Here is a 142221-nt window from a genome sequence, read left to right as displayed (position 1 = left end):
GGGATGTCACTTAGGTTGGGTACCTAGAAGCAAAGCCTGAAGCCGAGTCTCTTGTGAAGGGATTTCGTGAGGTTGTGCTTCTCGGGAGGAGCCTGTGAGGGAAACAGGCTAGAGCAGAGGAGGAAGCTGAGCAAAGATAGAGTGTCAGGCTGAAGTCGAGCCTCAGCCAGGTTCCATAGGTGCTCCGGAATGTGATGTCACATTTCCCCACCTTGAGGCAAGTGGCTAGGCCTTTGTATTCAGTGTGCAATGTACATTCGTTGGTTCTGCCCCTCCCACCGCCCCCTGGGATGACATACCCTAGGGGATGACATACCCTAGGCGTTGCCAGGGGACGAGGTTACCCGGAGGACAGTGCAACCATGAACTCTTGGCCGCCAACACAGAGCCAGTAGTCAGAGATGGGTGTACCGACAGACCAGACTGGGCCCCAACACTGCGGCCCTACACCAAAGCGTGTAGAGAGTGGGACTGGGAGACCTGACTTAGATTGGATAATCACGGTGAGACCTTGTAACAGTAGCCTTTATAGCACATAACTTCAAATATTAATTTGTTTATGAATTTTTCCTACTCCGAGTGGTTGGGTCCTTCGAACTTCTTGTTCCCAACAGAGGGAACAGATGAGTTCAAAAACAGCTTTACCCCTTGCTTGGGAAGCCAGGGAGGGAATGAGAGGAGGAGCCTCTCAAGAGTAGTGGAAAGCTGTGCCCCAGTTGCTGGTGGTACCCAGTGAGACGAGCTTCACAGCCTCGTGATTTGGGGGTGTTTTCAAGCCTAGGCAAAGACCCCCAAACATTGGAGCCACCTCCTTCCAGAGCCCCTCAGAACTGGCCACGAGGATAGCAGCCGTGACCCAGATAAGCTGAAGAACAGAGGTCCTCGCCCACTTTTGAGGTCACTCATGAACATCCCAAATGCTTGTGAGACCCTAAAAGGAGGAAACACCCTGGTGACCACAGATTTAATTTCTGCTGCAGCACAGCAGAGGCCAAAAAAATTTAATCTGCTTTGAAGAAAATAAGAAAGTGTGCTATTTCTCACACCTTCCTTGAGTGTGTGAGCCAACACCCAAAGGATTGGAAGGAAGAATTTAGGGGATGAGGATCGATGGCAGGGAGAGCGAATTGCAAAAAAGCCCAGAGGCGAGACTTGCCTTACAAGCAAGATAGGCAGGTAAGCTGGGGGGGCTAGGGGAGCAGCCCCAATCGGAGTTTGTTTTATCAAATAGAAGTTACCCTGGGTTTGAGCAGCTAAGAACAGAGGTGGAACGGCAGAAGAGCTTTTGCACTGGCTCAAGAGAGAGATGAAGGTGGCTCCAGCTAGCAAGACAGAGGTGGAATTAGAGGGACCAGGGGTATCTCCTAGAGGGGGAATTGTCCAGATGGGCCCATGAGAAGGATATTTCATGAAGCCAGCACCCTGATCATGGTGGTGGGGTTCAAAGGAACTGGAGTGCCCAGTGTGAGCACTGCCCTTGTGACCCAGGGGCAAATGCTCTGAGCCAGATGCAGGCCTCCAGATGCAGTCGCTGCCCCCTGGGAAGGTAAGATCTGCATCCAGGCGCTGCCCATCCTTTGAAGCCCATTAGACCCACTTCTTAATAATAGAGTAACAGTAACAATGCCACCCACAGTTAACTGAGCGCCTCTGAGTGCTTCAGGCACAGGAGCCAGTCCTCACATCCACTTTTGAAGGTGGATATTATTGTCCTCGTGATCACGAGATGGTAACTCAAAACCAAACAACTTGTTCCGACCTGAAACCACTCCAGTAGTAAATGGATTGCAACCTAGGCTGGCTGATCTCCAAACCCATGTGCTCTGCCTGGACCGTGCAGCCTCCCCTGTGAGATCTTCTGTGACCACTCCTCTCTGAAATGGTAGGAAATCCTACTGGAACATTTAGTACTTGAAAATGTTTACCTCGTTTCCATAATTGAGATAAAGATCTAAAAAAAAAAAATTGTTCGGAACTCGGGAGTCATGAAACATTTAAAAAATCCACTTATTACCAAGTCCATATATAACTCCTAGAACTCACAATTTTATCACTATGACTCATACTGTTGTTTCTGGGTATTACACGAGGTTAATTCATTAACGGTGTATTTTCAGATGTTGGTGCTTGGGAGTGGACAGCTTAACGGCGATGCTATTTACCCAGCAGGGGGTGCTCTATTCCTTTGAGAAAGTCTGACTCGCAGGCAGCTCTTTTGGGAAACTAAACTGAGGATGCCCAATAAATACGGTGTTTTGCTTGGAAGTAATTCTGCAGATCTTGGCTGCCCCAAGTGCTGGGTAGGGGTTTGTGTAAATCCCTCGGATTCTGGCCGGCCACCCTTCGTGGGCTCACTTAGTGAGCTCCTCACTTGTGCTTTGTGAGGGGGCCAAGTGAGGGCACATGGAAGGTGAGGGCAGTTCAGAACTTTGATTACAGAGAAAGGTAGCCAGAATCAAGAATTGTGCCAGACTCTGACCCCAACCCATATTCGTAGTCAGGCCTGGGGACTCTCAAGCTATTTCCCAGCTCTCTGTGTTAAATTATTTGGAGAATTTAGGCACCATCCTGAAACAATCCATTAGGCTCCAGAAAGACTATTTTTCCTGTCCTTATCTGGCCCTGTTTTACCCACAGTTATCTTTGTTCCCCACTTCCTTGCCATGCTGCACCCTGTTGGTGAGCTCCTATAGAAAGCAGACGAGGGGAAGGGGCTGCCATGGAAAGGCCTCCAGATGGTCTCTTGAGTAGACTTCACATCTTGTGGCCTTCCTGGCCCCAATGGTGGCCTTGGCCTCTGCCCTTGGGCCAACCGAGTCCCACTTCATGGAAATGCAACCTGGGTGGCCACCCAGGGCTCCCACTCAGAAAAGCCTGCTGAGGCTGTCTTGAAATTCTTAACAATCATTGAATAAGGGGCCCCATAAATTACAGAGCTGGTCCTTCAAACTATGGCAGCCATCTGTAGGAGTTCCATGTTGGACGCTGACCACATGGACCCAGCAAATGCCCTCAACTGGGAATGAGAATTCAAGCCACCAAGTGTCTGCCTTTGAGGTATCAGAAAAGTAGGCACATCCAAGAGAAGGGACGGGAAAAAAGCCAGGGCAGACCCGTAGGCATCCTGAAAGCTCTTCCCATTCCTCATGAAATCCTACAGACCCATTGCTGAAATCGTTTCCTGAGCTTGACTGAGTCCTCTGTCATTGTTACCACCTGAAAACTAGCCCATCCTACCCACAGGGCAAGAGGGTAGGTAGAGAAACACCAGAAGTGTAACAAGACCGGCTTTGTGGACAGTTGAGAGAACTTGAAGCAAGGTTATCACCCAGTCCCAGGGCATGTCTGTGCCTAAATTTCATCCGTCTTTCAGCCAACTGCTGTATGACCTTACACTCTCTGGTACTAGCTACAGCAATGTGGTTGTCTCGGAAGAGAGCCTCTGATTGAAATAAGATACGAGAGCACAATTACAGAGTTGAGAACCATGGTCAACACATGAGCTCATGAAGAGTTTCTACCTGGGTTTTTATTCCCATTTACCCTATGTGTTGAATCATATGAAAAAGCTGCTTTTATAGGTCAAAAGTAGGCACAATTTCCTGTTTTCAGTTAATTTTCTTCTTACCTAGAGCCAGCTGCACATGTACAAGCATACACACACACAGGACACACTGGATGTGATGAGGGGAGGCAGGGGCTGGCAAAGGGTGGAGAATTTGAAAACAACCAAGTGACTCCAAAGGAAGTGAGGGAGGTTGATGTATAAACCCATCCCAGTTACTCCATGTCTTCCCTGGTGACTCAGATCCCATTTATCGTGGGGCCACCACCCAAGGGCAGAGGGGGTTTTCCTCCACCCACGCCATGATCTTGCCTCCGCTCTCTTGGCATCTCTGACCGTGCTCCCTCCCCACGTGTCGTCTGCATCGCAAGCAGTGCCCCTGCGTCCACCGCCATGTGCACAGACCGGTGCTCACTCTGGCACACAGTCTAACTGCGGGACTTCTTGAGAAAGAGAAAACGCTTCTGCCAAGGGCAATAATCTAAGAAGAAAGTGCTCAGTGTGCCTGATACGCTATAAGTGCTCACTAAATACTTACTGGATAGATGGACGGGTGGATGGATGGACGGGTGGATGGATGGATAAATAGACAGAGAAATAATGCCATGGAAGAGGGGAATCAGAAGAGAAATCATCGGGGCACCTGGCTGGCTCAGTTGGTAGAGCATGTGACCCTTGATCTCAGGACCATGAGTTTGAGCCCCACATTGGGAGTAGCAATTACATTGTAAAAAAGTAAATAAAAAAATAAAAGCAGAAGAGGGGATTTAGGAAAGTTGTATGGAAAAGACAGCCTTTGAAAGGCTAGATTTATACATCTAGAGAAGCAGCGTTGGCAAAGGGACTTTTGGTGATGATATCCTGTCATTTCCCATTCAGTCCTAGTGTTTCCCTCCCTCTCTCCCTTCCTTCCAACTAAGAGTAGAGCTGGTATGTTTGGAAACAGGTGGGAAGTTTTTTGGTGGTCACAATGACTAGGATGATGGAGAAGGGGGTGTCAAAGTACATTGCTGCATTTAGTGGTATTTTAGCCAGATTGTTAACTATATTGCAAAAGAGAATTGTTCTATCCAAAGTACTAATGGTGACCACATTGAGAAATACCAGTAGGTGAGAGAAATATCCTGAACAGATTGTTACAATGTCACAAAGAAAGTGCTGGCAAAGATACCTACACATGTTTTCTGCTTTTGTCACCCAAATCAAATCATGTGATCTCCCTTCTAGGGAAGAAGCAGGGAAGTCAGGTGTTGCTGAACAGATAGAGAGCTACTCAACCGAGACCGAGGTTAGACCTTGGTCTCAACAAAAAGGGGACACAGTCAAGGTTTTTAACTAGAGGAATGATCTTGTCATATCTGTGCTTTAGGAAATGCCAAACCTCTATTTTTTTATTAACATAATGTATTATTTGTTTCAGGGGTACAGGTCTGTGATTCATCAGTCTTACACAATTCACAGCACTCACCATAGCACATACCCCCGCAATGCCCCTCACCCAGCCACCTCATCCCTCCCATCCCCCTCCACTCCAGCAACCCTCAGTTTGTTTCCTGAGATTAAGAGTCTCTTATGGTTTGTCTCCCCCTCCGGCCAAACCCCTATTTTATTTTATTTTATTTTGTTTTTAATTTTATTATGTTATGTTAGTCACCATACAATACATCATTGGTTTTTGATGTGGTGATCCACGATCCATTGTTTTCGTATAACACCCAGTGCTCCATGCAGTACGTGCCCTCCTTAATACCCATCACCAGGCTAACCAATCCCCCCTCCCCCCCCAAAACCCTGTTTGTTTCTCAGGTCCATAGTCTCTCATCCAAACCCCTATTTTAAAGAGAACCAAAATGTGAAGTGGTAACAAGTTAATTTTGTTTAAAGCTTTACCCTGGTTCTGCACCACAGAAAGCTAAGAGGTCATTCTATATTTTAAAAACTTCTCCAAATATAAAGTATTCAAAAAATAAATTCATTCAACAAATTATGCTGAGACAATTGGCTTTCCTTTTGGGTAAACAAAAAAAATTAAGTTAGATCCCTACCTCAAAGCACATATTCAAGATGGTTTAGAGAATTAAACCTAAAAAAATTTTGAAGATGTTAGGAGAAAAATGTAGTTGAATACTTTAGGAAACTTGAGGTAGGGGAGGCCTTCCAAAGTAAGCTACAAAACCGAAGAACCATAAAGTACAAAAATGATAAGATTTTTACATAACAAAAAAAGTTAAAAGAATAGAAGCCAGGGGCACTTGGGTGGCTCAGTTGGTTAAGCGTCTGCCTTGAGCTCAGGTCGTGATCCCAGGGTCCTGGGATCGAGCGCCATGTCCAGCTCTGCTCAGCGGGAAGCCTGCTTCTCCCTCTCCCTCTGCCTGCCTATCCCCCTGCTGGGCATACTCTCTCTCTCTGTCAAATAAGTAAATAAAATTTGAAAAAAAAGAATAGAAGCTGGTTGTAACATATATAAGAGACAAGAGATTATTTTCCAGATAACCTACAAAGCTTCTATAAATTAATAAGAAAAAAGAGCCCCAGATGAAAAATGGGCAATAGGTATAATCAGGCAATTCATAGAAAAAAAAGATGTAAAACATGAAAATATGATTATGGCAGATATTTCAGATTGGTTCACTCAACACCATGCCTACTACCCTGTAGCTTGTCTTGCGGCACATTGGAGCCTAGAAATCTAATGCCTAACAATTCCCAGGCTTCCTTAGAGCTAAGCTTCTGCATGTGACCTGGCTTCCCCTGGGCAGATATACCCTCAAGAGATCTATTGACTCTGTAGCACACAGGGTTGGGGCGGGGGGGGGGGGGGTTCTTATTTTTTGTTTGTTGTTTTCCTAAATCAACATAGGAGCAATCTCACTGCCTAGATGTAGTCCCCTCCAGGTTCACGGGTGCTGTGGACATGATGTAAGGTGTCTATCATGCAGCTGAGGCTGTGTGGTCCTGGATGCCAGGTGTGTCTGAGGCTTCCTGGTTTCCCGATTCCCAGGTCAGCAGTTGGGGCACAGCCTCCCAAATCCCCAGTTTCCTGGTAACGGAAGAAAGAGATGTTCCTTTGGCCGGTTGGTTCTGAGCTGGAGTTCTGGGAGTCGATCCTACTTTTTCACCAGATTTAACAAAATTTTAAGCACCAAATTCCCTATTTTAAACCAAGAAGTTCCCCTACTCTCTTTCTGCCTATCTTTCTACATAAACTAAGCAGAGTGGCTTCTGTCATCTGTAGCTATACTCTGACACAATGGTCAGCCTTATTAAAAATCAAAGAAGTGTAAATTAAACCAACAAGGAAATGATTTCTTTCATCAGCATGTGAACACAAAAAGCGTTCACTAAAATTCAGTGTTGCTGAGGGTAGGGGAAAATGGGCCCTCTTTTGGAGGTTGTGTATGTCATCGAGACCTTTTTGAAGAGCAGTTTGGCAGAATCTACCCAAATATAAAATGTGCATCGTATCAAACCCAACATTCTGCCTCCAGGCATCGGTCAAAGAGAAATACTGCTCCGGGTCCTCAAAAAACATTTTCCACAGATATTAACTGCATCATTGTGAGTAATGGAAAAATAACAATACATAGCTGAATTGTCCATCAAGAGGGAATAGTTAAGAAAATTATGGTACAACCGTTCTTTGGAATACTCTTCAGTTGTTACAGAATGAGGCAGAGCTCCCAGCACTAATATGGAAAGATCTTAAACATATTTCCAAGTGAAAAATAAATGGCAAAACAGCATGTATAGTGTGATCTCATTTATGTTTAAAAACACACATAACAAAACATGTTTCTATTGACACATGCATATATCTGGGTAAACACAGAAAAGGTCAGGAGAGACACAAGCCAAGCTACCCTGTGGGGTGCGGACAGTGGGCGGAGGAGGGCCTTGGGCAAGGCTGTTACTTCTACCCTCTCATCTGTACTATCTGAAGGTTTGAACATTTTACAATAAGAATGTATTATATTAGAATGTCATACATTATGTAATTATATTAATACAGAAATTAGAAAGTTATAAAACACTGTAGGGGCAAGATTCCAATTTTCAAATGCCTAAGCTAAAGATATATAGAGACTGACTGATCTGTCATCTATCTATCTATATAAATAGATAGTTCGGGGCACCTGGGTGGCTCAATTGGTTAAGCGACTGCCTTCAGCTCAGGTCATGATCCCGGAGTCCCGGGATCGAGTCCCACATCGGGCTCCCTGCTCGGCAGGGAGTCTGCTTCTCCCTCTGACCCTCCCCCCTCTCATGTGCTTTCTCTCTCTCTCTCTCAAATAAATAAATAAAATCTTAAAAAATAAATAAATAAAAAATAAATAGATAGTTCTAGATAACTAGAAAGGGAGAAAGCAAATATGACAAAATTAACACATTTAATCTAGGTGGAGGGATATGGGTATTCATTGCACTGTGCTTTCCACTTTTCCATATTTTAAAACTCTTCATAATAAAAAGTTGGAAATAAAAACATATCAAATCCACACCCTCGGACACACACACTTTCCCTGTGCAAGCAGATTATTTTCACAGGTGGGGGAAATCCTGTGGCTTGTAAAGCTGCTAAAAAAGCAAAAAAGCATCAGCAGTCCTTCCCGCTGACTTCTTAGGGCAAGTGCGCTTCACTCTGGAAGCCAGGGTCCTGAGGAACCTTCGGAGGCCTTTGTGAGCACTAACTGGGATTGATAGCATGCCCCTGCCCCATCCCTCTGCAGGCACAGTCAGGGCCAGCACCTACTAGGGAGCAGGGACCCAGCTGGCCCTCTTCCCCTCTTCCTACAGAGGTAGAAAGTTCATGGCCAAGGGCACCTTGAATATCAAATATGGCCACCCACAAGTGCATATCTCTGAAGCCCCATGGTGAGGTGGCCATTGGTAAGAAGGAGATCTGGGGGCTCCCTCACGGCACACCAGGTGGCTCTGAAAAGGTTCCATTCATTTGAGCTGCTATCCCCAAGACCCCTCATTCAGTCCTCATCCTGGTGTTTATTTTTGACATAACAGTGTGAGAAGAATGGAGAAAAGAGGAATGGCAAAAAAAGGAACTGGAATTTTAATGAGAACCATCTGGAGTGTTTGCCAAGAGTGCAATGTTTGGTACAAGAAAGTAATTCCTCAGCTTAAATGAGGAAAAGAGAAAGGAGGAAATCATTATGTTGTGCTTGCCCCCCAAACTGATGCTGAACAGAACCACCTAGAACATGCACATCACACAGGAATGGGGCTGGGACCGAGCCTTGGGGGAGATGGAGCGCGCCTTTCTCCGCTCCGGAGTTCACAGTGCGGAGGAATGTTTCTCCTCTGCCAAGGAGACTTTGAGGGATGGGTTGTGGTGGGCCCTGGGCCAGCGCCTGGAATCTGGGTAACCATGGAAACAGGCCCGCGGGTGACAACAAACACGGGATGGAATTTCAGCGTTCGCAGCCAGGCCACGGAGGAATGGGAAAGTTCGGGAAAGTTTTTTTGTTTTTAACCCAAGGATGGGGAAGGCACAGGAGGGAGCCACAGAGTTCCACATAAATCCTCCCTGCGCAGGACCCCAGTGGAGTCACAGGGAGCCAACCTCTCTCAGAGGCTCTATTTCCACTTTAGTCTTTTCATTTGTTTATAACCCACCTCCTTCCACCGAAGATTCCGTGGGGTAACAGCCGCTCCTGAGGGGTCTCTCAGTGCCCTGCCGGATCCCTGTCCTCGCACCAGCGTAATCCCGTATCCCTGTCCTCGCACCAGCGTAATCCCGTATCTTGAGGGCGCCACCCTCCGCGGGCATTTCAGTGCATTCTCCCAACGCAGCCTCAGAACAGTCCTGCAGCCAGGGTGGCCAGATCCCCACCTTCCAGATGGGGAAATGAAATTCAGAGAGCCAGGATCACCCAGAAACAGAGGAGCTTTCTGCCGCAGCCCAAGCCCATCTTCCTTGCACCATGCCGTTGTACCTGTAATCTTTCTTCTGGAAACAAATGAGTAATTGTGGTACTCAGCGTTTATGAAGAAGAGAAGGAACGCATCCTAGACCTCTTGATGTGCAAATAAGGGCCACTCATTCATGTAGCTGCAGGAGTGGGCCTTGACTGAATGGAAAAGATTTATATTATGGAAGGGAGAAATTTTTACAGAGTTACTGGGCTGAAAGATTAAAGAACCATGGCTTCTAGAATTTTCATCTCTGAGGTCTTTACAAATAGGGTAGCTGGCATCATCACCTGGACAGATCAGGGCTGAGAGTAAGGGAGCCAAAAAACATCCACTGCAGGCTCTTTGCTTTGTAGATGGGGAAACCAAGGCAGAATCGGGGACTGGGCCCCATGCCCAGTACAAGGTTCTCTTCTTGACAGCACGTCCCAGGAGCCCCCAAACAAGCCCACAGTAGACCCTCAGAGTCCACAGTGGGGTTTAGGTGAAACAGTATCAATCAGCATGATTAAAACAGGAGGTAATAACAACTGGTACAGAATAGAGGATTGTTACGTCTGGGATCAGACGAGGGGGTGCGGAGCGGGTGGGGAGGAGGTCCATGCATAATGGATTGGCATTCTGCAAAATAGATCCACAAGGTGTAAAATCCATTTTAGTTTTGCTGCTAGGACCATCATTAGTTAAGAAGGAGCCTCTACTCCGAAAGGAGAGAGACTCAACAGTTAAGAATTCAGCAAAGAAGATAGTTTTAAATCAGCAAAGTTACATAACTTTATAACGGTTTCAAGAAATCATCTTGAAACTTCATGAGCAAAAAATGCCTCCGAATAAGCCAACAGGAAATAAGCAGTGCAAGGAATTTCTGGAAATAGGAGAGTGTTTTTTGTTTGTTTTTAAAGTGGAAAAAAAAGTTTTAAGGAAAAAGGAAGCCCTGACCCACATAAAGATAGGGTTTCAGTAGAACGAATTTGAGAGCAAGAGGGAAAGTGTAAGCCTCCGCAGTGGAGTACCTAGGCCCTTGAGGGCTCTATGTGGGCTGCTGAGAACAACGGCAGTCCCCGAAAAATGGGCTCAAGAAACAGAGCTAGTTTCACACTAAAAAAGAAGTGTCATTCACTGGAAAATAACAAATCTGCAGGAAGCTGTCCGTCCACAGCCCTACTGAAGTTTACAGAGTAACTTACAAATGGTTTCAGCACTTAATCCAGAAATATCTGCGGTGTATCCTGAAGTCACTGACTCTTCCTATAGCTCTGCTTTGTAACTTTTTATCCTGAAAACCTCTAATTCCCTTATTCAGTCATTAAAAATGGGGGGAGAACGTGTCATTTTTTTCTCAGCAAATGTTTTTGACAACTCGCTCTATGCTAGGCCCTGAGCGCAGAGCTATTATATCCGATTCTTACTGCCTCTTGCTTGGACTTCATGCCATTTCTGAGTTTTTAGTATTCAAATGTAGGGTCCATTGTGAATCTATGAGCCTCCTATAAAGTGTTGAGAGTTGTCCACCTTCAAATACTATAAGCACTATGCAAGTTTAAAGAGGCCACTGCTCATTCCTAATGTGAATCTTCTGTTTATGATTCATGGATTAAACCCTTATAAATGGCTTTATGTACATGCCCAAAATATGTGGATCCACAGGACGTCTGAGAGTATTCATGTTAAGTATGTATCCGCTCGTGAGAAAGTGTGTGTGGGAGGGAAGGAAGAAGTAGAAATTGTTTCCCCGTTTAAAAAAGCTAGAGGGGCAAGCAACAACTATTCATATACACCATAAAGAAATGAGTGTAGCTCTCTCCTCCAGCCATCCACCCTGCCAAAAGGAAAGAAGGCGAAGGGGAAGAAGGTGGCCCCGAGCCCTGCTGTCATGAAGAAGCAAGAAGCAGAATGCGATCAATCCCTGTTTGAGAAAAGGTCAAAAATTTTGGCATCGGAGAGGACATCCAGCCCAAAAGGGACCTCACACTCTTTGTCAAATGGCCCCGTTACATCAGGCTGCTGCGGCAAAGGGCTATCCTCTATAAACGTTTAAAAGTGCCTCCTGCGATTAACCAGGTCACCCAGGCCTTGGGCCACCAAACAGCTACTCAGCTGCTTAAGCTGACCCACAAACACAGACCAGAGTCAAAGCAAGAGAAGAAGCAGAGATTGTTGTTCCGGGCTGAGAAGAAAGCTGGCAGCAAAGGGGATGTCCCCACTAAAAGGCCACCTGTCCTTCGAGCTGGGATTAATACTGTCACCACCTTGGTGGAAAACAAGAAGGCTCAGATGGTACTGATTGCCCATTACGTGGATCCCACTGAGCTGGGTGTCTTCCTGCCTGCCCTGTGTTGTAAGAGGGGGGTTCCCTACCGCATTATCGGGGGGAAGTCCAGGCTGGGGCATCTGTCCACAGGAAGACCTGCACACTGTCGCCTTCACACAGGGTAACTTGGAAGACAAAGGAGCTCTGGCTAAGCAGGCGGAAGCTGTCAGGACCAATGACAATGACAAATACAATGAGATCCGTCATCACTGGGGAAGCAACATCCTGAGTCCAAAGTCGGTGGCTCACATTGCCAAGTTGGAAAAGGCAAAGGCTAAAGAACTGGCCACCAAACTGGGCTAAGTGTACACTGTTTAGTTTTCTGTACATAAAAGTAATTAAAAGCTCTCTTTCAAAAAAAAAAAAAGAAGTGAGTGTGTATAGAGCTAATGATGGGAGAAGCCAATGTATCTCCAAATTGTCATTCCTTTAGCTCTTAAAAACATTACTCCTTAATGGGAAACCAAAGGTTGCTGTTTGTTCTCTCAGTAATTACACTATTTTTTTTTAATTTCAATGATTTCTAAAAACCATTTTAAACCTTTTAAAAAATCACTTTAATGCTTTTATTTAAAAAACCCCTTTTATCTTTTTATAAAATCTTTATTTAAAAACCTTTATTAAAAATAAAATCTTGGGGCACCTGGGTGGCTCAGCTGTTAAGCGACTGCCTTCGGCTCAGGTCATGATCCCAGGGTCCTGGGATCGAGCCCCGCATCGGGCTCCCTGCTCAGCGGGAAGCCTGCTTCTCCCTCCCCCACTCCCCCTGCTTGTGTTCCCCCTCTCGCTGTGTCTCTCTCTGTCAAATAAATAAAATCTTAAAAAAAAAAAAAATGAGGGGCGCCTGGGTGGCTCAGTCGGTAAGCAACTGCCTTCAGCTCAGGTCATGATCTCAGGGTCCTGGGATCGAGCCCCACATCGGGCTCCCTGCTCTGCGGGAAGCCCGTTTCTCCCTCTCCCACTCCCCCTGCTTGTGTTCCCTCTCTCGCTGTCTCTCTCTCTGTCAAATAAATAAATAAAATCTTAAAAAAAAAAAAAGAAATCTTGTCATTTGCAATGACGTGGACGGAACTAGAGGGTATTATGCTAAGCGAAATAAGTCAATCAGAGAAAGACAATTATCATATGATCTCACTGATATGTGGCATTCGAGAAACAAGACAGAGGATCATAGGGGAAGGGAGGAAAAAATGAAACAAGATGAAACCAGAGAGGGAGACAAACCATAAGAGACTCTTAATCTTAGGAAACAAACTGAGGGTTGCTGGAGTTGAGGGGGGTGGGAGGGATGGGGTGGCTGAGTGATGGACATTGGGGAGGGTATGTGCTATGGTGAGCACTGTGAATTGTGTAAGACTGATGAATCACAGACCTGTACCCCTGACACAAATAATACATTATATGTTAATTTAAAAATAATAATAATAAATAATAAAAAATAAATAAAAACCTTTATTATTCAGGTGTTCATTACTTCAGGGATTATTACACTGAGAGAAAGGACCCCTTGCTGTTGGCATGGGGGTCTCTGCACCATTACATCATGCAGTGCTAGCCTGAATTGAAAAGCCCTTCGAGGAGATCATCTCAGCCCAGGTGCCCAAAGGTTTGTCATGAGAAAGTGTTCTCCAGGCAAGGCGTCCCTTTCTGACCAACTGCAGATCGTGCCCACTGGATGAGCAGAAACCTACATACTGGATGTGCTCTGAGTGAGGAGCACCCTGAAGACCCCTTCTTGCCCCATCCCTGGCCTGTCCCCTTGGCTTGCTTCTTGCCTTCATGGGAAGAAGAAACCCAGAAACATTGGAGCTATTACTCAAATACTCTATATTGTGTGGAATTGATGAGGATCACTGCTGTTTCTGCCAAAATGCCTAGGTGAAGCTGGATTCTTCAACAATAATTCCAATGAAAACTATGAGCCAGAAAATGTTGAAGTCTAGTTTGTATTGTGCTGTCAGATAGTGAAGCCCAACAAGCAAACCTGTATCCAGGTAATATCCCGTCTCCAACAAAGAAATCTGCAATTTCATTGTATCATTTAGGATGCTCTGGGTTGCAAGTAAAATGGAACGGAACTAGCAGAAGCCTAAGCAACAAGGGAAGTTATTATTTCATGTAACCAACCCAGATCCAGGGCTGATTAATTCCACAACTAAATGATATCATCCAGAACCCAGGTTCTTGTCCATCTTTAAGGCTCTTGTGTCCTCCTCAGCTGTCAGCTTGCTCCCTTCATAGTCACAAGATGGTGGCCACAACTCTGGGCAACACATCCTCGCATCAGAAGCAGAAAGTGATTATCTTTTCCCACTGGTTCCAGGATGGGCAGATGGTAGAATCTAACCTCTGAGAGCTTAGTTGTGAGCGTGGAGTAGAGGTGAGTATCACAGACACACACACACACACTCTGGATAGCTCTAGCTGTGTGGGCTGCTGGAAGCCATCTTGTAACTAACCGTGCGGTGAGTGCGTATCTGAGAACAACCTGAATATTCAGAGGAGAGAAGAACCAAGCCAAGAGACAGGTGAAACCGGATATAAATGTCATTTTGAAGCCACATATGCCCTTGGCCTTCTTAGTTCGTGAGCCGATTCCCTGTTTGACAGGACAATTCAGGGTGAGTTTCCTGTCACTCACAACACACAGACCTCATCCATACACCTTACCTGTGTAATTTTTCCAATCCTAATCTTCCTATTTTGTTTTGCTTTTTTAAAAATACTACTACTGGAGACATTCTACAATATATGTGGCCAGTATTGTTTAAAAGTGACAAGGTCATGATCAACAAAGACTGAGGAAATGGTCACAGGTTGGAGGAGTCTAAGGAGACATGAAAACTAAATGCAGTGTCGTATCTTGGATTGGATACCTGGAACAGAAAAAGGGTATTAGTGGAAAAATGAGGGAAATCCAAAGAAACTCTGTAGCTTAGTGCATAGTATTACACCAATCTCCATTTCCTAGTTTGGACACATGTGCTGTGGTTATGTAAGGGGTTAACATCAGAGCTGGGTAAAAGGTATATGGCAACTCTCTGTATTATCTTTGCAACTTCTCAGTGGATCTAAAATTATTCCAAAATAAAAACTTTAAATAAATATATAAGTGGTCACTAGTATTCCAAGGTCTAGTAAACACTGAGCTAGTTTGACTTCTTCAAGTCACAGATGAGAAGGTTAAGTTACAAAGAGATTGGGACTTGCCTGTAGCACCTGGAGATTCATGTCAGAGCTGAGCCTAGGACTCAGGTTGCATCATCCAGGCGCACAACCACCCTGCAGCCTGGGGACCCGGGACTTCACTCAAAGGAATTAGTTTCCATGGAAACAGCTCTTCCCTAAGCACACTAAATTCCCTTGCAGCTCTCCATATTAGCTCTGGACTATTACATTTCAAAGTCCATTTTTCATATTAATAAATTACACAGTTATAGCAGTCCAGGAATGAGCTATAACACCATGCAAAAGGAATTTGTACCAGAAATTTAAACTACCATATGGTCAATGGATTAACATTAACCATAAATAGAAACCATCACATCCTGTGGTGCCTGCCAATCGCATTTGTTTGAATTGAGTATTTTCTGAAAGGCAATACATGAAAAATGTTAACCCAAGCCACAACATTTCCAAAGACAGATTTTGAAGGGGCTGTCTCTCAAATAACTTAGGTGAGAGTGAACATGGCGTTCTGGAAGAATCCATATTACATGACTCAAAAAGTGATTTTTGTGACGGCAGACACTGATGTCAAAGACACATTCATAAAAATTGGATAGAATGTGTCTCATAAAATGTAAAGGAAAAAGCAGAATAAGCCCCAGCCCTCCAAGAATGATCTCCTCTACCGTGAATTCCTCCATGCAGAGTTTAGTGACACAACCTCAGGATGAGAAACTTTGAGAAAAAGGGAAATACCCCTAATCCACCTGCTTTCCTCCAAAACCATAGCAATCTCATCCTCCAGGCTCACCCTCCCATAATGTTTCTGTCATCCACACCCCAGTACTCAGAGCTAGGTCCAGAGTTGGTCACCAATGTTAGTTCCCTTCTCTCCTTGTTTTCCGCACCCAATAATTATCCCTCTTCCATCCTGTAAGCACTGGCCCTTGGGCAGAGCCCAGGCATCTGCTGGAATGCTGATCCCAGGATGTCAGAACCCAAGGGATCCCTGAGAAACATGGACCAAAGTATGCTAATTAATACCCTTCCCTATAATTGCTGGTGACTATTGGAATTATCTGATAAAAGTTATGACAGTATTTCCCCCTTCATGGGCACAGAGATGACTTAGGAAGCACATCATGATAGAGGAAAGCCACAATTTCTGATGTTGGCTACAGTGTCCCCCATTAGCTAATGGTTATATGACAGAAGATAAAAAATTATCTCGACAGGCAGGAATAATGGGCCCCAAATTACAAAATGTAATTTAGAAAGAATGTAGGCAGTGCCCTACAGTTAGGTTCCAAAAAGTGCCTTGCAGAGGCCCAGGAGGCAGCGTGTGACGCCAGCAAGAGCGGAGGCCAGGGTCTGGGAGGGCCCGGTCCCAGCCGAGCCTCTGACCAGCTGGCCACGCTTGGACAAATTGCTAGCTTCAGGAAATGCAGCTTTCTCATCTGGAAAATAAGAAACTCAAATGAAATGATCTTTCGCATACTTCCCAGACTTGAAGCAATTCTTTGCCAACCGTAGGAAAATGAATTGTGAATTGTGGTGCGTCCCCATGATAGAGTATCATGCAGCTGTTATAGGCCCCATGTTTCCCGAGAATATTTGATAACATGAGAAAGTGCTTGTGACATGAGGAAAAATAAATAAATATGGGTTGTGGTTCTTATTTTGCAAAAAGAAATAGAGATGCCTCAGAGGGAAAAAAAAAGACTAGAAGAGAGTAGAAAAAGTATTAAAAGTGCTTACCATGGGTGGTTTAGTTTTTATTATTCAGAGCTCTTAAAACTGTATTTATCATCACAAAGGTAGTAAATGCTTGATAAAAAAAATACTCCAACAATACACAAGTATATACAGGAAAAATTAAAGTTTCCCCTATTTTTTCCTCCCACTGCCACTCCCTAGGTGTAACCTATATTAACATTGTGAAATAAATCAGACTTCATGTGTTTAAAGCTAAATTTGTTAGAAGCATCCTTTGTCTCAAGCAGTCTACAAAGAGAAAGCTAGGAACATTGGTGATTTTTATTTTCTTCACTAGAAACCTTAGGAAGAGAGCTTCCAAGAAATATTAGAATAAAAGTAAAAATGAGGATAAGAATAGAAATAATAAATAAATCCAGGTACTAGCACTTTTATAAATGGTTTTAATAAAGTCTAATAATCAGTTTTATAATGACTGCAATATTTGGAGTGCTTTTACTTCTTAAAGTATTTGAAGCATTTAAGAAAGTCTGATATAATGGATTTGTTTTAGAATACAATTTAGAATATGATAAATGTTCAGAAAATTAAGTCATCAGTGGGAAAATGACTGGAGAAATTTAATTTGTGAGTCAATGAGTTTTGACTTATAATTGTGTAAGTGCTGTGTGGATATGTAGAGAAATATAGAACATTTAAAGTTGATGGAATGTTAGTCATTTGAGAAATTTGGAACATTGATAAATGAACCATTAAACAAAGTATAGGAGTACTAATTCTTCTCCATCTTCAAAAGCCCTCAAACATTAAAAACTCTGTATGTACATGCTTGGAACCCAGGCCATACTTTGTTGAGGACCCTGTTGGCTGAGCCTATGGCCCAGGGCATGGGAAGGGAGTGGCGTAGGAAGTCAGCCTCCTTCCCAACCTGAGGATCCCCTGCCTCTGCCCAAGCAGCACCTGAATAGGAGACTCAGTCCCAGTGGCCCCAGATTTCCACCTGTGACCAGTAGGGTGACACCCTCTGTAGTAGGGGCCATAGCGGCAGCAGAACAGAAGTCTCTAGGGACCTCAGAGGCATCAGCTGTGATGCTTGATTTCCAGTGCCTGGGATAGGTCTGAGTTCCACTCCCACCATGAGGCAGGATGACACACAAGTAAACACAAATTAAAAACTGGGACACTTCTCTGTTTGTCCTGGAAGGGTAGACCCCAGGAGGAGAGAAAAGATGAGTTAAGATTGGAGGCTTGAGGTCTTTAACTAGAATACTGCAAAAAGAGATATGATCTTAATTGTACCCGAAGCAGATGAAGTGGGACATATTGGTTACTTTTAAATCTGTGGTTCAGTTGGAGTGCTATTGTTCTGCCCCCAGGCATCTATTCATTTTTTTCTCTAGGTAGCTGTACTGCACTTCCCTTCTGGGGGAACACCTCTTCTCATTCTCAAGTACATTTGTTCTAGTACCGCAGACCCATATCCCCTGTGTTTCCAATGGGAATGTGATCAGGACCAGCCAACCAGGGCATCACTTGTAAACTGCTGTGAACCTGGAGTTCCAAGGGCTACCCCTTGGAGCACTAGGATGACCCCAACACAAAGGAAAGCTGAGCCTGTGGTCTAGACAGGGAGAAAACAGATGCTAGACCAAGACAGTCCTAGAGCTTTTCTTGGATTTTTCAGTTACATGAGCCAACAAATTATCTTCTCAGCTTAAATCAATTTGATGTGAATTTGCAGTCATTTGTTACCAAAGAGTCCTAACTGATACAAGTAGATCTGAGAACTTAGAACAATCTAGAAACTTCATTAAGGAGAGAGGTGAGGAATTGGTTATGTAATTCTGAGATGAGAAGATTCTAAGATTACAGGATAACTCTCTTCCTACATAAATGTTACCAGAAGGTAAATTTCCACTCGATAGGTAGATGAACTTTCGAGTAACTAAAGTTGCCCAACAAAGGGACCAACTGCTTCAGATGGAGGTGAACCCTCCATTAGAGGAACAATCCAGTCAAGGGTGGATGAATGCCCGAAAAGGATGGTGCTGAGATTCCTTCACTGGGTGGGAAGTGTGAATCTCAAATGACTCTTCTGACTCTAATAGCCAACAGAAATTAGGAGTCGGAACAATCACTAGGGAAAGTGAGTGGAGGGGCTGTTAAACTCTGCAGAGCCCTGGCTTGATCAGTGAGAAGCTCTGGTGCTAATACTTTGGGTTTGTTGGTTTGTTTTTTTTTTTAAGATTTTATTTATTTATTCATAAGAGACAGAGAGAGAGAGAGAGGCAGAGGGAGAAGCAGGCTCCCCACTGAGCAGGGAGCCTGATGAGGGACTCGATCCCAGGACTCTGAGATCCTTAACCATCTGAGCCACCCAGGCGCCCTGGTGCTGATACTTTGAATTGGATTTGATCTGTAGCCCAATGCTGCATAGCAACAGAATTAATGCGGAAGTCAGAGAAAGCACCAGAAAGCACTGAGAACTGAACACTTCCCTCTCATAAAACGCGAATTGTTTAAATAAGAATTCTGTAGTTGGTTTGGAATGCTGAGTGTGCAAAGCCACCTCTGTTGATTTGGCCAAGATAAGAGTTAAACAAGGAAGAGGCCATCCAGAAGTTTGGTGGGAATGAGGGATTGTGGATACGCCTGGGTATATGTGTGACTGTGGAAGTGACTGAAGTCAGCTCAGGTCCCACATCCTATGACCAATCCGTGATCCCTGCACCAACACACACTTAGTGTCAGGTGCCCAGAGATAGAAATGAGCACAGACTGCTCAAGTTTTCGTTAGTGTGGCAGACTGGTTATTTTCACCACATAGCCTACTTCTCTGACCTCTACCTCTTCCTTCAGTATATTACATTTCAGCCACTTGAACTTTCTTTTGATTCCTCAAACACACCTAGCTCATCCCATCTTAGGACCTTGGCTCTTGTCCTTCTATCTACCCAGAAAGCTCTACCTCTAGGCTCATTTCTTGGGGTTATTCACGTATTAGCTCAAATGGCAAATCCTTGGTGAGTTCTTTCCTGACCACTAATCCAAATTAGCAACCCTATCCCCAACACACATCCCTACCCAAAGAGAACCCACCCTCTGCATCACATCATCTCTTTCATTGTCTTCCTGGAACTTATTACTATTGGAAATTGTCTTTCTTATTGATTTGCAGCTTGTTTATAGTCTTTCCTCTCCATTAAAGCAAAAGCTCTGTGAGAGCAGGGATCTTGTCTGTTTTGTTCATCGACACATCCTCAACTCTTAGAATTATTCCAAGCACATGGTTCATATGTCATGAAAGTTTGCTGAAGGAATAAATGGTTGAGTAAACCTACTCTTTGCCACCTTGATCTTGGAAATATTTCCTTCTATGTAATATGTTTTCTAGGAGACAGAACAAGTGAGTGACTGGGGTAGAAAGAGACTCTTGCTGAAAGGACTTGTCCCTGGTATGGCAACTTGCCTTTTAATTGGCTTAGTGTCCTGAGGTGACCAAGGAGGAAAGGAACACAGGACTTTATCCTGAGCCCAGCCTCCTCTGTGAGCACATCTAATATACTCTGTAAGAGTGAGCTGACTTATTTTTTAAAGAAGCCACTGCTCATCAACAACCAGCCATTGGGACTTACTGCCTTTCCAACCCATTGTCTCTCCTTTGGTCCTTGGTAAGAGTCCTCCCTCCTCTACTCTGTGAAAGCCAGTGAATCTTCAGTCAAACTCAGCTCTTGAGTGTGGCTATTGTTCTTCCCTTTGGTATAGACAAATAATTACTTGCTAGTGTGTCCAGTGCCTGAGATAATTGATAGAGGATGGCTCTTAAAGTCTGAGTGCACATCAGCGAAGCCAGGCTTGGATCACCTTCCGAAGGACTTTGCCCTACAGGGAACTTCTTTCAGGAGGAAGAGATTTGTAATTATTTAAATGAAAGAAGATGGGAGGAGTACTCTTTGGAATGTCATCTCACAGGCTTTCCTGAGTTGGGAGCAATTGCAGGGCACCCTAAACATACTGGCCAACACAGAGGCTTTAACATACTGGGAAACTCTGGATACAGGAGGTGGGGAAATAGGCCTCCTAAAAGGAATTTTTTTAAAAGCACCTGGAATACAGAAATGGCATCTCCAGCACTGGGGCCACTATTTGGGAGAGAGGGATTGCTCAGTGATGGAGTGAAGGAGTGAGTAGATACACCACAGGGACCATATCCATTAGAAAGGTAGCCATTGGAGGTCTAATTTTTGGCTAGAATACTAAATGTTGAGACACCTTTTATTTCTTGCTTTGTTTTTTTAGCTGCTGGAAGCACAAGAATATGATCCACCCTCTATTCATTCACTCATGTATTCATTAACCAATATTACTGAGTAGCTGTTATGTTTCAGACACTGTTTTTGGTTTTAGGAAATCAATACTGAAAATGGGATAGACAGGGTCCCTTTGCTCACAGGACTTACATTCTAGAGAGGAAGACAGGCATTTAAGAGATATTTGCACAAGTAATTAACAACAGATATAAATTTATATGTAGGAAAGTTGGCCAAATGAAAAAAGGGCCTCGATGCCAGTTTCTTCCCTGTTGCATCCTACCTGTTGAAAGCTCTTGCAGGTGGTGGGGAGGATGGCAAAGGAAGGAGGTGAGCACTAGACCTGGATCCCAAACTTCCTATACTCTGTGCAGAAAAGAGGCTAGATCCAGGAAAGCACAGAAACCAAGGGGTCCATACATTTCCTCCATTTCACTTTTTGTTCAAGCCATGCTCTTTTAGGCAAGTGGCTCTGGGAAGGCCACTGTTGGCTCACCCTACCCCCAAACAATTTTTCACCCTCCCTGACAACAGCTGAAAAGCCACATAGAGTTTTTCTTAACACAGACTTTCTCACAAGTTATGTCAGTTTAGGTCCTTCAGGAAGCAGATGGCAAGATGGAGTTAGCAGTGCAAGAGATTACTTGGGGAGATGATTATGAAGGAGGACGGGGGGAATGAGCAGGAGTTGGCAGGGAGAGCCTTCAGACCACAGTGCACTTCTGAAAGGAGATGGGTAGAAGGAGAATTAAATAGGAAGAGCCTCAGAGCTGTTCAGCCCCAAGAAAATCTTGGCCAGCCCAACTGAGAGCTTTAGAACAAAGATTGGCTATTAAAGGAGTCCTGCATTGGGCAGAAATTGTCAGGCCCTAATGCCCCTGTTGGACACAGTCATTGGTTGTTGCTGCCTGGGAGAGTGTGGCCATGGCTCTAACACAGACACAGATCCTGAGGGCACTGCAGCTGGAAGTTCCTATCAACTGGCTCCCTTCTGAAGGGAAGGTGGGTTCACACCCGCATAGCTGCCACCCAAGTCCAGCTTGTGGTAGTGCTCTCACTCACAGGGACCTTCTCCACTACTGCGATTGACAGCCAAGGGAGAGTTTCCACAAGCAGAGCCTTGGCCTCTAGGAAAGACAGTAGAGATGAGATTGGGAAGGAGAGCATGCAAAGCACAGGCAGGTCCCTAGGGCGGTTTGAGGAGACACCAGAAACCTTGTCAAGGCTCGAATAGTGCCAGCCACAATGGCTGAATGGACAGCTGGGGGCAGGAAATACAGGGATTGGAAGGCCTGAGAGTGCTGGCCAGAGAGACAAGAACTGGCTGACTGCCAGGATAGCCACAATGGATAAGCCAGTGATGGGGATGCAGGATGAGCTGCACCACAGGCTCCTCACACATAGGCAGCCCAACCCACAAGTCTGGCATCTTTTCCTTAGTTCCCTATATTCTCCCCATGGGGACCTAGATACCTACCTCTATAAACACTTATCTACATCCAAAGGTATTGATTCTTCTGATCCTCAATGACTTATGATTTGATATTAAAGAAAAAACCTGAAACTTGTTTTGATAAAAAAAAAATCTAAGAGTTAAACTGAATCTATCTTAAACTAATTTTAAGTTGGATTTCTCTAAATAGATGCAAACCATCATATAGCCTAATTTGATAGTTCTCTGAAAAACTAACCCTGAATTTCACATGCAGTGTTAAGAGGCCCTTGGATACACCAAAAGTTATGTTGTATCATGAAATAAGGAGTTTGATGAACTAAAATCTCTGTACCTAAGGTCCAAAATAAAATAATGCTGACCCAACAAAGGGACTTCATGCTTTCAAGTGCCCCACACACCACCTTGATGAGCACCATTGAGAGCCCAATAAAACCAGTTACAAACCTTTTGCTCTGTAGCCTCAAAACAAAGGTGATTGCTGATGGCTATGAAGGTGAGGCACAGGAGGTAGGCAGTGTGCTTAGATCAAGAAAGACTATGGACTTACCCAATCCTTCCTCTCAGAGAGCATAAATACAATAGATTCTTGCATAACAGAATATAATTTTCCAGTAGTGCTGAGCATCCACCTTCTTGCTTCTCTTTGTGTTCCAGTGTGTGCTTCCAGGTGCTGTCATTAATTACTGCTGCATTCACAGTAGTTGAATATGTATGGTGGCTAAGGAGCATTTTGCAATATTAAATAGTTCACATGGCTATGACATTTGGTTGTTAGCTGAATTTATAATGTTTAAGTAGGTAGGCCTCCTTTTGCACTCTTGGCCTGGGCCCCACAAACATAAAGGACGGGCCTGGACAATGGTACCCAGTTACCAAGCAGAAGTCAATAGAAGGATCCATGTAAATTGGGCCACAGTTCTTGAAAATGTTCCCATGATGGATCACTAGCAATGATTGTAATCACAGCAGCAGTTCTGTGAATATCTCAGAGGCACTAGTCCTGTACATTTTGCTCTCATAATCAGCTCTTTGCCCTATTCTTTGAAGTATCTCTGTGTGCTACAGAGCAAGCGCTATGAGGAGCAGGCCTCATGTCTCCAGTCTTGCAGCCCTCTAGTTGTAAAGGAAGGATCACTTCCTGTTCTACCCCAGCCCTTGTCCTCTCAATGCAGGGAATCTGTTCTCTCTGAAGGGCTGCTCCCTATAAACATCAGAGTGCTATCTTTTGTGGGCTCTGGAGCCAGGCCTGAGACAAGCTTCTAGGAAGCCTCCTCACTCATCCTCGGTCACAGCAGTGCTGCCCCTTCTGCCCAATGTCCTTGTGAGGGCATCTTTCTGCTGGTAGCTGGGCTGAGCCCTGACAGAGCCCTGGTGCAGGGCCCCTCACCTGAAGACCACTGGCCCTTTATTCCATGAACAGGATCTCTCCTCCACTCCTGTTCCATGCATCTCCTTGGAGAGCTCCCAGGCTCCACCCTTCTGTAGAGTCCCTAGTAATGCTGGCTTCTCCTGATTCCCAGATATTCTCCAAGGATAGTGTCCTCTTGTGGCATCCTCCATCTGGCTGTCCTCAATCACTTGACCCAACCCTCAGGATTCTCCATGGCACACAACACCCTCAGTCCAGAGAGAGCAGGTCTTTCTCTTCCTACACCACCAATGGGAGTGCTGAGTGGTCTCTTTCAAAACAGACATTTAGTCTGCCCCTAACATAACTCTTTCAAAATAGCCATTTTCCCCAGTTTTAAAGGAAAAGAAAGAAAAGGCCATGCTAATGTCTATTTCCACTGCATACTTTGTTACACATCTAACAAGTCACCTGACATCTTTTCAGCACCAAAGTTCTCCATGTCCAACCTGTCCCTCACAGCTGGGTATACTCACAATAGGGGAGGTCAGAGGCAATACCCACCAGACATCACACATCTCTTAGGGGAAGTCTTAGAGCCTAGTTCTGAAGTCTTCTCAAAGGAATGCAAGGCTGCCTTCACTTGTCCAGATTGTCAGAAATAGAGGTCCGTGCAGCTTGGTCCCCTAACTTTACAGGTGGGGAAATTGGGTGAATACAAGAGAAGCAACTGACCCAGGTCACTCTGAGAGTTGGTGGCAGGCAAGAGCTCTGACCCATGGCATTTTTCATCACAGAAAGGCTGTGGATTTTATTCCCAGGAGACAAGCCCATGCTTCCTCCGTAAATAGGAAGGGACTCCCAGGGTCTTTTCATCACCCAGGAGGAGGATGGTGGCCAGGAAGTGTCAGCAGAAGACCTTGAACAGTTGCCAGCTGAGATTCTGAGTATAACAAGGATAAGGTGAGAAGATGCTCAGGAAAATAAAAGAAGGTGTTGATAAGTAGGTGAGATACACATCTGATACAGTGGCACAGTGAGAGCACTTTGATACAGCTCCCCAAGAAGAAAGATCTACAGCCCCAGTCTGGCTGTGCAGCACATTGGAGCAGTGGTTTTCAACAGTGGCAACACACTGGAATTACCTAAGGAGCTTTAAAAAATACAGATGCCTGGGCCCACTCCGGAGACTGACTTTTTCAGTACAGCCCAAGCATCAGGATTTGTAAAAACTCTCTTGATATTCTAACATGTAACCAAGATTGAGATCCAGTTCTTAGAAGAAAAGCCCTGGTCCACCTCATATTGGGTTCCCTGCTTCAAAAAGAAGCAAATAATGTTTAAATAGAAAATACTCAGATTCTTTCCCCATCCCATTCTCAGACTATACAGCAGAAATCATAATTATTCTAGCCTGAACTGTCAGATTTTCTGCTAAGATCTCTTTCCTGGGATCTGGCTTTCACTTCTATAACCACTGTCAAATCGCCACACTTCAGACTCTACAAAGTCCTTTCCAATTCCCAAAGTCCCTTGGTATGTGGATCTCTGAAAAATATTTAGAGTCACTACTGCTGAGAATGTAATTTTTAAAAAAAGAAAAATCTTTCTCTTCTAGTCATGATAGAGTAACCAGTACCAGACTTGTCTTCCCACTATTAAAAAAAATGAGAAAATTGGACAAAATATATGAAACAGCTGTTTCCAAATACTGGACAACAAGCAAGGCAGGACTATGATCAAGCCTTACAGTTGCCCTGGCTTTTTGCCAGGAGCCACTTTTCCAGACAGTGGCGTGGAAGAAAAAACACAAGCATAGCATTAAAATTTTGCCAAGTTAAGCCAAGATCAGAGTTCAGGGAGGCAGAAGCAGCTGGAATCTATGGGACAGAGTACTGGATAGGAAAGAACTATGCAGAGAAAGAATTCCAGAAATCCACATAGGGGTCTCCTTGAGTCTATTGCTGTCAACTTCTGTGGATGCTCAGGGTAAAACTCCAAGAGGCTATGCAAAGAAGCACTGGGAATCTGTGCAGAACAACCTCCAAAGCCTACACATGGCTGTGAGATAGCAGAGATCCAGCCAGAGAGGATGGGTTTCATTGGACAGCTGGGGCACTTAGTAAACTAGAAGGGTTATATCTTAGTAGTAGGGCTAAAATATATAGCAGGGCTGCCTTAACAAGGTCTGCCTTAACAAAATTTAAAAGCAAACTCTTCAAAAAATTGAGCTGATCCCAAGTTCCTTAGTGATCCTAAGTTCCAGAACAAAGTACAATATTCTTTAAAGAGAAAAACAAAATCATTCACTCAAATAGGTAACTGTGACCATGCCTAGAACCCAATAAAAAATTACTAGACATACAAAGATGCAGGAAAACATGATCCATAACTAGGAAAAAAAATCAGTCAAATAGAAACATACCCAGAAATGACAGAGATTTTGAAATAAGCAAATAGGTGTCTTAAAGCAGTATTATAAATATGTTAATATACATAGAAATACAGAGAAAAGAAATAGAAGATATAAAAGAAAACGGAAGCTCTAGGGATAAAAAATACAATATCTGAAATGAAAAGTTTAGTGGATGGGATTACCAGCAGAATAAACACAGCGGAAGAAAAGGCAAATGAATCTGAAGATACAACAAGAGAAATTCTCTAAATTGACACATGGAGGAGAAAAATTGAAAAAAATTAATAGAACCTGGAATCATGAAACCACGAGTGAATCATGGAAACATGTTAAGTAGCTGAGCGTATGCATAAGGGCATGGGGAGCAGAAAAATACTTGGAGAAATAACGTCTGAAATGTTTCCAAATTTGATAAAGTTTTCAAGCCATATATCTAATAAACTCAATCTAATCCCAAGAAGGGTATACAGAAATAAAACTACATGAAGGCACATTGCTGAAAACCAAGGACAAGGAGAAAAGCTTGAAGGCAAACAGAAAAAAAGAGACACACAACATAAAGGAAACAAAATGAGAATTACCATAGATTTATCATCAGGAAAAATGCAAGTAAGAACACAATGCAGTGGCATCTTTAAAATGCTGAAAGGAGGGGCACCTGGGTGGCTCAGTCGGTTAAGCCTCTGACTCTTGATTTTGGCTCAGGTCATGATCTCAGGGTCATGAGACTGAGCCACAAGTAGGGCTCCACACTCAGCAGGGAGTCTGCTTCTCTCTCTCTCCCCTGTCCCCTCCCCCCACTCTCTCTCTCTCTCTCAAATAAATAAATAAATCTTTAAAAATAATATAAAATTCTGAAAGAAAAAATGAATTAATCTAGACTTCCATAAGAAATGAAAATATGCTTCAAAACTGAAAATGAAGTAAAGATGTTTTCAGACAACAAAAGCTGAAAGCATTCGTTATAAGCAGACCTGTTCTACAAAATGATGTTTCTTACAAATACAAATGGAAAAATTTTATAAATATAAATAGAACTTTTTCAGGCTGAAAAAAAAAATACTCTGATGGAATCTTATACTTATATAAGGGAATAAAATGTGCTAGAAATAGTAAATAAGTGAAAAAATATGTAAGATTTTTTCCTTTAAAATTTATTTAAAAGATAACTGTTGAAAGAAGAAATAACATATTAGGGGATTTATAACAGAAGTAAAATGTATGATAACAATAGAACAAAGGATTATTTGTTGTTGTAAAGTTCTATATTATACCTGAAGTGATATAATATTATTTAAATGTATACATACATTTTAAACCTATTGTTACTTCATTAAAAAATTAAACAAAGACATACAGCTAAAAACTAAAAGTGGATATAAATCAAAGTATAGCTCAATGAAAACAACAAACAGACCCAACTATATGCTGTTTTTAAGGATCCCACTTTAATCATAAAGACACAGAAAAGATAAACATAAAAAGATCTTTTATAGAAAATTATATACCATGTGAACACTAATTATAAGGTTAACATAGTTATACTAATATTAGATGAAGTAGACTTTCATTAAAAGAATATTACCAAAGATAAAGATGAATATTTCATAATGATAAAAGAGTCAATTCACCAAGAGGACATAACAATCCTAGACATTTATATACCTAACAATAAAACTTCAAAATGCATGAAACATTAAACAACTGAAATGGAAAGAGAAATAGATTTTATCCACAATTATAGTTGGATATTTCAACACTCCTCTCATTAATTTATAGTAGACAGAAAACCAGCTAGTATATAGATTTGAACAATAATCAACTAACATGATCTTACGAACATTTATAGAACACTCCACAAAGAACAGCAGAACACATATTCTTTTCAAATGCAGATGGAACATTGACCAAGATAGACCATATTCTGAGCCATAAAACAAGTATCAATATATAAAAATATTGAATTATATGTTCTCTGCCCACTTAAAATTAAATTAGAAGTCAAAAACAAAAAGTTATCTAGAGAGGGGCGGAGCAAGATGGCGGAAGAGTAGGAGACCTGGATTTCGTCTGGTCCCAGGAATTCAGCTGGATAGAGATCAAACCATCCTGAACACCTACGAACTCAACAGGAGATCGAAGAAAAGAATAGCAACAACTCTCTGAACAGAAAAGCAACCACTTTCTGGAAGGTAGGACGTGCGGAGAAGTGAATCCGAGGCGATATTCGGTAGGATAGACGGTGGGGGAGGGGGCCTCTGTCGGCCACTTCTGGCAAGTGATAGAGCTGCAGAGCACAAAATCAGAACTTTTAGAAGTCTGCTCCGCTGAGGGACGTTGCTCCAGTGGCTAAGCGGGGGTGGAACCTTCGCTGGGACAGTGTGGTCTCAGGACTCTCGGGGTCACAGAAAGGCCAGGGGTGCCTGAGTGTGGCAGAGCTCCCAGGTATCAGAGCGGGGAAGCCCGCTGCAGAGATGGAGCCGAGGAGTGGGCTCTCAGCTCGGGGTTGCCATAAACCATGATCCGCGGCACAGTCCGGCCACTGCTCCTCCAGCAGGGACCCAACAAGTGGCAGATCTGGGGAGACGCCCCCTTCCTCCCCGGGAGGAGTGGTGCTGGGAGCACACCACAGGGATCTGCTGGGTTTGGAGACTCCACACAGGGTCGTGTGCGAGAGATAGAAATGCTCAGTCACAGGCCAGGTGAGCACGGAGTGCAGCCGGAGACCGGGGAGACGGGAGTGACTGACTGCTTTTCTCTGGGGGCACACCGAGGAGCAGGGCCCCAAGTTCTCAGGTCCTCTGGGGCAGAGATTGGGAGGCCACCATTTTCACTCTCATCCTCCCAAAGCTGTACGGAAAGCTTGCAGGGAACAAAAGCTCCGAGAGCAAACCCAAGCTTAGCCCGGACCGGCAAGGGCGGGGCAATTCCGCCTCTGGCAAAGACATTTGGGAACCACGGCAACAGAAGATCAGCGAGAACAACCAGCCAAGACCAAGTTTACCGATCAATGGCAGAACTCCAGCGCTACGGGAATACTGCACATAGAATCCATGGCTTTTTTACCATGATTCTTTAGTCTTTCAAAGTTAATTTTTTTTAACTGTCTTTTTTTTCCCCCCCTTTTTCAACCAACATCTTATCAACCCCTTTTTTAAAAAACATTTTTATTTTTCATTTTTAGAGTCATATTCTATCCCTTCATAGTAGTTACCCTTATTTTTGGCATATAAGTTGTTCTCTCTTTAAAATTTTGAGATACAGTTTCTTCTAACAGATCAAAATATACCCTAAATCTCTAGTGTATGGCTTTGTTCTTGTCTACTGCCTGATCACGTTCTCTCCCTCTTTTTTTTTTAAATCCTCTTCTTTCTTTTTTCAAACAACTTCTTATCAATTCCTTTTATAAAATTTTTTATAATTTTCATCTTTACAGTCATATTCCATCCTTTCATTGTATCAACCCTTATTTTTGTACGTATATAAGTTTTTCTTTCTTTAAAATTTTGGGAGGCACTTCCTTCTAACAGACCAAAATACACCCAAAATCTAGTGTGTGGCACTAATCTATGCACCAGCCTGATCATATTTGCTCATATTCTGTTTTTTTGTTTTGTTTTGTTCTGTTTTTGTTTTTATCTTTTTCTCTCTTTTTTTCTTTTTCTTTTTTCTTTCTTTCCCTTTCTTTTCCCCTGGTTTCAGGTCTTTTCTGATTTGTTTGGAGTATATTTTCTGGGGACATTGTTACCCTGTTAGCATTTTGCTCTCTCATTCATCTATTCTCCTCTGGACAAAATGACAAGATGGAAAAAATCACCTCAACAAAAAGAACAAGAGGTAGTACTGATTGCCAGGGACCCACTCAATACGGACATTAGTACGATGTCGGAATTAGTGTTCAGAATCATCACTTTAAAGATACTAGCTGGGCTTGAAAAAGGCATGGAAGTTATTAGAGAAACCCTTTCTGGAGAAATAAAAGAACTAAAATCTAACCAAGTCGAAATCAGAAAGGCTATTAATGAGGTGCAATCAAAAATGGGGGCGCTAACTGCTAGGATAAATGAGGCAGAAGAGAGAATCAGCAATATAGAAGACCAAATGATGGAAAATAAAGAAGCAGAGAAAAAGAGAGATAAACAACTACTGGATCAGGAGGGCAGAATTCGAGAGATAAGTGATACCATAAGACGAAACAACATTAGAATAATTGGGATCCCAGAAGAAGAAGAAAGAGAGAGGGGCAGAAGGTATATTGGAGCAAATTATAGCAGAGAACTTCCCTAATTTGGGGAAGGAAACAGGCATCAAAATCCAGGAGGCACAGGGAACCCCTCTCAAAATCAATAAAAATAGGTCAACAACCGACATCTAATAGTAAAACTTATGAGTCTCAGACACAAAGAGAAAATCCTGAAAGCGGCTCGGGAGAAGAGATATGTAACCTACAATGGTAGAAACATTAGATTGGCAACAGACCTATCCACAGAGACCTGGCAGGCCAGAAAGGACTGGCAGGATATATTCAGAGCACTAAATGAGAAAAATATGCAGCCAAGAATACTATATCCAGCTAGGCTGTCACTGAAAATAGAAGGAGAGATAAAAAGCTTCCAGGACAAACAAAAACTAAAGGAATTTGCAAACACGAAACCAGCCCTACAGGAAATCTTGAAAGGGGTCCTCTAAGCAAAGAGAGAGCCTAAAAGCAACATAGACCAGAAAGAAACACAGACAATATACAGTAACAGTCACCTTACAGGCAATACAATGGAACTAAATTCCTATCTTTCAAAAGTTACCCTGAATGTAAATGGGCTAAATGCCCCAATCAAAAGACACAGGCTATCAGATTGGATTAAAAAATAAGACCCATCGATATGCTGTCTGCAAGAGACTCAGTTTAGACCCAAAGACACCCCCAGATTGAAAGTGAGGGGGTGGAAAACCATTTACCATGCTAATGGACACCAAAAGAAAGCTGGGGTGGCAATCCTTATATCAGACAAATTAGATTTTAAACCAAAGACTGTAATAAGAGATAAAGAAGGACACTATATCCTACTTAAAGGATCTATCCAACAAGAAGATCTAACAAGTGTAAATATCTATGCCCCTAACATGGGAGCAGCCAATTATATAAGACAATTAACTACAAAAGCAAAGAAACACATTGACAACAATACAATAACAGTGGGGGACTTTAACACCCCCCTCACTGAAATGGACAGATCATCTAAGCAAGAGATCAACAAGGAAATAAAGACTTTAAATGACACACTGGACCCAATGGACTTCACAGACATATTCAGAACATTCCATCCCAAAGCAATGGAATATACATTCTTCTCTAGTGCCCATGGAACATTCTCCAGAATAGATCACATCCTAGGTCTCAACTGGTACCAAAAGATTGGGATCATTCCCTGCCTATTTTCAGACCACAATGCTTTGAAACTAGAACTCAGTCACAAGAGGAAAGTCAGAAAGAACTCAAATACATGGAGGCTAAAGAGCATACTACTAAAGAATGAATGGGTCAACCAGGAAATTAAAGAAGAATTTTAAAAATTCATGGAAACCAATGAAAATGAAAACACAACTGTTCAGAATCTTTGGGATGCAGCAAAGGCAGTCCTAAGAGGAAAGTATATAGCAATACAAGCCTTTGTCAAGAAACAAGAAAGGTCTCAAATACACAACCTAACCCTACACCTAAAGGAGCTAGAGAAAAAACAGCAAATAAAACCTAAACCCAGCAGGAGAAGAGAAATAATAAAGATCAGAGCAGAAATCAATGAAATAGAACCAAAAGAACAGTAAAACAGATCAACGAAACTAGGAGCTGGTTCTTTGAAAGAATTAGCAAGATTAATAAACCCCTGGCCAGACTTATCAAAAAGAAAAATGACCCAAATCAACAAAATCATGAATGAAAGAGGAGAGATCACAACCAACACCAAAGAAATACAAATAATTATAAGAACATATTATGAGCAACTATATGCCAGCAAATTAGATAACCCGGAAGAAATGGCTGCATTCCTAGAGATGTATCAACTACCAAAACTGAACCAGGAAGAAATAGAAAACCTGAACAGACCTATAACCACTTAGGAAATTGAAGCAGTCATCAAAAATCTCCCAACGAACAAAAGCCCAGGGCCAGATGACTTCCCAGAGGAATTCTACTAAACATTTAAAGAAGAATTAATACCTATTCTTCTGAAACTGTTCCAAAAAATAGAAATGGAAGGAAAACTTCCAAACTCGTTTTATGAGGCCACCATTACCTTGATCCCAAAACCAGACAAAGACCCCATCAAAAAGGAGAATTACAGACCAATATCCTTGATGAACATGGATGCAAAAATTCTCACCAAAATACTAGCCAGTAGGATCCAACAGTACAATAAAAGGATTATTCACCATGACCAAGTGGGATTTATCCCTGGGCTGTAAGGTTGGTTCAACATCCACAAATCAATCAACGTGATACAATACATTAACAAAAGAAAGAACAAGAATCATATGATCCTCTCAAAAGAGGCAGAAAAAGCATTTGACAAAGTACAGCATCCTTTCTTGATCAAAACTCTTCAGAGTAGGGCGCCTGGGTGGCTCAGTTGGTTGAGCAACTGCCTCCGGCTCAGGTCATGATCCTGGAGTCCTGGGATCGAGTCCCGCATCGGGCTCCCTGCTCGGCGGGGGGTCTGCTTCTCCCTCTGCCCTCTTCCCTCTCGTGCTCTCTGTCTCTCATTCTCTCTCAAATAAATAAATAAAATCTTAAAAAAAAAAAACTCTTCAGAGTATAGGGATAGAGGGTACATACCTCAATATCATAAAAGCCATCTATGAAAAACCTACAGTGAATATCATTCTCAATGGGGAAAAACTGAGAGCTTTCCCCCTGAGGTCAGGAACACGGCAGGGATGTCCACTATCACCACTGCCATTCAACATAGTATTAGAAGTCCTAGCCACAGCAATCAGACAACAAAAAGAAATAAAAGGCATCCAAATTGGCAAAGAAGAAGTCAAACTCTCACTCTTTGCAGATGATATGATACTTTATGTGGAAAACCCAAAAGACTCCACCCCAAAACTGCTAGAACTCATACAGGAATTCAGTAAAGTGGCAAGATATAAAATCAATGCACAGAAATCAGTGGCATTCCTATACACCAACAAGAAGACAGAAGAAAGAGAAATTGAGGAGTCAATCCCATTTACAACTTCACCCAAAACCATAAGATACCTAGGAATAAATCTAACCAAAGAGGCAAAGGATCTGTACTCAGAAAACTATAAAATACTCATGAAACAAATTGAGGAAGACACAAAGAAATGGAAAAACGTTCCATGCTCATGGATTGGAAGAACAAATATTGTGAAGATGTCAATGCTACCTAGAGCAATCTACACATTCAATGCAATCCCCATCAAAATACCATCCACTTTTTTCAAAGAAATGGAACAAATAATCCTAAAATTTGTATGGAACCAGAAAAGACCCCAAATAGCCAGAGGAATGTTGAAAAAGAAAAGCAAAGCTGGTGGCATCACAAGTCCAGACTTCAAGCTCTATTACAAAGCTGTCATCATCAAGACAGTATGGTACTGGCACAAAAACAGACACATAGATCAATGGAACAGAATAGAGAGCCCAGAAATGGACCCTCAACTCTATGGTCAACTCATCTTCGACAAAGCAGGAAAGAATGTCCAATGGAAAAAAGACAGTCTCTTCAACAAATGGTGTTGGGAAAATTGGAGAGCCACATGGAGAAGAATGAGACTGGACCATTTCCTTACACCACACACAAAAATAGACTCAAAATGGTTGAAAGACCTAAATGTGAGACAGGAGTCCATCAAAATCCTAAAGGAGAACACAGGCAGCAACCTCTTCGACCTCAGCCACAGCAACTTCTTCCTAGAAACATCGCCAAAGGTAAGGGAACAAAGGCAAAAATGAACTATTGGGACTTCATCGAGATAAAACGCTTTTGCACAGCAAAAGAAACAGTCAACAGAACCAAAAGACAACCGACAGAATGGGAGAAGATATTTGCAAATGACATATCAGATAAAGGGCTAGTATCCAAAATCTATAAAGAACTTATCAAACTCAACACCCAAAGAACAAATAATCCAATCAAGAAATGGGCAGAAGACATGAACAGACATTTTTCCAAAGAAGACATCCAAATGACCAACAGACACATGAAAAAGTGCTCAACATTGCTCGGCATCAGGGAAATCCAAATCAAAACCTCAGTGAGATATCACCTCACACCAGTCAGAATGGCTAAAATTAACAAGTCAGGAAAGGACAGATGTTGGCAGGGATGTGGAGAAAGGGGAACCCTCCTACACTGTTGGTGGGAATGCAAGCTGGTGCAGCCACTCTGGAAAACAGTATGGAGGTTCCTCAAAAAGTTGAAAATAGAGCTACCCTACGACCCAGCAATTGCACTACTGGGTATTTACCCCAAAGATACAAATGTAGGGATCCGAAGGGGTATGTGCACCCCGATGTTTATAGCAGCAATGTCCACAATAGCCAAACTGTGGTAAGAGCTGAGATGTCCAGTGACAGATGAATGGATAAAGAAGATTTGGTACATATATACAATGGAATATTATGCAGCCATCAAAATGAATGAGATCTTGCCATTTGCAGTGACGTGGATGGAACTGGAGGGTGTTATGCTGAGCAAAATAAGTCAACCAGAGAAAGACATGTATCATATGACCTCACTGATATGAGGAATTCTTAATCTCAGGAAACAAACTGAGGGTTGCTCGAGTGTGGGTGGTGGGAGGGATGGAGTGGCTGGGTCATAGACATTGGGGAGGGTATGTGCTATGGTGAGTGCTGTGAATTGTGCAAGACTGTTGAATCACAGATCTGTACCTCTGAAACAAATAATGCAATATATGTTAAGAAAAAAAAGAAGAAGAAGAAGGTAGTGGGAGGGGAAGAATGAAGCAGGGGAAATTGGAGGGGTAGACGAACCATGAGAGACGATGGACTCTGAAAAACAAACTGAGGGTTCTAGAGGGGAGGGGGTGGGAGGATGGGTTAGCCTGGTAATGGGTATTAAAGAGGGCACGTTCTGCATGGAGCACTGGGTGTTATGCACAAACAATGAATCATGGAACCCTACATCAAAAACTAATGATGTAATGTATGGTGATTAACATAACAATAAAAAATTTTTTAAAAAGAAAAACTATGTTTTCTAAATGACCAAAAAAAAAGGTATCTAGAAAAAAAATCCCCAAATATTTGAAAATTAAAGAAAAAACTTCTTAATAATCTATGGGACAAAGAAGAAATCATGACAATATTTTGAAGTTGGTGAAAATGAATACACAACATATCAAAATTTGTGCAATGCAGCTAGAGCAGTACTCAGAGAAAAATTAGTAGCTTTATAAGCTTATATTAGAAAAATAAGAAAGGTCTAGGGGCACCTGGGTGGCTCAGTCAGTTAAGCATCTGACTCTCTTGATCTCAGGGTTGTGAGTTCAAGCCCCACATTGGGTTCCATGGCATGGAGCCTACTTTAAAAAAAAAGAAGAAGAAGAAAAGAAGAAACACCTAAAATCAATTATCCAAGCTTCTCCTTTAAAAAACTAAAAAAATGAAGATCAAATTAAACCCAAAGTAGAAAGAGTGAAAATCAGTCAAAATGGACAATAACATCAAATTTTTTTAAACCTCTACGTTTCTAAAAGATCAATAAAATTGATGTACTGTTAGCTAGACTGATCAGCTAAACTGATCAAGAAGAAAAGAGAGAAGACACAAATTGCCAATATCAGGAGTACAAGAGAGCACATCATTACAAACACTATAGATAGTAAAATGGTAAAAGGAAATATCATGAAAAACTCTATGCCAATAAATTTGAGAACTTAAATGAAATGGACAAATTATTTGAAAATACAACTGACCAAAACTGAAACAGAAGAATTAAAATATCTGAATAGCCATATGCTTACTAAAGAGATTGAATTTATAAATAAACTTCTTCCATAAAGAAAATTCCAGTCCTCAATGGCATCACTGATGAATTCTTTTGAACATCTTAGGAAGAGATAATACTAGTACTACATAAATTCCTTCATAAAAGAGACAAAAGAACATTTCCCAACTTGTTTTATGAGAGCAGTGTTACCTTGTTACCAAAACCTGGCAAAGATACAAGATTATTAGAAAAGAAAACTACAGACCAATATCTGTCATAAATAGAGACACAAAAATCTCTAACAAAATGGTAGAAAGAGTTCAGCAATATTTAAAAGGGATAATGAACTATGAATAAGTAGGGTTTCTCCCAGGAATGGAAAGTTGATGTTTGAAAATCAACCAGGGATGCCTGGGTGGTTCCATCAGTTGGGCGTCTGCTTTCAGCTCAGGTCATGATCCCAGGGTCCTGGGATGGAGCCCTGCATTGGGGAGGAGCCCGCTTCTCCCTCTCCCCTTGCTTGTGCTCTCTCTCTCTGTCAAGTAAATAAAATCTTTTAAAAAAATTTTTTAATAAAAATAAAAAAGAAAAGAAAATCAACCAATACAGGGGTGCCTGGGTGGCACAGTTGGTTGACCATCCGACTCTTGGTTTCAGCTCAGGTCATGGTCTTAGGGTCCTGAGATTGAGCCCCTTGTTGGGTTCCACACTCAGTGGGGAGTCTGCTTGAGATTCTTTCCCTCTATCCCCACTCCCTCTTCCTCTGCCCCTCCCCCCCAAAATCAACCAATACAATTCACCATTTTAACAGCATAAAAGAGAAAAACTATATGATCATCTCAGGAAATGAAAAAATGGACCAAAAAAGCAAACAAAAACATTTGACAAAACTCCACATGTATTTGTGGTAGAAGCACTCAACGAACTAGGAACAGAGAGGAGTTTCTCAACTTGTAAATGGCAATGATGAAGAACCTACAGCTAACTCCATATGTAGTGGTAAAAGAGGGACTGCTTCCTACCTAAGATCAGGGACAAGGCAAAAATGTCAGCTCTCACCATTTGTGCCCAGCATTGTACAGGAGGTCCTAGCCAGTGACAAAACAAATAAAAGGCAGACAGATTGGAAAGTAAGAAGGAAAACTATATTGTTTAATGCGCATAGAGTTTCAGTTGAGCAAGACAGAAAAGTTCTGGAGATGGTTGCACAACAATGTGAATGTACTTAATGCCATAGAAATGCACACTTAATAATGAATAAAATGGTAAATTTTATGTTATATTTTACCACAATACAAAATTCATAAAAATTTTTTAAAAGTAAAACTGAATTTATTCTCCGATGACATAATTGTGAGTCTACAAAATGCTCCTAGAAGTAATAAGTTCTACATCATACAATTCAAAGTCAATATACAAAAATCAAATGTATTTCTATATAGTTGTAATAAACAATTAGAAAAAAATTTTATAATACCATTTACAGTACCATCAAAAAAGCATTATCTATTTAGGGATAAATTTAGCCCCAAAAATATACAAGACTTGTGCACTGGGAACTACAAAACATTACTGACAAAAATTAAAGAAGGTAAATAAATGGAGAGGGAGCACATGAATTGGAAGACCTGAGTCTTATTAAGAAATCAATTCTCCCCAGACTGATCTATAGAGTCAGTGTGATTCTATAATTTATATGGGACTGCAAAGGACCTGAAATAATTAAGACAATTTTTATAAACAACAAATGTGGAGTACTTATGTTACCTGACTTCCAAGACTCACTAAATACTATAATTTATCAAGACAAGGTGGTATTAGCATAAGGATAGAACATATAAATCAGTGGGACAAAAGAGAGAATCAAGAAATGGATGCACACATATGTGGCCATTGTTTTTTGACAGAAGTGAAAAGCTAATTCAATGGTGGAAGAGAAGTTTTTTGGAAAAATAGTGATGGAAAAACTGGATATGATAGGGAAAGAGAGAGGAAGGAAGGAAGGAAAGAAGGAAGGAAGGAAGGAAGAAGGGAGGGAGAGGAGAAAGGAGGGAGGGAGGAAGGAAGGAGGGGAGGAAGAGAGGGAGGGTGGGCAAAAGAACCTTTACTCTTACCTCATGTGATACACAAAAACTGACTCAAAATGTATCATGGACCTAAAGATAAAGAATAACTACAAAACTTCTAAAAGAAAACTTAAGAGTAAATTTTTGTAGAAGTAGGGATCCGAAAAGGTACGTGCACCCCGATGTTTATAGCAGCAATGTCCACAATAGCCAAACTGTGGAAAGAGCCAAGATGTCCATCAACAGATGAATGGATAAAGAAGATGTGGTATATATATATATACACAATGGAATATTACACAGCCATCAAAAGGAATGAGATCTTGCCATTTGCAATGACGTGGATGGAACTGGAGGGTATTATGCTGAGCGAAATAAGTCAACCAGAGAAAGACATGTATCATATGACCCCACTGATATGAGGAATTCTTAATCTCAGGAAACAAACTGAGGGTTGCTCGAGTGGGGGGTGGGGTGGGAGGGATGGGGTGACTGGGTGATAGACACTGGGGAAGGTATGTGCTCTGGTAAGCACTGTGAATTGTGCAAGACTGTTGAATCTCAGATCTGTACCTCTGAAACAAATAATGCAATATATGTTAAGAAAAAAAAAAAAGAAGAAGAAGATAGCAGGAGGGGAAGAATGAAGGGGGGGAAACCGGAGGGGGAGACGAACCATGAGAGATGACGGACTCTGAAAAACAAACTGAGGGTTCTAGAGGGGAGGGGGGTGGGAGGATGGGTTAGCCTGGTGATGGGTATTAAAGAGGGCATGTTCTGCATGGAGCACTGGGTGTTATGCACAAACAATGAATCATGGAATCCTACATCTAAAACTAATGATATAATGTATGGGGATTAACATAACAATAAAAAATTTTTTTAAAAAAAGAGTAAATTTTTGTAAACTTGGGGTAGGCGAAATTTCTTAGACGGGATACCAAAAGCACAAACCATAAAAAATAAAGATATTAAATTAGACTTCATCAAAGTTAAAAAATACTTCTCTTTTTTAGAGACACTATTAAGGAAAGGACAAGGCAATCCACAGAATGTGAGAAAATATATCTGATTAATACACACACACATCTGACAAAGGACTTACATCCAGAATATATTTTAACACTCAATAATAAGGAAACAAACAAATATGGGCAAACGTTTGGACAGAAACCACAAAAGAAGATATACAAATGGTTAAAAGCCATGAAATGAGGCTCAACCTCATTATACCCAGGAAATGCAGAGTAAAACCTACAGCCTACCCTTTCGAATGGTTCACATTAAGAAGACGGACAATACAAGGCACTAACAAAAATGTGGAGCATCTGGGACTCATACATTGCTGGTAGGAACGTTCAATGGTACGAGCGCTCTAGGAAACAATTTGAGAGTTTCTGAAAGTTAGCCATACACTGATCCGATAACCCAGCCATCCCATCCCCAGGTATCTGCCCAAGAGAAATGAAAATCTGTGTCCGCACAAAGATTTGTACACACAAGTTTATAGCACCTTTGTTCACAATAGACAAATACTGTAAACAACCTAACTCCATCAACTGATGAATGGATAAACTTATGTGGTATGTCCACACAATAAAATACTACTCAGTAATAAAAAAGGGACAAACTACTGCTAACCACACACACACACACACACACACACACACACACATACTGAATCTCAAGAGCATTATTCTAAAAGAAATCACACTCAAAGGAGTACATACTTTACAAATCCATTTTATATGAAACTCTAAAATAAAGACAAATTCAACCTACAGCAACAAAGCAGATCAGTGGTTGCCTAGTGTTGGGATGGTCAAAAGGAGTACCAGCAGAACAGTCTACATAATTTGCAGGGCCCAGTGCAAAATGCAAACAGGGAGCCCCTTGTTCCAACAGTAAGAATTTTAAGGCAGTGGCAACAAAAGGGTCAAGCAAGTGTGGGGCCCCCCTGAGCACGAGCCCCCATGTGAGCGCGCTGCTTGCACACCCATGAAACCAACCCCGGGTACAAGGGGACTTTTTGTGGTGATGAAAATGTTCTGTATCGTGATTTTGGTGGTGGTTACACATTTGTGTACATTTGTCAAAACGCATCGAACTGGGGTTAAAATGGCAGGAATTCCCAAGGCCACTGAGGAGAACAAAACTGCAGACGAACCAGCCAATAATTTCCCTGTGATTTTCTGTCTCCATTAAGCTACTAAAAAGAGCCCTTTAGTGTTCAGATTTCAGCCGTGCCCTCTCTAGAAACCTCCCAGAACTTCCTCACCTTCGGCCATTGCTTATTCATCGAATCTCTGCTTATGGGCATTACACAAGGAGCTGGAGATACAAAGATTTTTTAAAAATACAGTTATAGCTCTCAAAGAATAGTCTAGTGCTGTGCTGGGCAGTATAGTGGGCTTTAGCTATACGTGGCTAAATTACATCAGTAAAGATTAAATATAATAAAGAATTCAGTTCCTTATTCACACCAGCCACATGGCAAGTGCTTAATAGCCACCTGTGACTCATGGCTATCATACTGGACAGCAGAGAACATTTCCATCATTGCAGAAAATTCTGTTGGATTGTGCTGGGCATGGCGACAGGCAGGGAGAGATTAAGACATAAATGAGATAGTTCCACATTTCTCCTGGTTTTAAATACTGGCTGACACCACAGTCTTTTGTATTCTATCACCTACAAATCAGAAGTAGCCCCGTAATCAGGTGAGGTGGTTTCGTGAGGTTTGGGGGTCCTGCTTGCAAGGAGAAGAACAGCTACCTTGGAAGGTCCCCTTTTTGCAAACGTGAGCTCAGCTTGCGTTTCTGGGCTGTAACCCTCCTAGAAAGCTCTGGGTCAGTATTTCTCTAGGCCATTACAGTTACCCAGGGATTTGTTGTTGCTCCCAGTACTCCAGGTGGGAGCATCAGTCCAGAGGTCCTTAACCTGTCCTCCCCAAGAGCGGGAGGCACATGCTTACCCACTGGCTTCAACTACACTGGGTCTCAGATTTGGGAGAGGGACAGAGCAGTGGCTCCAGAAGACAAGAGTAATTTTCTGCCCCCTCTGCCCTCAGATTTGGAATCCCCCCTCCTCCTTTCCTGATGAGAATAACTTGTTTGTTTTGATCCCCCATGTGTGGCATAAGCCCCCTCTGCAGCATGCCTGTCAAGGAGTACCACCCTCTGTTGAAGCCCCTCCAGGGATGAGGAGCGCATTATTCCTCCCCAACCACCATAGCCCATTCTATCATTAGGTGGCATTCTTTCTTCAATGGAGTCAGACAGAAGGTGACTATGGGAACTCCACCCATTGCTCCCAGTTCCCTGATTCCTTCTCCTTTTGGAAGTTCTTCACATCTGTGGAGAGGACTCCAGGTCCCCCACCCAGGCTTAGCCTTTCCTCCCTCACAGGTGCTGCCCTATGTGGGAGACTGGGCATGGCCGGCTTCTGCATTCTTTGTCCCAGGAAGTGCTTGTAAATGAATGCTCAAGGTGGCCCCCACAGAATCCCCTGATCAGGAGCCTCACTGAAGGTCTTCTATTGTTGGTGACATCAACAAAAAATCACTAAAATCCACCTCTGTTTTCGGGGCAAAACCATTATTAAAGATGCAAGTCACTTAGGGTTCTCTGCATAAACTCCACATGAGCCATTTCCTTTTTTTTTTTTAAGATTTTATTTATTTATTCGACAGAAAGAGTGCGAGAGTACAAGTAGGGGGAGCAGTAGAGGGAGAAGGAGAAGCAGACTCCCCGCCGAGCAGGGGAGCCTGACTCCGGGCTTGATCCCAGGACCCTGGGATCATGACCTGAGCCGAAGGCAGATGCTTAACCATCTGAGCCACCCAGGCACCCCAAGCCATCTCTTTTTAAATGAAAACAGCTTGTTTTTAAAAATTGCCCCAGAGGGTGCCTGGGTGGCTCAGTCATTAAGCGTCTGCCTTCGGCTCAGGTCATGATCCCAGGGTCCTGGGATCAAGTCCCACATCGGGCTCCCTGCTCGGCAGGAAGCCTGCTTCTCGCTCTCCCACTCCCCCTGCTTGTGTTCCTGCTCTCGCTATCTCTCTCTCTGTCAAATAAATAAATAAAATCTTTAAAAAAAAAAAAATTGCCCCAGAAATGTTTGCTCCTTTATTATGAGAACTCTGTGGGCACGTGTCTGTGTATTGGCTTACTTAGCCTAGCCCATTAGGCTGCTCGGAGGCTCTGAGCCAACAGGGCCCTTGACTTTGCCCTTCCTCTGCAGAGGCCCCTTCTCTTACCTGATGCCCCGTCCTGGGCGACACCAACACTTCCGTGCGTGGCTGCTTGTCTAGGGAAGCTCCCAGTGCCTCAGGGACAATGGGGACTGAGGAACCTCCTTATGTCCATCCTACCGGCTCGGTTTCCTCCCACCTCAGCCCTCCTCTTCCTTGCTCTCCCACAAGGGAGCCTGCAGGGGCTATGGGACCGGGACCTGCCTGATGGAGACAAGAAAAGTGAGTCAAGTGACAGCAAAGTCACACCCCAGGTTTCTGAAATGTGTTTTGAAAAGAGGGGAGTGGCTTTGCAGGTGGGCCTAATTGAATGGGTCCTTTACAAAGATAGCCATCAAAAATGTTTTCCTTATTGGCTCTATTACAAAGTATTATTTCATCCAGGAGAATGGCTTTTCTAAGGGCTTCTCTCCCTCTTAGTTCATTTCACATCCTAAGTCCAGTGGAACCAGCCTAGACATGTACTCCCCCCTCCCTCCCCAGGCTTATCCCAGCTACCCCTCCCCCTGCCCAGGCATACCCCAGCTGCCCCCTCCCCAGGCATACCCCAGCACCCCCCTGCCCAGGCGTACCCCAGCTCCCCCCTCCCCAGGCCTACCCCAGCCCCCCTCCCCAGGCATATCCCAGCCTCCCCCTGCCCAGGCATACCCCAGCTCCCCCCTCCCGAGGCATACCCCAGCCCCCTCCCCAGGCATACCCCAGCCTCCCCCTGCCCAGGCATACCCCAGCGCCCCCCACCCCAGGTGTACCCATACAAAAAGCTGCAGCTTTCCCTTGGAACCTCTCTGGCTCTCTTACTTGCACTTAGGCAGCACAAGCAGACTCACCACCTGGCAGCCTTCCGAACATTCATTCTCAATTGTCCCTGAAGGTGGGCAGGACCCATCCATAAACCCTGGGGGCCCAATGTGTTTCAGAATCCAAAACTCTTTGGATTTTAGGTAGGTAATCAAGTGCACATTACCCACGTTGTATAAAGCCCAGTGGAGTCTGGAGGCAGTACTTAATAGTCAAACGCATCAATATTTCTGCACCAAAACATTTCCATTACATGGGATAAAGATGACAAAGAGCTTCAGGTCAACTAGGTCAGGTTTTGCTGCCACATGAGTTTTTTAAAAATTTAAAGCTTTCAGGGGCACCTGGGTGGCTCAGTTGTTGGGCGTCTGCCTTCAGCTCAGGTCATGATCCCAGGGTCCTGGGATCGAGCCCCGCATCGGGCTCCCTGCTCCATGGGAAGCCTGCTTCTCCCTCTCCCACTCCCCCTGCTTGTGTTCCCTCTCTCGCTGTGTCTCTCTCTGTCAAATAAATAAATAAAATCTTTAAAAAAAAAAAATTTAAAGCTTTCAGGGGTGGCTGGTTGGATCAATTGGTAAAGCGTACAACTATTGATTTCAGGGTTTTAAGTTCAAGCCCCACACTGGGTATAGAGATTACTTAAAAATAAGTTCACAAAATAAACTTAAAAGTTTTCAGTGCTTTCTTACCTTTTGGAATTTCAGGTAAGGGATGATAGATCTGCAGAGCCTCTCCTTTCTCTTCTTTCTATTGCTTGAGATATTTTCCAAACTAATCTGCCGTAAAGAGATTCCAACTGTGTTTGTGGGCAAAGTTTGAAAGGCAGTTAATAAATAGTGATGAAATCCTTCTGCTCAGCTCAAATTTAAAGAGAAAAAAAAAAATCTGTTTCACCTGGACAAACCCCTTTCACAACGACCCAACATCTGCCCATCTGTCATCATGCGGGTTCCCTAATTTGTCTTCAGAGGACCAAACCATCTGCCACCTTGCAGCCCAGCTACCTTGCACCTGCACCATCCAGATGGCCACCTTTTCTTCAAAAGCAATCCATCTCCTCCTTAAATTCCCCTGCCGTCCAGAGTCCTTGTGTGTCAATCACAGTGTTAACGGGTAGCTTCCTCCTTGAAAGAAAGATGATAAGGACTAATCATCTGAGAGCCACTCACAGACTCCTCTTAAATATAATCAGTGTGTGGTCACAGGAAATCTCTTGATGAACTGCAGAGAAAGTTCCTAGAGGACTTCCCTCAAGATATACCCCACACTGCCTTCAAGTTGACCACAACACAGCTTTTGCTCTGCCCCACACCCACTTTTCACTGAGCCTTCCCTTACCAAACCCACACAATTCCCACATCCCTCCCTCCAGCCTCCCTCAGCAGGTGGGGATATTGTTTTAAAGAGAGCTAGACATAAGTGCTCATATTTCCGCTGCTTATTATCCAGAAGTTGGCCACCTGGAGGGTCCTGTACCCCCAGCCATTGTAATGGCTCCGACACCCATTTTATGATGGTATCTTCCAGTGGCCTCGGATCGCTTCCCTCTCTCCTGGTCCGCTGGCTCTAATTCCTGCTCTCACTGAATTCCACCTCTCTTTTCTCTTGCCTCTGAGTGTGGCCAGTGGCACCTTAACTCAGATGTGGGACACAGCCCCCTTTCTTTGATCATCTCCAAATACCTGTCATGTCTGGTGTTGCTAGCAAAACACCTTCCACTCGAGTGTCAGAGGTGGGTGGGGTCTACACTGCAGGCCCAGCCATAAGACAGCTTAGAAGATGCTATCTGCCCTTTTTAGAAGAGGCTTTGACCTCTCAGGTCCAGTTTCCTGCCTCTCCGCACACCCTCCCTCTATGCTCCATCTCAAAACCTTGCTCATTTGAATGTACAGAGCAATTTCATTCCCTTGGCTGCAGTGAGGCTGAAAGTGATCAGGCCTAACTCAGCCAAGGCCAAACCACGTGAGCCCTACCACACTGGCCACCAGTGGGCGTCCCTTCAATGGGCACCTGCACGTTCTGTCTGTGGGCAGAAGTGAGGTATGTGTGCACCTGGGATCTGATCCTGCTGGGTCTGGGTATATTTGTGTTCCCATATCTGTCTGTGTCCTGTGAGGATTTCCAGGTGTAATAAATCATAGCTAGCAAAAACTGAGTGCTTACTCTGGGTCAGGCAGCGTTCCACATACCTTATGTATAATTGTGACAATCTGACAACATTACCCTTTTATTACCATCCTTGTTCAGATAGGAGACCGAATGGAAAAATTAAACAACATTATATGTGCTCAAGTATCTGGGTATCTCTGGGCTTGGGGTCACCTTATGCATCTGTGTATGTGTGTTACATAATTATGTGTTACATCCGTGTGTGTGTACGTGCGCACGCATGTGTGTGTGTGTGTGTGTGTAGCCCAAGAAACCGGGTTGGTCTCTCCTGCCCTGGTCCTCGGAAGGGTTCGTGCCTGATGTGATAGGCCTTGGTGTGTGGCCCAAGAACAGGGATGGGGAAAGGGACAACTGTGCCTGTGTGTGACAGTTTGGCCCAGGCCGCTGACCTGCTGTTTCAGCAAGACCAGTGTTGCATGTCCCCTGTGATCTCTTTCATGGGAACTAGGGGTGAGGTCAAATAAGTGGCCAGGGGTCTGGGTACTTCTCTCTCTGCCCTGATACTGCCAGGCTCAGCTTCAGTCAGACCAAGGGAGATGGGGTCCAGTTGCCATGTAGAGAGACAAAAGGTAGGATGTCTTAGCAGTGACAGCTTGACTCACAAAGGACTGTTATTGAGCAGTGATGGCAAATGAGGCTTCTCCTTTTTCACAAGTGAAAAGCCACCTCTCTAGGAAGGTTTAAACATTTCCTACCTCAGCCAAATACCGAGAGGCGACTTCCGCTGTGCTGAACATCTTACAACCACCATCAGTAATCCTTATAGAGCAGGATGAGGGTATCTTGTTGCAATAGTCCCCTAGTTACAGATGAGCACATGAGGCTCAGAGACGCTAAGTGATTTGTCCAAGGCCACATGGCTAGTGGCAGATCCAAAATGCACATCCAAGTCTTTCTGCTTCCAAAGCTTGGACTCCTTCCACTATATCAAAGTATCTGTGAACTTCCTGATTCTTCCTTGGGATTTTTCCCATTCCTAGCATAAGGTGCCACCTCACAACAAACAGGCTGCTATGTTACTGTGACCCCAGGGTTTTCTGGCTTGGAAGGGGGGGATTAGCAGCCTCCCTCTGGGCCTGGACTGTCCATTTAAAAAAGCAAAAGTCTCCCCAGCAGCCACTACTATTGTTCCTCCTTAGAAACAGTGAGGGGAACAGAAAGCACTTGCCCACAGTCACCCACGGGGGGTCTGGGCAGGATGACGCCTAGAAGCCAGCCTCCTACAGCAGGATGTGTGGTCCTGAGCCGCTCCCTGACCTTATGCGGTGTGACTGATAGTGGGGGGATCAGAACACTCCATGAGAAGAATCTCACAACCCCTGCAGGGCCCATGGGGACCAATCCTCCACCCATCTCTGCCTAAGAAGGGCTCTGAGGATAGAGCTCCGGATCCTCAACACAGCCTCCCAGGTCCTGGCTGACCTGAATCCTGCCTCAGCCCTTCACTCCCTACCCCATCCCCCGCTCAGGCCACACTTATACCTGTTTCTCAAAGTCGTCGAGCTCTCCACTTCCTCCATCCCCTCTGCTTGGAATGTTCTTCCCTGGTGAACTTCCCATCCTACTGTCTCATCCTAACTGCACTGTCCTCAAGGAAGCCCTCCCTGGCCCTCTGGGTCCTGCCAAGACCTCTGTTAGGTGCATTCAGAGGCCCTGGACTAGGTTCAAATTGCAGGGAATCACTCGTGATTGTTTGGTATCCTTCTTCCACCCTAGACCACAGGATGTATGACAGCGGAGACCATCTGTGTCTCATTCACCACTGTGTCCCCAGTCCACGCTGCTTGGCACATAGCAGTTGTCCAGTAAATATTTGTGAAATGAATATAGACATGCTGGGAGGAAGGCAGGAAGGCAGGAGGGAAGGAAAGAAGGGACGAAAGAAGGATGGACAGAAAGAAGAAAGGAGGGAGGGAGGAAGGAAGGAAGGAACGGAGGGAGGAAGGAGAAAAGGAGAGACAGAAAGGGAAGGAGGGAAAAAGAGAAGGGCTGTCAGCCTCTGAAACCCCACAATTTCCGCCCTTTGGAGCTCTGAGACACACCAGCTCATTTTGCCAGAGAGGTCAATTGCAAAGCTATCATTCCTTTGAGGTCACTGGGGGGAGAAAACCTATCAGAACCAGGCAGTAAGAGGAAGCCTTCCCCGGGAATGCAGAGACCTCTGTTCTGTGGCTTCCTGATTCACCTTCCAGACACGTCAGTGACGTTGTCTTTCCTCAAGGTGCTCATCACTCACAGGCGTGACTACCCTGGACTCAGCCGTGCTGAGATGACTCAGTCTACACTCCAGCCAGACTTCCCGCCGTCTCCTGCTTGCCGTGCCAGCTGGGCTCCCAGGCCCTGACAGCGCACATGCTCAGGCTGAGGTCACTGTCCCTCCCTGACTGACCTTCACCACCACTGTCTCAGTCATGGGGAGCTTGGTGCGCGGTCCTTTCTCTCCTTCACCAAGGAGGGTTCATTTGTCATCTCTTTCTGGAAGGAGGAAACCGTAGACCAGAGGGGAACCGGAAGGAGAAGGAAGGGAACCAGAGACTCGCGCTACCTGCTGCCACAATCCTGCCCCTCTTCCGGTTCCGGAAGCCAGAAGAGGTCCTTGCCAGCGACCCTGACAGGGCCCCGCCCCGGGCGAGGCGGCCCCGCCCCTCCGTCGTGTAGCCTGAGCCTGGCGGTGAGTCTCACTTGCCCCCGGGGATTCTGGGGGATCTGGGGGGGGGTGCGAGAGAGGCCCGTCCGGCCGCGTGTGAGAGGCCCCGGGCAGTGGGACGCCCGCTTGCTCACGGCTGCGGCCGGACCAGCAGAGGCTGTGCACGCAGACGCGTCTCCCCACTTAACCACCGGCCCGCAGAGAAGTCGGCCAGAGCCGCGCCGTGGGGGCGGGAGGCGACCACAGGCCACAGGTCCGCGGGGGTGCTCAGACCCTCACTTCCCCAGGATGGTGTTCTCATAGCCCAGGCCTCTCTGATGGGAAAGGCCTTTAGAAGCCCACAGCCGGCTCTTCCCAGAAAGCTTCCCGACGGAACCCAGCAGTGAGGGGCACTGGGTCCCAGCTAGGGCAGAATGCCCCGGCCGGGGGCAACACAGCGCCGCTCACCTTCTCCCCGACCCCCCACCCCCACCCCCCTGCAGGCCTTCTCCCATTGCTCCTAGAGGCACCAGCAGTTGGCAAACTTACTGGGCTTACCATTGTCCCCAGAGCATCTCATGGGACTGCTGTACGCGCATAACGTTTGGGGGAATGCTGATCTGCTCCAGACCCCTCAGTTTACAAAGGGAGAAACCGAGGTCTGGGTCATACTGGTGGGAAAAGGCTGAGCTGGACCTGACAGTAGAGCTTCTGGTTGCAAGGTCTCCCTGCGAACTCCCTCTTTCTCATCCCTACATGACCTCCAGGGCCAGCTCCCAGCCTTGCTCAGAGATAGATCGTAGGTGCCTGCCCCAGAGAGGGGCTTGAGATTTGAGTTCTAGGAGGAGAAAAAAAAAAGACAAAAAGGAGGCTTTGCCAAAGAAGGGAGGTTGGTTTAGACTCTCCTCCTCCAGAAAAAGTAAGCTGTCCCTCTGAAACCTCAAGCAGAACTCATCAAGGACATTCCGACCTTGAACTCTAAACAGACTAGACAGGCAACTCACACCTGGAGCTATTCATAATTAAGTGACAGAGTACAATGAAACAGAGTACATATCTACAAGTGAAAAAAATATAATTTTCTTTCCTTGTTATTTTTTTAAAGATTTTATTTATTTATTTGACACAGAGAGAGAACACAAGCAAGGGGAGCGGCAGTTTTTTGGTGCTGTAAAATTTACCAAGTGCTTTCCTTCAATCAATCTCTCTCCCCCCTTTCATTTTTTATAGCCCTATCACTTCTGAATATTAGCTTATATGTGTACCTATTGATTTGCTTATTAACTGTCTCCCCCAGTAGAACATAAGTCCCATGATGACAGATTCTAGATTTCTTATTTATTCATTGCTGTTTTCCTAGCATCTAGAACAGAGCTTGGCATATAATAGTTCATAATTTAATAAATGTTTGTTCAATGAATCAGTGAATAAAATTATCAGGGTTACAACCGTTTCTGACAGGGATTATTATCCCCATTTTTACGGATCGGTATGCTGGGGTCATGGAGGCTAAAATAGCTTTGCCCAAGGTCGGACAACCACCGGTGGTGTGAGTGCCCCAGACAGGGCCCCGTGCTAGCGGCCTGCCCAGCCCAGATGGGGCTAGGAGAAGCTCTGCAATGTTAGGCGAGCACACGCTGCTGGAACGTGAAGATCTGGGGGAGACCCTGAGCCTCAACCTTCTTGTCTGTAAAATGAAGCCTTCAAGGGCTGCCTGGATGACTCAGTTGGTTAAGCATCCAACTCTTGGTTTCAGCTCAGGTCATGATCTCAGGGTCATGAGATCAAGCCCCGTGTTGGGTCCGTGTTCAGCGAGGAGTCTGCTTGAGATCCTCTCTCTCCCTCTGCCCCTCCCCCCCCGCTCAAAATAAATAAATAAATAAATAAATAAATAAATAAAATCTTTTTAAAAAAAGGAAGGCTTCAAGTAGATGATGGCTCAAATCTCTTTTAGCTTTGAAGTGCTAAAACAGTATCTCCTTCACAACAGTTGGACCTTATCCAGAGGACGTGGGCACCAAATTCTATCTTCCCCCATTTTCCACATGTAGTGGCAGGAATATTCTAGTCCAAAGTCCAGCTCATCAGGCCCTTTGTCACATGGGGCCCTGTGGGCTTGGATAGGCTAAATCAGGGGCTGAGAGTCATAATAGCTAAGCAATGGAAACAACCTAAATATCCACTGACTGATGAGTGGATAAAGAAAATGTGGCGTGTACATACAATGGAATATTATTTGGCCTTAAAAGAAAAAAAAGAAGGAAATCCTGCCATTTGCAACAACATGTATGGATGTGATGGTTACTTTTATGCGTCCACTTGACTGGGTTAAGGGATGCCCAGATGGCCGGGCAAAAATTATTTCTGGATATGCCTGTGAGAGTGTTTCCAGAAGGGATTAGCATTTGATTCAGTAGACTCGGTAAAGAGGTCAACCCTCACCCACGTGGGGCAGGCATCATTCAATCCATCGAATCGAGGGCCCAGTTGGAACAAAAAGGTGAGGGAAGGGCCAATAGGCTCTCTCTTCTTCAGCTGAGACACCCATCTTCTCCTGCCCTCAGACCTGGGAGCCCCTTGGTTCTCTGGACTTACACCAGTGGTCCCCTGGTTCTCAGCCCTTTAGACTTGAACTGAATTATGCCACCAGCTTTCCCAGTTTCTGCTTTGCAGATGGCAGATTGTGGGACTTCTCAGCCTCCCTAACAGTGGGAGTCAGTTCCTATAATAAATGTCCTCTTATTTCTCTCTCTCCATATATATATCATGTTGGTATATAGAGATAGATAGTTATGTATCATGTTGGTTCTGTTTCTCCGAAGAACCCTGACTAATACAATGAACTTTGAGGTTATTATAACTGAAATAAGTCAAACACAGGAAGACAAATACTGCATGATCTCACTTCTACGTAGAATCTAAAATAGTCAAACTCATAGAAGCAGAATATAAAATGGTGGTTGCCAGGGATTGAGAGGGCAGAGGTAATGAGGAGGAGATGGTCAAAGTGTACAAAGTGTCAGGCGTGCAAGATAAGTAAGTTTTGGAGATGTACTGTACAGCATAGTGCCTATAGCTAACAATACTGTATTGCTGGGACACCTGGGTGGCTCAGTCGTTTAGCGTCTGCCTTCGGCTCAGGTCATGATCCTGGGGTCCTGGGATCAAGTCTCTCATCAGGCTCCCTGCTCAGCCTGGAGTCTGCTTCTCCCTCTCCCACTGCCCCTGCTTGTGTTCCCTCTCTCGCTGTGTCTCTCTCTGTCAAATAAATAAATAAAATCTTAAAAAAAAAAATACTGTATTGCTTAAAATTAAGAGGCAGAACTAATGTTAAGTGTTCTGACCGCACACATAATAGTAACAACAACAACAACAATAATAGTAATAATAAAGGGGCAAGAGGAAACTTTGGAAGGTGATTGACATGTCTATGGCCTTGGTGGTGATGGTTTCACAGGTGGAAACTTAGCCCCAGACTCATTGAGTTGTAAATGTTAAATATGTATAGACTTTACATGTCGATTACACCTCACTGAAGTGTTCCAAAGAAAATCAGGGACTGAGGGGTGGGACCACAGTGGGGGCAAGGCTGAGTGCCGAGATAAGAGCACCTAGGGGATATGGCAGGAAGGAAGGGGCTGCAGACAGGAGAGCAGAGCCATGGCCAGAGGGGTTTTGGGTGGCCCAAGAGTGGCCTGCTGTCCTCTCTCAGGCTCTCTCCATGTCCCTGCAGGGAGCTCTCCCCCAAGGTGCAATGCCTTCTTACTTAGGCACCTTCCAGGAGGTGAATGAGGGATGAGCAGTGATATACAAGGCTGGCCCCCTGCTGAGTACTGTCAGGAATGGTGCAGCAAGGGTCAAGAGTGGCTTTTTCATACTGTGGGTCACCATTCCCTAGGTGTTCATCAAATCAACTGAAAGCAGAATTTTCAAGCATTTTTAAAAAGGAAATAGAAAACAAAATAGCCTAGAATAGAAAACAGCCAAGTGCTTTGCACATAGTGAATGTAAGTTTTATGTCATTAAATTTTTGTATCCGGGGACGCCTGGGTGGCTCAGTCAGTTAAGCGGCTGCCTTCGGCTCGGGTCATGATCCCGGGGTCCTGGGATCGAGTCCCACGTCGGGCTCTCTGCTCTTCGGGAAGCCTGCTTCTCCCTGTACCCCTCCCCCTGCTTGTGTTCCCTCTCTCGCTGTGTCTCTCTCTGTCAAATAAATAAATAAAATATTAAAAAAAATTTTTTGTATCAAGTGTGCGAGGGTGTGTGTCTAATTATACTACACTGGGTTGCGATACAAAATGCTTTTTTTTTATTATAGATTGCGGTCAACGAGTTTGAAGAAACCAAACCGCCGGTCTAGAAATCTTTTCTTCGCTCATTATCTTTGCTTTTCAGAAATGTGGGAAAGTCCCCTCTGAACTTAGCACATTTTCTTCTATTAGTCAAGTGAGCACACACCGAGCAGCTATTCCTGCTGGGGACTCAGAAGAATGGGTGCCTGCCCCTCAGGAGGTTGTGCTGGGGCTGGGCCAAAAACCAACGTAGAAGGCACTGTGACAAAAGGGGCAAGAGTGGGGCTAGATGAGAGGCTGGATGTTTTAATGTGGCCACTCTGACGCCACCTTCTTGACACTTTCTAAAATCATCAGTTTGCGAAACAGAATCTTATCACGCCTGATAAGATCCTCACCCCAGCCAAGGAGGCTCAGGACTAGGATAGGAATGTCTGTGTACTTGGCCTTTTTTTTTTTTTTTTTCAGCCTAAAGTTTAATAGCTGGGTTTCAGACTGAGTCAAAATGTCCCCGCATCAAGACAACCGTGTGAAACAGCTGCTGTTGTTACAGTCAAGATGCTGCAGGAAAGTTCCACGGACCTTCCCTGTGGGCCCCCCTCACACAAACTCTCGTTTCTCCACTTTGCCAATTTGAGGTCAGTGTGCCTTAAAAAGGGTGGCATTTATGTCAGCCAGTCCTGGCCTCCTGGGTGAGGGCTAAGTAAACAGGAGTCCTGGGGAAAGACCATTTCTTCGTGAGGGCCCACGGTGGATTTTTCCAGGGGAATGAAAGGTTGCCTTTGTACAGAGGAGAAGGGAAACAGAATCTGCTGTTTCACGGCTACCCATTCTCCGTGACCTCATCAGTGTTGACTTTCTCGCCATTTCACCTCTCTTAGAGCCACAGAGAAGGCAGGGGGGAGCCTGGCGAACAGTGCCACCTTCACTATAGAGAGCGGTCGGGGAGGGGGAGAAGGCACTGACAGCCGCCCCTCACGCCGGGTGACACGGGCTGAAGGAAAGAGCGGGGCAGCCGGGAGTCCCTGACACAAAGCTGCCTTGCCTTGGACAAGGTGTGTGCAGGTTTCAAAGGCCTACCAGCCAGACGTCAATTTTTTGGCTTGCATTATTTTTCGCAGGAGGAAGCAACATGGAAATGACACCTGCCCTGTAATTTAGGCACTTCCTGGAAAACCATAATTACCCATCACATTATAATTACCCACCGCTGCTCCCTTCCATTTGGAACTCTTGTTTCCGTGAGTTCTATTCTTAAATTCCTTCCCCGCCCTGAGAAACAAGACAAAGCATTTGAAATGGTTTCGTGGTGAATATTTTTCTCCTCCTAGGACCTTTATATATTCCCTGCTACCCCCTGAACATCTATTTTAATTTTCATATAAATGAGATTATTTTTCTAAGTGACTGAAAGGAAAGGAACAAGGGGTTATTTTCCACGACCAGCAAAGAATAGAACTGAACGTCATCTCCTGATTTTGTTTCTTCTTTAAAACGTCTAGAGAGAATCCTGCTTCTTCAGGCAGAGCCAGCCTGGTGCCTCAGTAAGGACCTACTACCACACAGCTGTTTGACTTTGCACGAGGCACCCCTTTTTCCAGGGGCTGGCTTTCCAATGAGAGAAACAAGGTTTAGATTAAATCTGCATTTTTCAAGGGCTGGAGTTCCAACACCAGGGATTTTAGGTGACACAAGAGCAGAGCATCAAAGGACATGGAAGCTGGCTCTGAAAGAGCACTTTCCTTTGCAGTGACCTTTTGGTTTTTTAATCCTGTAGAAGAGAAGGTCTCCGTTTGGTGCCCACGGGCCTTTAACGCTTCTCTAATGACTTTGATCTTCCTTTACAACAGATTGAGCAGGTCTTAGGTCCTAGCCACCTGCTGGCAATAGCAGCTGGAATTTAATAACTTCATTTTGATTTTATGATTTTTATTTTTTTCTGCCACCTTCTACTTATTTTAACTATATCTAATTTTCTATTTATGGTGAAAATACAGCATCTTTTTAGTTTTTATTTTCTGGTTGAAAAAGGGCTTCCCATTTTAACATGGGCGGGGAAAGCAGGGCTTGAGGTAGGGAGGCGCTTTAAGTAAACCTGTCAGGATTAACCTCTCCAAATATTAGACAAGACCAAGGAAAAATATACAAAGATTTTTTTTAAAGATTTTATTTATTTATTTGAGAGAGAGAGAGACAGAGTTTGAGTGTGGGGAAGGGTAGAGGAGAGAATCTCAAGCAGACTCTCCAGTGAGCGCGGAGCCCATGCAGGGCTCGATTCCACGACCCATGAGATCAGAACCTGAGCTGAAACCAAGAGTCAGACGCTCAAGAGACTGAGCCACGCAGGTGCCCCACAAAGAGTTTTTATATACGCCTTGTCTCCCTACACACACAGCCTCCCCTACTATCAACATCCGGCACGAGAGTGCCATGTCGATTACAAGTGATGTACTTATACTGACACATCATTGTCACCCAAAGTCCATAGTTTACATTGGGGTTCACTCTGGGTGTTGTACATTCTATGGGTTTGGAAAAAGGTGTAATAACATGTATCCACCATTACAGTTTCATACAGAGTAGTTTCATTGCCCTAAAAATGCTCTGTGCTCCACCTACTCATTCCTCCCTCTCAACTCTCAACCCCTAGAAACTACTGATCTTTTACTATTTCCCATAGTTTAACTTTTCCAGAATGTCATCTAATTGGAATCATACCAGTGTGTAGCCTTTTCCGATTGGCTTCTTTCACTTAGTAATATGCTTTAAGTTTCCTCCGTATCTTTTCATCGCTTGACGATTCATTTCTTTTTTAGCACTGAATACTTATTGTCTTCATGTACTTCAGTTTATTTTATCCATTCATCCACTAAAGGACATTGTGGTTGCTTCCAAGTTTTGGTAATTACAAGTAAACATCCATGTGCAGCTTTTATGTGGACATAAATTTTCAACTTGTTCAGGTAAATACTAAGGAGTTCAATTAAGTTCATACGGTAAGAGTATGTTTAGTTTGTAAGAAACTCCCTGTCTTCCAAAGTGGCTGTACATCTGGTATGCCCTATACATACTGCATTTTGAGATATTGATTGATTTGGTTACAAAGAAAATTTAACAAGTAAGTGCATTTGCAAATATGGAATCCTAGAATAATGAAAATAGACTATTTTCTTCCCTCTTTTGCCTTTTCTTATTTTTGCTGGTTTCCATTTTTCCCTTTGTTAATTTGAAAGTTCTATCTACTTTTCCATTCCATTCTCTCCTGGGTCACTTATATGTGGAGAGCATCTTTTCTAGAATATTTTCAGCAGATGGGGTTAGCCTTAGAAAAATTTCTTTTTCCTTAACGGGTGAAGCACTTCAAAAGGCACAGTCCTACGGAGCCTATTTCATTAGCTTGTAGCTTCTAGTACTAGATGGGAAGTGTAATGCCAACCTGATTCTTTTCTCTTTTCAGATAAGTTGAGGTAATTGCCTGGACCCTATAACATTTTCCTCTTTTATCCTTTATGGTTCAGAAATAGCCAGGTACTTTCTTGTCCGTTCAGCCTGAAATTCAGAAAATCCTTTCAGTCTTGCAGATTCAAGTCTTCCTTCTGTTCAGGGCAATATTTTTCTATGACATTTATTATTTCTTTCATCTATTCCCTTTTCTCCTTCTGGAAGTCCTGTTATTCATATGTTAGGTCATTAGATCTGCCCTCCAAGACCAATTTTTCCCCTGATTTCCATCTCTATAATTTTGTTCTGTACTTGAAGCTATTTGCTGACCTTGATTTTCCAGGCTGCTTATCTGAATCTCAGTGGTGGTCATTTTCTCCTTCAGCTCTTCAATTGAACTGTTTAGTTGGGAAATCACATTTTTAGCTCCACAGTCTCTTTTTACTGTATTTAAATATCTGCAGGGCTTATTATTTTTTTTAATTCGTGTTACCATCTGCCTCTTTCAGCAGTTCTAGTTCATTGGATGTACCTTCTGTTTGTCCTTCCTCTCCCTGCCAGCTCACTGAGGCTCAGGTCCAAGTGCTGGAGCACCCTAAGGGATGGGCATTCTGTCAGTGGAAAGAGGCGAAAGGACGCTATCCTCATCAAGGCAGCTTAGATGTGGGCACACTGCCCGTTTCCTGTGGAAGCATCTAGAAAATGCTTCCCTGGTCTGGGTTCCATGGAGTCTCCAACCTCAGGAACAAGGAAACTTAACCCTTACTGGTTTAACAACTTCTTAGCTGCTGAGATGAGGCACAGGGGACAAGGTGTCTCTACCTGGCCCAGTGTCAGCCTTCCCCTGAGGGGCCACAGATCAGGGTCTAAGTTCCTCAGGCTCCACCTCTTCTCAAACCTTGTTTCATGTACAAACTGATGGGGTAGAACAACTATCTTTCATTCTTTCCACTGGTCCCTACAACTGTTTAGTAAAGGAGAGAGAGAGAAATTAATTATGAAGTGGATGGAAAGGGGACCACAGTCAGGTTACCATATCCCCAGAATCACCTCTAAAATATCCCTTAAAAATAAAAAGTTTTAAAAGATTTATTTATTTTAGAGGTGGGGAGGGGGGAGAGGAAGAGGGAGAGAGAGAATCCTCCAGCAGACTCCTTGCTGAGCGCAGAGGCCTACACTGGCTCCATCTCAAGACCCTGAGATCATGACCTGAGCTGAAACCAAGAGTCTGCGGCCCAACCGACTGCACCACCCAGACGCCCCTCCGTTAAAAATAAATTTAAGGTAAAAAAGCAAGAGGATTTACAGAAACATATCAAATAAATAATATTATAGGTAGTACATGATATGACAACAGTCACAAAGGTGGTGTGTGAATGACAAAGCCTGAGAAATACTGCACCAGAAAAATGTTGACTTTCCCTTCCAACTCTGGTGTTATTACTCTGTATAGCAGAATCACCCAATATTCTTCCAACAGTGTTGTGTACCCCTTTAAAGGAAAAAAAAGGGGGAGATCACAATCAAGATAACTAGTGAAATGACTTCTCCGTGGTCAGGCGACCCATATATACATATACACACACACACCACACACACACATACATACACATACATATGCATATATATTTTCATAAGTATACCATGTACGCATGATACATATGCATCATATGCATATACATAGCTCTCAGATTGGAGGCAGATAATTAAAGAAAGCAAGGAAGCAGGGATTATAATGTTTTATGTATAATCCAGTTGAGCGACAGCAGCAAGGACACAGACCGCTGGCCCTATTAGAGAAGGGCGGGACCGCAGTTGTGGCCATCCTAAGGGACTTCCTCTCACAGGGCACCCTCTCCATTTACCGCAGCGAAAAATCTCGTTCAAACTCAGAGCCTCCGTGTCTCCTTTGTTGTATGGTGTTCATTGTTACTCCTCCAGGCAGTGTGGGGAAGTGGGGGAGGGAAGGTCACTGCGGCACCTCTTAGAAGCCCTGAGGGCACACATACCCCCCTCAAAGCCACAGACACACACGCAAGCCTTAAACATGCCAACATCCCCAGCCCCAGGTCACCGGGCTGCCTCTAGCTCCTCAACAACAAAAGGGGCCTGGCCCAGCGTGCGAGGGGTCCTGCCTCCATTTGCAACGGACTCGCCCAACTTGTTCGACTTCCCTGAGGACTGAACACTAAGCTCACCACTAAGCTCACCAAAGTGCCTCCCCGCCTTCAGGAAAACTTCAGGCCCGAGGGGATGGACAGAAAGGGCTGCGGTCGGGTCGCCTGCCTTGCCCGCTTCCGGTTGACTTTGTTTAAGGAGCACGAAGCACGGGGAGGGCACCCAGCCTGTAAGAGCGGCGCGCAGGCCTGCGGGCCAGCGGGGCGAAACGAGCGCTCTTGAAGGGGTCCTCGCGGCGCGCGCACCCACTTGCCACCAACAAGTGGCAGAGCCAGGGCCAGGCTGCAGCCCTCCCAACTCCGATCCAGGGCTCGCTGTGTCACTGCCCTGGCTGAGACCCCCCCCCCAGCCCCCTTGGCTTATGATAGGGAGTTTGTCGCTCCAAAGCAAACCCCCTTCGTTCCGAAGTCGGCCTCGGTGCCAGCAAAGAAAGCCACTGCGCCCTCGGCGCGGGGCTCGCCACACCTGCGACCTTTCCAAGGCCTCCCGGGCCCCGAGCCCCGCGTGAGCGGAAGCACGTAAGTGTGCGTGTGCGCGTGCGTGCCCGAGCGCACACGCGGCTCTGGCTCGGCGCCCTGGCCCAGCCGCGGGGCACCGGCGCACCGGGACCGGCGAGCCCGGCCTGCGCCGCGCAGAGGTCGGCTGGCCCGGTTGGCGCGTGGCCCAGCCCCGCGGGGGGCGCGGGGGTTCGGAGAATTCGGTCATTGTTCGCGGGGCCGGGCGGTCGCCGCTGCAGCCGGCGGGCCGCAAGCCATTCAGCCGACAGACGGCGTCTCGCGCTGCGGCGGCGCGTCTCCCGCGCGCACCTGCCCGCGCCCCTCCCCTCCCCGCCCGCCATCTGTCGTCTGCGCGCCATTGTCAGCAGCCGTGGCCGGCGTCCTGGACGACGCCCAAGGGGACCCGGGGCTTAGGCCGGGCGAGAGGCAAACAAGGAGAGTTTATTCCCAGCCGCATTTGGAGGTGACCTTAAGCAAAAAAGCCGAGCCCGGGTGTGTGTAGGGGGGGCATCCGCCCACTCTCCCACCCTCCAGCTTTCAGCGCAGGGTTTCTTTTGGGGCCCCTCCTGGACCCGGACGCGCATGGGCCGTGATCAGAGCGGGAGCCTCCTGCTTGAGCTTTCTGGGATGTTCTCTGGGACTGGAGAAACCTGTCAGCTGGCAGATCCCGCCGCTAGCTTCCTAGAAGAGCCCCTGGGAGCCCGTTTCAAATGCAGATGCTGGTTTTGTCTGCACGTCTGATCCTCCAAGTCTACCCCAATTGTCCAGGCCTCTTGGGATACTGGATTGAAAGAAGAGTTTCTCTTTTCAAGTCCCACCAGCCAGCCTGCTGTCCTGGCAGTCTTTTCTTCACCCACATTTGTTTAATATCTCACATCTATCTTTCTTTAATGTCACTGGAAGTTTCAAATGCTTTGATGTATCCCGACCAAAAAGAAAACAAACATACCAAAACAAAACAGCTATGCTCATTGTGGTCATTGTGAGCTTGCCTTTTCAGAGTAGGACTTTTGTCCCCCAAAGATTCTAATCCTCCCTCCCTCCTAGGTACTTCCCCAGCCCCAGCCTGAGGAGCTCACCCTCTGCTCACCCAACCCCACCCCACCATCCTCGCCCCCCCTCCCCTCCCATCACCTCTTTCCACAGATGGGAAACCAAAGGCAAAGAGACAGGAGATGCTGTGGATAGATACGGACTTTCACTCTCTGGATTTACAACAAAAAGTACCCACACTCAATCGGGATTACTCTTTCTAACAGGCGTTTCCATGCAAAGAGGGATGTCAGAGCTCAAGGGGGTTAGATGTAGGGCTTCTCCATGGCAGTAGCTGTCTGTCTCTTGACCCTGCTGCCAGGAAAAGGGAGCACCCAGAGGTTTCTGACCCCCTGGAAGCATGCTCACCACACCAGGCAGAGCAGGATCCCATACGGAGGCTCTCCTCCTCTAGAACTTTGAGTGCCTCCAACTCGTAATTCCCCGTCCAAACGAGGGCCTGGTAAGGAGAAATCAGAATTAAGAATGGAGAAGCCTTGCTGGGATAATGCACCTTAGGCCTCCTCCCTTGGACAGAACTAGAAACAGAAAAAATGTACTTCTGTGAATCCCCTCTCCCATACCCTTCAACTCACAGATGGATTCTTTAAGTGTGTTAATATTACTCATGATTCCTGGGCTCTGTGTGTGTGTAGGTAATACATGCACGTGGTACAGAAAATTCAAAAGGAACAAATGGTTATTCGGTGAAAAACAATTTTCCCTTCCACCCTGTACCCAGAATGCCAGTGTTTGGTTTTCTGTTTCTGTTTGGCCCCAAGAAGACTAGACTTCCCTCTGGGCCTCTGGGCTCCCGACTTTCCTCCAGCTGTGGGATCTGGTACAAGACTCTCCTTCTCCCTGACCCTCCGCTGCCTCCCCAGTACTACAAGGGTAAGAACACTCACCACATGAGGTCCTTAGGACCAATGAGAACGTGTGAAATGTGTTCCAAGCCTGCTGAAGCCTTGTCAGTTATCACTGTTAGAAACAAAGCACAGTTCTCACACCCCTCCCCTGGTCTAGCAAGATCCGAGAGAATAGGATTTGAAGGTCTTGGATAAGAAGAGGAAAGCTTTGGGGAAGGCTGGGTGACTCAGTCAGTTAAGCATCTGCCTTCAGCTCAGGTCACGGTCCCAGGATCCTGGGATCGAGTCCCGTGTCAGGTCCTTGCTCCGCGGGGAGCCTGCTTCTCCCTCTCCCTCTGCCTCTCCCCCTGCTTGTGCTCTCTCTCTCTCTCTGACAAATAAATAAATGAAATCTTTAAAAAAAAAGAAGAGGAAAGCTCTGGCAGCTGGGACACTCTAGGCTGTTACAATGTGAAGGACAGCTGGAGTTAAGAAAAAATGGGAACAAGAGGCTGAAGAGAGGTGTGTCAGGTTATGCCGCATAACAAACAACCACAAACTATATATGATAATAGGAATTTTATTCTTGCTTAGCATCTGTGGGCCACCTGTAACTCTGCTTGAGGTCGTGGATTTGTGGGGTAGCTGGAGTGGTTCCATTTCATGTGTCTTATTCAGGGGCTAGATTGAGGGGTCCAGCTCCCTAGGGGATATTCTTCCAGCAATGACAGAAGCGTGAGGCACGAAGCCAGACTACACAAGCATAATATCTGCTAACATCTAATTGGCCAAACTAAGTCACATGGCTAATCCAAAGTCAAGGGAGTAAGGTTCACTCTACCCAGTGTGAAACGGTGGCAAAGGTATATATTGCCATGGAGCCAAGAATTGGGAGCAATCTTTCAATTCCTTCTCTCTACATTCCCTGCCTAGATAACACCTATCCCCAATAGCCTTAATACCACGCATTTGCTAAGGATTCCCTAACTTACATTCCAGTCCCACAGCTGTCCCCTAAGTTGTAAACAACCCCCCATCTCCACTTGCAGATATCATGCACTTCTCCAAGTGAATCTCTTGGTTCTCTGTCCCTACCCCAAACTGACTCCAGCAGTGGTCCCTCCTTCTACCCTCCTGCTCAAAGAAGATGCAAAGGATCACTTTTCACCCACTCTCTCCCTTACCCCCACCACCAAACTCAACTCATCAGCATGATGCTGCCTTCCCAGCATGCCTCGCCCTGGTCTAAAGCCCCAGCAGCTCTCGCCTGGATGACTGTTGTAGCTTCATAACTGCTCTCCCTGTTCTTCCTTTGCTGCTCCTTACCCCGGTGGTTCCCATCTCAGAGAAGAGCAAAGTCCTTATAATGCTATACAAAGCCCTATATAACCTGCCCTCACTCCTCCACCTCTCTAGTACTCTGGCCCTCACACTTTCTGCTCCGGCAATACCACCCTCCTTACTGCTCTGCAGACACCATCAGGCATACACTAGCCTCAGAGCTTTTGCATTTGCTGTTCCCTCTACCTGGAAAACTCTTCCTCTGAACTTCAACACTGCTAGTCCCTTGCTTCACCTCCCCAGGAAAACTTCCCCTGGCCACCTTATACAAAACTTCACCCTTTACCCAAACTTTCAGGTCCCTTTCCTTACCACTATTGAACCAATTATACAATTTACTTGTTTGTTTTCTTTATTTTCTATCTCTAGTGGGGGATAATATATGCTCCATGGATGATGACCATCCCAGTTTGGCCAGGTCTGTCCCTATTCTAGCATTGAAATTACTGTGTCCCAGGAAATCCTTGGAAAACTGGGGTGTAAGTCACCCACAGGGCAGTGGTTTTTCTCTATTTTGTTCACTACTCCTTTATCTGGTGCCTAGCACATTGCCTGGCACTCAATAAATAGTGGTTGAATGAATGAATAAACAACCACATTGATCATCTGAAAACTTTAATCAGATCACATCTCTGCAAGGCTGAAAATTTGTCAATGGCTCCACATTGCACTTAAAATCTAAACTGCTTAGCATGGCTACAAAACCTGCCTAGGCTAGTGCTCGCCCGTAACATCTTGTACCTTCTCTTCCAACACTCTCCTTGAGCTCGGGGCAGTCTAACCCCTTTCCCACCTCCTCAGGTACACCAACCCTTCCATACCTCTAGATCTTCGCCTGTTTTCTTGGACTGGAATACACTTCCCTTGGAGGCTCCTGCTCATTCTTCAGTTTAGATGGGGTCCTCAGAGAAGCTTTCCTAGGCTGCCCTATCTAAGAGCATCCTCCCAGGCCTCCAGCTCTCCACCCTGTTTATTTCCTGCACACCACTCATCACTAACTGTAATCACTCCTGTTTGTTTATTTGTCTGTTTATGACCTGCTGCCCATGAGGGCAAGAGCTGTATCTGTCTCATTCTCTGCCATAGCACCACTGTCTAGAACACACCAAATGCTCTTAAATGGCTGCTGCAGCCATGCTCTGTGGTCAGAAAAGGAGTTGGCAAGACTTCATGCCCAGAGAAAGGAGTTAATTTCACTGGAGACCATGGGCTTTTTGAGCAATGAAGGAATTCTTTGGACCTTGTCAAGGAAGATACTAACTGTAATAAAAACAATATATACCATTGATTCAACACTTAACATGGGCCAGGCACAGTGGTAAGCACCTTATATGCATCACCTCATTTAACCCCACAATGACCTCATTATTATCTCCACTCTCAGGTAAGAGAAGTAAGTGTAAAAGACACTGTCCATTATCTGCCTAATACCAATTCTCCACATCTTCTTTGCTCATAGAACCTTTGTGTGGGGTGAGAATGTGTCCAGGCCTGGGTGACAGATTACAAAAAGTCTGTTCCCTGCATTCCCAGGCTCCCTTGCAGCTAGGGCTGGCCATGCGAGCCTATTTTGGACAATGTGAAATAAGCAGGAGTATTCTGAGAAATCTTCTATTCCACATCCTTCTTTCTACCTTAAAGTGATATGTTGTCTGGAGCCCTGGCAGCTATCTTGTGGCCATGAGAAAATGAGCCCAAGAATGAAAGCTATAAGGCTAAGCATGGCAGATCAGAAAAGGAAGGCCTCTGGTACTCTGGTAAATCACCTGAACCAACACAAACAACTGCCTCCCTCTAGTCTTTGTTTTATGGAGTGAAGTAAACCCCTATTTGTTTAAGCCACCATTAGCCAAATTCACTGTGACTTGCAACTGAATGCATTTTTAACCAATAGCCTGGAGGTCAGATAATTGTGGAGAGAATCAAACCTAGAGAGCAAGAGTCCAGTTGGGAGGTTGACTGTGGAAGTCTAGCAGTGTAATGACTGGAACTTGAGCCCAGATTTTGTTGTGGTGATTGACAGTAAACAGATCCTGAAGACATTGATTTTGAGGCCACTTAAAAAACAGAAGGCTAGGGCGCTTGAGTGGTGCAATCAGTTGGGCGTCCAACTCTTGGTTTTGGCTCAGGTCGTGATCTCAGGGTCATGAGATGGAGCCCTGCAATGGGCTCCTCGGTCAGTGCTGAGTCTGCTTAAGACTCTCCTCTCCCTCTGCCCCTCCTCCCCATGCTCTCTCTCTCTCAAATAAATAAATAAATCTTAAAAAAAAAAAAAAGGCGGCCAAAAAAAGGAGGGAGGGGGTGTCACATATATTGCTGACCAGGACGTCATGGTGAAATTTCCAAAAATGACAGAGGGAAATCTACAGGGAAGGTTAGGGATCAAAGATGCAAGGACAAGGTGTAAAAGGACTACCAACTTTTAGTTTCTATTATGCTCTAAGCACTGTGTCAGAAGTTTTACAGTACCAGCTCATATGGACCTCCCAATTGCCTTGCAATGCAGGAATCATCTCCATGTTAAAGAAGAAGAAATTGAAGCTCAGGGAAGAAGTAAAGTATCTAAGAGCTATAAATTCAAAGTAATCCCAATCAAAATCTTGACAGGCCTTTTAAAAATATAATTGACAAACTGATCTTAAAATTCATATGGAAATACAAATGATCTAAAATACCCAAAACAACTCTGTGGAAAAGGTTAAAAGTGGAGGACCAACATCTGATTTCAGAAGTTATTATAAAGCTATAGTAATAAAAACAGCATAGTATTAAATAAAAAGCTTTTGCACAGTGAAGGAAACAATCAACAAAACTAAAAATCAATGTACTGAATGGGAGAACATATTTGATATGTTGATAAATGACATATCTGATAAAGGGTTAGTATCCAAACTATATAAAGAACTTATACAATCAAAACCCAAAAAACAAATAATCCAATTAAAACATGGGCAGAAGACATGAACAGACATTTCTCCAAAGAAGAAATCCAGATGCCCAACCGACAAGAAAAGATGCTCAACATCACTCATCATCAGGGAAATGCAAATCAAAACTACAATGAGATATCACCTCACACCTGTCAGAATGACTAAAATCAACAACACAAGAAACAAGTGTTGGTGAGGATGTGGAGAAAAAGGAACCCTTTGCACTGGTGGTGGGAATGTAAAGGGATACAGCCATTGTGGAGAACAGTATGGAGGTTCCTCAAAAAGTTAAAAATAGAACTACCCTGTGATCCAGTAATTGCACCACTGGATATTTACCCAAAAAATACAAAAACACAAATTTAAAGGGATACGTGCACCTCTAGCAACATTATTTACAATAATCAAATTATGGAAACAGCCCAAGTGTCCATTGATTGATGAATGGATAAAGAATATATATATGTAATGGAATATTACTCAGCCATCAAAAAGAATGCAATCTTGCCATTTGCAACAACATGGATGGAGCTATAGAGTATAATGCCAAGTGAAATAAGTCAGTCAGAGAAAGACAGATATCATATGATTTCCTTCATATGTGGAATTTTTAAAAAAGATTTTACTAATTTATTTATTTTAAAGAGAGAGAGAAAGAAAGAGAGGGTTCGAGTAGGGGGAGGGACAGAGAGAGAAGAAGAGGGAATCTCAAGCAGGCTACATGCACCAAGCCCGACTCGGATCTTGATCGCATGACCCTGAGATTATGACCCGAGCTGAAATCAAGAGTAGGATGCTCAACTGACTGAGCCATCCAGGTACCCCTCATATGTGGAATTTAAGAAATATATCAGCAAAGGGAAAAAAGAGAGAGAGACAAATGAAGAAACGGATTCTTAATTATAGAGTACAAACTGATGGTTACCAGAGGGGAGGTGAGTAGGGGGTGGGTGAAATAAGGGATAGGGATTAAGGACTGCACTTGTCATGATGAGCACCGGGTGATGTATGGGAGTGTCGAATCACTGTATTGTACACCTGAAACTAATATTACACTATATGTTAACTAATTGAAATTTAAATAAAAACTTTAAAAAAAAATAAAGTCCATCTTGTCATAAGGTGAAAGAAAGAAAGAAAGAGCAAAGATAAATAAATCAATAGAATAGAATAGAGAATCCAGAAATAAACCCATGCATATAAAAACAACTGGTCTCTGATAAAGGCACAAAAGTAATGCCTTGGAGAAAGGACAGCATTTGCAACAAATAGTGCTGGAGTAATTGGATAAGTACACGCAAAATGAAGACTATGAAGAAAGAGGAGAAGGGCCGGGAGAGGAGAGAACTTGGGGCCACTTCTTGCACCACTAATAAAAATTAACTCAAAATGGATCATAATCCTTAACGTAAGAGCTGATACTATACAACTCTTAGAAAACATAGGAGTAAATCTTCATGATGTCGTGTTATTCATTATTCATAGCAACTTTGTTTATAATAGCTAAAGCCTGGGCAAAAAGAGCAAAGGTCCTTCAAAAGATGACTAGATTAACAAACTACAGTACAACCATACAATGGAATACTACCTAGAATCAAAGAAAGTGAACTACTGGGGTGCCTGGGTGGCTCAGTCATTAAGCGTCTGCCTTCGGCTCAGGTCATGATCCCAGGATCCTGGGATCGAGTCCCACATCGGGCTCCCTGCTCAGTGGGAAGCCTGCTTCTCCTTCTCCCACTCCCCCTGCTTGTGTTCCCTCTCTCACTGTCTCTCTGTCAAATAAATAAAATCTCTGTCAAATAAAGAAAAGAAAAGAAAAGAAAAAAGAAAGTGAACTACTGAGACAGACAACAGCATGGATGAAACTCAAGGGAACTATGCTGAGTGAAAGAAGCCAGATAAAAAGAGTACCTATTGGAAGATTCCATTACTGTAAAAGTTTAGAAAAGGCAAACTCATATATAGGAACAGAAAGCAGATCAGTGGTTACCTGGGGAGGGGAGGGGTGAAGGGAGGGGTTATAAAGGGGCACAGGAAACTATGGGGGTGATGGATATCTTCATTACCTTGATTATAGTGACAATTTCATGGGTGTGTATATTAAGCCAAAACTTAGCCCATCGTTCAGTGTAGTTTATTATATGCCAATGATACCTCAGTAAGACTGTTTTTTAAAAATATCCAAAAGCATGTAGGGGCTCAGCAGAGAAGCCCTTGCCGGATCGCTGGAGCTCAAGAGCCGAGCTCACTCCACCGCCACAGCCTGCCCCCAGATGGCCAAAGGTTGTTGGCAGGAGCTGTGTGTGTGAAAACTATGGCTGGAATAGCTGGAATTCTTCATATAAATTCCAGGAAATCCAGGGACTTCTGGGCACCATATGAAAACATTAGAGGGAAAAAATGGCTCATTTTCTGAGAAAAATGAAGCATATTTTATGGGGTCATGGAGCCTCTGAAATACCACCAACAACCCTTCTTCTTAGTGCTTGTTGGGCTGGGAATGGGTGAGGAGAAGAGAAGACCCCAGTTCCGCCTGCCCTTTCCAGCCAGGCTGTCACGCAGACACAGGCCGAACGCAGAGATGGAACTCCTACAGGCATCCAGGGAGGTAAGAGGCAGCCTGCTGCAGAAGCCCCGAACTCAGAGACAGGGGAAGTTGAGCCATTCAGGTGAGTCAGGGCAGGGGCGCCTGCGGGACCCCAAGGGAGGCTGCGTCCCCTGCGGTTTCCCTGTTGTCCAGGCGGAGGTGGAGGCTGTTCCCAGCAAGGGCAAGCTCTTCTCTGCAGGTAAAGGTGCGCTCAGACACAGCTACGGCGGCCCTGGCCGTGGTCAAGGCAGCAAATCAAGGACCCCGTCTTCCTAACCAGATCAGACTCCTTATTAGCACCGTTTATCACCTTGTAACAAGGCCTCTTCCGTTCCACAGACACTGAGTGTTTTTCTATGCGAGGCACTCGTCTGGAAATCCCGGCCCTCATGGAGCTTATACTGCAGTGGGAAAAACGGACCATATGCAAGACGGATAAGTAAACACACAAAGTGACAGGTAGCCGTAAATACAGTGCCGGAAAGTAAAGCAGAAACAGGCGGTGAGGAGCAAGGGAGGGGGTGTGGGTGCAGTGAGGAGAGGAAAGAGGGGTGTCACTAGAAGTTCTAGTGGGACCCTGTCTTTTGTCTCTGTGGGGGGTTTTTCCCCTAGAGCAGACCACCAAGAATCCAGGTGAACTTTGTTGTTCCGCTGAGAGCTATTACCAAGACCCACTTGTATTCCTCAGCAGCTTCTGTCAGGAAGAAGACATCATGGTGCCCCCACCCACTGCCCCACCACAGGTTGTTCCTGGGGGCTATTCAGCCCTGGGCCCAGTGATGAGCTAACTACCATCCAAAATTTAGTATTCTCCTCATTTCCCTTCCAAGACTGGTCTCACTACTCCCACCTTCTAAACTCAGGAAGGTCCTGCCCCTCAGAGTTTCATTACTTTGAGTTGTGACCACGTACAAACCTTCCATTTATTCAGGCCTGTTTGTCTGCCCATGGTCATACTGCACCAATTCCCATTTCGGGGCCATTCTCCTATGCTGCTCCTCGCATAGAATGCCCTCCAATTCAAACACTGTTCATACTCAAAGGGGAAGCTCCAACCCATCTATTTCTAGAACCTCTCCCTGCTATGTCAGCGCTATGAATCCTCTCTCCTTGATCTCCAGCGGCGCACCACATCAAGGCGGTGTCCCCGTGCCTCCCTGTAATCCCCCCAACGCTAGCCTGGTCCTTGCAGCCAACTTGGGTGTCCCTCCTGCATCTTTATTTCTTCTTTCTTTTTTTTTTTTTTTAAAGATTTTATTTATTTATTTGAGAGAGAGAGAATGAGAGAGAGCACATGAGAGGGGGGAGGGTCAGAGGGAGAAGCAGACTCCCTGCCGAGCAGGGAGCCCGATGCGGGACTCGATCCTGGGACTCCAGGATCATGACCTGAGCCGAAAGCAGTCGCTTAACCAACTGAGCCATCCAGGCGCCCTGTCTTTATTTCTTCTATATCACTGAGATGCAAGCTTGTGCTTGCGCACACAAAAGGTACGCCACAGATGTAATCCATTTCTCCCTCAAAAACAAGACTTTGCTTTGTCCAAATTTCCTTCTCTCCATCTGAGAAATGGAAATAGTTTGGAAAATTCCAGCAGGGGAGTGTTCAGCCTTATTTGAGTTGTGCAAGTGGGAAAAAATGTGCTTTTTCCCAAATTAACAAATTCCCCAGCCTTTCCTCTGAAAGCAACTCACAAACCTCTGAGCCCAGTATGTAAGCTTGCCAGGGTCTTCACCTCTCTGAAGAATGAACTGTCCTCCTGTCTATACGTCTTATGCACACATGCATTTGTGGGTGAAGGAGGAGGATGGAATCAGAGTAGAAGTTAACCGATCTTGAAAATGAAGCATGTGACAAGTGGAAAGAGGCAAGCCCTTTGATGCCCATGTCCCCTGGCTTTCCAGTGTACTAAGGAAACAATTTCTTAGCGGCAGTATGCCCCTACCTGTCTCTATTCTCCCTCCGTATGTACCCAAATTCACTCATCCATCCATTCAACAAACACTAATTGAAAGTCAAATGTGGTTGGCAGTTTCTAAAATGGCTCCCGGTGATCCTGTTTCCTGGTTCTTGTGTTCTTGTGTAATCCCCTCCCCTTGAGTGTGCCCTGGGCCTAATCACTTGCCTCTAATGACTAGAATACAGTCAAAGTGATGGGAAATCAAATTCAACATTAGCTTACAAAAAACAGCAGCTTCCATCTTGCTCACACTCTCTCCGAGGTTCTTCTTGTTTACTGACCCTGATGAGGTCAGCCGCCACGTTGTGAGATGCTCTGAGGAGAAGCCCGAGTGCTGGGAAATGGAGGGCAGATTCTGGCCAACAGCCTGGTGAGGGTCTGAGGTCCTCAGTCAGCAGATTGCAAGACAGCGAATGCTGCCAACAGCCCTGTGAGCTGGAAGCCGGTCCTCCCCACTTGAGTCTTCAGAGGATAGCACAACCACGGCAGCCCTTGTGAGAGAGGCTGAGTGGGGGACCCAGCCCCCTGCATCCATGTTCCTGACCCGCAGATAATAAATGCTGTTGTCTCAAGCCTCTGCATTTCGGAGTACTTTGTTATGAGGCAATATAGAATTCATGCACCAACTATGTGCCAAGCACTCTTGTTGGCCCTGACACACAGCAGAGGACAAAACATATGTCCTTGCCCTCACATAGCTGACAGTCTAGTAAGGGGAGGCAGATGATAAATAAACACAGAAAAGATCAAGCAGGGAAGGGGAATGGGAAATTGCCAGAGTTTCGGTGGCTCGTGAGGTGGGGAGTAGGGGGGACAAGGACAGTGGTTGTAGCTTTTTAAATGGGGTGTTTGGAGAGGACTGAGAAGGGGCCATTTGAGCAGAACCTTGCAGGGAGAGAATGAGCCATGGGCATCCAGGAGGAAAAGTGTTCCAGACGGAGGAACAATCTAGAATGAGTTTTCGTCTTGCTCAGCAAAATAAAACTTCACAAAGGAAAGACTTTCAGCTTCTCTTTTTAGCCTATAGAAACATAACTAAACATAGGCAGCCCACCAGAAATGCATTCCAACTTTCTTCCGGCTCCAGAGAGAGCTCAGAGTCCAGACAGAGGTAAGCTGTGTTTCTATTTTGCTTGTTTCCTGTGTCCTTGATAGAGGCAGTTACTCAGCACGGCAGGTGGGGCTTTGTGATTTTGAGGGGAGGAAGGAGCCTGTCGGATGCCTCCCTGCCCTGCCAGCTTTCCTGCCTGATGTGGGTATAGGATGTGGGGGCTGGGCTGCTGAGACCCCAGCCCAGAGGGATACCACCTGGAGAAGACTTGAACCACCCGATTCACTCTGGGATCCTCGGGGCCACCAGTTCATTCTGGGCCCAACCCTCTTGGGGTCTAAGAATTCCAGCCAGAACCACTCTGGCTGCCCAGGGTTGGTTGGAGCCGGGGACACTAAAGACCACTCACTTGCATCTGCACAGGCCTTAGCCTGATCTGGGGAATTCATGGGCAGAGCAGTTTACAAAATATTTTTTGAGTTACCCTATGAAGAAAGTAGGCCTGATAAAGTTCTTCTGCTGTATGGGCAAGTGGTTCTCCTTCCCACACCACCTGCTCACAGGGAGGCTGGACGCTGAGTCCCTGACGCCCAGGCTGCCCGATGGACAATGCTGATTTGTCACAGGGGCTGCCAAGAGCAGCTCTCCTTCCAAAATCTGACCAGAGCCAGATCTGATCCCCTGGCCCTGGTCCGAATTGAGTGACTGCCTCTGACTTCTGTCAAACACTGGCTTCACTCGATGCCTCTCACACCCAAGATACAGGGTGTGAACTTTCCAGGAAGGCAGCCCGGCTCTATGGGGGCCTTCCCTTGTCGGCCATCCAGACATAGAGGAAGGAGGAAATAAAGACATTTCCAACTAATAAAAACGGCGAGCGTTGCCACCGGCAAACCCTCATTCAGGGAACACTTACAGAGCAAAAGGAAAATGACCCCTCGTGGGAGCATGGAGATGAAGAAAGGAATGGAGAGCAATGACAAGGGTAAATAGGTGAGTACAACGAAATGAATATTGATGATATGTAAGAAAATCATAATAATGTCTTGTGAGGCTTAAAATACATGGAATGGTGGGGTGTCTGGGTGGCTCGGTCGGTTGAGCTCCTGACTCTTGATTTCAGCTCAGGTCATGCTCTCAGGGTCGTGGGATCGAGCCTGGTGTCGGGCTTGGTGCTCAGCGCAGAATCTACTTGAGATTCTCTCTGCCCCTCTCCCTCTGCCCCTCCCCCTGCCTCAAATAAATAAAATCTTTAAAATATATATACGTGGAATTAAAATTCATGACACAACGATGGGAGGGCAGTCATGGAGTTAACGTGTTCTGAAATCTTTGCGTTGTCCTGGAAGTGGTAAAACTAGTAACTTATGTTAAACTTTAAGAAGTCAAGGGGACATATTGTATGAGCCCTGAAAACAACAATAAAAGTTTATATAACCAACAAGCCAAATGGAATAGAATAATAAAACGTACTTATAAAGCAAGAAAGGAAGACAAAGGGGACATAAAACAAGTGAAACAAATAAAACACAAACAGTGACATGGTGGTTTTAAACCCAAATACGTTAGTAATTTCATTAAATATAAATAGGCTAAATGCTCCAATTAAAATCAAAGGTGGTCAGCCTGGATTTTTTTTTTTTTAAAGATTTTATTTATTTATTTGACAGAGAGAGACACAGCGAGAGCGGGAACACAAGCAGGGGGAGTGGGAGAGGGAGAAGCAGGCTTCCCGCAGAGCAGAGCCTGAGGCAGGGCTCGATCCCAGGACCCTGGGACCACGACCCAAGCAGAAGGCAGATGCTTACCGACTGAGCCACCCAGGTGCCCCCAGCCTGGATTTTTTTAAAGGAAGATTGACTCAGGGGGCATGCACCCTCTTGCCTGACTCCTCTTAGCCTTAACCCTCTTAATATTTGGGAGGCTGACTTGATAGCCAGAGCTGCAGTGGTCATCTTGCAACCATGCGGCTCACTCTAGAAGCTGTGGGCAAAGGATGAAGGAGCAGAAAGAGAAAGGAGCCTGGGACACCAAAGATGCTGAGAGCTATCGTAACAGCCCTAGGTGACCCACCTCCAGATTTCACGCTTTGTGAGAGAAAAGTTAAGTCCCTAACTTCTCCCACTCAGTAGGTTGCCTCTTCATTTTGTCGATGGTTTTCCTTTGCTGTGCAAACCTCCTTATTTGGGTGTAGTCCCAATAGTTTATTTTTGCTCTTGTTTCCCTTGCCTGAGGAGACATCCCTAAGAAAATGTTGCTAATGCCAATGTCCAGGAGATTACTACATATGTTTTCTTCTAGTTTTATGGTTTCAGGTCTCATATGTAGGGATTTAATCCATTTCGAGTTTATTTTTGTGTACGGTATAAGAAGTGGTCCAGTTTCATTCTTTTGCATGTGGCTGTCCAGTTTTCCCAACACCATTTGTTGAAGAGACTGTCTTTCCCCATTGTATATTCTTGTCTCTTTTGTCATAGATTAATTGACCATATATGCATGGGCTTATTTCTGGGGTCTCCATTCTGTTCAATTGGTCTATGTATTTATTTCTGTGCCAGGAGAAAAGGGAACCCTCATGCACTCTTTGTTGGTAGGAATGTAAATTGGCATAGTCACTGTGGAAAACAGTATGGAGGTTCCTCAAAAATTAAAAATACCATGTGATCCAGGAATTTCACCACTGGATATTTACCCAAAGAAAACGAAAACAGGGCACCTGGGTGGCTCAGTCGTTAAGCGTCTGCCTTCGGCTCAGGTCATGATCCCAGGGTCCTGGGATCGAGCCCCGCATTGGGCTCTCTGCTCCACGGGACGCCTGCTTCTCCCTCTCCCACTCCCCCTGCTTGTGTTCCCTCTCTTGCTGTGTCTCTGTCAAATAAATAAAATCTTAAAAAAAAAACCCAAAAAACCGAAAACACTAATTCAAAAGGATATACGCACCCTTGTGTTTATTGCTGCATTTTTTAAAAGATTTTTAAATTTTATTTATTTTAGGGTGAGAGAGCGTTGCACACCTATGCATGCATGAGTGATGGGGGAGCAGGGGGGCAGAGGGAGAAGCAGACTCATGGAGCAAGGACCCCGATGCAGGGCTCAATCCCAGGACCCTGGGATCATGACCTGAGCTGAAGGCAGACGCTTAACCGACTGAGCCACCCAGGTGCCCTATGGCATTTTCTTTTACAATAGCCAAGTTATGGAAGCAACCCAAGTGTCCATCCATAGATGAATGGATAAAGAAGATGTGATACACACACACACACACACACACACACACACACACACTGGAATATTACTCAGCCATCAAAAAGAATGAAATCTTGCCATTGTGACAACATCGATGGACCCAGAGGGTGTTATGCTAAGTGAAATAAGTCAGATAGAGAAAGACAAAAACCATATGATTTCACTTAAATGTGGAATCTAAACAAACAAACAAACAAACAAAAAACAGAGGATAAACTGGTCATTGCTAGAGGGGAAGGGATTAGGGGAATGGCTGAAATATGTGAAAGAAATTAAGAGGTTATAAAATAAATAATTCAAGAGGATGAAAAGTAGGGCATAGGGAATATAATCAAAGATACTGTAATAATGTTGTATGGTGACAGATGGTGAGCATAGGGCACTGCATAGAATTGTCAAATCACTGTGAAGTTTGTACACCTGAACCAATATGACACTGTATTTCAACTATACTTCAATAAAAATAAAATAAAATAAATCCCTAACTTGTTTAAGCCACTCTTCGTGTGGTGTCTAATATTCACACCCAAGAGCAATCCCTGATACACAAGGTTTAGGACATTACATCTGCAAAACTCACTCAACGTCAGATACTAACTTTAAACGAATTAAACCCACTGGGTTGTGTACCATGTAAAGCCTCTAATGAGCCCAGTGTGATCTCACTGTAAGAGCAGAGGCCACTTAGACCGATTAAACCTCAGGGAAGTTTAATGGATTGAGACCAGTCACACAAATACCCCATAAGTGCCCATCTTACAACCAAAAGGATGTTACTATAGTGCTTTATAAGCAACTGAAATGAGTTGGGAGGGAGGGTATGAATTCTTGTAGGCAGCCTACAATTATAAAACAATATGGATCTTGCCATATTGTTTATTTGCCATATTGCCATTATATTTATCCATGAGTTTATTCCATTCATTCAACAGTAGTTACACAGCACCTACTATGTGCCAAACATTGCCTTAGCCATCGGGGATACGGCGATGAACAGAACACAAAACTCCCCAACCTAGCGCAGTTTACATTCTAGTAAGGGAGACAAACAATAAGCAAATACATACGTGAGATTAAATGCATGTAGAAAGGCAAAAAGCTGCTGGAGGAAAAAGTGGAAGGAAGAGAACAGGGAATGGGGTAGGTTGCAATATAAATAATGATTATTCAGTACGATCAGGGAAGGTCATGCTGGAAGATGATATTTTTTTTTTTTTGGAAGATGATATTTGATAAAAGATCTGAAGGGAGTGAGTAGGGGACAAATGACAAGGTTAAATGTTTCAATAGGCTTGTGCCAAAGCAAGAGGAAAGATTCGGGAGGGATAAAACTTGTCCTTGTGAATGGCTTTGGCCGAGGCTGTTGCTTGCTGCAGAACCGCCCTTGAGTCTTAGCGAGGGGGAAGGTGGCCTGTGGGAGGTCCCACTGCTAACTTCTGTGAGGTGAGAATCTAGAGAACTGCTCTGTGGAGAGGGTATTATTCCGTGCACATCCTAGATGCCGTTAGAAAGAATGTTCCATCTCATGCTCCCAACAACCCTCTGTCTGAGGTAGGTTCTGGTACGATGCTGGTTTTACAGAAGAGGAGAAGCAGGCTTGTCTTTCTCCCCCAAGTACAGGGGGAGGCTCCCTGAGTTGCTGCCATCAGCACCTCACAGGCCCACCCCTCCATCTCCAGGAAATGCCCATCAGGGTGACATGCAGGAACAGCAGGAGCTGAAGGCAGCGTGGAAGGAAAGGAAAGGGAAAGGAGCCCCAGAAGACTTGCCTCCCCCTCCCATCTTGGAAGGCCTGGGCTGAGCCTGTCCCTTGTCTCCTGACTGTGGCATTGACAGGGGTTTTGAGGGCCCTGGGGGCAGTGGCAGCAGAGGTGCGAGGGACAGCTGGCCCCATCTCAGCATTAAGGGCTTCCCAGCTGCAGAGACCAGGGGCTCTGCCCTCAGCTCTGCCATACCCCACCCCTCCACCCCACCACACCTCCATCCCTACCAGTACCCTGGACCTTCCTCCCTTGGCCAGTTGTTCCTCACTGAGATGAGATGGCTTTCTTGGCAGCACCTTTATAGGACACTGACCCAAAAGGAGAGGTCTGGAATATACAGGGGACATTAGCTCTCCTTGGGAGAACTTATGGGAGGTCTCTGCCTCTCTATCTTCCTGCCTTCTCCTTCCTGCGGCCAATGTACCTATGTTCCTCTGACCTCAGAGGAAACTCCTTGTGCCTTTCCAGGGTCACTCCTGTGTCCCAGTACTGGTTTTTATGCCTCCTCCACCAGCAGCCACTTTGGGTCTGGGCTGGAGTTAGAGAAGGGTTTGCCAAAAGGATATGAAGAAGCAGGCCAGGCAGCCAAGACCCACTGGGCTTCCAACAGAGTTTAAGCAAGGACTAAACTAAATGTGGGCTGCGTTGTCCCTGTCTCCAGCTCTGGAGCGCTTTTCTTTTCCACCAGAATGATAGACTCTATACTCTGATTTTTTTTTAATTTTATTTTTTTAAAGATTTTATTTATTTGACAGAGAGAGACACAGAGAGAGAGAGAACACGAGCACGGGGAGTGGGAGAGGGAGAAGCAGGCTTCCTGCCGAGCAGGGAGCCCGACGCGGGGCTCGATCCCAGGACCCTGGGATCACGACCTGAGCCAGAGGCAGACGCTTAACGACTGCGCCACCCAGGCACCCCTCTATACTCTGATTTGCCTACACCTGATACCTCCCAAGATCAGTCTAATTTTTGTTAGCCTTGCTTGTGTGGGTGTCTTAAACAAACTATATGGTTGCTTTTCTGCAGGGATTTTTAGACACTTCCTATAGACTGACGCAATTGTGAATCTCTAAGAGAAGAACACTGTTTACGGAATCTCTCTAGCACATCCGACCTCAGGTTTTGGGGAGCACCGCACAGAGCCAACACCCACACAGCACACCGCGAGAGCCTCTGCACAAAATAAGCCAGACATTATGATGCCTTCCCAGTGACTCCAGGGCCCTGCCCAGCCAAACAACAGAACTGTTCAATGGGGCTGAAATGCCCGAGACTCTGCCCTCAGGAGACAGGTGGGCCTGGGAGAGGCGGCGTTCTGCCAGTCACCCTCTCCTGTGAATGCACCAAGACAAAGGGGGCAAGAGTGGAAGCGAGCCTTGTCCTTGTCCTGGATACCCAGGTCTGGTGAAGGTAAGGTGGCATCGGAAGGGGGTACCACATGCCTCCTGGAACCACGGCTCAGCCCTGGACTTCAATTTCCCCTCAAACTGAAAAAGCCTCAAGTCTATTTGCAAGGTCTTGGTGGAAGCCTTGCGGCACTGGGGTAGCAGAGTACCATACGTCACCCAAAGGACGGCCGTCACAGAAGCATCCTGACCCCAGGCTTACCCTGGGCAGCTGTTTGGGAACCCAGCTCACAGCAGGGAAAGCAAGCCCTGAAGTCAGTCGTAGAACCAGTTGAACAACCGTGTGCTTGCCAGCTTCCTGCCCGAGTGCCCACACCGGTCCTGACAAGGTCTGGAACGAGCCACCTCAGTGAGAAAAATCAAGAGGAGGCTGAGTCCAACCAAATGGGAGGAGAGAGTGGACCTTCACGCTGGCTCTGCTCCAAACCTGCCGACTGGGCGGGAAAGAGAGGAAAGGAAGAAGCCTGACCCCTCAGCAAAAGAAGTCAGCAGAGGAGAGAGAGCAGGAGAGGATGTCAACAAAATTCTGGAAAATGGAATGCAGACAGATGAGGGTTTAGCTTTCTCCCCACAGCTGAGGGTCTGGGGAGGGGAAGAAGCAAGCTCAGCAGAGCCTCGAACAATCTTAGCCTATGGAGCCACTGAACACCTCCAAGACAGGAGCAAGTGTGAGGCTGAAACCAGGCGGGCTGGTTGAAAGCTTTATGAAGAGGAGGTCCCCTCCCTTGCCACATGAGAAGATCGGCACCATACTCTGTACCACTCTCCTCCCTCCACCTCTGCTGCTAAACTGGAGAGACTGAAGGTGGTGTGTTGGAGGCCGGGGGGAGTCCGGCATAGCCCTCTCCTCCCAACCCCCTTCAGCTTCTCTTCCCTGTTCTGCTCTCAAAACACTGACTGCCAGGGTTTCAGCCTCCAGGTAGGAGACTGGGAGGGTCCTTCACTGGGAAACTGACTGGCCCAAGAAAAATGACGTACATATTCTTCTATTTGGAGGTCCCCATCATCAAAGCCAGAACCTTATCCCATCCTTTTTTTGTGAGACCCTCCAAGAAACCAGCTCTGCATCTACACGGGGTTTCCATCAGCCATTAAATGCCTCCTTCTTAAATAGGACCAGACAGCCAAGAATCAAAGTCGTTTGAGGGAAGCCTTAACTACGAGAAACAGAGACCAAAACAAACAAACAGAAAAAAATGAACTCCAAGGAAACAGAGATAATGTGAAGATTGGAATAAGAAAACAATTTTCATTATAATTACTACTCCCGGAGAGATATGAGAAGATAATTAATTCATGAAACAAGATGATATTATAAAAGGGAACACTGGATTAAAAACAGCTCTTGAAAATTAAAAATGATAGCAAAAATAGAGAAGGGTTGAAATTTCCCAGAAAAATAAAAGATAACAGGGGGAAAAAATCACTTAAAATTTAGAGAATTGTTTTGCGAGTTCTAACATCCAAACAACTGGAGTTCCAAAAAAGAGAACAGTTACATTGGAGAACAGTAACAACAAAATCATGCGGGAAACTACTCAACACTTAAGGACACAAGGTGCCAGACTGCAGGGCCCACAAAGGGCCCAGAACAAAGGAAAAAAACATGGAATGGAATTTTAGGATTCTGTTTGTCCGTTTGGGCACAAGTTAATGCTAAATATGCAGCACACCAAGAAAATGAAGAATGAGACAGATGTTTAACTCCGATAAAAACAAAAGGTGTGTAAGAAACATGGCACAGCATGTGGTTCAGCTATTAATACTATTTCAATAGTCACAATCATATAAACACTGAATAGTAATTTAACCAAAACATGGCATGTGGCCACATCAAGAGAATGGAGGAAGAGGGGCACCTGGCTGGCTCAGTCGGTGAAGCGTGTGACTCTTGATCTCAGGGTTGTGAGTTTGAGCCCCATGTTGGGTGTAGAGATTACTTAAAAATTAAATCTTTAAAAAAAAAGTTTTTTTTTAAAGAGAGTATGGAGGAGGAAAAGTGTGCGTGTGTGTGTGTCCGGTGTGGTGTGTAAGAGAGCTATATACTAATCTTCCATAGTAGGAAATAGTAGATAATACCTAAAACAGAAACACCATGAAATAAAGAAGTCTATTTTTTTAATTTAGGTTTAAATGATAGAACACATAAGACTTAAAAGTGGTTGTCTCTTGGGAATGGAACTTGGTGAAGAAAGAGTGCAAAGGGCACTGCTTTTTACAGTATAGTACTCTTTGACTTTTTAAATTTTTTTTCTTTTTTATTGAGGTATAGTTACAATAATAAACAACACCTATTTAAAGTACACAATTTGATGTTTTGGCATGTATGCAGCACAAAGTGTCCCTTTGTAATCCCTCCTTCCCAGGATTACTCCTGGAGAAGCACATATGGGTGGCTGGAGCTCAGTGGCTCAACATTTCCTGCTTCTGTTTTAGTGAAGCAGGGAGTCTGTGCACTAGAAAGTGCAAGTTGCCCATATACCAGCCTGGGGAAGACACTTCACAGTACATCTTGGCCTTCAGCTCAAGAAGCACCTCCTCCAGGAAGCCTGCCATGACACCCTCCCTGTGTGCATAGTACCTTCTTTCAAGATGGAACTCTCCACTCTCTAGTGTACTACCCTCCTTCTCCCCTGCACCCAGTGACCTGTACATCAGCAAGGAGGGAGACCTCCTTCCATTCATAGGGCCTGGCTCAGAGCAGGTGCTCAGGAAATTGTAGAATGAATACATGAGATACAGAAAAGAAATGCATGGAAAGGTGAATAGGTGAGTAAATGCAAGATATTTTCCCATTGTCAATGATTTAAGGTTGTTTGTGTTAAAGATGGATGGTATTTCTTTAAGGACCATGCAAAAGCCCAGGAGAGGCTGAAATAGGAGGAAAGCTCAGAAACACAACTAGAGCTATTCATCCATTCTTGGAGGAGCCTGGGAGGCACCTGTTCCCTGTATGAAACCCTGTTCCAAACAACCCCCCCTCGACCCTTCTCAGATACCCAAGACTCACCTTGGGAGCCCTGGGAGGAGCTAACCGAAGCAGCTGGAATTGAGGTTCACTAGGGGGCACCCTTTCATCACACTGGCCCTGCCCCAAAGGCCACAGAAACCTGCCCTGGGCTCTTTTCTACAACGACCCTGCAAGCCCACGGGGTGGGGGGAGGGGGCTCTTTACATGCCCTGCAGCCTCTTGCCCAATAACAGAGAGGGTCTTTCCAAGTAGCAGCGGCACGTCCACCAAACCGGTACCCCCTCAGTACGAGGTCGCTTTGCAGAAAAGGCAGGTATTTGGGGTCACATCAATGTTTCAGAATGATCTTCCCTTCTTTACTGTCTTGAATGTGTCCGTTCTTAGATCCCCGGCCCCAGCGTGATGGCTGCTCAGGTAAGAAAAAACTGAGGGGTACACTCCTGCGGTTTATCTGCTTATTCACAGGACTGAGGACTGTGGAGGTTCTGGGCTGTTATAGCCCCCAGAGCAGGGGGACGAGATGGGCCCAGTGTTCATCGCTCCCTCCCCAGTGTGGGACTGTACCCCCTGCAGGAATCATCCCAGCCTTGGGCCTGCAGGAACATCAGAAGTCAAGGGGCACAGAGGAAGACTAGGGGCTCAAGTGATATGTGCAGTTTGGAAAGTCAGGTCTCCTCCATTTTTTAAGGACAGCACTCTCCTCAACCATTGTGAGGCTTAATTTCAATGATGCTCTGAGTCTGGAGGAATTAATCACCCAAACACACAGACTCTGTGAGGCTACCCATGCCTGATAGAGATTCTGGGCCTTGATACCTGGAATGGAAGGGAAGGGAGTGGTAAGAGAGGGTTGGGGGAAAAACGCGGATGGGGGAGGGCACAGAGAAGGGGGAATGCAGAAGAACAAAGAGAAGAAGGCTCTTAGCTTGGCTCTTGGAACTGGAGCATTGGAACTCCCATGCCAATGTCTAGGTTCTTCCTGTGAATTTGCTACCTGCTCCAGATTCTGGTGGGCTTCCTGTTTCCCATAACCTGCCAAAGGAAGTGTCCGGGGGAGACAGGCAGAGAGAATTCACAACTAGCAGAGTCTTCCTTTGATGTTGCCACCTGGGCCCTGGAGCCTCTCCTCCACCAATCAACCCTTTGGGAAATGAAGAGACCATTCTCTTCCCAGTTCCATGGCTGTTACAGCCCAGCTCAAAACCTGCCTATGAAGGTTTTGACCTACCTGTCTGGTAGGTCAGGACACAATGCCAGACTGAGGCCATATCACAGGCACAGACCCAAGCCGGAGCCAGGCCTAGGCTAAGGAGGATCCCTTGCTAAGCCCTGCACATACCTATGATGCAACCACGCCCGTAGGAGCTGAACTCTCCAGAGCAAAGGCATCAAGACTGGCTTACTCTGAGAACTGGGTCTACATCTTTCCTGGGCAGGATTCCAGACCGAGCCAGCCACACTGTCATCTGGGAAGAATCATTACTGCAGGGGGAGGGCTGTAAGAGAGAAGGGGACAAGATAGGTGGGGAGGCACAAAGTTGGGAGGAAGAAAGTACTGGCTCACTAGGCGAGCCTCTCTTCCCCTCCTGTAAGTGAAGAGGTACGGACTAGCCGGCTGGCCAACCCAGCGCCCGCCCGTGCACACCCGCCTCTGGCACTTCTGAGCTGTGCTGACCCTTTCACCCAACCACCTTGCACAGAGCCAGTGTGGCAACCAGCTCAGGCAAACTTCCCTGAGGCCCCCGGCTCTGCCCTGCCTGGGGAAGCCCTGCCCTCCATCCTTCTTACAGACAGGGGGAGAAAGGAAGGAGAAGGAGAAGAAGAGGACAAGGAGGAAAAGGAAGAAGGAGGAGGAGGAGGAAGAGGGAGAAGAAATGCGTGTCAATTTCCCAGCCCGGTCTGGGGATTCCTCCCTGCTCCTGTGGCTCTGGGACACAGAGGTGAGCACTCACAGAGGCGCATTTAGGTCTGCCGCAGGCTTACCCACTCCAAGAGGTCCTTCCTTGACTCTAGCTGCCTTGAGCAGCCCCTTTCTGCAACCATCTCAAGAATGTTTGTCAAGGGGCACCTGGGTGGCTCAGATGGTTAAGCGTCCACCTTTGGCTCAGGTCATGATCCCAGGGTCCTGGGATCGAGCCCCGCATCGGGCTCCCTGCTCCGCGGGGAGCCTGCTTCTCCCTCTGCCTCTCTGACTCTTATGGATAAATAAATAAAATCTTAAAAAAAAAAAAAAGAATGTTTATCAAGCATTTTGTCAGGTGCCCCCCCAAATGTCCCTGAAAGACCATATGACCTTTCCCCTGATTTTGCAACGCCAGAGTGCACATGTCGCCGCCTACTCTCATACCTCCACCAAGTGTCTCCAGGAAGAATGCTGTCCAAGGGGTAAGGCCATCCGGGGACCTCTTCTTCTCTCTTCCTTTTCATTTCTAAAAGTTCTACCAAGTGTTTCTAGATGGGACAGAGGCATATTGGCCTTAGCTTCTCTTTGTGAGATGATCCTTAGATGGCCAAATATCCCTTAGCTTGGCACAAATGACTTATTTTCTCCTTTGTCTCAGAGCCAATCATTATTTGCAATGCAATATTTGGCTAACAAGTAAATCACACACACACATATACACATTTTCGGGGAGGGATTTTATTAAAAATTAACAATGTCCCTGGCTAGTAAATAGCTCTTTGAATGCACAAAGTTTTCTTGTCTCTGGTCACTCCAGCAGATCTGGGACTTGTAAACTTCATGGTGAGGGAAGGAGGAGAGGACCCTACTGGGGGGTAGGACTCAGCCTTGACTCTCCCGGTGGACAGGGGCCTGAGTCCCCCACACGCGGATGTTGGGAGGCCCAGTGTGGTCAGGGCTCAGGAATGGCACCCTGAACTGTGGGCATAGAGGAGAAAGGCAGGTGGGGAGGGCGGGTCTGAAGGGGTGTGTACCAGCACAATGGACGGGCCGAGTGGATAGTGGGGGAGTAAGGGTCCGAAGGGCAGAGGAAAGCACTTCATCCAGATAAAGAATAGCAGTCAGGGAAGGTCCCTGACTGGCAGGGGTGTAGGGGGAAATAAAGAAGAGACTGGAATGGAGAGAGGAGGGTTCCCAGGGTCTGTCCTGTCCCTTTATAGGGAGCCTGGATCCTGGTGGCAACAGAAGGGTTTTGAGAATGAAAAACTGAGCAGGCTGTGGTTACCTGGCTTCATCAACTTCTGCTCTGTGTGACCCTGGGGCAAGCTAATCAACCTCCCTGAGCCTTGGTTTCCTCGTGTATATCACAGGGATGATAACAGAACTCCCTGGCAGGATGATTTGGGAGGGCTGACAGGCAGGACGAGGGGAAAAGTGGGTGGTGGCACACCGTGCGCTCTGCGTGAATTTAGGGGTGCCGATAAGCACCTTTTTCCAGAAGAGCTGGACAGAGCGCCTGGCGGCGGGTGATTCAGTGGGTTAGGTGGATCAAATTAACCGGAAGATTTTCAACCCAGATTCACACTTCCTGTGGAGACAGGCCCTAAAGGAGCTGGCGAAGGTGTTGGTAAACAGTAACAGGACAATTCAAAGGTTGCCGCTGGCGGTGAAAGCAGTGGGGGTTAGGGAGCGGCTGGAGCTGGGAGCAGTCTTCTCTTCGCCGGGGCTGGGGTCCAAGGCAGGCAGGCAGGTACGGACATCTTTGCAGTCTTCCTCCCCTCGCGTACACACACACACACACACACACACACACACACACACACAACCCCCGAGCCCCTCTCCCGCAGCAAAACCCAGAACCCCTCAGGGACACGCGACTGTCCATCTTCGGGGGTCGTTCCGCGGACAGGGATGAAGGAGTGAGCGGAAGGCGGGGACGGTAATGGCCGAGCGGATTAATTCGTCCCCAGCAGCCCGGAGCAAAGCGCGGCGATGGGGTGGGGGAGGCGGGAGAGGCGCAGGGCGTCCTGGAGGGCCCTGCGCCGCCCGGGAACGGAGCTCAGGGGCCGGCCGCCGGGTCCGCAGCGCCGCCTCCCGGGAGGAAGGCGGGGGCCGGGAGGAGGGAGCGGGAGGAGGCGGAGGGCGGAGGAGGGCGGAGGAGGGCGGCGCGCTGAGAGGTTATTTGTGGTTCGCTTTGATCCCGAGGGGGAACCTGAAACTCTCACATTCCTGGCATAGCAGCCGCCTCCGGCGCGGGCCGACCCTGGGGCTGCGCGCTGGGGCCCGAGCGGCCAGAGCGTCGGCGCCACCGCCGAGTGCACACCTCCGCCGCCGAGCTGCGCCGGGCCGGGTCGGGCCGGGTCGTCGGGTCTGACTACGCCGAGCCCCCGCGGGCCGCAGCGGTAAGGAAGGCGGCTTGGGCGCTTCGGGGAGCGCGCGGGCGCGGAGAGAGGCGTCCGGCCCGAGCCAGGGCCCCCGCGCAGCCCACCCTTTTCCGGGAGCGGGAGCCCGACGCACCAAGCGTCCTCAGCGTGAAGTGCGCCCTTTCGAGGAAGCCGCAAAGGCGGCCCAGTCCGTTCCTCGCTGCGGGCGCCGGGCGGTGCGCCTGGGGCGGGGGCTCTCGCTGGCGCGCCGGTCCCCTGGGGCGGGGGAGGGGGCAGCCTTTGCGGAGAGCGGGGTCCTATGTTTTGGGTCGTGGGCTGGGGAGAGGGGCGCGGAACAGGGCAGGAGGCGCCGCTTCGCGTTCAAGTTGCAGGGCCCTGGGGTTGAACTGGTTAGGTGGGGGTTACAGGTGTCTTTGCCCCCAACTAGTCCAAGAACTCCTCTTTGTCTTCCTTGGAAAATCCTCTCTGGAGCCACGGAATGGCTCTCACTTAGAAAGAATGCGGCCGGCCGTCCAGCCCGGTGACGTCAGCGTTGGAGCATTTGGAAAACAAAGAGGGCTCGGGAGGCCGGGAGGGAGGCGGACCCGCGACGCTTAAAGAACGCCGTGGGCTACCGGCTACCCTCGGCTGCTCGCTCTGGGCGCACCGGCGGCCTCCGGGGGTTCGTGGTCGGCTTGGAGTCCGGGTAGAGCGGGATCCCGGGCTGGGATGCAATCTGACTTAGAGCCCCTCGTCTGGGTTCCTTAGGCGAGCGTGAGCCCCAGCGAGAGCCAGAGTTGCGTGCTTACTTAGGAAGCGGGGGGGGGGATGGTTGCAGGGAGCCGGGTGCGCTGGTGCAGCAAAGGTGCACGGCTGGGGTCGTGGTCCCGGATTTTAGTAACGGCTCCGCCGAAAGAGTGTGCATCTGAGGGGTCTGACGGGGGCAGACTCGGCTGAGAGGCCCCGGACGTGCTCCCCGCTCCCAGGCACATTGCTGCGGGGAGGAGACCAGGAATCTGTCCAGAAAACTCTGCATTCCCTCACCTCCCCACCCCCGCCCCGTCGTTCTCAGCGGTAGTCAGCCCAGACTGATTACTTTAGGAAATGCCCCGCGGCTGAAACTCTAGGGCGAATTGATTCCAGTTTGTTTTGCCTCCGGTAACTCTGGAGTCTTGGCATCTCCACACCTACCGTGTGTAGGGAGAGGGGGCGGCATGACTGGGTGCCAAGAAGGATGGGGACAGAGATGCCTTCCAGACTCATCCCCCTCTTCTCCTTTCTGGGCAGCCAGGAAGGAAGCCGGGTGAGGGGGTGCAGCCTTCCAGGACCTGAGCCACTGAGAGCCCAAGCTCAGAAGGGAATACCTTCCTCAGGAGATACTCCCTGCACTTTAGGCTTCCAGCCCCCAGCCTCAGGTCCCTGCAACCAAGAGCCTCTTTCTTGCTCCCTTACTCCTCCAGTTGGCTCAAATGGGTGTTACTGATGTCAAGATGCTGAGTGCCTACTCCCATGTGGCAGAGGACCAGGGGGGTCTTTTCCAAGTAGCAGGTGTGTGTGTGTGTGTGTGTGTGTGTGTGTGTAGGAGGGACAGTCATCAAATCAAAGACATGGTGCCATACTTTGTTTTTCCTGGAGCATCCATGCAATTGCTGTCAGCACACAGACTGTGTGACTGACCCATAAACCTCGATGGGTGATCTCTTTGTGCTTCATTTCACAAAACCATGGTCCTGTGGTAGCCTCTCTTCTCTCATCCCTTATTCACCAAACCAGATGCATTTTTTCACCTTGCAGAGTCACTGCCAAGGTCATCCCATGACTGGGAGGGTTCAGCATGGCAAAGGGGGTGGACGGTGGTGAGTTAACTGTCAAGGCTAGGGCTCAGGCATGCTGCATTCTAGGGGGGGTTGGGGGCTGTTTGCCCAGGGCTTCTACTAGGCTGGACTCATTCTTTATCACCTGCCAATAAGCTGGGGCCCTGTCTACCCCTGGACTGGCCTGCTCAGTGGTCATAGCTGAGCTACCCCTGCCCTGGAGTATCTCGTCAGCCTTTTCAGTGGGAAGCTGACTGCAGGAGGCTGTGGTCCCTGGGTGGTTGATTACCTTCGAGGTGACTGGTGTCTGTCTGTAGGCCTAGTAAGTCCCCACGAATATGACTGTAATGACAGCCTCCGCCCAGGATTTACAGTGTACCAGGAGCTCGGCAGCCATTGCCTGGCTTCATTTTCAACTCCATGAGGCAAGCATCATTCTTTACATTTTTCTGATGGGGAAACTGAGTCTCGAAGGGTAGGTAACTTGCCTTAATCAGTAGGTGGCAGCACTGGCAACTGAGCCTTGTGTGATCCTCCACTCTCTGCCACTATGCTTGGGACCGTGCCGTAATGGAAAGTACCCCCTGCCCTCTTTCCCGCGTGCTCCCCCTCATTGCTCTTCTTTCTCTCTTCCCAGGTGCCGTGGGGCCAGGTGCCACCGGCCGTTGTCCAGGCGGGTGTGTGCCAGCCAAGGAAGCATGAGGACGCTGGAAGACTCCTCCGGGACAGTCCTGCACCGCCTCATCCAGGAGCAGCTGCGCTATGGCAACCTGACTGAGACGCGCACCCTGCTGGCCATCCAACAGCAGGCCCTGCGGGGTGGGGCCGGGGCCGGGGGCACAGGGAGCCCCCAAGCCTCCGCGGAGATCTTGGCACCCGAGGACACTCAGGTGCTGCAACAAGCCACAAGGCAGGAACCCCAGGGCCAGGAGCACCAGGGCGGTGAGACCCACCTGGCAGAGAACACCCTCTACCGGCTGTGCCCACAGCCCAGCAAGGGTGAGGAGCTGCCCACCTATGAAGAGGCGAAGGCCCACTCACAGTACTATGCGGCCCAGCAGGTGGGGCCCCGGCCACATGTGGGGGACCGGGATCCCCGAGGGGCCCCAGGAGGCCATCGGAGTCAGGATGAGGCCCTGCGGGAGCTGCGCCATGGGCATGTGCGCTCCCTGAGTGAACGGCTCCTGCAGCTGTCCCTGGAGAGGAACGGTGCCCGGGCCCCCAGCCACATGAGCTCCTCCCACAGCTTCCCGCAGCTGGCCCGCAATCAGCAGGGCCCCGCATCCAGGGGCCCCCACACCGAGGGCCCAGAGCCCCGTGGACCTCCGCCTCAGTACCCACACGTTATGCTAGCTCATGAGGCCGCCACCGCTGTCACCGACCCACGATACCGCACCCGCGGGAGCCCACACTTCCAGCATGCCGAAGTCAGGTAACTGCCCAGCCTGGTCTTTCGAAAGCTCTTGACTCTCTTCCAGCACTTTCCGCCCCCCGGGGTGGAGAGCCTCCAGACAACACCTTGTGCCATGGCTGGCAAGCACCGGAGGAAGGCCGTTGGCTACCCCTCTCCTTCCCAAGGAGGAGGGGCTGATGCCTGGAGGAGAGTAGGACTTAGCCCAGGTCACAGGAGAACTTAGTGGTGTCTTTTGCTTTAATTTGGAGATGGATGCCATTGTGTGATTAGCTGTAGCAGTCAAGTAACTAGGGTTCCCGGGGGGTACCAGTTACAGCAGAGGGTTAAAGGTTAGGTTTTTGAAAGAACTTGCTAAAGACGAAGGTTGGGAATCATTGCCAAACTGTTTCCAAGCTAAGTGGGGAGAAGGTGGGACCTCCTCCTCTGGAGATTGTTAAGACCAAGTGGACAGTCGGCTTTCTGTGGTTAGTGGGAGGCACTGCCAACTGGAGGCAGGAAGGACCAGATGGCCTCCTTAGAGACCACTCCCTGTCCTACACCAGGGCGGGAGCTGCCCTCTTGCTACTTTGCCTTTCCTTTCCTATGCTCCAGGTGGCTGGAGCCCTTAGGGAAGAGGACTTGGGGTCCAGGCGAGCCCCTTTCTGGGGAGCTCGGAAAAGGCTGCTGGGGAATGTAGAGTTTGATTCTGAGTGTGAAGGGAAGCCTTGAGAGGATACGATTTGGCTTACCTCTTTAAAAAGGTCCTTTGGGCTGCAGGTAGAGAGAAGGGATTCTCAGGGGCAAGAATGGAAGCAGGAGACCAGGAGGAGGCAGAAAGCCCGGATGGTTTGCAGGAATACTGGTTCCTAGAAATGCAGCTCTGCCCCAGGCTTCTCCCTTGGCCTGGCCCCTTCTGAGAAGGGGATACACACTGCTCGGTTCACACACCCCATCTCCCCGCGTGCTGGTCCCGGAAACCCCACCAGAGGGGCCTGAGGATTTGCAGCCTCCTTTCCTCTGGAAGGCTCAAGGTCGAAGTCTGGTTCTCTTCATGCTTGCTGAGTCTTCATTTAGTCACCCGCTTTCCCACCGTTTGGCCTTTTCCCGGCATAGATGCCTTTCCTTGCTCTCGAGAAACGAGTGACGCCATGCTGTTGGTATGGAGGAACCAGAGGATGGAGCCTTGTGGGTTTTCTCCAACCTCCACCTCTCGTGCTCCCCTCCCCCACCTTAGCTCCTTTCTCAGAGCTTGGTCAGGGAGAGTTTCGGAAGCTGAGGCGCGGGTTTCTTCTTTTGGAGGAGCCTTATTGGACCCTGTCAGGAAGAGATAATATCGTGGAAAGGAAGTAGACCACAGGAGAACAAAAAAGGGAGGGTAGGGAGGGGCAGAACAGGGGAATGGAGAGCAAGTGTGAAGGGAAAGGAAAGCTCTATTCTTTCTCAGAGCTAAGTCATCCCCAAAGAATGCCAGTTGTGTCTGCCTGGCCCAGTGCAGGGGGAGAAAGTTGGTGAAGCAACCCCGAGAATGCCACATTTAGCAGCGCAGGGGAGTTTGCACATTCCAGTGGGGACCCTCTGCTCAGCTCTCCCTGGAAGCTCCACCTTAGGCGGTGAGAGAAAGAGAGATCACAAAAGGATTGTTCATTGGGAACCTGGGGGAGGGACTTTTCTTTTAGCCTACGGTCCTCAGGGGAGCAGGAGAAAGGAGGCTATAGCGGGAAGGGAGGTGATGGACCCACGAGTGGAATTCAGTTCTCGTGGAGCATCTGGCACTTGGAAAATTCCTGGTGAAACGGAGGCAGTCTGTTCTTCTACACTTGGGAGCCCCACGGCCCCAGAAAGGCTCTGTGACCAACCTCCACCCCCATGCCTCTTGCTCTTTGCTCCTTCCCTTAATGGGGCTCTGAGGGTGACATGACAGCATTGCTAGAGGCCAGTGGAACATTGTCCCTAAACTCGGGCTGTTGCGGTGGTTCAGCGGGGGCCCCTGTGCCCAAGAAAATCCAGTGTGTGGGTCACATTTGCTCTTTAAACAGACACTATGCTGCAGTCCCCACTGGGAGAGGTAGAGGATGGGCCGCCATGGCGGGAGCACGTGCTGTGGGCCCAGCCTCCTGCCGGGCTTTGTGTCGGCCCGGCCAGCCCCTTGCGGCGGGAAATGCTGACCCTCATGATGTGGCAGAGGCATGCCAGCGCCCCGGGGATTTGAGGGCCGATTTTGTCAGACTTGGGAGCTCAGGCTCTTCCCCCCCCCCCCCCGCCCCCGCCATCTATCTCCCCACTCTGCCCTTAGCCACAGTATTCAAAATATGTTTCTGCGACGGGTGAGGGGACCCGAAATAGGAGGGAGGAAAACGTGGGTGTGCTGCAGTGGCAGGTGCTTCAAACAGCCACCAAGTGGCCCAGGGGCCTGGGTGGCTGTGCGCTCAGTCATGATCGATGTGGCCTCCAGACCCAAAAAGAACCTTCTGTGGATTAGAAAGGTCAAGTGCGCATTGCTTGAGATGCCTTGTTTAAGTGCTGGTGGCTCATAAGGTCCAGGACTACTCAGGCTGATCCCCAGGGCCTTGGCCACAGTGCTGCGAGGTGTGAAACAAGCATCCTGATGTTAACCCCCGCTAGCCCCGCTCCCTTGGCCCTCGAGGGTCTTGGGTAGACGCCACTGGTCACCGCCTGGTGTTGTGTGGAGGCTCCCCAGTGTGCCAGGAGGGCTGGGAGCCATGGGGGTCTGGGCAGCCTCTGAACGCCGTCTGTCCTGTTCGCCAGGATCCTGCAGGCCCAGGTGCCTCCTGTGTTCCTCCAGCAGCAACAGCAGTACCAGTACTTACAGGCGCCCCAGGAGCAGCCCCTGCCGCCACACCCAGCGGCCCTCAGCCACGGCCCCCTCGGCTCCCTCAGTGCACCTGAGGGGGAGGGGCCAGCGAGCACCCCGGCCGCCGCCGCCGCCGCCTCGGGCGGTGCCCACCTGGCCCAGGTGGAGACTGTGCTGAGGGAGAATGCCAGGCTGCAGAGGGACAACGAGAGGCTACAGAGGGAGCTGGAGAGCTCAGCAGAGAAGGCCGGCCGCATGGAGAAGGTAGGCCCTGCTGGGGCCCCAGAGGGGCGGGGTGGGGGAGGAGCTGCTGCCCACCCCCTCGTCCTTCCCATGCCCTACCTCGCTGACTCGGGACAGCTGGGGAGCAGCCTCAAGGCCAGCAGAGCAGGCCTGGGGTGTGAGCAGTTGCTAGCCGGTGGTGATTAGAAAGAGCCCATTCACCAGCTCCCTGCACACACCCCCTCCTGCGGACACCTCCCACAGAGAGCCCTTTGTGTCCCCCACACAACAGCCAGTCTGTTCTAGGCCAGCCCTGGCCCAAGCGAAAGCCCCTCCTCTTGGAAAAAACGGGCTACTTATTGGAATCCCAGGCCAGCTCGGAGCACGTGCGGAACCTGCCAGCCGCCAAGTGGGAGGGGCAGCTGGGGCCAGGCTGGCCCTCTGCAGTGGACGGTGATGGCCAGAGGAGGAAATGCTCCAGCCAGAGGCAGCTCAGGCTGGGGGCTGGTGCCCCGTTCTTTCGTGAAGGTTTACCAGCAGTGTGCGTTCAGCTTTGACAGGTGGCCTCGGGCCTCCTGTGGCTGTCCCGTGGTGTCCCAGTTAGCTCAACCCCCCAGAACACGGCTGGAGTCTTTTTGTGCCCAATCCTGGCGTCTTTTTGTGCCCAATCCTGGCCGACAGGGCTCAGATTCTCAGTAGAACCTGGACAAAAGCAAAATGCTTCTTTCTGGATGTCGGGCGCAGAAAGGCTGTGTTGAGTCCCTCTGAGGCAGCCACTTCCAGAGACTCAGCCCTGGGTCACTCAGCATCGGGACCTTGGCACAACTGAGGGGACCCTTGCTTGCTGGTTCTAGTGTCTGATTCATCTCTGGAGGCCACAGGCTTCTGACCGTCCCACTCTAGCCCCCTGGATTGTTTTGCTGTTGCCTTTGATCCTCTCCTCTTGCACCCTTTCTGCTGGAGAGAGCAGAGCTGCCCGGGCCTATGGATGGGCCGCTGACGCCACGCACACTCTGGGCTCTCTCCCCTTCCTTCAGCTCTCCTGTCTGCCTCTTGCAGCTGGAAAGTGAAATCCAGAGGCTCTCTGAGGCCCACGAGAGCCTGACGAGAGCCTCTTCCAAGCGGGAGGCCCTGGAGAAGACCATGCGGAACAAAATGGACAGTGAAATGAGGAGGCTGCAGGACTTCAACAGGGATCTTAGAGGTGAGAGAGGGCACCCAGAGGGAGGGGGTGGCGAGCATCTGTGGAGGCCTTGATTTCTCTGGTCTAGGGAGGAATGCAGAACCTCTGCCCTCTGCAAAAAGAAGTGTGAAGTGGCTCAAAGGGGGCCAGTGTGAAACTCCCTGGGAGCCACCTGGACAGGGGGATGCTTGTGTCTGTCCTACGCCTTGGAGCCTCTTGTGGAACCCTCACCCGTGTGGCCCAGAGTCTCCTTCCTCGTCAGGCCCTGAGCGCACCCAGGGCTTCCCTATCAACCCCTCCCTGGTTTGGAGGGTGCAGCCCCATAGACAGGACCCCAGGGGACACCCGCGCAGGCAGCTTCACCTGATACTCGAACATCTTTCCTTAAAACATTTTTCCTTCATTTGAAACAGAGAGATTGGAATCTGCCAACCGCCGTCTGGCAACCAAGACCCAGGAGGCCCAGGCAGGAAGTCAGGACATGGTGGCCAAGCTGCTTGCTCAGAGTGAGTAGGGCTCCCACTCAGACGCCTGGACAGATAAGTGGGTGGTAAGACCGTGGCAGTGACAGGGGACACAGGAGGATCGGCCCTCCCTGCTGTCAGAGCAGTGCTTCGAGCACAGGATTACGGAGTGCCTACTCTGCACCCATTCCTGAAGTGTCCTGGCTGGGAGGGGTGGCTTCCAGAGAAGAAGATCTGGTTCTGTATTTACTGGAGAGATGAGTGGCTACCAGAGGGACCACTGTGGCGCAGTGACTTGCTGGGCTGTGGTGCCATGTCTGTAGAGTACCCTTCAGAACTCAAGGTGCACTGGGCAGTGGGGGAGGCCGGATAGCCCTGGAGGCAAGTGGGAGCAGAGAGAAGGAATGCTGGGTTCCCCAGGGCATTCCAGGCAGCGGGAAGGTTAGGGGGGCCCAGTTGGAATGTGAGAAGCTGGGGAGCATGATGCAATTGGGCCATAACAAGCTGGCCAAGTGGGGGTCCCCGCAGACAACCGCAAGTGGGTTCCTGGAGCTTAACCAGCAGGTACAGTCTGAAGAAGGGGTTTAGGAAGCTCCTCTAATGGGGAGGGTGGAAAGCTTCTGGAAGACAGTGGATGAATTCCCTATTGACTAGTCTATTCAATCAGTCATTTGTTCATTAGCAGCACCATGCTAAGCCCCTGTCAGGAATTGGGCAGAGGGTAGGTGCAGGCCCTGGAAGGTACCAGGGCAGAGAGGTCAAGTGAGAGGGGTTGAGCTTGAGAAAGAAGCAGGGTCTTCTAACTACAGATTCAAGGGAACAGAGGTGTCCCTGGCCTTGGAGACTAGTGACTGGGAAGTCCCCACTGGCCTGAGAGAGAGGCTCTGTGGGGATGGCTGGGGGCTGGTGCAGTGGGATGGCACAGGTGGAGGTGCATGGAGTGGGACTAAAGGAAGCCCTGAGCTCAGCAGCAGGAAGAAGCTCTTCTAGACAGAGAGGCAGTAAGTTCCTACTATGCTGTAGTGGTGTTTGGGCCTTTGCAGAGATATGGGATGGGGGTGGCTGGTGTCCTGGTGAGGGTGGCTTTGAGGAAGCCTAGTATGTATGAGGGGCCTGGGTAGTATGGGGTGTCCAGAAGTCGAGGAGCAGCTTGAGGACTGAGCTCTGGCTAGTAGCACCTCCTCCTTCCTCAAGGAGGGCTCAGAGCCCAGAGCCCCGGACAGAGCTGTCCAGAACAGCGAATGGGGGGACGCGACACTGAAGGGATTGAGGGGGCGGTGGGGGTTGAGCAGGACGTAGGCTAGGCCATAAAGAGCGGAGCAAGGTGGCAATGACTTTGGGTCCCTGGAGAGAGGTGATGGTGGTGGGGAAGGACAGGGAGGGGGCAGCCCTTAGTGTAGCCCTTGGAAGTCTGGGGGGATGGGTTCCTGGCAGGAGGCAGAATGGGGGTGTCCTGTAGGAGAGGGTAGGCTTTGGGGGTGCGATGCTGCCGCAAAAAGGAAGTCACTAGGCAGGTCTCTGGGAGCCGGCAGAGGAGGGGTGAAGGGGGGAGGCCGGCCTGGAGGCGTTTCCGTTCCCCGGGGAGCGAGAAGCGCCAGGCTGTTCTTGGCTCCTAACTGGAGCCATTAATCTGGAAGCCGCGGGTGACCTGGATGCCTGGCATTCCTGGGCCGTGGGGCTGTTCCGCTCCGGCCCGCACCACCCCCCCCTGCTTCCTCCCGCGCGGCCCAGAGCGACTGGGACAAAGGGACAGGGCTGGTGGGCCGAGCGGTGGCTTTCTCCAAGGTGGAAGGCGTATCCCCCTTCTTCCTGCGCAGCTCAACCTTCCTGCCTGCCCTTGGCCCCCTCCCCGTCTCCCACCCCGGCCCAGGAGCTCTCCCAGCAGACAAGACAAGCCCGTGGTTTCATGCCAGTAGCTGGGGATGGCCGAGGCTGAGGCCTGCCAGCCCCTGCCAGGGCCTTAGAGGTGCAAGGCAGCAGGAAGCTGTGGGAGACATAAGGCTGGGTCCCCCCGCCCCTCGCCAAGGGCTGAGGAGAGCCAAGCAGCTCTTCCTTGTTCCTTAGTACCCATGGAGAAGACACAAAGCTCCCAGGGAAAAAGTCTAGGGTTGACCTCACTTTTTCTGGGGTCAGTCAACAGTAGTAGGAAAGTGTGATCATTGTCCCCAATGCCTGCTTTTGGTACAGACCCCCGGCTTTGGCTGCTCTGGTCTGGCCCTGCCCTCCACTCCCTGGGGATATGGACTTGAGTCCTGAGCCTAGCTCTCTCAGCAGTTTCCCGTTGGGCATTTCCTTCTTGCCAGAGCCTCAGGTTCTGGGACTAGAAGATGGGGCAGTCATGGTAAGACTGGGATTCGAGGCTGCTGCCCGTTAAATTCTGTAAGCCGTGGGCTCTTAGAGCACATACAGGAAGGGGTCGTTGCTTCTAGGCCCAAATCCGCAATCTACTCTCTGCCCACCCCTCCACCACACTCCTTAGACGCTAATTCAGCCCCCTTAGGATGCCTCAATTTCAATATTATTGAGCTTCCTCATCTTTTTCCTCCACACCAAAGAGTAAAGCCAGCCTGGGCCCGGCCTTGAAAAAAATCCAGATTGAGCCGGAGCTGACCTGGGTTGCCTGTGTCCTCCTCCTCCTGCCCCAGGGCCCTGAGTAAATGAATCCTCCCTTTGCCTACCCAGGTCCCAAGCCTTCACTCTTCTATTCCAGAACCTGTCCCATGTGATAGGTACTCAGCTGCATGTGGCCCAAAGATTAAAATTAATTTAAATAAAAGGAAAAATTCGGTTCCTTCCTCACACTAGCCATATTGCAAGTGCTCAGTAGGCACGAGGGGCTCATGGCCCTTGGGCACAGGTTGGCACAGTACAGAACAATTTTATTACAGTAGAAAATTCCACTGTACTGTGAGAGTGCTGCTTCAGAGACCGTGCCTTTGAGTTCATCAGGCAGGCCCTAGAGCCCACCCCCTTCTGCCCTCCAGTGAGGGGGGGCCCTCCCCCACCCCGACACCCTCTGGGGGGGGCCAGGCTCGATTCCCAAAGGGCAGGTGAATGGGAGGTGGATTTACACCTAGGGCATCAGCTGGAGGACTGCATGGTCTGGCTTGGGCCTTGCTTGGCCCCACAATGTGACGTGGGCCCCTGAGCAGAGTTCTCCCGGCAAGCAAAAAAGGTGATTTCAAAGTTGGGATAGCTAGGATCTTAGACACAAATCTTTGGACTGTAGTCATTTTCATTATGCTGCAAAGTTTGCATTTCTTTATGAGCCCTGTTGCCTACATCTCAGTGGTCCCGCAGACCAAGGAAGGAAATGTAGCACTATTCTGGGGACCCCCACAGAATGAGTCCTGGAGCCCACTTTGAGAGGCCTCTGGGTGTGAGGGCCTCCCACCACAGCCAGAAGCATCCTGGTCCTTTGGAGGCCAGGCTGCCTTGGGTCCCCACTTTAGCAGCACCAGTCACCTGTGTTTCTTCCCCACTATGTTGGGGGTCACATACCCTACCTCGAGGGGCTTCAGGGGAATGAGATGTGTACGTGCCTGGCTCGTGGTGCAGCCAGTGGAGCTTCTTCTCTTCCCTGTTCCTTCATTCTCTCACTGGAACGATGGTCCTGTCACAGTCCACCTGCGCCTTCTCATCCGTCATGGGTTCCTATCACAGTTCCTATCAGGCCAGACTCTAGTGTCATCATGAGGCTCAAGGAACATTGTGAATGTGTTTTGGAAATGGTGACACCTGGCACAAGTAGACAGTGTTTGGGGCTGCTCATGTCCCAGCAGAGACGCAGTGTGGCCCGGTTACTACTGCAAGGGCCCGGGGCCAGTGCTGCCATTTATTTGTGACGTAACTGGCCCCTCCCGCATGTCCTGGCGGTGGTGATGACAGTGCCTACCTCCTAGGGTTGTGGAGAGGATACGATGCAGGCAGGCTGGTCCGGCCCTCAGTGCAGAGCCTGGTATGCGCCAGGCGCTCGGTGGGACTGCCGCGGGGTTGCTGTCCCTGACCGAGGCCCCCCGCCCCCCCCCCCCCCCCCCCAGGCTACGAGCAGCAGCAGGAGCAGGAGAAGCTGGAGCGGGAGACGGCCCTGCTGCGCGGCGCCATCGAGGACCAGCGGAGGCGCGCCGAACTGCTGGAGCAGGCTCTGAGCAATGCGCAGGGCCGGGCCGCTCGAGCCGAGGGGGAGCTGCGCAAGAAGCAGGCCTACGTGGAGAAGGTGGAGCGGCTGCAGCAGGCCCTGGGGCAGCTGCAGGCGGCCTGTGAGAAGCGGGAGCTGCTGGAGCTCCGTCTGCGGACCCGCCTAGAGCAGGAACTCAAGGCCCTGCGTGCACAGCAGGTGAGCTCGGAGACGCGGCAAGCTGGCGGGGGAGGGCGCGCAGGAGAACGGCGGCAGCGAGCTGGCGGGGGAGGGCGCGCAGGAGAACGGCGGCAGCGAGCTGGCAGGGGGAGGGCGGCATCTGAGGAGGCCGGTTCCGAAGTCCTGGGGGGTCCCTGCTGAGATCCAGCTGGAGGCGCCCTTGGAAAGCCGGGCTGATCCGTGTTCCAGCCTTGCCCCCAGCTCCCCCCAGCCACCAGCCTTAGAAGAGGCTTCGCCTCTTGGCCGGGTGCCAGCCATGGGGACTCAAGACCTGGGCTTCAGTCCTCAGCAGCAGCAGGGCTGAGCATCCTTGGTCTCTCGAGAGAGTGGCCCAGGAGCCTTGATGCGGAAGACTAGCCAGCTCTTAGGTGTCTCCCCAACATGGTGAGGGCAGATGGTAACCCAGATCCTGAGTCCTCATCCTCCCTTTGGGCTGTGTTATGGTAACTCTGGTGTTTACACGCCAGATAGAGTTCTGTCGCCGCTCCCCACTGTACCCTTCCCACTGAGGTAGAGTGACCACAGGCCCTGGACTGCCCAGGTGGGTCCTAGTCTACACCAGTTGTCACAGTGTAATTATTAAGAGCACCCCTTTCCCAAAGTGGAGGATACTTTCTTGGGTCCCCTATGCAGAGGCAGGCCTGATCTTTCCTGCGCCCTCGTCCACGGGGGTGTGGGGAACCACGGCACCTGCTTCATCTTCGGTAGCTGCGGGACACAGGGGCAGGTCTGCCGGGAAGGGCGAAGGACGCCCCTGTGCATAAGTGAGAGCCCTCGTGCAGGGGTGAGGACCCGTGGCTACCGCACCCCAGCCTCTGCTCTTGATCACAGTGCTCCCTTCTCCACAGAGACAGGCAGGCCCCCCCACTGGTGGCAGTGGATCCCCAGAGCTCAGCGCCCTGCGGCTGTCAGAGCAACTGCGGGAGAAGGAGGAGCAAATCCTGGCGCTGGAGGCGGATATGACCAAGTGGGAGCAGAAGTATTTGGAGGAGCGTGCCATGAGGCAGTTTGCCATGGACGCAGCTGCCACAGCCGCGGCCCAGCGCGACACCACCCTCATCCGCCACTCCCCCCAGCCTTCGCCCAGCAGCAGCTTCAACGAGGGCCTGCTCACTGGCGGCCACAGGCATCAGGAGATGGAAAGCAGGTTGGGTATTGGCATTGCCCCCAGGAGGTGGGGGCGGGGGTGCACTGCCCAATCCCTGCCATGCCCTTAATCCCTGATAAACGCCCCTCTGGCCACGAGGCTCAGCAGGCCCTCACCTTCTGGGCTGATCCCGCATGTCTGGCACACCAGGCATCACGTACGTGTTCTTTCCCAGAGATACCAACCGACTCCTTGGTCTGCCCAGGAGACCTTGGCTGTGGAGGCGTCAGATGCCATCCAAGGCTCTGGCCTCTGCCTGCTCCCCCACCCCCACCCCCAGTCAGTCGGAGAGTAAGACTTTCCAGCCGAGTCCAGAAGGAAGGTGGACTCGGTCCCTGGCTTCGGATAGCTAGTATTTTCTTTCCAAAAACAACCTCAGAGGCCCCACAAGATTTCTGTTCGACCTATGTCCAACTCAAAAGCACAAGCACATCAGCTGAGCCCATTGGATGGCCAGCAGCTCTGGGGTATTGCCCCACCGGGCAAGGGTCGTGCCGTTGCTGTCATCCGATGAATCCAACCCACCCCTTGACCTGCCTTTGCTGCCGTAAGAAGGGCCCAGTGCTCGCGCTGGTAGTTTTCAGGGCTTCGGATTTCAGAACTCTGATGACATTTCTGAAGGCTCCCTCCAGCTTTCATGAGGTGGGGAGGGTAAAGGCCACTGGATTTGCAGGTCTGACCATGTGAGCGTGGTCTGTCGCCCCTCAGGTTGAAGGTGCTCCATGCCCAGATCCTGGAGAAGGATGCAGTGATCAAAGTCCTTCAGCAGCGCTCCAGGAAAGAGCCGGGCAAGGCCACGCAGGGCTCCCTGAGGCCCGCCAAGTCTGTGCCGTCTGTCTTCGTGGCTGCCGCGGCAGGGACCCAGGGCTGGCAAGGTCTTTCCTCTAGTGAGCGACAAGTGGATGCCCCTGCCCGGCTGGCTACAGGTGCGAGGAGGCGGGTGGGAGGCAGAGGTAGAGGGCTAGGTTGCTGTCAGGCCTTTGCTCCCAGAACTGAGACTCAGAGGAGTTGGGGCTTCCTGACCCCTTGCCCGAGGGAGCCAGCTTCCACGCTGGCTGCGGTGACCCTCCAGCCCACAGCTATCCTGCTGGTGTGAGGGGGCATGCTCTAGTCCCCATCTCCGTAAATTCCAGCACCCTGGATCCCAGCCACTTGCCATCTAAGCAAAAATAGAGCTTCCTGGGCAGATGCACCTTGCAGGCAAGCTCCTCTGCTCCTCCGTCTGAGCAGATGCCACAAAAATTCCAGAGTCCCCGCTGGTTTTAAGATTCAACGCGCTAAGAAGGGTTCTGCCACTTAAGAGGTCTGGAAACCAGTCCACCCTGATAGTTATTCCTATTTGGAAACAAGAGTCCCGAATCTTAATCGAAGTTCGTGCAAATCAAGAGCAACCCATACCACCTCGTGCCCCCAGTTGGTACGGTTAATTTGAGCTGTCCTTCATGGGGCTACCACTGCCTTCGTGAGGCAGTCACTGTCGGTCTCCTGCCTTTCCAGCAGACCGGGCCCCCGAGGAGGAGCCAGTGGTCACAGCTCCGCTCCCTGCTCATGCCAAACACGGGAGCAGAGACGGGAGCACCCAGACCGACGGTCCCCCGGACAGCGCGGCCGCTTGCCTGGGACTGGATCCCGACAGCCTCCTGGGGTACGGCGGGGGCCAGAGAACAGCCTCACTGGGTAAGTGCCCCTTCCCGGGACTTCTGTGCTGCGCAGGGCTGCGGGTGTGCTGGGGTGTGAGCTGGAGCACCAGGCTCTTTGTTCCCAGACCCCGTGGCTCACTGCGCTCCACGGGGAGCCATGCACAGTGCCGGCGAGCAGGCTGCGCGGGCCACCTGCGTGTGGACGTGAGGGCCGGTTGGATGCACGGATGGGAGGAGCCGAAAGGCCTGATCACAGATCCCGAGTTCAGAGAGAGCGCCTGCGCAGGAGGCGCTTCGTCTCCTCCTTCATAGCCTGCCTTACATATTTCCTTGCCAATCTAAGCATCTAAGATCATGCAGCTTGGCGAGTGACCTGATGGCAATCTCCAGTTAGAAGAGTTTGTTTAAAAAGAGTCCAAGACAGAGATATTTGAGGAGATGGCCTTTTAAATGTTTTCTTCCCTTTCACATTAGCCCTCGGGGGTGGGCCTGCGCCTCACTGTCCCAGAAAACCACAGGCTCGGGAAGAATGCTGCAGCCTCCCTCCGTCCCTCAGGGCTCCCCCTCCCTCCGAGCCTCCAGCCAGTTGAAAGTTATAAATAAATGTGTCTTCCACACTGGATGTTGACGATCTGGGTGGAGAGCTGGGGGCGCAGAGCTTGGTGCTCGGTTGGCCAAGCCGGCAGGGGGTGGGGGGGGCAGGGGAGGGAACCCGGGCACCTGGGCAACTGAGGAAGGCCATGTTGGTAAAGCGAGATCCTATCTTAAAAATGTGCCAGGATTTAAAAGGGCAATCTTGTAACGCTCGCTGGCGTTTGCCTGTGCTCTTGTCTCTCTCCAGACTCTGTTGCTACATCCAGAGTCCAGGACTTCTCGGACATGGTGGAGATACTGATCTGAAGGAGGTAGTGCTCGGGGACTCCGAACCATACCCTGTCTCCTCTGCCCTCTGCTACTCTCGGCCATTCCAGCAGCCCCTCCATCTGCTGCTGCCCCGCTTTCCCCACCTAGGCATTCACTCCCATTGACCGTCTGGTGCCCGGGACTTAAGGATGCTGCAGGGGTGAGGGGGAGCCGTGAGAACGCCTGCATGCAGAAGACCCTGCTTCTTAGCCCCACATCCCTCCTGAGCCCATGCAGAATGAGGATCCCCAGGCTTACTGTTGGGGTAGCAACTGGAAACCCAGAAGGGAGCTGAGCCTTCTCGGGACCCCCAGTTGGCACTCAGGCAGGGAGGGAGGGCATATATTGGTTTGGGAGAGTGATTTCCCAAGATGGCTGCCCATGGACCCCAGATGGGCTGGTTCAGTACAGAGTCGGCCGTGTTGTTCCCCTGTGGCTAAGTGTGGCCCCAGCCCACCTCATCTGCTCCTCAGCTCCTCACTGCCTCCTTGAGATCGCTGAGACTTGCATCTTCAGGGGACTATTGAAGGTGTTAGTCCTACAGAAGCCACAGCCTCGCCCCCTCACTTGAAGTGGGTAGGGGCCATTTAAGTGGACTGGGATAAGCTGTGCAGTTTGTACATAACCCACTTTCTTACGGAACAGAAGATTGAGGCATGCCGCTTCAGATTTGTGCCCTCTCTGTTCCCCTGTCCCTGCCACCACGGTTCCTGTAACTGCTGACTAGCCTCCCAGCTCTCTGCCCTTCTCGAGTTCTTGGCCCACGGATTTTGATACTGGTTGATCCACGTGACATTGGCTGTCTTTTCCTCCACCTTGAGCCTTGTTTTGAAATGCCCACGGGACCCCTATCACCAGCCTCTTGACATGGCTCCACAGCTCCTGTCCCTGGGACATTCTGTCGGTTTGGTTATGAACCCTGAGCCAGATGAAATGAGCCGCCACAGACAGACATCTGCCACGGGGGGGCTTCCCAGCACCAATTCTCTTGAAGGAAACTGGATAAGTTGCCTTATTCTCATCAGAGTCTTTGTTCCCACCTGGAGGGATTGGGAGAGGGAGCTACGCTGGTGAAAAACTGGTCAATGAGCTACAAGATGTGACTCAAATCGTCTCTGGATGGAGCCCCCGTCACAAAATGGCGCCCATGAGGCTGGCTCCTCAAGCTACCGGCGAGCAGTGCCCGGAAGCAGGGCCAGGGCTTTGGAATCAGACCTGCCAGCAGCCGTGGCTTCGACTTCGGGTCTTAGAGAGTCCCCCAGCTCAGCCCCAGGACCGATGGGTGGGTTTTAGTAGTTTGTCTTGACTGTTTTTAGTTCTCCTTGAATCTTTGTTTTTTCCTTTACTGTTTTTAAGTTCGGTATGTGTTCTTTTATTCCCGTGATTCCTCAAGTTTCCTTTTTAAACATTTGCATTTGCTGGACAATTGCATATTTTTTTAAATCCCTCTACCCTTCTTTAAAGCTGAAAAATACATTTGGTTCATGTGCATTGTTTACAAAGCAAGAAGAAAAAAAGAAAAAAAGGCAAAAAAATATCGTGAAAGAAAAAAAACAACTTAATATATTTTGGATTAATATTTGGTATTTCTTTTAAAGTATTTTTTGTGCTGTGAACGTTTTCTGCCAAAGACCATGATGTGTGTCTGTATGTTTAAGTTATCGTAAATATTTAAAATGTAAACATGGCTGTTTTGTTATGCCACCCTGTACCAGGACTGCTGCTGCATTCCACTGGGTATAACAGTATTTTAATAAAAAAATAATAATAATTAGAATCGGTGTCTTTGCCCAAGTGAGAGACTACACTGGGACAGAAAGGGGGAAAGGAAAGGGTAGAGGAGTTGGCGTGTCACCCGTGTATATCGTCCCTGAGCACTCTTGCCTCTGAACGCCCCCACTCCCCCACCCCATGCTCCCCAGTGCCTTAGTCCTTAAAACATTGGCCAGACCATACCGATGAGTGGCAGCTCAGGGTCACTGCTGTTTCTTGAACATAATGTTTTTCTGCCTGGGAGAGTCTCACAGATGGGCAGCCTCCCATGGGTAGCTTTGTCCTAGCTGGTTTTGTTTGACCACATGCTGTGGTTACTCCACAGTAGGATTGGGTGTCCAAAGGCGGCTTTATCCTTCCCCCAGCCCCACCCAGCACAAGGAGTCCCAGAGCTGTGCAAGAGCCTGGGCACCATGCTTGCCCTCTGCCTGGACACGAGCAGAGGGTGTTCGTGTGTGTGGCGCATTCTGGGGCCCTGCCTCGTGACCTTGCTGTGGTATCACCACTCTTGCCCTGTGCCCAAGAAAACATGTCACTCTGATCCATAAAAGAGAAAACCGTTCTCAGTCTCAGATGTTACAGTAGAAACAAAGTATCTGTCTCCGTGGGCCAGTCAGGACAATCAGGTTCCCATTCGGGATGTGGGCTAGCAGTCGGGCTGACCACTGGGCAGCAGGCAGCCCTACAGGTTGTGGGCACTTGAGGGGAACAGTTAGCCCCCATGGCTGTGGGTGAAGTATTTTCTGGGCAAGTGTAGGGACTCGGCAGTAATGTTGATGAGCAACCCAGTAGGATCCGAAAGAACATGTCTTCCTGAGCCAGCCTACCTGCCCGCATGAAAGGGAATCCAACAAGTAGAAGAATTGGGACTATTCAAGGACTTTTTCCAGCAACTTTGCATCCCCGACTTGATGGGCCCCAGCAGATAGAGAGCTCTCCACGCAGGATCCCTACCCAACACGAGGCCGGTGCAACAATCCCCACCCAGTGGCCACACCAACACCCGAGCCCTCTCCAGCCTGCCTCCCACCACCCGCGCAGCATCAATGCCTGTCTTCCTGTTAATCAGGCCCTGGCTTAGGGTTTGCTGTGTGGACGGTTTGCTCTCTGAGGATGCACGCCACAGAGCTCCTGTTCCCACAACGCTTTCCTCAACCACATCAGCCCACAGCTGGATTTGCTAAGACGTGGTGTCCCAACAAAATGGCGGTGCCCGTAAAGAATGCCCTTGGCAAAGACGTTCCTGTTCACCTCCACCTGCCCCCAGAAGAGCTCTGGGAGGGCAGCCCACGCCTGGGTACAATAAGCCCTGACGAGACTGCCATCGCATCCCCAGCACCTTTGGCCAGGGACTCTCAAAGCATCTGTGCCTTGTGTAGGAGCTAGTCTGGTAAGTCATTCTAGTATTTCCTTGGCACAGACCAAGAGGGACCAAGAAACCATCCCATGCGTCCAGCACATGTGCATGCATGTGTATTTGTTTATGTGTCTGGGCACATGTGTGCCTGAGCCTGTTTACAAAGATGTGAAGGACACCAGTATCTCCTGCTGGAGCCCTTGTAGGGCAGTAGGGCCCTCTAGCCACAGGGCCACCGGTGCGTCTGAGGAGCCATTTCTTCTCAGAAAAGGGGTTGAGTAGGCATCTCAGTCACTTAGAAATTCAGCCTAACAAAGTTCTGGAACTGGCAGGACTGTAGGCTGTGCTGGGGCTGGGCAGGCCTCTGGGGACAGGAGTGTTTGCCCGTGTGCCCTGGCATCTGTGATAAGGGAGCCTGGGTCCCACGGGTGGCTCTGCTGGGCCCTTTGGAGGCCAAGTTCCTCTGCGAGGGACAGCCCTGCCCTGCCTGCCCCACCCTCATCCAGCGTCTCCGCTAACAGGGCTGGGGGTGTGGCTCAGAGGGGCCCCACACTACCTGCCCTAGAGGGCTGGAAGGCCACCTGTCCCGGCCATCTCTCTCTCTCACCTCCCAGTTAATCGTTAACTCTTCCCCTGGCCCGGGCAGGTGTCAGGCTCAGAGGGCTTGGCAAAATGTGCCAATCTAGGGGCAGTAAATTGGGGCCCAGCCGCCCAGAAATGGCGGAAGCCACTTCACTGCTCCCAGGGACCCCAGCTGGACAGGAAACTTGTTTGCAGTGCCACCGTCTTGTTTCCTACTCAGTGGGGACGCAGCCAGGAACCAGGGGTCCCTGAACAGCCTTTGCTGTGTGGCTGATGCCTCAAGAGGCAGCCCAGGAACCTGGCACCAAGTAGTGCCTTCCTGCACCCACCCTGCCCAGATCCAACGGAAGAGAAAAGCACCATGGCAACCAGGCTCTCCGCATCCCTTTGGTGGTTTTTTGTTGTTGTTTGCTTGTTTGTTTTTGAGATATAAATCACATATCATAAAACCCACCCTTTCAAAGTCTACAATTTAGCGGTATTTTATATCACAGCATTCATTTTAAACCAGCGGTCAAACATGGGTCATCAGCGAATGCCCCACCAGTGGGCCCGATGGACAGAATTAGAAGTGCTATTTGATCTGGCACATTCACACTCGTCACCTCTGATTTCTCAGGATGACACTTTGACCTTTCTATAGCTGACAGTCTCCTTCCACCTGGCCCAGCTCAGCAGCTCCAGCTCACCCCACACTGGGCCACAGAGAGGACACGGGCTCCCCTGCACCAGAGCCTTCCACCATCGTACCACTCCCCCACCCCCGGCTGCCAGGGCAGAGGTCCTGGCCAGAGATTTGGGAAGGAGACCTGTGAGTCCTGTGAGCCCTGACCCCACTAGCGGGATGGGTTCAGTTTTGTAAGTTCAGTTTTATAAGCCTGAAGCTTATATAATTTGGGGAACTTTTTAAGAAAAAGAATGCAGAATGGGCAAATACAAAATTAGGCCTAAGGTCTTGGAAGGGGCTTTTTTAAGCAGGCATCTGGAGGCATAAGCTCAATTAACTTCACAGTACATCTGTATCCAGGCATGGGCTTCGTGTCTCCCCAAAGGAAAGATTCTCTGGGAGGCACCACCCATGACTCCGGCTCAACCTTGTCTCTCCCTGATGAGGCTCGAGGCTGAGGATCAATGAAGCTCCAGTTTTTCCCCACCCAGGACAGATAGAGTGGTGCTTCCACGTACCCACCTTAACCTAACCCTCTCCCCAGGGGACAGTGGTGCCCACACAAGGGGACCTGGTGTCCAGCACGGAGATATCACCACAGAGCCTGAACAGTAGGGCTCACTGGCTTGCCAGGGACCAGAGCTGTGGCTGGCCCAGGTCTGCGCCCTGTTCTCACCTGCCAAGCAATCTCCAGCCCCTAGCCAGAGTTTGGCAGAGGGGGAGCCCTCTGCCAGTTAGCTCCTTGGGTGCCTGGGGAGCCATGCCACTCCGCGGTGGCCCTGACATTCTCTGCACATTCTTTACTCCGAGGGCCTGTCAGCTTTCGATTCTGACCTGCCACACGTCACAAACTGTCCTCAGATAAATGCCTCTCGCAAATCCAAAGGCTCCTACCTGGAGCCACATTCCAGATGGTTGAGCAACAATGTGGACGCCTCCCTGCACAGGTTTGCCTCTTCTTGCATTAATGTGGCTGCTTGTCCGGCTCCGGGAGGCCCTGCCCGGTCTCTGCTCTGCAGCCTTTCCTTGCTCAACACAGTGCGCTGTGGAAACCCTCACGGCATGTTGCGTCAGTGGCGAGAATGCCAAAACCTCAGCCAGAGAACGACTAACAGCACAGGACACAGCTACGGGGTGCCCTGGAAGCTACAGCAGCCTTCTTTCATTTCAAAGAAGAAAAACAGCCCTCCTTCCCAGAGGCTTTTCTCTAAGGTTTGGGTTCTCTGCCTCAGCAAGAGTGACTTCTCTTTACCCATCCTCTTTCTCTGGAAGTGGGTGCCCTCGCTTCCCTCCCTCCCTCCCTCCTTCACTCGCTGCCGTCACAGGTGTCTGCCGAGCGCCCACCGTGTTCCCAGCACTGTGGCAGGCACCGAGGGCGCAGCGATGAATGAAGCCGCCTCTGTGTCCCGAGACCTTTATGTTCCTACCATCTGTTTTATCTTTATACCCCGTGCTGAGGCCGGCACAGGGGCGCTCCTAAGTGTTGGCTACGAGAGCAGTCTTGACAAGAACTGGCCCCCGTCTACGTTTCTGGCACCGGATGCCATCACCCTCCTGTGCACACCCGACCACACGGACGCTGGGAAAATGGCCCTGAGTGCCCTGTCGTCTCTCCGACCGCCAGGCCTTTGCACGTGATGTCCCTTTTCTCTGGAAAGCCTTCCTCATCTCTTGTCTCCATCTCTTGGCCTGTTTAATTTAAAACTCATCCATCAAAATCCAGCTCGAGCATCACGTCCTCCTGGCTGCTTCCCCTCTCAAATTCCCTGATGTTCCCCAGGACCCTGAGAGGGACGTATGGGGGAGACCTGCAGACTGAGCAGACATTAGTCCGTGGCTCTGCTGGCTTGACAGGGAGCAGCTGAGAAGATATAACCGGCCTTTTTGACTAGACAGAGGTGACTCCTTGTCCCCGTGTCGGGGTCACAAGTGGCCCTGAACACTGCCCAGACAGGAGCCCCTTAGTATGTTTTGGCTAGAGGGCCCACTCCCCTCCTTGTGGGCCAACCCCCCCCCCCCCATTCATTGGAGGTAGGGGAGGATGAAAGGGACTCTGTGGGTGGAGTCTTGGGGTCAGAGAAGGAGAAGCAGAGCCTGAGGGCTGGGGCCAAGGTGGAAAGGAGGGGCTGGGCAGGCAGCTGTGGGTGTGTGAGCCCAGAACCGGCCCTGCAGGATGGCTGGCCCATGAGACAGGCCCCAGCACTGCCAACCACGTGGGGCCCAGGCAGCCCCAGCCGTGGGAACAGCTGGTGAGCCAAACTCCCTCTACCTCCAAGAGAGCCGCTCCTGCCTGGCTCTGCCAGCCCTGGGCTCCCTCAGGGAACAGGCCAGGGGCAGAGGTAGAGGCAGAGAGGAACCCGTTTTATCAGGACGATGTTCCCAGCCATGCCCTATGGTACTTGAGTCCCAGGAATGACTCACAGGGCTCGGACCCAGAGCACCGTGCTCACAGCCCGGTAAGGATGGGGGACAGGGAGCATTTGCTGCTTTCCCACCCCACGTCCAGCTGATGCCGCTCACCTTCTCAGACCACCCCTTCCACATTCCCTCATTCAGCAGATATCCATTAAGCACCCACTGTGTGCCCGACACTGTTCTAGGTGCTGAGGAGATCATAAGGCAGACAAAATCCATGCCCTTTGGAACTTGCATTCGAGCAGGGGTGGGATGGGGGAAGACAAGCAGGAAACCCAATACCTTTTGCAGACTGCGTCAGAACAATGTTTCTTAAACCCATGGTGGCAAAACGACAGTTTTGGTTTTTTTTCTAATCTACATCTAGGTTTCTGGGCAATGCAATTTGCTATAAATTCTATAGAATCTACAGATGCCACAGTACAGAAGTTCCTAAATCCTCACTCCCCATTTCTGCGCTCACGTCCTCGTGCGGTGCTGGTGCACACTGTGCCTGAAGGTGGTAAGAGCTTCGGGGGAAAGCAGAGGAGGGCAGGAGAGACCAGGTGGCAGGGCTAGGGGGAGAGCTGCAATTTTAAAGGTGACATTTGAGCAAAGATCTGAAGGAAGTGAGGGAGAACGCCACACATGAGTCTGAGGAAGGTGCATTCAAGGTTTAGTAAAAAGTAGAGTTTTACAAATGTGGATTTTGACTTGTTGAGACCTTATTGCTAGGCAAGGGGCAGGGGGCAGGGAGCACTGTAAGGGGAGATGAAATGGGGATCCCTGGGCAGGGGAGGCCCCAAGGACCACACCCCTGAATCCTGCAGAGGCTGAAGCTCCCTGAGGTGGCTCCTGTGCCCGGGGTGGGCCTGGAGGGTTCCCTAAACCCTCAGAGCTCCGTGTGCCTCTCAAGCCCGGGCAGGGCCTCCCTGGAGCCACTGTGATCCTGAATGGGCACACAGTTTCCCTGAACCTGGTCTCCTCCCTCCTTTCTGAACCTTCTTTCTTCGTGAGCCAGCTTTCAGTACCTGATAAGAGGGTCACCCAGGACACCAGACACAGGCCACTCTCTTGGTAGAAAGACATTTTTTGCCATGCTCAGTGCATCGATCTCCAGCTTTTAGCCCAGGAGGTGGCTTGAGCCCTGTTCCTGTGTCCACAGAGGAACAGGGCCATGACCATAGAGAAAGTTCCATCCATCTGATTTGTTTCTGCATCTCATCCCAGCTAATTTGGCAAACTGGACACGTGGAGATTCCTTTCCCTTGTTGAACACACTTTCACACCCGCAAATGCATGCACAGTCATATACACACATTTCCACACCAAACACACACCCAGACTCAAAATATACTCACGGGTTTGGCCACACGACATCTCCCTACAAACATGCGTCATGAACTTTCGGGTACACTAAAGTGGCCGTGGCCGTGCACACTTATACACACACACACACACACGTACATGCTCTTGTGGACCCACACCCAAACCCACACCCACCATACACATACCCCCCCAGAAACGCGCCCATGGCTCCCTGCACATGGAGACTCCCCACCCAAGAGAGTTTCTATTTGGAGCAAACACACAGCAACCATGGTGAGTGGCAGATGGATGGGACAAAGTTCACTTATGTGTCCAGGTGTCTCCACCAACACAGCCAGAAGGAGCAAACAGCAGGCTCGGCCCCTTCCCACTAGGCCTTCAGGAGGGCAAGGCTTGGGTGGGGTCAGATTTGGGCAGGAGTATGGCAGAGCTCCTGGCTGCTGACTCAAGGCCCAGAGCAGAAAGCCTTGTGCATTCCCGACAAGTAGGTCACCGTGACGAGAAGTGCTGGCCCACCTGTCAGACTTAAGGTCAGTTGGAAAAGACTTGCGGAAAACCCAACCCTCATGGGCCAGCAGGTGTTCAATAGGTGCTGCCTTTCATTCTAGCCCTTCCGTTAGGTCTACACAGCCCTGGGAAGCAGGTGTTGGGGGCAAGCACCCTTGCTGGGTGCAGTGTGTATAGAGGGGAAGCAGGCAACGGCTTCAGAGGGGCTGTAATAGGGGATGCATGGTGGAGGCAGGTGGACATATCCCTAATATTGTTCGTATGGATTGCAGCTGTGTGTTAAGCACTGTGTGGGTGTTCCCATGTATGACCTTGCAGGATACAGTTGTGCACATTAGAGATTATTGCCTCCGTTTCACAGATGAGGAAGCTAAGTCTCAGAGGGCTTAACTAAATGACTCCAGATCCCCAACTAATAAGGGCAGAAGGAGGATTGGAGCCCAAGTCTGTCTGACTCCGGAGCTCAGACTCTTTCTACATCCCCCTGTGGAAGCTAAGACTTGCATTTTAAACTTCCACAAGCAAGAGGAGTCTAAGGAGATATGACAACTAAATGTACTATGGTATCTTATATGGGATCTTGCAACAGTAAAAGGACATTAGGGAAAAACTGAGGCTGTTTGAATAAAGTATGGACTTTAGTTAATGATAACATAAGAATATTGGTTCATTCATTGTAACAAACGTACCCTACTAATTAAGATGTTAAAAATAGAGAAAACCGGGTGCAAGTACACAGCAATTTTTCATATTATCTTTATAATAATTCTGCGACTCTAAAAGTGTCCTAAAATAAAAAGTTGATTAAAAAAGAAAAAAATATATATTTGCCAGAAGCAGGAGGCCACAGGTAACTTATATTCCAAGGTGCAGCCTGTGCCCAAGGCCTAAAGAGGCAGGGCCTCTGCAAAATGTCTCACCCCCTTGTCTCAAAATAAAAGGCCATTTTGGATTTTGTACCCCTGAGTTCCCATCCCTTGCACACCTGAAATACAGACATTCACTGCAGGGCTATTATATCCAAGGCCACCAGAATCCCCTTCCTCAACGGGACAAAGGGGCACTGAAGGCAGGCAGAGCCAGGCAGGAGGGCACAGAGCTCTGGGGCTCTGCAAACTGGCACGAATTGTTGGGGCCCAGCGGGGAGGTCTTGCCAGGTCTGCCTGCTCCCGCCTTGCAGTATGGCCTGGCCAAGCTGATACTCCCATTGGAATGTAGCTTCTGAGGTAAAAGTCTTGCACTTCCTCTGTTAAATGTATTTCTAGGCATTTTATCCTTTTTTGATACTATTATAAATGTAATTGTTTTCTTGATTTTATTTTAGGGCTGTTTATTGTTCGTGTACAGAAATAAAACTGATTTTTGAAATCAGAAAAGAAATTTAAATAACCATGCATCAGGCTGGCTTTTGACTCCCAGGGTCAGAACGATCCAGTCACAACACAAAGGCAGTGGCACAAGAGGGCACCATTGGAAGAAAGCTGGGCCTGGCCAGAGAGCGGGGGCAATGCGTCTGTCTGCCCGCTCTAAGAGTGGATCCCAGCTTCTTCCTTCCCCACGTGTTGGGAATTCCTCTCTGGATTCTGGCATCAGGCCTGAGCTCCTTATCTCCTCCACACTAGCCTTATCTGAGCAATCCAGTGAATCCACCAAGAACGTATGTGCTGCCCTTCCAGCAAGCAGGGTGTTTGCAGAGCTGGCCTTGGGCCCTTCGTTTCCAGGAAGCAGACCCAGCCCAGTGAGCTGGGCTAGGGCTCTGGCTGAAATAGCCCCCAAGACCAGGACCAGCTGGGGCCCCTCCACCTAGGTGAGAGCAGCTGAGCACCTTCTGTGGAACCGCATTCCAGACCACCTCGCAGGCTCTACCAGCGGTGTGGATTGCAGTGTGGTTTCGGCCACAGTTCACTGAGACCTTGAAGGAAATGGAAAAAAAAAAAAAAAAAAAAACAGGAACAACAGAGGGAGAACCGAGGCATCAGGGGACATGAGGCATGAAGGGTGATGGAGAGTGGGGCCTGGCAGTGAGGAGGCCATGAATGACTATTTGCAAATTTTCATGGCTAGGGAAGGTGTCAAAGTTGTCTGTACAAGGATGTTCTTTACCGCAGTGTTTCTAACAGTGAAGACTTGAAAATAAGTTCAAGGTTCAGCCACAGGAGAGAGATAACTAAATTATGATTCAGCCATGCACGGGTAAAATCTGATGGCGGTAGGACGGGTGGTGAGAGGGAAGGGAGGAGGGGAGGGATGTGTTGGCAGAATACATAGGATGTTTAGGGCAGTGAAACTATAGTAGTGGCTACATGTCAATACCATTTGTCAAAACCCATAGAATATATACCAAGACTGAACTCTGATGTAAACTATGAGCTTAGTGTGTTTATGATGTGTTCATAAACGTTCATCAATTATAACAAATGCACCCTTGTGGAGGGGGATGTTGACAAGGAGGAGGTTATGCATGTGGTGGGGCCAGGAGGCATCTGGGAAATCTCTTCAATTTCTTCTCAATTTTGCCGTGAACCTAAAACTGCTCTAAAATAATAAAGTCTTAAAAAAAAAAAAAAAAAAACCCTGAAAGCTCACAGATTTTGTTTGGCTTTAAAGGAGAATGGGATTATTTGCCAACATTACAAAGACTGAGAGGGGGCGCCTGGGTGGCTCAGTCGTTAAGTGTCTGCCTTCGGCTCAGGTCGTGATCCCAGGGTCCTGGGATCGAGCCCCGCATCGAGCCCCGCATCGGGCTCCCTGCTCCGCGGGAAGCCTGCTTCTCCCTCTCCCACTCCCCCTGCTTGTGTTCCCTCTCTCGCTGTCTCTGTCAAATAGATAAATAAAATCTTAAAAAAAAAAAAAAGATTGAGAGATTTTATGGAAAAAAATATCCAGATGTCCAGCTTCTCTTGACCCAGAAACTCCAGCAATTCTAGGCCCCCACATCCACTTGGTAAAACTCTGGCCAGAGTTAAGAAGGAGCTGCCTGCTCCCTTTAATGAAGAAGCCCTACAGGCGACTAAGGTTTCTACCTGGCCAAAGCCAACCGTGCAGTTTCACACAGTGTCTCTCTGATTTGGGTGTAGATCTCTTGGTCACACTATTGTCTTACCTGAAATATTCTCCCCTTTACCCCCAACCCTCGGCCAGGCTAATTCATTTTTATCCTGTAGGAGTTATGTTAAATGTCACTTCTTCAGGGAAGACTTCCCTGTCTACTGCAGAGTAGGTTAGGGCACTCTGTTTTATGTTCTCATTGCATCCTTGTACAACTCTTCACTGCTGTCACGGAAATATTTGTGACAGCTCTCCCTTACCGAAGAATTCCCCTTCATAAATTTGGAAGAAATAAGGAAATACAAAATGACCATTAGAATACCAGATCTCTGCAGACAAGAGCCACCCATGGATATTAAACTTAGTGGACAGAATGGCTAAAATTAACAACTCAGGAAACAACAGATGTTGGCAAGGATGCGGAGAAAGGGGAACGCTCTTACACTGTTGGTGGGAATGCAAACTAGGTCAGCCACTCTGGAAAACAGTATGGAGGTTCCTCAAAAAGTTGAAAATAGAGCTACCCTACGACCCAGCAATTGCACTACTGGGCATTTACCCCAAAGATACAAATGTAGTGATTGGAAGGGGCACCTGCACCCCAATGTTTATAGCAGCAATGTCCACAATAGACAAACTACGGAAAGAGCCAAGATGTCCATCGACAGATGAATGGATAAAGAAGTCATGGTGTGTGTGTGTGTGCGCGTGTGTATATATATATATATATATATATATATATATATATATATGCAATGGAATATTACTCAGCCTTCAAAAAGAATGAAATCTTGCCATTTGCAATGATGTGGATGGAACTAGGGGGGATTATGCTAAGCTAAATAAGTCAGCCAGAGAGAGACAAATACATTATGATTTCACTCCTATGTGGAATTTAAGAAACAAAACAGATGAACACAGGGGAAGGGAAGGAAAAATAAAATAAGAGAAAAACAGAGAGGGAGGCAAACCATAAGAGAACCTTTTTTTTTTTTTTAAGATTTTATTTATTTATTTGAGAGAGAGAGCACAAACGGGGTGAGGAGCAGAGGGAGAAGCAGACTCCCTGCTGAGCGGGGAGCCTGATGTGGGACTCGATCCTGGGACTCTAGGATCATGACCTGAGCCGAAGGCAGATGCTTGACCGACTGAGCCACCCAGGTGCCCACCATAAAAGACTCTTAACTATAGGAAGCAAACTGAGGGTTGCTGGAGGAGCGGTGAGTGGAGAGGTAGTAACTGGGTGAAGGGCATTAAGGAGGGCACTTGATGAAATGAGCACTGGGTGTTATATGCAACTGAGGAATCACTAAATTCTACCCCTGAAACTAATAATACACTGTATGTTAATTAATTGATTTTAAATAAAAGAAAAGAAAAAGAAAAAAATAAAGTTGGCAAAATTTTAAGAGGGAACATGATATTTGCATAGTCTCAAAGTATTCTCCCCCAAACAAATTTTTTATTAATGACAAAAGGGAAAATAGTAACTTTAGAGTGGAGAAACCTGGCAGATTTCGTCTAAGGCTAAGTGACCAAGATAACATTTCCAGTAGTAAGACATATTGACATCATGTACCTCCTGATATCATGCACTAAGAAGGGCAGGCCACTTCTGGGGCATCCTTTCTAATAATGCATAACCTCAATCTAATCATCATCAAATTAGGGCATCTTCTACAAAGTAACTGACCAGTACTCTTAAAAAGTCTCAAGGTCATGAAAGACTGAAGAATCGTCACAAATTGGAGAACACTAGGGAAACATGACAACTAAATGTAAGATGAGACCCTGGATTAGATCCCAGAGCAGGGGAAAATATGCAAGTGGAAAAGGAAGTCCATACTGAGTAGTATTGCACCAATGTTAATTTCTTGGTTTTCAGAATTGGAATACAGTTGTGGAAGATGTTAATGTCTGGGGAAGCTGGGTGAAGGATATATGAGAACTCTGCATCATGTTTGCAGTTCCTCAGTAAGATGAAAATGGTCACAAAATAGAAAATCAAAAAAGTGTTTGTGTAATTATTTGCTCGATGCCTGTGTCCCCTGCTAGGCTCTAAACTTCACAAGGACAGAGACTGTGACTACACTGTCTTTTCATCATTGCATCCTGGGGTTCCTTAAAATGTCTGACACGTAGTGAATATTCAACAAATACGTGCTGAATAAATACACTCGTGGCTACTGACACAGAAAGAGTCCATGGCATAATTATTGAGTGGGAGTCACAGGGCACAAAACAGCACATATAGCATGTCAGTATTCATATAAATTAAGAGGCTGATGATTTACAAGCCAATGTTGACTGTAGTTGTCTCTGGAAGATCAAGTTATGGGTAATTTTTCTTTCTTCTTTTTACTTTATTATATTTTCTAAGCATATTTGCAGGTTCACAAACTGCTTTTATGGGCAGGAAACAAAGTGTGTGCTCACATACATACAACCACATCTGCATTTCAAAGAAAGCCAGGAGCATCATGCCTGACAGCCGGGGAGCCAGACCTCCAGAGCTGGAGAGAAGATGCGCATATCTGAGCCCTGGGCAGTGGTGACAGCTGCAGGCGCTGGGAGACGTGCCAACAAGGTGGGCTACCTCCCCTGTGCTTCTCAGCTTCTCCATTCCTCCAGCCAGCATTCTCTGAGCAAAGCTTTTGAACTAATGTATTAATTTCCTAGGGCTGCTGTAACGAATTGCCACAAACCAGGTGGCCTGCAACTACAGAAATTTATTCTCACTCTTCTGGAGGCTAGAAGTCTGAAATCAAGGTATCAGCAGGGCCAAGCTGCCTCCAAAGGCAGTAGGCGACAATCCTTTTGCTTCTTCTTAGCTCCTTGTGGCTCCTGGCAATCCTTGCCATTCCTTGGTGTATAGCTGTAGCACTCCCCTCCCCCAGTCTCTGCCCCTGTGGTCACATGGCCTTCTTCCCTGTGTCCCCTCTGTGTCTCTGTATCCAGATCTCCCTCTTCCTTCTCTTATTAAGACATCAGCCACTGGATTTAGGACTCACTCTAACTCAATGACCTCATCTTAACTTGATTATATCAGCAAAGACCCTATTTCCAAATAAGGTCACATTCACGGGTGCTGGGTGCTAAGACTTGAACTGATCTTTTTGGGACACACAATTCAACCCACGGCAACTAGGAACTGCCCTGTACCCATTATCTGTTACTGTGCAACTCACCACCTCAAAATTCAGCTGCTTAAAACAGCAACCATTTTACCCACTCACGGTCCTGAGAGTCAGCCGTTTGGGCTGGGCTCAGCTGGGAGATTCTTCTGCTAGTCTCACCCGAGTCATTAATGTGGCTACAGTCTTCTAGTGGCTCTGCTGGAGCTGGGAGGTCCAAGAAGACCTTATTCATGGCTGGCTCTTGGTGCTGGCAGTAGTTAGGCTAGTGGACCCCAAGAGGGATGACACGTACCTCTTCATGTGATCTCTAGTGCTCCGGCGGGCTAGCCCAAGCATGTTCCCACGCAGCTTGGCAGATTCTGAGAGGACAAGAGCAAAGGCTGCAGGGCCTCTTGAGATCTAGGCTGCTGCATCCTAGCAGTCAAAGCAGGTCACAGGCAAGCCCAGATTCAGGGGTGGGGCAGTAGACTCCAGCCCTTCATGGAAGAAACAGCATAGTCACACTATAAGGGGTATACACATAGGGATGGGAGGAGTTACTGAACCTACTTTGCAAAGAGCCTACCGCAGGCCCCAAGTTCTGGGAGGAAAAGATGAATAGGTGCAGGCCTTGCCCTTAAGAAACAAGTGAAACTCTGCCGACAATGCACTGGAGAAAGTCCCTGTGTTAGAACAAAGGCAGTGCTTCCCCTGGTGCATGTGCTGGGAGGGAGTAGGAAGTGATAACTGAGCAGCCCCCTGGCCCACCAAATCCCAGGTCAAGGGCCCTCTCACCTTCATCTGCTTCTGAACAATGACCCCCATGCCCTGGGCCCTTGTGGCTCACCACAAGCTCAGATAACCATCACCAGGAATCATGGTCTAAACATACATCAAGGATGGCATGATCTCAAATCCCCAAAGAAGCAGCTATGTCCTCATGGGCAAAGCTGACAGAGGCAAGAGACGACTATCCAACAAGTTGGATACAGAAATGGGTTGGTACAGAAATGAGCTTGGAACTGAGCCTTGGCAGAGTCCCCTCTTCCCTCCCTCACAGGCCCACACTCGTCCTTTTCTCCAGACTGCCCACGAGAGGTCTAGCTGCCCATATCTAAGTGGGAGGAGAGCTTCCATGGACACACATATCATATGCCATAGGGAGGTGGAATTCTGGCTGCTTTTATTTACAGAGTGACTTTGAGCTGCTTTCCTCATCTGTGAAACGTAGGGCGATAAAGGTTTGGTAAGAGTTAATGGGAATGATTTGCAAACACCTCAGAAGCTGTACCATTGTCTACAAGGACATATGCTGCTCTTGGTCCATTCATTCAGTCAGTCAGTTAGTCATGCAATGTTTAACTTTGTTTTGTCTGCCCAGAGCGGCACCCTCCTCCTAGGATCTGCTCTTGACTTTTCTCCAACCATGTGCTCTGAGTGGGAACTGCCATCTTCCTAGATGCCCTCCTCCTAGTGCCTGGTTCAAGGATGGGTGACTGGCTCAAGCTGGGCCAATCGGTGTTCTTCCCTGGGGGCTTTTTAATGTGAGAATGTGGAGGTGGCCGAGTTCCCCCAAAAGTTTGGAGCCAGAAAGTTCTGGAGTCATTGGTGGACATGTCCTTCACCACAAGGAAGAAGTAAAAGAGGGACAGGAAATGCAAGTGAATCCTGGAGCCGTGTCCATTGTTGGTTCCAGCTCCCTCTGAGACCCACCTACACCCTCCTCTTCCTGCAGTTATAAGACTTCTCCCCAAAAGATTTCTTTTTGTCTAAATGTGTAACCAAAAGAATCTTGACTAAGTTGATTTGTTCAATGTTTATTGAGCAATTCCCTTTGTCAAACCCTGGAGATACAACAGAAAAGACCTGGATCCTCTCCTCTGGGAGATCATAGTCTGATGGAGGGGGCGGCATACAGGAGACAACAGGCAGTGTTGTGGGGGCTGCCACAGAGCAAGAATGCTCTACTTTGCTTGGGGGAGATGCCTACCCTGGGCCTTAGGCCTGTCGGTGAGTCTCCCTGACGATGGAGGAGGGTGAGGAGAAGATGGGGGACATTTTAGATAAAGCCTTAATAGAGTGTATAAAGACACAGGATGTGGATCAACACAGCCCCTCGGGGAAATAGAGGTTGTTCCCTGGGGCTGGAGCTCAGGTGGAGAGAAAGGCAGGGTCAGGTTAGAAGGGCCTGGTGGACCAGGCTGTAGAGCATGATTGGAGGGGGTAGTTGCTAAGGAGCGAGGTGCCTCCAGGGTCATCCTTAGCTGGTGCGAGATGTACCAGGTGAAGCCAAGGGCTGGCAGGACCACTCACAAGGTGTTAGGGTGGTTATTCAGTTTCCACTTAGAGCCTCCACCCTGCAGCTTGGCACATACATCTGGAGGTGGCCAGAAAGTGGCAATGGAGTTCAGCCATAGAGACAAGCTCAGCCTCCTCCAGCACCCTCATGCCTGGGCCCTGTTATCAGGACAATGGGGGCCAGTCCTTCTGTACATTCTGACCCCACAGAGCAGCAGGCACTGGCCAGCAGTCACATCAAGGTGGGCTGGATATGCTGTAGGTACCGTGTCCTCTGCTTCCACGAAAGCCTAGAGCAGACTGCCCTGGCAACAAACACATCTGCTCACAACTTCAACAATGATAAGCGAGCCCTTTGCTTCACATGGAAAGGAGGCAGAGAACGCAGAGGGGAGGACCTCTCTGGAGGACCCTCAGCTGCATAGGACCAGAAGAGTGGTTTTCTTCTGGGGACCAGAGCCTTTCCTTGCAACTCAGCACACCAAGCAAAAAGGCCTTTACTCCGGGGGCAACCAAGAGGTCAGCCCAAGGGGACCCCATGATGGGGTCACAAGAACAGGTGGTCAGCTCAAGGCAATGGGACCGTCTGGACACATAGACCCAAAGTTATGATCAGGGATCAGTGAACATCACTGGGAGGAGACAGTATGAGTAGGTGGAGGGCATAGGTCAAATGACCAGAGTCTGTGAGGGCTCAAATACGTCCTCTGGACCCTCTGCCCCACAGAACCCTGTTTGCCCACCTAGCTCCCACAGCACCCCAATCAAGCTCCTGTGGTAACAGGTATGTCTGATGCTGTATGTTGTTTGTCCACCAGGCTGTGAGAGCCCCGAAGACAGGGCCTGCTGTTCACATTGCAGCCCTGGCTCTAGCCTAGCCTTGGCATGGAGCAGAGGCTGGGAGTGGGAGTTCTCAGTGAATAATGGACACTTCAGAAGCTCTCACAAGAGACTTAGGAGAACTAGCAGCAGGTGCTGGGCCAGCACAGCCCCAGAGACTGGAGGGCAGAGTCTCAGACAGGAGAGACAGGACATGCAGTGGATTCAGACCCAGAGAGGTTAATGGAGACTAGCTCTGGGAGGAGAGGGACGAGCAAGGCCAGGCTGCCCCCCGGCAGCGTCCCATCAGAAGACACCCAGAGCAGGGAGGACAGAGATTCAGGGAGATGATCCTGCAGGAGGGAGCCCTGTAGGGGCAGAGGGGATCCACAGGTGAGGGGGCTCAGGGCAGAAAATAGGGACCCAGGGGCCTGGGCCCCCATAGAAGAGCCCTAATGGGACCACATGACAGATGTCGGTCCTGGCCAGGACATCTCCCTAACACCCATGATGATCAAGGCCCCACATCCAGGCTCAGTGAACCCCAGGAGCAGGGGTGGCTGGAACCCATACTTAGGGAAGCTGGGGAAGCTGGCTCCTGGTAGAGCCAGGTGGCCTTTGTGTTCAGACAGGTGAGCACACTGCGGGAGCCTACAGGCTGAGGAGGGAGTTACTTGGGAGGGGTGCTGGCCTGTTACCATGGGATCCTCAGTGGCCCGGTTAAGTGTGACATCTGAGCCCATTCAGCAGTGCACTGAGCTGGTGGGGGGCAGGGAGGAGGGAGCTGCGGGACTGCAGGAAGGAACTGAATGGGATCACAAGCCCCTCTGCTCCCAAAGCAGCAAGTGAAGGATGAGCAGGACTTACTGGGTGCTGGGTGGCCTCTGAGTCCCAAGCACTGGAGCAGAGAGAAACAGAAAGTGATTTGCCAGAGGGGAAGAGTAAGAGGGAGGCCGGAGAAGGGGGATTGGGACCACATCCCACAGAGCCTCCCCAGGCTGAGGCCAGAGACCAATGCTGTCCTGCTTGTCCAGAGGGCACCAGGGAAGGACTGGAAGCAGGCAGTGGCGAGGGCAGTTTTGCATTTTAGGAGGAGCTGGAGACTCACTCTATCAGCCCCCACCATCCCCACCCCCAGGCCAACAGCACTAGGCACCACGGTATTTCTTAGGCACTCTGGCCTCAAGTTCCCAATAGTGACCTAGGGGAGGGCTAGGGGAGGTAGCCACAGCCCGGGCAGGCAAGTTGCCCATGGACAGCTCCACCCCTGGGGGCACCCACCCCAGCAGAGTCCCTGCTGGGCAGTGACCATGGGAGGGATCAGACCCAGGCTCACCCAGACCCTGGGCATGGGATGAAGCATGACTATCAGGCCTCAGGCCTCACCCAGTATGGAGTCCCCTTTAACAGCTCATTGGCTTCTGGAGGCACTGGGACTGGCCTGCAGGCCTACCCCATGCTGCCTGGCCCTCCCACCCTGGCTTCCCGTTGGGCTGGTCTGGCTGAGCTAGAAGGTCCTGGGGCCCCATTTCGGGCCCTGCCCTCATGTACCTGCATCAGTGCTGCTGCCTGCCTCCCACCTCAGGCTTAAGGAGGGGCCAGCAGGGCCTTGAATACCCACCAGCTACCCAGGGCTCCCTGATCCCATCACCTGTCAGGCAGTGTGGGCTGCGTTGTGCTTCTGAGCACCGTTCTCCCCCATCTCTCCCACTGCTCAGCATGTGCCAGGGATGCCAGACTCCCAGGACCCACCTCAGCTGAGGACCATACCACCACCCCCTTTGCACAGCCCCAGCTGACAGAAACCAAGAAGATGCTCAGGGTAGTGTTGGAGGGATCCCCAGCCCCTCCCCGTTGCCCCCACCCCACTTGCTCCTTATGACAAGGCCGAGCCATCGTCTGAGGCACTTCCTCCATGCTGCTGGGAAGGGGATTTTCACCCAGTGGGGCTGACGTGGGGACAGGTGATTCATCACTTTCAACAGCAGAAGGATGACACAGTCTACAGCTCCCGGCAGGAAGAAGGGAGGAAGGGAGAGGGACACCAGGAAAGAGCCCAGCAGGTGTGAGAGGGAATAGGGAATCACATGGCCAAGCATCATTTTCGGTACCTCCTCTGATACTGAGCCAGCGGCGGATGGTGTGGCAGCCCTGCCTTGCAGGAACTCAAGCTGGCTGGAAGCAGGTGATAAAACACTCATAGTATGTGGAACAGGTATTTCTGAAGTAGGAAGAGGAGGTTCTATAGGAACTCAGCAGAGACCCCTGACCTGGGAGGAGCCAGAAAACCTCACAGAGGAAGAGCGTCTCAGTTCAGGCCTACAGGTTGAACTGGCCAGTTAATAATAGGGAGTGAGAATGGAAGGCAGATGTCCAGGGTGAAGGCAGGGAGAGCAAGGTGTGGGGAAGGACCAGACAGACGTTCCTTGTGCTAGAGAGAGTAAGGCCAAGATGGCACGAACCTCAGGAAATTCCTGCTGCCTGGAAGGAGGCTCTTTGGTCAGATGGCCATTGGGTAGTTTGGGGGGGATGGTTTCTGCTAGGGCTCCTGGTCATGCTCCCCAGGATCATGCCCTTCAGAGTACTCACTCCTGCTTCTGTCCCATGAGCCCTGGACCATAACTCCAAGGCTAGAACCACAGGAGCATCTTGTTACATCTTCCTGGGACCCCCAGCCAAACCTGCATTTACTTTGCTGGACCACATAAGGGACTAATTTTGCAAATAGGCACCCTGAAGTTCAGAACATCCAAGGAACCTGCCTGACATTACGTGGCACATCAAGCACAGAGACGGTCCAAGCCTGTCCAATGCCAGAGCTCTGGGCGATGTTAATAGGTGTCACACACATACACAACAGGTTCCCTGGTCATGTAAACTTGGGAGGCTGGGTTAAACTCAAACAAAGACTTTCCCGCATGACTTCTCAGGGTCTTTGATGTACTAACCAGTGATAGGAGATATACAGCATGGAGAGATTCCCAAATGCGTTTGGCCACAGCCATGGAATCCTTCTGCCCTTGCTGGAGCTGTTGTCTCCAAGGAACCCACCCAGGGGCCTGCTGGTCTGGATGGTAGAGTCAGAGACTGAACTTTGGAAGCCTCCCTGCTTATACCTTGTGCACGCTCACCACAGTGCTGTTCTTGCATTTGGGAGGGTTGGTTCACTGGGGTGTTTTACATGAGCTTGGGTAGATGGAGAGGCCAGGCTCCCCTGACCCCAGCCTTCACAAAAGCCCTCTCCACTCTGTGCAAATTGCCTGTGGCCTTGGATCACCTGTCCATGGGTCAGGAAGGGAAACCCCAGGCAAAAGAGCCATTCCAGGTCACCAAAGGCACCAGCATGTTTGGGGAATGCTTCCGGGAAGTGGTGACATTTTCTCCATAGTCATGCTTCATCCCATGAGTGGGAGAAGCGCAAAGGCACAAGGGAAGAGGCCACATTACAGGAAGCACCAAGGCCATTGGGACCAAATCTGGGAGGGGCAGGGAAAGGGAGCTGGTGCTGGTAGTGGAATCTTTGAAAGCTATCCAAAAGGGATTTGGACTTGAATCTAGGGGTATCAGAACCACAGAAGTTGCTTGAGACAACTTGAGTGACTTGATCAATCCACAAATAATTCCAGCCTAGAATCATTCCCAATCGTTCCTTCCTCCCCGTGAGCTCCCCGGACCTGCCCCCACCTCCCCACCACATGACTCAGTCACTGCCTGCGACCTCCCAACTCACCCCTGCTGGAGTGTACCAGCTCTGATCCAGCCCATGCCACTTCTTACCTCCTCCTCCCTCCCTGCCATCTCCTTGGCTTGGTGTCTCCCCTCAGTCCCCGCAGATGGCTCACATTGCCCGAACAGAGAACCTTGCACGGGCTGCTTCCAGGGTTCTTCCCTTCGGAGCAGACCCCTCAGGGGAGCCATCTGCAGCCACCATCTCCCTGCTCACTAGGCACCGCCCTCAACACATTTAAAGAATGGTAGTGACTCTGGCATACCGAGCAGTGTCTAGGCATCAAGAAAACACTGGCGGTGGCCCCCTGCTCCAGTGAACACAGGATGGGCCTCTCTCCTCGGTCCAGTCTGCTCTCCATGTCAGCTTTCCTGGAGCCTGTCTCTGGCTCTCTGGGAAAGGGGCACATCAACCAGGCCAAGGACTGGCCCTCGTAGTCAGCCTGCCCAGGATTTTGGACACTTGTTTCACTTGCAATTGGCAGAAGCCAAAAGCCATCTGTGGGGAGAAGGTAGAGACAGAAGAAAGGAGTCTGACTAGGGGCATCAGACTGCAGTGACCTGCTGCCCCCACCCCATCCTTGGGATGGTTAAGGGTCCAGATGGCTGGGTTAAGACTGCTGTCCCCTCTGCCCTCAGGGCAGGGCTGGGACAGGGCTGGCTGCCTCCAGGCTCTGACGGACACATCCTTTCTTTCATGGGTTAGTCCTTTGATGTAGTGTCCTTCTCTTTCAGAGAGGTGGCTATTCCGATCTCAACTGGGGTCCTGGGGACAGGATCCTTTTACACAAGCCAGGCTCACACCCACCCCCAATACCAGACACCCTGGAGCACTCTTTCCTTGGGATTCTCTCTCCCTCGGCTTCCATGAAGGGACAGAAGCCTTAGAATCTCTTGAAATCTGCTGACTGATTCTCTGCTGGCATGCTAGGTATTTTTACAATTGTTCTAAAATCCCATTATCTCAGCCTTCTGAACAAGCTCAGTGACTCATCCTGGCTGAATCCATGACCAGCCACCAACAGGTCCGCAGCTGCCCTCCCTCACAGGTGTGACAGAGAGCCCTAGGGCAGTGGAAGAGATTTCTGGGTCTTCCACATACTCTCCTCTGCTGAGGCCCAGGCCATGGGAAAAACAAAATGACAACAAAATTAGAAAGGAACGGTCTTGACCACATAGGATAATTGTCAACACTGAGTGGCGTTTCAAAGAAAAACAAAAGTAAAATTATAGGGTTGACGAACTGGGAGGAGCCCAAGAGATAATGTTGCTCCTTCTTTCTAGCCAGCACTTACCACATTAGTAATTTTACCCTTCTCTGTGTTATTATTTGCTTAATTCACTCAATAAATATTTACTGAGCACTCACAACAAGCCAGGCACTATTCTAGATGTAGCTTGGGCTACATTAGCCACAAAGCAAGATGCTGCTCTCTGGGTGCTTACATTCCGGGGGAGGAGAGGGACAGACAGACAACAGTAAATGATATTCATATCAAAGGAAAGGACAGAAAAGGTCAGAAGGTGCAAGTGCTAGGGAAAACGTTCAGAAGAGCAGGCTAAGCAATGCTGGGCTGGGGGCATCTCCAGCTTTCAGTAGAGGTAGCAGAGGGGACCTCTGGGGGAACATGGCAGTGGAAGGCCTATGGCAAGAAGAGGCCGGAGGCCAGTTGGCTAGAGCAGGGGGAGCAGAGGCGAGGGCGGCAGAACAGGGAAGGGATCATGTAGGGCCTGGTTCACTGTCACGACTCTGGTTTATATGAGGATGAAAGGCAGAGCACTGCAGAAGAGGGTAGTGACGTGATGGGACTTCACACCTGGCAGAGCCCCAGGAGGGCAGGGTCAGTCTGCAACTGCTAAGAGCTCAATAAATACAAAATACCAGTGAAATGAATGAATGAATGAATGAGAGAATCCAAGACAGAGATTATGCCCATACCTTCCCAATGAGAAAGGACTGTGAATACTTCAGGACAAATATGTTTCCAATTGGTCATTGTATTTGGATCAGAGATTCATGTCCTATATCCCTCAGGGAATTTTTCAAAGTCCTCATACCCAGACCTTTCCCCCGCAAATCCTGATTCCCACGTTGGGTGGGGCCCAGCATGAGTCTGTGAGTCTCACAAAAACCCACCCCCAAGCGAGAAACATCAATGTAGACCGACATTCCCAGATACTTCCAAATACTCAGCACCTGGCATCATAACCAGCCCCAGGGCGCACATTAAATGAATGAATAAATGTTTTTTGACTGAATTCATGGGTGTCTTAAGTGCATGAAGAGAGCTAATTAATTGTCCTTTTCCATTTTCAACTCAGGTGTTTGGAATTGTGTAAATAAAGAGCTTTCCAGAGAATGAGAGGCCAAAGGCCATTGCTGTCTGCTTTCCCCACCCCCACCGTCCCCCAAAACCTGCCGTGCCACTACCTCTTCTCTGGGGCTCTTCCCTTCATTGGCTTCCACTTGATCTGCCCTAAGTGAGGAAGAGAGCTCGGGGGTGGGGGGGAGAGTGCTATCGTTAGAGGGTCGCAGGGATTCGGAATGCAGATTGCCTTTCATAACCCAGCTCTGTTTCTGCAGAGCTTAGAGCAGGCACGGCCTCTCCGTGGATGAGAGGGGTGCTGGGAAATAAAACTTTACTAGACAGCCCCACGCTCCGAAAGGAAGAGGGTGCTCGGCCTGGGGAGCGGAGGCTTGGAGAGAGGCAGCATTCACTTCCCTTTCCTTACACAAAGGGTCCACCCACATTCCAGGGACAGGCAGATTCTTCCTGCAGGAAATGCTGGGGCTATGAGGACAGTCCTGTCAGCCCCTTCCCTTCTTGTTTCTCCCCATCTTGGCCAGCTGCCTCCCTCTGGAGCCTGGGGCCTCCGCTCAGGGCATCTGGGTCTCACAGATTCCTGGCCTCTTGCTTGCAGGTGTCGGCTGCCAGAGATTTTTGCATGTAAACAGTAAAGGGCCCCTTATTATCTTGACATAGTTGGAATAAGTACGGCCATTTTTTTTTCTCTTCCCAGAATTCAAAAAAGGCCAGAAATTCCACAAGGCTCTGACTCAACTCTATTTTCTCCTTCCTCTTGCTTTCCCACCTCTACCCTCATGACCTTGAAAGAGCAGCCCCAGGAGCCTGCACTTTGCCTCTGTCTGAGGTTGCTGCCATACGTGGTGGCCAGAAGGCATCCCCTAACCCAAGCACCCACTTTGCCCCACTGAGGCAGCAGCTCTGACCTACAGGAGAGTGGGTAGTGATTTGCTAAGGGCCCAGCACTCAAGTCAGGCAGCCCGTGTTTGAATCCCAACTCCTCCACTTATCAGCTCTGCAGCAAATGAGTTATGTCTCTGGCCCCTAGCTTCCTCATGTCTAAGATGGGTGTGTCACTGGTTTCTTTCTCTCAGGCGGACTGTGAGGATTAAGTGAGATAATGTGCAAAGAACAGATCACAAGCAGTAGCTCTAACTCCTGTAGTTTCATAAGCATTGAGCACCTGTCATCCCACTACTGTAGAAGGTTCCAGGCCTTCAGAGACCACCTCATCAAAGAGATAGTCGAGAAAACAGAAGCTTTGGGCTACACGGGATAAAATGGTGTTCGAGACTGAAGGAAAGGCAGGAGTAACCTTTGCAAGGAGATCGATTTCACAGAGGAAAGAGACCCTTGCCAAGGTTTTGAAGGTTGAATAGGAGTCCTTTAGACAGACGAAGGGAAAAGGACATCACAAGTAGAGGAGACAGTACATCCCAAGACTCCTTGGAAGTCCAGGGTGTGGGAATCTAAAAGGGGAAGAGGACGAGGGTGACAGGGAAGCTCTCAAGACCAGCAGAGTCCCATCCTAGAAGGCCTTGGAGACCTCGCCAAGGAGAAGTCTAGACTTTTCCCTAGAGGCGCTGCCCTATAGTGCAGGGTTTCCTTTTAGGAAACTCTGGCTGTAGTAGGCGGGGTCAGGGGGCAGACACTGGAAAAGACAGAGGCTGGGTCAGAGCTGGAAGTCGGATGCAAGAGAGTAGGGCAGCGACCCCCAAGCTTCAGTCATTCCCAATCCCAACTATTATTTATGTAATATTTCCCTTTATGTTAGCTCATTCTTTAACTCTTTATTATGTCTCTTCTGTTGTACCATTATAACGACTGCTTCATTTTTTTCCTAACATATATGTAAATCCTACTCTCTTAAAATGAAAAATGTATGTCCACTTGCCACTGGAAATCACCTCTTTGCCCACCAGGGGCACCTGCCTCAGGCTTTGGGAGCCATCAATCCTGCTGCTGATCCTGCTACAGGGAAGAGGACCTGAGGCTAGGCCATGGCAGAAGGAATGGGAGAAGGGTCTGCTCCATGTGCTCTCAGCCAGGTCAGCTTCCCAAAGCCCTGCTTCAACCTTTAGAGGCTTTGCGACATTGCTTGGGGGCTGGAGAGTGCACACCCTGTTGCTGCTCTGAAAACGAAGACCAGACAAGCTTCCCTGCCCCTGACAGTCCATGGACTATGGTCCGTCATCCACTCATACGGGCTCCAGCTCAGCTTGGAGCACAAACAGGCAAACGGGCTTCCCTGTGAGTGAGAGAGATTTAAGCAGACCCAAGGATGACTCAGTTGTGGAATCCTTTGTGGGCAACTGCTTTGTGCTGTATTAGTGAAAAATATGCAGGGGGAGGGAGAGAGAGGAGGAAGATAGGAAGGCAAGAAGAAAGGCATCATCTGATTTATCCTTCCAAGAATCTTGTAAGGCAGGAATCATTGTACCCACTTTACAGATGAGAAACAAAGCTCGGAGACATTAAGCTACTCTCCAAGCTCATTTCTAGTAGGAAATACAACTAAGCTACTAGTCCAGATCTGTCTGACTTTAAAGCCACCACTTTCTTTTAAAAGCATAAGGTCCAGGGGCGCCTGAGTGGCTCAGTCGTTGAGCGTCTGCCTTCGGCTCAGGTCATGATCCCAGGGTCCTGGGATCGAGCCCCACATCGGGCTCCCTGCTCCGTGGGAAGCCTGCTTCTCCCTCTCACGCTCCCCCTGCTTGTGTTCCCTCTCTCGCTGTCTCTTTGTCAAATAAATAAATAAAATCTTTAAAAAAAATAAAAATAAATAAAAGCATAAGGTCCAGAATTACACCACTGTAGCATAGCAACTGTTATTTTTCCCAAAATCCCCATTCAGTCTTTTCTTGTTCATGGGTAAAAAAAAAATGTGCATATCTTCTTTTGTTCATAAACATTTGTAATATTGCTAAATAGTCTTTACAATAATCACTTTTACATAATATTCCGCCCTGTGCACATATCATGATTCACTGAGCCATCACTGAACATTTAGGTGGTTTCAGTGTCTCAGGATTATAAATCCTCCCCTCCCCCACCTTTCCCAAGTCAGGCTCCCCTGGCATGAGTCAGGGCTCCCACCTGCCCTATGTCTGGAAGGTTATGTAGGTCACTGGAGCCTGATCATACCTGCAGTGGTGCAGCCAAGCATTCTAGTGTCTCTCGGAAGGTGAGATCTACTCAGAAAGTTGTGTCCTCTGCCCACACCTGACACTCTGCCAAGCCTGACATGGCCTTGCCCCTGCCACTGCCCCCCCATCCACTCAGGTGACAAAACCAGAGGAAGTGTGGACTTGTGGGGGAGGGCAAAGGCTGGCTGGGGTGAGCTCTTGCTACTGGTGAAGGCAGCCCCGTGCCCAGACATCTCAGGAGCCAAAAGGCACCCCCACGACCCCAGAATGGTCAGCAATGATCCTAGCACTGAGATAAGAGCCAGACCCCTGCTAAGGGCCTGGGGCATTGCTTGGTCCCCGTTCCCTTGAGAGGTCCCTTCTAGAGAGTTCTCAGCTCTCTGCCCCTCAGGGAACAGAGCCACATGCCAAAGTTGGCTTCCCAGCCGTTCTAAGAGAGACTCCAGAAGCAGAAACACTCCTGCGAGCAGGCATGCACAACCGCCTAAGGTGAATGGCTGAAGATCACATTTTCAGGATGCTTCTCTGTTTTATCTGTTTGCAAAGCAGATATTTGGGGAGGTTGGGCTCAGAATTGCTTCTTGGTTGCCATTCCCAGGGGAAATGGTTCGAATTCTTCGCATAGTTGGAAGGCTGTGAGGCAACAGAGAGGACTCCTCAGAGGCCTCTCCCGACCCAGGAAGATGAGCCACCACCTCGGCATCTTCTCTCCTTGGACTGCTTCTGGTGCGAGACACGCTGGACATTCTTTCCAAGAAGGCAGGGTGGTGGGAAGCCTCTAGGGGGGCTATTTGGAGGAGAGTCATTGCATTACTTATGCAAGCCCAGGACAGAGAGTGCTTCCAGAGGTCATGTTCTCCATACCCCTGCCCAGGGCAGCACACCCAGTGCCTGCAGAATTAGCCTTTGGAGATGCTTACAAAGTGTTAGTGACAGTTGCTTTCTTGAGCCATCGGGATTTCTATTTTTTTTCCGAGTATGTTGATGGTTTTTTTTTTTTTCCTTTTAATAAAAGAACACGTATCCTTTTAAAACAAAATCAATAAAGTTTTTTTTTTTAATAAATAAATAAAAAGGCCCCAGAGTCAGGGCATTTCATCTGTTGCCTTGATTGTAAGCCCCAAAGTGCCACGATCTTTCTCGTCAGGAAATCATGTCACCCTGATCTACCCTTTCCTGCAGCCGTTTGGATACCCTGCCAAGCTGCTGAAAGGAAGTGGGGGTAGTAGCCTCCTTGGTCAACCTGTGGCTGGTGCGCGTTCTTCACGGGGCACGCTGGCCGGAGGCCAACAGCCACACCTATAGAATTCTCTGAGATGAGGAACAGCATGTCTGAGACCACTCAACGGAGATAGCCTCACAGACTAGCCGGACTTGATTCAGGCACCGCTCACTGCCCGGAAACGCAGGGAGAGAAATTCCCCTTCCGGCACCAGGTCCCTGCTCAGCGGGGAGGTGTAGATGTGTCCTCAGGAAGCTCGGCCCCAGGCCCCCTGCGAATGGCGCTGTCCTGCTTTATGGGCCCTTTGAACAGCCACGACTTTCACTGCTTCCTTCAGAGCGTTGGGAAAGCACCGGAAGGGCGGCGTTGATGGCAGAGGGAAGGCCAAGCAGCGTGTGGCCTGGTTGAGCACCCTGTGACTGCTTGATGGGAGACTGGCGGGGAAATCCTCCTGGGAGGCTGATGCCAGGTGTGTGGGTGGGATTGAAGAGAGGGCCGGGGGCCCGTCCCTGGGGTGGCCACTGTCCAGGAGGAGAGAATGAAAGGCATGCCTCAGAAGTGTCAGGGCCCAACAGGTGTGTGTGCCCGAGGGCTGCCGGGCGGAGAGCCTCACGCTGCCCGCCCGTCCAGTGGGGCAGAGACTGTCAGCCCTGGCCGCTCGTCACACGTCGCCAGCTGACCTTCTGAAACCCCCAGTGCCGAGGCTGTGTTCCAGACCAAGTCAATCAAACCTTTTGGAGGTAGGACTCAGGGATCAGTGTTTTTTTTAGAGCTTCCGGGTAACTAAAATATTCAGCCACGGTCGAGAACTGTGCTTTAAAGAGATAGCTCATGCGTCCCAGGCTCATCAAACAAAATAAACAGGGCTCCTCCTCAGTGATTCATGGAGCCGCCTTCTCCCTAGAGGCCCTCCTTGCTCTCTAGTCTCTCAAATTGCTGCCATTCTTCAAAACCCACCCCAATCCCCGCCCCTCCCCCCGCCCCGTCCTGAGGCAAGCCATTCCTGGCTGCGGCAGCTGCAGTGAGCACGTCCTCTGAGGTCCTGAGGTCCCCTGTCCCCTAGGACCTCTGTTGCGTCCCATGCATAGCCATCGGTTGACCAGTTGCCTTGTGTATGAATGCGGTAACCGGTGCCCTTGGGGGGCAGGTACTCTGTGGCAGGTTATGTTTCCTTGTAACCCACCGACCTATCACCTACTACCACTCACTGCCTGTAGGAGTTGCTTCATAAGTATTTTGGGGCTCATTTACATTTTATTGTATTTCAACATTTCAGGCAATCTTGGTGAAAGAGTTGAAAGAATGTCTGATACAAATTAGCGGTTTTAATGTTGATCAATGACTGTGGTCACAGAGATGAGTATGGTGGGCAGCAGGGGATGGGAATGGCTGCAGGAAGAAAGGCCAAAAAAATGCCTGTTAGGCTGTCTTCCAGGAATGTACATGTAACGATATAGACCCGCCCTCACACGGCCCAGTCTCTGCACCGAACTTCTTCAAGGCCATGGCATTTCCACAGGGTGCTGGGCAGGGACGGGGTGCTTTCTGATGAAGAGCCCTTGACATATTTATTGCAGTTCCTTAAGGAAACTTGAAGAACTGAGCCCACACTTTTAATTTCCTCTCTACCTCCCGCCCTCCCTGCCCAATACATCACATCTGAGGAGCTCATATACCATCTAGGCCTTGAGTAGAGAGAAATAGGAAGGGTGGTCCAGGCAGAGACACTAGCGGAGGGCACAGTGCTTACTGGGTTCTCAGAATGGCCAGTGATCCTGTGAGTGTGGAAGGAAGGGGATAAAGGTTGGGAGTAGATAAAAAGAGGCTGAAAAGGAGGATCAGAGACAGTGTAGGATGGACCTTGAATCACAGGCGGGGGGTGGACTCCAGGATTCACCATCCAAAGCGTAAGACCAGGAGGTGGTATGATGGGGTCCCTCTGGTGACACGTAAGGGTAGACATCGGTCAGGGCATGACAGCAGGTGACTGGGCCAGAGAGAGGCTGTGGGCAAATGTTGGCACAGTCAAGTCCCCCTGTGGCTGCCAGGGAAGATCTTTCTGGGCCCCATGCCTTCAGGTGTGTTCTCAGGACTGGCGCCAGCACTGGAGGTGCTCCCAGATACCTTACCCAAGAGACCCCTCCAGAGGTCCCGGCCTTCCTGGCCAGTCACCCCCAGACTCAAACCGTCCACTCCACTGGCTCCTCCAGCCTCTGAGCTGAGATCAGGAGTCCCCCAGATATTGGCAGCACCACCCTCAGATGCCTTCACTCTCAGGCCAACATTTCTACTTATGTCCAAGGCCAAGGACATTTATAGTCACCACCATATAGAAAACAAACAAGCAAATCTTTAGCTAGACTCAAACAATATGAAATATATTTTAGTGACTATTTAAAAGAGAGAAATGGCTCCTTAATGTCAATCTTTACCAAAAGGTTTTAGAAGTCTGGGCTGCTTGCATTTTCCAGGAAGCTGGTGCTGAGAGGAAGTTAGGAGTTCAGGTTGACTTATGGGGCAGAGGAGGTAACCCCTGTGAAAGAAGAGGGAAAAAACGGGGTTGGAGCCTGCAGACTGCCGTGAGACCTGACATCTCTGCCAGTCCACCAGGGACTGCTAGAGGAGTCCAGTGATGGGTGGAAATGTGGAAACTGCTGGGCTCTTGTACCACCACCTTGCTCAGTTATTGGCCAAGGCCACCCCAAGAAGAGCATAAATTTGGTCTGAAAGCTAAGTGGACCCTGCAGGAACCCACAGCTGAAAGCTGCCAGTTGACCATGGCTTTGCAGCTGGGCAGTCCTTGCTTGGAGAGAAATCTTCCTGTCTGCCATGGAGCCCATCCTCTCCCAGCCTCCAGTCTGAGTGGGCCACACCTGGTATGCGTGAGCCCCATGTCCATATCCATAAGGGGTCCCCTTCACTCTCTCCATCCATCACCTTCCTTCCCTCCTGCCTCACTGGACAAAGGGCACCTCTCTCCAAGGATCCTGTCTGTCTTTCCCCTCCCTCTACTTCCCAACACTGAAGCCCTTCCCTTCATTTATCTCCTCACAGTACTCTACCCAAAACTCACTGCTACCTGGGAGAAGATCTGTATGACTTGAATCACCAAGACTCATCTTCCTAAGATAGAAAAAGCTCAACATAAGTCACAGATGTAACCAAACAGAAAAATGAGCAAAAGGTATGAATGGATGGCTTATTATGGAACAGGAAATACAAATGGCCCTTAGGTGAAGAGATGCTAAACCTGACTCACTGTAAAAGAAATTCAAGTTAAGACTACACAGAGATACCATTTTTCACCTATCAGATTGGCAAATATCAAAAAGTTTCGTGGGGAAACAAGCACACTCACAGGTGGGAATGTGAATTTGGTAAAGCTGGATGGAAGACCACTTAGCGACAGCCCTCTCAGTTACAAATTCCCATGGCCTTCAAAAGGCAGGAAAACGTAATGGTTCAGAGAACAGACTGGAGCCAAAGCACCATGGTCCCAATCCCAGCTGTCCAGGTCACCTGACTCCTCCCTGCCTCACTTTTTCTCATGGGATGATAGTAGTACCTACCTCCGGAGATTCTTCTGAGGATTAAAATACATTAATTATTGTGAAGCACTTAACGCAGTTCCCAGCTCTTAGTAAATGCCATGCAAATGTTAATTATCATTGTTATTAATTGACCCAGCAATGCCACTGCCAGGAATGTATCCTACAGATACACTTGCACATGTGCTAAATGAGTGTACCACATTATTCACTGCAGGACTGATGCAACTGGGGAAAACTGGAAATAGTCCAAATATCCCTAAACAGGCTAAAATAATTATGTATAATTCAATACTATGTGGATGCCACATAATGGCAAAGAAGCTCTTTAGCACTGATCCAGTGTGTAGAGAACACTACCAGAAGTTTCTAAATAAGGAATAGTATCAACACAAGTCCACATTGCCTTATCCACAGTTAGGAAATTCTCTATTTTCAATTCTCTTTTCAACTACGAAAATCTCTAAAAAACACAGAAGTGGTTTTTTAAAAAAAATAAATCTGGCACGAACACATTCAGTAGCAAAACCTGAACTGAACTGAAGTCACTTAAGGCTGATTATGGCTTTATTTAACCTACTTGGTGCAGAAATATTAGCTTGTTTTATTACAGACTCTGTTGGGGTTTGTATATTCCTTGACTTCTGAATTCCCAAAAACACCTGCCCCAAGGGGTTCCAGATAAGGAAGTATGGACCTTTATTCACCTTTTTTCTTTTTTTCCATTAAAATATCTCTTGATGCACAAGAAACTAGTGCCAGTTGCCTCTAATAAAAGGAGCTGCCTGGCTGTGCAACAGGAACGTGAGGGGCAATTTTACTGTATTTGAATCCAAGAATTTAAAGAGTCTGTGGCTATCTTACTTATTTGACAAATAAATCAATACCCCGAAGACCTCCTCAGCCCAGGCCACCAGGTCCTCTTAAAGCCTGAACACCCTCTTAGGTGCCTGGGAAGCAAGACTGGAGGGTGGGGGCTGTGGGACCAGAGCCTCCTCTCTGACTCACCACACTGCCCCGGGCGCAGTGGCAAGGTCTCCTCCCTACAAAAGTAGAGATAATGATAGTGACTCAATGGCGGGCACTCCGATGGGCCGATTGGCTGGGAAGCCAGGTTCTCTGGCCGGCATCCTCCTGCATACCTTTCCTTCCGGAAGGGCGGGAGCCAGCCTCCAGACTCCTCCTCGCACCCCTCCCTGCAGAGACCCCATGAGAGCGCATCAGATCCATTTGGGAGTGGCAGGGTCCCCGTGGACTGAGGGTCAGGGTGGAAAGCAGGGTGCACGAAACGTCAATGCCACGGAGGATGCACAGGAAGTTCTCCCAGCAACCCTATTTTCAAGGGTGAAAATTCAGGACAAGCCTCATGTCAACGTGACAGGGGGATAGTTAAATAAGTCCAGGAGGTGGATAGACCTGAATATGCTGGTACAGAATAATGCCACGACCTAGTGTTGAGTGAAGAAAGCAAATTGCAGAATAATAGATATATTATATCATGTATATTATATATATAAATTATATATTATATAATTATAATATATATTATATCATAATATATAATTAATAAATTATAACACGTATATATGATGACACAAAAATACATACATAACCCGGCAAGGACACTTAGCCAGATGAGGCAGGGAGGAGAAACTAAGAGATGAAAGGTGATCATGCATAAGAAAAGAAGAAAAGTAAGTGGCAGATGGGCAAGCTGAATGCCAAGTGCCAGTCCAGTGGGGCTACCCATGAGAAGCCTGCCCGTCACACCCAAGAGACTCAGGAATCAGGACACAGGCTCTGTGGACGGTGTTAGAGTAGAAAGCAGGAGCAGTTACACCCCACCTCCCTCACGGACTGGGCAGCAGGCTATCTTATGTCCATCATACAGGGGGGACTGTCGAGAAGTTAAACCCAAGGGATGCTTGATATAGGAGCAACACTCACAACAGGGTGGGGAGGCAGACGACTCAGCACTGAAAACCGGGGATTGAGTGAGAGTCGACATGTGAAGAGCAAACCTACCAAGCCCTTTCCCCCACAACCCCAACCACTGCCAGCCAGCCACCCAGTGACGCCTGCCCTACCCATGTGGACCAGGGGACCATACCATCCTCAGAAGAAACTGGATGACTTCAGAGAAACAGACCCCCCAGACCAAGCCCTGGGTCTTCCTACCACCCTCCAGTGAAGCACAGCTCTACCTAAGCACACAGAGTTTCCAGTTAGACTTTCTTAGCTCCCCTCCTGAATTATGAACAGATATGTCAGAGTCACCCATCCCTGGAGAAAACCTCCAACACAAAAGACAGAAACCACAACACAGAAACAGAATAAAAGCAGACAACGGGTAATGCATAGAGTAAAAGAAAACATCAAAAAAAGTCAATAATATCTTCAGAGAGGTGAGAAAATGGCTTCCATGAAACTAGATCAGAATTATATTTTTTTAAGGCAGAGGGGGAAAAAAACTCTTAGAAATGAAACGTGTGATTCTAAAATAAAAACAGAGAAGATTTAATGGAAAGATTGGGCGCTGAGAAAAATCATCCAGAGAGAAGAATAAAAAGAGAAAGGACAGGGGAGAAAAGATGTGAAAACTCAGAAGGTTAATCAGAAGGCCCTCCGCATGGAAAGCCAGCACAGAGGGAAGGAGCAGGAGGAAATGATATATAAAAATATCACAGGAAAATGGCCCCAGACCAAAGGACATCAGCTAAGTGCCTGTCGAGTAGCTAGAACAATAAAGGAGGAAAGACCCACGGCAAGACAAGTGGTGGTGAGATTCCAGAACGCCTGGTGTGAAAAAAAGGGCCTAAAGGGCTCCGGCAGGAAGACAACAGGGCATGGACAGTGGGAATCAGAGCGGGGAGACCTGTGGGAAGAGCGGAGCCGGGTCAGCGCAGGACTGGGGGAGACCCGGGAATTCATTCTGCAGCTGCGTTACCATTGAGATGCTTTTTCAGATGTATAGGCAGTTGAATGTAAGTCTGGAATTTAAGGGGGTTTTAGTGCAAATTTTTCTTCTTTTCGTGTGTGTGTGTGTGTGTGTAGAAAGCCCCCACCAACCCATTACCCAGGTAGCAACCTAGTGCATATCCTTCCATATACTTGTCTCTATGACTATATATATACACGTATACAAACAGATATACACATACATATACGCACTTATATCCATATGTAGACACACACACACATATACAAGCACACCCATATGTGTGACTACATAGCAGAATGCAATTCTTGGACCTCTGTCTGTAGCGTTTGCACTGAGGCCAGGCCTCCCTAGCCAGTGACTGAGCAGGGCAGGGACAGGAAGCCAGGCCTGTTCCCAGGACACAGGACTCCAAGAACCTGGGACTTGTGCTCAAGGACTCCCTATCCAAGTTGCAGAAACTTTCTTAGAACAGCACTGTGGTTCTTGGCCTGACTCTCCCAGCCTCCTCTAGCAAACTCCCCATTGTTTACTAATGGGAGTTTTCCCCGATAAACCTCTTGCTAGTTGGATCCCATTCTGGTGACTGATTTCTGGAGGACCCAAACAAACAAAACATAGGTTTTTAAATTATTGTTTTAGCTGAATACTGTATATGTTTTTCTTCCTCTTGCTTTTCTTACTCATCAATAGCTAATGAAAATTTACCACTAATATAGCTCTGGTTCATTATTTTTAATGCTGTCTAATAGTCCTAGAAATGGAAATGCACTATAACTTACTCAGCCATTTGCTGATGAGTGGACATTCACTTGGATTCCAAGTTTGGACACTCTGGACAATGCTGCAATAATTATCATTATCTTGTATAGGTATTTAAGGACAGATGATAAAGAATGGATTGGTGATCAAAATATACTCATACACACATAATTTATACAAGTTACAATATATAAAATTATTAACCTTATATAATAATTTTCTTTCTTTCTTTTTTTTTTTTAAAGATTTTATTTGTTTGAGAGAGAGAGACACAGCGAGAGAGGGAACACAAGCAGGGGGAGTGGGAGAGGTAGAAGCACGCCCCCCGCGGAGCAGGGAGCCCGATGTGGGACTCGATCCCAGGACTCCGGGATCATGACCTGAGCCGAAGGCAGACGCTTAACGACTGAGCCACCCAGGCGCCCTATAATAATTTTCATTGATGTTCCCAGATTGATTTTTTAAGGGCTATAAAAATGCACATTTCTATCACCAATGTATGTAACTATCTCTTTCTCTGCAGGCCCACTAGCAATAGGTATTACCAATCCTTTTCATTGTTTTTCAAGCTGACCTAACCATTTCACTACTAGCAATTCCTCTTTTTTTTTTTTTTTTTTTTTGGCTCTTTGGAATTGCTTTCCCATAAACTGCCAGCATTTCCATTGGGCCATTTATCTTTTTCTTGTCAATTTGTAGAAGTTCTTTGTACCCTTTGTACTGCTTTGTAAATACAGTTTCCACTTCTCTTTATCTGCCGTCTTTGTGTTATCTTCTGCCACAAAAAGTTTAAAATTTTAATCCAGTTAAATGTGCTCATCTTTTCTTTCATAGCATCTGGGTTTCCGGTTATTTGTCAGAGCTTTCCCCCCGCCCCAAGTCTTCATGATCCAAGAAGGCTGCTAGACCTCTAGCCATCATCTGTATTACAAGCAGCAAGATGGAGAAGGGGACAAGAAGGGCACTCCACCTCCCTTTGAAAGGAACTTCCCAGAAATTTCCACATGCTGATTCCACTTACATGTCACTGGCCATGACTTACTTACACAGCCATAGCTAGCTGCAAGGAAAATATCGTCAGGGCTGTCTTTGGGAAATGCAACCCGTCACACCCACACTTAGAAAGAGGGGCACTCTTGCTTTGCAGCATTCAACAGACAAGCAGAGACCACACGCTGCTAAGGGTGGGCTGGAGCCTAGGAACCCATCTCTCAGGAGAGAAAGGGTCTCTATCTTGGTCCCCACCGGCATGATGCTTAAGATGGTAAGCCTACTAAGTCACGGAAAGGGCATTCAGGAGGGTCTCAGTTCCGAGGCTTGTGTGAGCATCATCCCAGAATGGCCCCAGCTTCCAGAGGCGGCACATCTGCCTGGAACACTATTCTCAGTGCCTTCGCCAGGGGATGGGCAACAGGTTTGTGGCTGGGTGGGGAATAGCTAAGCTTACTGGCATACAGGGCCAATGGCTTCTGAACTCGGGGAAACACCATTAGGTACTTCCAGGCAGATGGGGGTTTTAGAGAATTGCTTATGATTCATGCCAGTCTGCCTGGGGCGGGGCGGGGCGGCGGGGGGAGGGAGGTCAGAGAGAAAACATAACATTGGAAATACTTTCTCATTCCTTCACTCAGTCACTCACAAGGCCACCTGTCATCTGCTGAGGGCCCAGAGAGAGGCCAGTCACATCTACCCAGATAGTTCTTACAGGTTTTCTTCCTGTATGGTCTGTAGAAAGAGAAAAGCACCCATGGAAGAGGTAGGTCAATGGAGAGCAGCTGACCACAAAGAATAGAGAGTGAGAAGCTCAGCCTAGAAGAAGCTGGGAAGTAAGATGCTAGCACGTCATGCTAAGGGTGATGTGGATTCTAGCAGACAGACTGCAGGCAAAAGCCGGTTCCATCTCGCCCCAAATGGGTCCTCTTCTCTGACTCCCCTCACCTCACTGGGCTTTGCCTTTCTCATCTATAAAGTAGGAGGGGCCGTCCTGGGCCTTCCCCCTCGCCAGCCTTGAGAAGGGGTTGATCCAGGGAGTCCTCCAGGCTCTCACAAGTCAGAAAGCCCGTGATTAGCTCTGCTGTTCAGACTAGCATGCTCTGCTACAATTCTCTTGGGTTGTTTTTAAAATGTCTTTAAGAAAAGTATACAGTATTATAGGTTCGCTGTTAAAATAACCAGGAAACACAGACAAGACAAAAAGTAGGCCATAAAGGAGAGAAAAGAGCTGTTCATGTCTCAGGTTATGCTCTTTGAACTTCCAATATCTGAACATATTTTTAATAGGACTGTACTTTATATATGGTTCTGTAACCGCCTATTTTTCACTCAATACTGTATGCATGAGCTTCTTTCTATGCCAGTAAGCTAACCTCCATGACATGTTTTAATGCTTGTCTGATAGTCTGTCAGTGCTGCATTCAATTCTGAACACAAGATCGGTAGCACTGATGTTTACTTTCTCACTGGCTCCAACTGGACTAGTGTAGAACTGTGACGGATCCTCTCTTTATTTAAAATCTTGCTCTTTTGTTCACCATGGACTGATTTTATCCGTTAAAATATCATGTCTCTTGACTCTGGTGGGTTTTGGCACTTGTTATGTTCTGCACCCAAGGCAAGAACCTCACTGGCTTCACCCTGGTCCCACGCCTACGCCACATGATGAGCAGTCCATACTTTGTATCACTAATTGTTGGGAGTCTAAGATTTGTCCGATGTTTCCTGTTTATTTGTCTGTATCTCCAGCACCCAGCGCAGTGCCTGACACCTGATAGGCACATAGCTATATTTGTTGAATGAGTGAATGCACAAATGAATTGGTGGAGGAAGGAAACACTACGATGATCATTCTTTTTTTTTTTTTAAAGATTTTATTTATTTATTTGAGACAGAGAGAATGAGAGACAGAGAGCATGAGAGGGAGGAGGGTCAGAGGGAGAAGCAGACTCCCCGCCGAGCAGGGAGCCCAATGAGGGACTCGATCCAGGGACTCCAGGATCATGACCTGAGCCGAAGGTAGTCGCTTAACCAACTGAGCCACCCAGGCGCCCCATGATGATCATTCTTATGGGGAGTGTCAAGAGAGGAGTGTGAGAGGTACAAGCCCTGATGCACAGGGAAGCCCACGTGTCCGCCACACAGAGCCCTGGAGAGGAGAGAGCCTGAGTCACGTGGGCGTGGGACGGCTCTCTGGTGGGCCAGCGTGTTATCTTGGTGTATGCACTGCACAGGCCCACCTGGAGCCCCCTTTGGAGGTCCCCACCATTTCCCAATGGAGCCATCACTACTCTGGCCTGGCCCTGGCCCAGACAGCTGGAAGCAAAACACTGCCACGTCCCCACTGTGGGACTAGCACATGCTCACGCAGAGACACCCACACCCAGCCCCAAGAGCTTCCTTCACAGGGGCTGACTCAGGAGCTCCCTTGGACACTGGGCTGCAGGCCCACTGGCTGGGCCACTTCTCTTGGGGCACCAAGACAGTGCTCCAGTGTGGAGCTGCCTCTCCACAGCAACAGCAGTAAGGGATTTTCCCAGCCCTAAACCAATGCACGGAACTCTAAAATAACAAAGCCAGAATCCAAGAGAGGAAATTCTAAGAACATGAACTAAGTCAGAGGAGCAGAGGTGGCTATTTATTTTCCAGGGTCTGCCTGGCCCTCTGCTTCCCTGCCCCCACCCCAAAGGCTGGGGAAGAGGTCCGGATTCAGATGTCAGCACCACAAAGCTAAAGGAAACCCATCTTCCTGTGTTTGCCAAGGAACAATGCTGGAGAGGCCATTCCAAGGCCTGCACTTTTCCTCTGTACAGAAGAATTTAGGTCCCAGGGCAATTCTGGGAGGGGGGGGCCGATAAGGAATTTCTGCAAGTAAACATTCCTGTTCTATCACTCAGGGATGTTTGGGACCTATAGGCTATGATCCCCTGCAGTGTCCCATGTGCACACAGATCCATCCTGACCCACCCAAGGTGAAGATCTGGCAGTGGATTTGGAGCCCTGGCCCCACCCTGCAGCCAAGCAACTGAGAGTCAGGTCTCATCCCCCTCCTCAGTCTCTAGCTCCCAGCCAGGCTTTCTGTCCTCCCCTCCTTCAGCTCCTATCAGGCTTTATCACTCCTTCCCTGGACAACTGTCCAAGTCCAACCTTCCTGGCCCTGACCCTCCTTGCTTTGTTCATCCTATGCTCAGCCAAGGGTCACCTTCCCACACTGCACCTCCAGGGGAGGCCCTTCTCCACTCCCAACCCTCCACACCTACAGCACCAGGTTCCCCAGATATATTCTGGGGCCTTCATCATGGCCAACCACACCTGTCTTATCTCCTGCATGCTCCCCTTCCTCAACCGGGGAAGGACAAGAAAACAGGAAGTTCCCTGACCAGACCTGCAGTGTCCACCCCTTGGCCAGGCACCTCCTCAGAAATGAAGGGCTGGAGGACTGCTGCCCATTTCAGAGGCAGAAATGGTTGCCTTGAAGGGAAGAGGAGTCAGTGAATTAAGCAAGGTGTTGAAAGACCAGCCAATGTTTATTGAGCACCTATTAGGTACTAGGCTTCGTGCCAGACGCTTTAGGGGTCTTATCTGTCAGTCTCCATGATACTCCAAGGCAGCATGCAGAGTCCCAATCCTCTTGGATGGCCTCTTGCAGAATAGGGCTCCATAAACCAACCAGTATCACGCAGACCGAGGCGGACACTGATCCTTTTGCTGTGACTCAGCTGGCCATCTGGCAGGCACTCTCAGGGAAAACAAGCCCAGACTCTGCTTGGGAGCCATTCTCTTCCCCTGGCCTCCACATGCAAGATTCCCCCTGTCCAGAACACCCTTCACCCTCTTTAGGGCCAACTCCTATTGGCCTTTCAGGTCCTTTTGCAGCTTCCCCTGGGAAGATCTCCTGAATCTCCACCCCAGTCTGGGTTATTCCTCTGTGTTCCCCTGCATGTTTCAGCAACTGTCTCCAGGATCAGAATGGCAGCTCCTCAAGGTCAGGAGATGCCTTATTCACCTCTGTGTCCCCAGAATTTAGCTCAGGGACAAACACAGAGCAGAGGCTCACTAAATATTTGTCGAATGAATGAAATGCTTACTCTTGGGTATTCAGTCACTCCCGGATTGGATCACCTTCCTCTCTCCAGGCCTTGCCATCCGCAACATGCCCTAAAGACATCCTAGAGTCTGAATTCTGTGCCCCTTAAGGCTGGTGGTAGAGAGGGTCGGTCCCGTCTCCTTCTCGGTGCCTCAGTAGACGGCTTGTGGTTTCCCTCCTTTTCTAAACCACACCTGGTCTCAAAACCCCTGCCCAGGGCCTGGAGCTGAGTCCCCGGGGGCCTGACAGCTCTCAAGGCCCTATCCTCCACCTGGGCATGCTGCTGGTTCGGTGCGGTGGCAGAGAGGGCGCCTCTCGCCAGGAGCCGCTGCCTGGCGTTCTCCGACGGGAGGGGACCGAACTTGTGCGTTCAGGGCGCGTAGCGAACACGCTGTTCACATTCCAGCGCCGGCCGGAATGCGGACAGGGGACGAGCCAAAGGCCGCATTCCTCGGGCCGCTACTGGAGCGCAGCCAGGGCCCCCGCCCCACCCCGCCCGCCCCCGGTCCCGCCCCCAGGCCCCGCCCGCCGGCGCGCGTGGCCCCAGCCCGTGCGGGCGCCCCCTGGCGGTGGGGCAGCCGGAGGTGAGCAGGCGTCCCGACCCTCCAATCCCCGCCACCGGCTCCCGCCCACCGCATTTCCTCCCCCGCTCTCCAGCGGCACGCAGCCGGCCCTAATGGGTCTGAAAGTGCCCTCTTTCCTCTTCCCCGGGAAGCTTCCACCTTCCGGGCACTATATTAGGACTCCAGGGCGCCTTTTGTGGCTTCCATTTCGGCAACCTCGCTACTCCGCTATTGTTTTTGTTTTTTTACTTGTTGCCTGTCAAATCAGGCGAAAACCAGTGGCTTCCCGGGGCCCTAACAGCAAAATCCCAACTCCAAGGCTACTTCCTCTCCTGGCTTCCCATCCTATACCCAGGTTGCTGGCCTTGACCTTCTCCAGTGCTCTGGCACCTCTGCAGGAATTCCCCACCCTTGCGTGTCATGCCCTACCCACAGACACCTTGGGACCAGAGACCTCGATGAAGGAGCTGCAGACCTCATCCTGGGCCAGTCAGCCAGGGCCCAACAGTGACTTTTCCCACAGCTCCGTGGGGGGCTTAGAGGAAGGAAGTGCAGCCCGTCCCTAGTCTCTGTGGCTTTAGGTGGACACTGTGAAAAAATGGGCCAAGCAGGTGTGTAGGTCTGCACATTGGCCCCCAATGGAGAAAAGCAGCATTGTCCCTTAGCGGGGGTCACTGCTACTGATGGCAGTTGAAGCCCAAGAAAATTGAACTCTCCCCCAGGGTGATAGTTTCCACCATGGTGTAGAAACCACTCACATCACGGCATTCATACAACTGCACCAGCATTAAACGCCACTGACAGGAGTAACTAAAGAAATGCTTTTACCCAAGACCAGGGCTGGGCTGGACTGTTGAAGTCACTTCCACCCTCCAGGATCTTGAAGGAGAGGAGTATGTACTGTTTTCTTACTTCTGCATGAGGGGGCAGGCAGCTAGCTCCCCAGATACCTGCTTACTGGGAATGTTGGACAGTGCTGGGAAGGTAAGGTTTGAAAATGGTTTTCACTCATTTTCTCAGTTTGTTGACATGTATCTTTCCAAGTGCAGCCTGACACTTTGCCTACAGAAATTTGCATGTTTATCATCCCACCACCAGTTAGGGACTCACCCTGTGGTTCAAGTGACACCTGGGAAGCCAGCAATGAAGCAAGGCATGCCTGGAACTTGCATTGCTCACCCTCGTCAGGGAG

At 48.5% G+C, this 142221-nt stretch overlaps 1 protein-coding gene, 1 long non-coding RNA gene and 1 pseudogene across 4 annotated transcripts; 2 read left to right on the top strand and 1 right to left on the bottom strand.

The window, feature by feature from the left end:
- The first annotated feature begins 8945 nt into the window (after positions 1 to 8945).
- Positions 8946 to 12104, top strand: LOC117999341 (annotated as a pseudogene).
- Positions 12105 to 42500: 30396 nt separating this feature from the next.
- LOC118003922 lies at positions 42501 to 82175 on the bottom strand. The gene is made up of 4 exons (XR_004677454.1): positions 81995 to 82175; positions 44206 to 44435; positions 44001 to 44107; positions 42501 to 42717 (listed from the first exon to the last, which is right to left on the bottom strand). It is a non-coding gene; the product is annotated as an uncharacterized LOC118003922 (long non-coding RNA).
- A 1623-nt stretch (positions 82176 to 83798) lies between these two features.
- On the top strand, positions 83799 to 101625 carry AMOTL2 (angiomotin like 2). Of its 3 annotated transcripts, none has more exons than XM_034995026.1 (10): positions 83799 to 83952; positions 86365 to 87159; positions 89887 to 90196; positions 91214 to 91358; positions 91751 to 91843; positions 95842 to 96137; positions 97007 to 97305; positions 98014 to 98231; positions 98806 to 98982; positions 99787 to 101625. In XM_034995026.1, exons 2-10 carry the CDS (start codon positions 86426 to 86428, stop codon positions 99843 to 99845), a joined length of 2331 nt encoding a protein of 776 aa, XP_034850917.1. In that variant the 5' UTR covers positions 83799 to 83952; positions 86365 to 86425; the 3' UTR covers positions 99846 to 101625. The 3 variants fall into 3 exon arrangements, with proteins under 3 accessions (XP_034850917.1, XP_034850905.1, XP_034850910.1); XM_034995014.1 differs by having other exon boundaries at positions 98803 to 98982; XM_034995019.1 differs by lacking the exon at positions 83799 to 83952 and adding an exon at positions 84214 to 84619 and having other exon boundaries at positions 98803 to 98982.
- Positions 101626 to 142221: the final 40596 nt, after the last annotated feature.

This window comes from Mirounga leonina, unplaced genomic scaffold (genome assembly GCF_011800145.1).
Source record: "Mirounga leonina isolate KUSES-001 unplaced genomic scaffold, KU_Mleo_1.0 Mir_115, whole genome shotgun sequence".
Classification (NCBI taxonomy): domain Eukaryota; kingdom Metazoa; phylum Chordata; class Mammalia; order Carnivora; family Phocidae; genus Mirounga; species Mirounga leonina.
Note: the sequence above shows the minus strand (reverse complement) of the source record. Positions and strands in the feature narration are given on the sequence as shown.

Excerpts from the sequence above, each read along its gene's own strand:
- AMOTL2 (XM_034995014.1), top strand. The coding sequence starts at position 86,426 with ATGAGGACGCTGGAAGACTCCTCCGGGACAGTCCTGCACCGCCTCATC. Across the intron at positions 91,359-91,750 it reads CTTCAACAGGGATCTTAGAG|AGAGATTGGAATCTGCCAAC; the intron begins GTGAGAGAGGGC and ends CATTTGAAACAG. Across the intron at positions 97,306-98,013 it reads CATCAGGAGATGGAAAGCAG|GTTGAAGGTGCTCCATGCCC; the intron begins GTTGGGTATTGG and ends GTCGCCCCTCAG.